Below are 144,179 nucleotides of genomic sequence, written 5' to 3'. Positions count from 1 at the left end.
AAATTCAGTATGGTCAAACAGAAATTCTGGATTCTTCTTCCAGGTTTAGGGTCATTTTTTGAATCAACAATTTTATACTCATGGTGACAAAAGTACTCTAGCTGCTTAAGTCTGTATTGGATGGTTGAGTAAATCATTAAGACCCAATGAATGAACCTACCTATTAATTCCTTGACAAAAGCAGAATTTTAGTACCCAGATTTGAAGTTATATTTAGAAGCTAAGTATCAGTCTGAAGTGCCATTGGATGAGCTGACAATGTGAACTTAATACAGCCAAATTAGTAACACAGCAGCTTCAAACACTTCAGAAGAGTTCTCAGTTTTGGGAATTTAATCCAAATTTAAGTTCTTGAATCAGAAAACTATGTCTGCATGATATTCTGAGTCTGCACTGTTTTTACAATGCCAAGAGTATCTGGCAATTCATGATCAAGTAAGCACACAAAAAGAATTTTCTTGTTAATCATTGGTGCAATCCCCAATGATTTTGTCTATATGAACTGAAAATAACAACACCCGGAGGCTATAAACTGAAGCATTTTCATTATTTTTTCCTATTGCAGCTAGCATTCAATGTAAAGTGAGCCCAGATCTTGGAACACTTGTACATGTTTAAGAAAAGTATTTTAAAACTTTCTTAGCTCATGTAATTCTGGAGAGACTGAAAAGGGAAATCCGGATTCTGAGATACTTCACAGACCTTGAGAATGGAAGTACATGGCCACCATCAGGACAGAGCTCTGCTAGCATTTCTCATAGGATTGACAAATCTCCAAACCTTTACCAGCTCTGGAGATTAGGTTTCTAAACACCTAGCTTTTAAAGCTTTAGACCCACAGCTAATGCTGCAGTGAGATCTAGAATGGTTTCTTACACAATGAGAATAAAAGAAAGAGAGAAAGAGAGAGAGAGAGAAAGAGAGAAAGAAAGAGAGAGAGAGAAAGAAAGAGAGAAAGAGAGAAAGAGAGAAAGAGAGAAAGAGAGAGAGAAAGAGAGAGAGAGAGGAAAGAGAGAGAGAAAGAGAGAGAGAGAGAGAGGAAAGAGAGAGAGAAAGAGAGAGAGAGAGGAAAGAGAGAAAGAGAGAGAGAGAGGAAAGAGAGAAAGAGAGAGAGAGAGAGAGAGAGAAAGGAAAGAAAGAAAGAAAGAAAGAAAGAAAGAAAGAAAGAAAGAAAGAAAGAAAGAAAGAAAGAAAGAAAGAAAGAAAGAAAGAAAGAAAGAAAGAAAGAAAGAAAGAAAGAAAGAAAGAAAGAAAGAAAGAAAGAAAGAAAGAAAGAAAGAAAGAAAGAAAGAAAGAAAGAAAGAAAGAAAGAAAGAAAGAAAGAAAGAAAGAAAGAAAGAAAGAAAGAAAGAAAGAAAGAAAGAAAGAAAGAAAGAAAGAAAGAAAGAAAGAAAGAAAGAAAATAAAGAAAGAATTGACTCCTCAGCTGACTGAGGCGGGGATTGTCCTGCTCTGCTCTGCACTGGGGCAGCGTCACCTCAAGTGCTGGGGGCAGTTTTAGGTGCTACAGTAAAAAAAAGACATTAAACTATTAGAGAATGTCCAAAAGAGGGTCACGAGGATGCTGAAGGGCCTTGAGGGGAAGCTGAATTAGTGGCTGAGGTCACTTGGTCTGCTCAGCCTGAAGGAGACAGAGGGGGCACCTCACTGCAGTTACAATTTTCTTGTGGGGCAAAGAGGAGGGGCAGGCACTGATCTCTGCTCTGGGGTGACAGTGACAGGACCCAAGGGAATGGCCTGAAGCTGAGTCAGGGGAGGTTTAGGTTGGATATCAAGAAAAGGTTCTTCATCCAAAAGGTGTTTGGGTACTGGAACAGGCTCCCCCAAAGAAGTGCTCACAGCACCAAGCCTGACACACTTCAAGAATGTTCTCAGGTACATGGAAGGGTTCTTGGGGTGTTGTGAAGGGCCAGGAGATGGACTTGATATTTCCTGTGGGTCCCTTCTAGCTCAGGATGTTCTGTGATTCTGTGAAGTCTAGATTTTCTGATGCAAAACATGGGGAAAAAAGTAAAAATTGAAAAAGAACACATTTTCAAAACTTGCTCAGCTTTGTCTACAGTTTCTGCAGAAACTCTGAGTGTAAAGTTTAGACTACAAACACGGGAATGTTTTCCTTAGCACATTGCCTTCCCAGGCATACAGGAAAAGGAAAGGTTAAAAAAAGTTTCCAAACTCAGCCCCCTCACTAGCAGAGTGTTTTTAGCAGGAAGGGTGGCATCCAGTTTGACAAATTATCACTCTTACATAAGAAAAACCAGTGCTTATGGTGATGTAGCATAGAAGGACTAAGTGATACTCCAGATATGTGATATGTGTACCTGAACTGAGAGAAGAATTTTGGTTTTTTCATTTAGTCTAAAACTAAATGCCATCAGGAATTCCCATGAATTAGAAGGGTTTTAAGTCTTGAAGGGAAAAACTCAGTATATAGGACTGTCTCATATAAGATTATCCTAAGGGATAAACCATGTTTATGTGTTTTATCCAAGAACAGATAATAATGAATCACTAGCTGAATATGAGTCAACAAAGTACTGCTCTTGCAAAAAACAGACAAAGCCATACTCAGATGTTTATCCACAAGTATTGCTTTCTGCTTTGCTGATCTTTAGTCAGGCCTTTGATGGAATGGTGTATTCAGGTCTCTGAACTGCATTTCAAAAACTCTGAACTAACTGCAATAGATCCACAGGAAAGAAAATCTAAGAAGAAAGATTTCTGTTAAATACTGGAAAATCTCCCTAACACTGGGGAAAAAAGTATTGCAATAATTTCCACAAGGGGAGACATTTTTGTTGGTTGCAGCTTTTAAAAACACATGTTCTTCAGGAACACTAGATAATCTCTCTTTGAGGTTCCCGTCATCTTTTTTCATTAGCTCTTGCAAACTATATAACAATTTCTGAGAAAAGGGTTCAAAATTCAAGTTATTTCTCTTTCTTTAAAGCAAAGTGATACTTGGCTACAAAACAAGAAACATTTTTGTTCTCTGAATCTTGATTTTTTGATGGGCTCTGGGTGAGCTGAAATGTTCTCACACCCTGCTGAGGGGTAAGAATTGTGGGTTTGTTTTTTTCAGCAGAAGAAAAAGTTATAGCATGTCCCACACTATGTAGAAGCACTACCTGTAGCCTGATGCAAGCAGCTTTAACAGTTTATCACAAAAGCCATTATCCTGAAGCACCAGTGTGAAGTCAGCACACTTCCCTAGAGCCCAGCATGATGCCATCTACCTTACATCTCTGTCACCCACAGAGCAGATATCAAATACTTCCCGCTCCCATAAAGGGAAAAAAATGTTAACCAAAAGGAGATCCCTTTTATTCCAGTATCATGGAGTCTGATTTTATGTTGCTTTACATTACAGTCTGGATTGGAAGGTCCCAGGAGCAAGAGTGGGTCAGGAAACAGGGAACCTTTGGACTTTCAGGTGAGTAAAGGGCTACCTAGCATTATTGCTTCTCTAGTGGAAAAGGTGCAGCTTTGGTGCTGTAGTGCATGGCCTTCACCAACTTCTGATGAGAGGAAGGAAGTGGCACATGCTGCAGTTGGCCTGGTCCTTCTACAGACAAAAATGAGTGACTGAAAGGAGCTAATTACATACTGGTACCCTTACTGAGGATCGTTATAAGATCTGGCACTGTCTAGGCTTTACAAGCTTCTCACTCTTAGTCTGTGTCATGCTTTATCAAAGACAAGAAAAATAAAATTTGCAGATGTTTTTATGTGATCAACTGTCTTCTATTTTATTAGCTGGGAGGTTGGTCTCACGTTTCCTCAGATGTGTCATGTTAATTCTTGCCATTCTAGATTGCACAAATCATACTGGGTTGCTGGAGCAGACACAAAGGGAAGTGACTGCCCTAGTTATGTGTAATATCTACATGGGCTTCCAGACATTTAACAGACGGAGAGCTTCAGCAACAGTGTACTGCTGCCAAAACCATGGAGAAAAAAACATTACAGAATACTTTGAGTTTTTCTTTGAATCAGTGACAATTTCAGAGATAATAAAGGAAGCTGGAGTCCCTTCAAGTTTTAGCTTTATTTTAACTTCTTCCACAGGAAGGTATTATTTTCAAAACTGCAGATATAGGGATCAGCTACACAAAAAGAGCTCCTCTGCAGAGAACCTTGCTGCTTTACAGATATCACTCCAACATAAGCCCACCCCAGCGTTTATTCTGTACTGCTGGGTGTACCTATACTGCTCTGTAGTCTTGGGAATTTTCTGTACCATGGTTACATGATTACTGGGCTCTCCCTGGGAGAATTCAATTGGTTCTTCTCCCATTATGAGCTGGATCTCCAGTGCTGACCAGTCATGAGTTTTGAGGCACGTACTGCAGCCACATCCCTTTCTGCTTCTTGCTGTGTTTCACAGCATTTTCCTCAAGCAAAGCCATTTTACTTGTCCTCTGTCCTGCTCCTTGGGCATTGCTCCAGCAACAACCAGAAGATCAGCTTTAGACACAGTCACACAAAAGTTATTTGCAGATAGCACCTAATAGGCAATAGTCATTGCATCCCATATTTAAAGATACAGGATTAAAAGCAGATAAAAGTCTAAGCCCAGCAGCATTTGTTTACAAAGCTAGTGAGTGCTGCCCTCAGCCCAACATGGTCTGATTTACAAACAGGAAAGAGCAACACTGTCCTTTTCAAAAGATTGCATCAAAGGAGTCAGCAGGGCAAGTCATTATGAGATACACAAAGAACATCTCCCAGCTGAGACAAGCAAAGTAGTGACTCAGATTCTGCACTCAATAGCAGCAACTGCTGCATACAGGAGAATATCTCAGTCTGATACAGCAGTTTCAACAGGATCTACAACAAAAGTAAAAATAAAAATAATTCCTAATGGATTATGAGAGCTACACTAGCAGCTCACTGATATGTTCCAGTTAGAAATTAACTTAATAAGGTCACTCTTCCCTGAAGTAGACTTGCCAGAGTGACAAAATTATGTATGGCTTATGAGCCATACACCAGTAGGGTCTCTGCAGTCAATAGGAGTCCACAAAGGATTCTGAGGCACAAGCAGCACTTACAGAGAACAGAGCTGGCATGACAGAGGAGTTTTTGTTAAACACAGCTTGAAAACATAAAGATTTTACATTTCATTTTCTGGGGAAGAAAAATTAACATGCACATACACTGTTGACATATGTATGTTATTTATCTTCTAGGTATGTTAAATAAGCATAAGGATGTACATTTTATATGGGGCTGCAGGGAGACATTGACTGTATAACGAAAAAATGCCTTTCTCTTGGCTACAATAAATCAGAAAGTTTTTGCATTTTAAATAACAGGGAGTGTAAAACAGGCTTAATTAATAGGAAAATAAATGGGTTTCACCTGTTTTCTGCAGAATCTGTCAAATTTTAATGTCATTCATTGAATGGACTCACAGGCTTAAAGTTAAGCATGAGCCAAATAGGGATTTCAATCATTGCAGTCAAAATCCTGATTGGCATGATTTGTGAGAGTTTCTATACTTTTGCTCTCCAGAATGTGATATATTGATATTGATTCATTGTTCTTTGGCTAACTGTATGGCCCAGACTTTGGCTGGAAAAATAATTACTCCTTCAAATTTTTCTTCTTCAAATTATTTCCAAACAGGATTAGATTGCCTATTTCTTGCCTTTTCTGAGTTTACCCAAAGGGATCTTCTGCAGCTTAAACTGCTTTCCCACCTGTGTTGCTCTTGAGGGAGACTCAGTTAGCCTGTAATTCTGTTTAACATAAGTTAATAATTACTTTTATGGTAAGTCTCCAGTGCTGATAGGACTAGGTCAAATGCCAGAATCCATTGCTAATGGAACAATTTTTTAAATAGCTCGGAGTGGAATTCAGGTGTTAAACAAGTGTGTGGTCATATGGTCCACATGTATGCCCATAAATTAAACAGCCCCAGTGAACAGCCCTGAAAGGATTCACTTTCCTATGCTGTTACTGTCTGATTTGTTTCATGCAAGTTATTGCTAGAGAGCAGTCCTAGCATTTCAGTGTTCTCACACATCTATGCAACCACTAACTTACTCATTTCAACCACATATTGACACTACACTCCACTTTTTAGCCTAAAAGCCAGGATTAAACTTACAAGTAAACTGGATGTAAACTTGGGCACATAAGCATTAAACAGTGTGCAGACATATTATCCACAATTTTATTTGCTATTAGGATGGTTATTAATTAATTAATTATTTCATGTTATCATTACCTGTGCAAGACCTACATTATCACGATTTAATAAGTAATAAATGAGATTAAGGGTTATTTTTAAATCTTTTGAGCAGACAGTAGAATTAATGCCCTTCTACCACATGATAAATGACAAGAAGTTATGCAGCATTCAGAAGTATTTCAGAGGGCACTGGAGACTATAGAAGAATTTCATGGTCATTGAAAAATATTGTGATTGAATTTTCAACTCATAAATCAATAATATGACAAATAAAGGAAGCAGATGTAGATGGAAAAAAGCCCACAGTAAGAAATTATATGAAAAATAATACTTAATATTGTTTATGTCAGTTCTTTTCCTGTATTAGGAAAATTATAGGGAAAATTAAGTAGGTAGGAGGGGAAACATAAAATGGGCAGTTCAACAATGTATGGCAACCAGATTTAAGTTCTTCCCCTCTCATCCCTAGATCAGGAACCAGAGCACTGTAAGCTCTTCCAATTCACACTGAGGATGGACCCTCAGTAAAGCAGAGTCCTAAAACTGACTGCAGTGGATTGTGAATCAGCCTCAGTTCAGGAACAGTGGTAATGATGTCTAAAGCACCATTCCATTTATTTCTTTAGGGAAAAAAGCATGCGCACACAGAGGCTAGAGGTTATCCAAGTCTCTTGTTACATTTCATGGTTTGTTCTGCTGGGACAGAATTGTGATGTGCCCAAGGAGTTTTCCAGCCAAGCAAAACCATAACACAAGCATTACCACCAGTACGGGAGAACTGGTTCAGTTCTCCTGCCTCTGAGGTCAGTGCATGATACAGCAGAAAAATACCCCTGGCGTTTTATGCAACAGTGTCTCAGCGAGCTCCAAACGATCCCAGCCAAAACCACATGTTCTGCATTCTCAGCCAATGAAACATCGTAAGCGGAGCTGTGACACAACAGGGCTGCCATGCCGAAATAAAGACAGACAGTGCTCAAGGATATAGGATATAGAAATATGAGCACTTGGTTTTCCAAACCGGTTTCTGACAAGTATGATCTTGAAAAAAAAAACCACTTTAAAAAAATTACTAGAGGGGTTTGAGAAATAACACACAAAGCATAACATTTATTCTCACATTCCTGTGACACAGGCACCAAGACTGACTATCTAATGATTTTTTTTAATGAAACTACACTTATAATGTGATTTAAAACATTAACTCATTAATATAAACTACATTTGTGAAGGAATTACTTAAAATACTCAAAGAATAATTCTTGTGAATTGGCACTAAGAACCTAGAACTTAACCAACAGAACAGATGGAATTAAACCTCAGCCAAGGAAATCCTTAGCGAACTTATTTTTGAAAACAATATAACAGAAAAAAGTGAGATGGTGCTAAATAAAATTCAAGCCTAAGTAACACTAACAAAATTAAGCAAGGTTAATATCTGAGGATTTCTCACTGACAGAAAGAGAAGTCCAAGGTCATGATAATTTTTCTCTAAGTGTACAGAAAGAGGAAACATGAAGGAGTAGCATGAGTGATAACCATGGGGTTCTGGAATAATAAGGATTTGCTATTCTCATTAAGGTTTCTCTTACCTTGTGTAAAAAATTCATTGACTAAGAAAACAAAGACTGATAGAGAAATCCTTTACAGTACCTGAAGCTTGTCTGAGTTGTGAGAGATTGAACAAACTAAATTCCAGATATTCTTTCAATCTTCTTCAAGAACTGGCCAAATAAATGAAATTACTTTCATTAGAATCATAGAATCCTAAAAATTATAGAATTGTAGAATCATAGATGAATTGACATGGAAGGGACCTTTAAAGACCATCTGGCTCAACTCCCTTGAAATGACATCTTCAACTAGATATGGTTGCTTATCTTGTCCTTTCAATCCCACTGGAGTTTTAAGCCCTGTATTTGCCAATATAACTTGCAGTCTGATTGGTATAATCTCTGGTATTACATATACACTTTTGAAATTTTTTAAAACTTGTGACATAAATATGTCTATGGATGGATGGATGGATGGATGGATGGATGGATGGATGGGAAATTGCATATTTCTGTCTGAAATTTTAAATAACATAAAGTAACCTCCACAGGGGAAGTTTTAGCTGTACCATGTGTCAAGAGAGGTGTTTCCAGCCAAGTTGTGGCACCAGCATTTACTCCACCCTGTTGAAGTCCATCCCATATGAAAGCCTCCAGTTCTTATTTTGTCTCTACAACATAAAGAGATGTGTCTGCTGTTGCATAGAGCAGATGTGTGTGTGTGAAGCTTCTGCAAGGGGCTGTTCCAAGAGACCTTTAGAACTGAAAATTCTGGCAATCAAAAGACACAGACCATCTCCACGGTTTAGCAGTATCTCCATATGTGACTTCATCCTGAAAACCATGAGGCAAGGAGATTTAAAATAAACTGCTGGCTATTTGGCATGTATTGACAAATTTTATGTGTCGTTAAAATATTTAACACAACTGCAAATGACTAGTCATAATTGAGCACTTTTTAAGTGCATTCTTAACTACTAAAATGTAACTCTGTTAGTTAACTATAATATTTATTAAACTAATTTTATCATTTAACAAATTAGAAATCACTGATCCTATACTTTTTTTATATTATGCCAATAGTGAGTCATGCTATCTAATGCTATGAAAAAGTAAGTGAACACCATTTAATGGAAACTTCTAAGTGTTATATTTGATCCAAAGTATAGAAAAGTCATCATAAGTCTGTTACATTCAATTAAATTAAAATTGAATACATAAAACTGAAACACACATTTAATAAAATATTTAATTATTTATTAAATAAAACAACCTAAATTAAATTTAAAGCACTCTTAAGTGCTTTCCTATTTTTGCAGCATCTTAATATAGCTGAAAATAATACATCATTCTTTATATGCAATTCCACAAATTTCATTCTCAGAGGCATGTACTTATTTAATACAGGTCTTTCTTCCTTTTTACAGAAAATCTTTGGCTGCCCTTCATTGTAAACCCCAAAGAATTTGGATTCCTTGTACACTAGGAATGAAAGAATTTCCTTCCTTCTTTCCTTCCTCCAAGAACAGTTTTAATAGCTACTTCTCAAAATTACTGTGTAGATCTGTTTGGTCTGTTAGGCTCTCAGATTAATTACTGGTTATTATTTCTCACTCTCTGTAGCTTCTGCTTCAAGGGCAATGAATCTCAGCACATATCATCTCTTTTTGAGTTTCTCATAAGGAAAGTGTCTTTGGGTGGTCTAAGGCTGACAGGGTACAGAATAATAGACAGATAAAATGTCAAGTGATTTAAATTTTCCATAATTCTCCCTGATATTGATTTCTGCCATATATTTGCTTTTCTATTCCTTTCAGCTGAGAAAAATGTAAATGAATGGTTCAAAAAATGGCTCTTATTATCTTTATCAAGATTAAATAAGTCAAAGTAAAAACAGTGACATATAAAACTTAATTATAATTAAAATGATGAAAATATTGATTCTATTTCTTTGTATAGTGTGTTAATTATTGATTCAAATAAATTCATTTACTCAGCTAAAAAACCAAAATATTTTCATATCACATACTAAAAAACATGAGATGAACTTCATTTAGTTTTAAGCGCTTTAATTGCATTATGAATAATTCATATATTTTACAGGGACAAATTTCTTTTACTTGGCATTACATCAAAAATCTCTCTGTTTCATTCCTAAGGACACGTGTCCCTAACACAAAACCCACTGTTGATAAAGCTAGCATTAACTAACTAATTATGAAATATAAATGGTAACCAAACAAGGAACAAGTCACAGGACCACAGGATGGGGCAGGTAGGAAGGGCCACTTTGGGTCATCTTGTCCAAACCCCTGCCCAAGCAGGGCCATCCCAGAGCACACAGCACAGGACTGCATCCAAAAAAATGGGATATCTCCAGAGAGGGAGACTCCACAGACCCTGTAGGCAAACTGTTCCAGAGCTGGGGCCCTGCACAGTAAAGTTCTTCCCAATGTTCAGGTGGAATTTCCTCTGCACCTCTCGCTGCCCATTATCTTGTCCCTTTTCTCGGCAGCACCGAGCAGAGCCCAGTCCTGCTCTGACCCCTCCCTGCAGACACTGACAGACACTGATGGGGTCACCTCTCAGTTGTCTCTTCTCAAGGCTGAACAGGGACAGCTTCCACAGCCTTTTCTCTTGAAAGAGATGCTTCTCCTCCCTGATCAACTTCGTAGCTTCTATTGGACCTGCTCCAGGAGCTTCAAGTCTCTCTTGTGCTGAGGAGCCCAGAACTGGACACAGCACTACAGATGCAATCTCACTAGGGTTAAGTGAAAATTATATATACATATATATATATACATATACACACACACATGCATTTCCCAGTAATCCCCCATAATTCCCCCCCTGCCCCCAGTAATCCCCCCATATCTTTATTGCTGTTTATTGAGATAGATTGACTTGATCATTCTACCCTTGCAACTTCAACTTTGGTTTTCAGTATCATTAGTTAAACATTTTGAAGTTTAATTTTTGGAAGTCTAGAGTATTACAATCCAGCAAAGCACTGACACACAGAAATAGGTTTGATCTTCCCATTAGACCCAGTATGACATGTCACACAAAATAAGTTTAGTTAAAGTTTCATTCTTCTAGCTGAGCATGCACTTAGGCCCACTAATGAATGGTGTCCACTCACTTGTGGATCAAACTTTAGGATTGAATCTGTAAGCAAAGTATCTACTTTCTTAACATTTCTTTTCACTTCAGATTCAGTTTGCTCCTCATATGCACCCTAACCTAGTTTCAAGAAGTTATGCAAATGTTTAGTATTAAGCACAAAATGTTCTGTGGTGCCATGACCACGCACTCATAGAAGTGATCAAACATTACAGGACATAAGTATGAAAATATTCAATTAAGCCATACCTAGTTAGTATAAATTTTCCATCTCAGGGAAAGAGGCAAATCTGCACCAAGAATGTAACAGTTTAACTTCCTGTTGTGCATTCCAGTCTTCAGAACCTAAAGGGAGGTCTCACATAATCAAGAAAGGAACACCAAAAAAAAAAAAAAAGAGAGAAGTAAAATTGTAGTGCTTTTTGAACAAGGGAGACATTGGTTTTAACAAATGCTTCATCTATATGGATTTGAGGTTATAATCTCAGAACAGATAGTTTGAGAGACTAGTCCAGAGAATCTTCAATTCTCCATCTCATTCAGAGAAGCCACATGGTAAATTCCTTATTACAGAATCACAGAATACTTGGAATTGGAAGGGACCCACAAGGAACACCAAGTCTATGGGGATCAAACCCAAAATCTGGAGTGTTATTAGCACAATGCCAACTGAACTAATGCTGGCATCTGTAGACAAGACGATTTATCATCTAACCTTTTACAATCATCCTGATCAAGAATCATATTTAACATTTGTGGGAAAGGTCTTCTATGAAGTCAAATGGGGAAAAGATGGTTCCCACATCTCTTACCAGTCACCATGATTCAGGGTCTTTAACTTAAACAAGGAAAGTCTCTTATCAAGAAAAGAAAAAAATTTACTTCTTTGGATTATCTACAAATCACTTAGTAGAGATTAATCCGTCATAATGGGTGACAGAGGATCTGGTGCCTCTGGTTTTAGGCCCCTTTTGATAGATCTATAATTACCTGAGACAACTTGATCCAGGAATTGATCCATTCTTCATTATGAGAAACACTCCAATCTTCCATTTACTCATGTCCACTGTGGACATATTCATTAAATTTTCCCTACCAGCATTCTGCTTTCACCCAAGCAGAATTTTTAATAGGATTACTTATCTTTTCCCCTCCACTTCTTTTCCTTTACTTTGTCAGCCATTGAGCAGAATGCCCAGTACGTGCTCGATCGTCATTTCACTAGCGGATAAGGGCTCATTGTTTTCCACTCAGACACGGAATTTCTTTACGAAAACAGCTTGGATTTTCAGTCTCTTCCAGTCCACTTTACTGTTAAAATTTCCCTTACTCACTGTCTTCATGTGGTTTCTCTCCTATAGGAATGACTCTTGCCGGGTCTCAGGAGAGCGCCGCTGTGCCGCAGCACCTTTCTCGGCTTGCGTCACTGGAACATCACGGTCTGGAACCGGTTTTCCATCTTGCGGTTCACCCATTTTATTTCCCCTGCCCGCCGTGAATTCTCAACGAGGAGATTTTTTTTTTTTCCTTTCTTAACTGTGGGGCTTAAGGGATCACGATGTTGCAGTTATTTGTGGCTTGGCTTTCACTCTCTATTTCTCTCGTCTTACAATGCTGCTCTCCCACCAGTTCAAACTTCTAAGGTAGTTAGTTCTCTCAAGTCATAGAGCCAAGGAAAAAAAATTCCTTCTGCTTCTTTCTGTTCTCATTTAAATCTATTGCAAGTGAAGTGTCATGGTACCATCTGGCAGATAGGGAGATGCCACTGTATTCTAATTACCTTTGTTATCTGTATGCAAACTCAAAAAAAATCGAAGGGACATGGCCCTTTCTGCCTTGCTCCGGCTTTTGCGCTAAGGCTGCTTTAGTTAGAGACATTTGTTCTACCCACTGAATTCAGACTTTTGTCAGCTGCACCATCTGTATAGGAAATTTTCCATGAAAGAAGATACTAGGGAGGGAAATTTAAAGAAGGAAGTTTTTTTTAAAGTGTATTCATCTTTACATACCACTGTTATTATACTTGGATTACACTTTTGCATTTCAGCATTTTAACAAGAGCCTATTTAAAGACATTAACCAACTACTAAGACAGAGGCAATCACTATGTAAGGGATAGTGATTACTTACCTATCCTCTATTTGGAATAAATATGCCCTATGATAGAATACCTTCCATAAAGATAAATAAAGATGGTGAAAATTTCACACATGCCTTTTACTTAACAAAGAAATAGATTTTAAATTAAAAATGTAGTGAAACCCCCTTAATAGAAAAGTAAATGTGATGCTGCTGAAAATTCAAGGCACCTAAGTTCACATAGTTCCTGGAGTTGATACTGCTGGGACTGATCCAGCCTCAGTTCTTTTGGCAGATTTTCAGTCTGATTAAAAATGCTTATGTGCAAACAGCATTAGGTGAACATCAAGCCCATGAAAGGCAAAAGGAAACACCAACTTCTGTAATACAAAGCATATGTAAAAGAGTTTTCAATCTAATGATAAATAAGTGGAATTGCTTTTTAATGCAGCTTGAAAGCCTAAATAGCACCAGCATACAACTGTGAACTCCATGAGTTTTTCTAGCTTCCTGATGCAATTTTACTTTCCTCAACAAATAAGACGGTTCAGTGTGGCAACACAGACACACTACTTTAGGGTGATGGATTGAAACACTGAGTTTGTTACTTTTAAATATTAAAAGCTGCACATTTTATGGTGGATTACAGCCCTGTTTTAACAGCACAAATGTTCTCCACATTTATCTGAAGCACACAGTCTGCTCAGATGCACAATAAGGAATTTAAATTAAGGCCTTTAGAATGCCACCCTCAAAGTGGACTCTCAAGTAGGCTTTACCCTTGGAAGCCCACGGAGTCATATAGTTGATTTATAGCAATAAATCTCATCCAGCCAGTCACGTTTCTCCCTTGGCTTCAATGAAGGCTGGATCACATCCTTAAAGATAATCAGTTACAGAAACTGTAGTCTATAATTTTGAATAATAACAATAAGAAAGAGTGCAGCAAGGATAGCCCTGCAGATGTAGCTACTCAGGCAGTCAGAAAGACCCTGTTCCTTCACAAGGAGGAAAAACACATGGACATCTCCTTGATGAATCGTGGGACATTGTTGACATTTCTCTCAGGAACAAAATGCAGAGGGCACAGTGACTGCTACACCATAAGAAAATATGAAAATAGTCATTATCTCATCATCAAAGCTTCTAGGTTTTGGCTTCTAGTGCTTGTAGTCCTTCCAATGCTTTTTAGAACACCTTATTCCATTTTCTCTCTGAGTCACCAAATGGTACCTAGAAGAGGTTGACAATTTTTTCAGTCTAAAGAGTTTTTCCTGAATTCAGATAAGCTGTGAATTACAATACATTTAAGAACAAAATATAAGAAGACAGCTACCCATAGCAAATGAATATGCAAAAAGGAACTACGTTTTTCATGTTACAAATTGTATTCCATGTTTATAATCAAGGTTATCATGATCAAAGAAAGATACACATTCATACAGGATAAAAAAATTTTCCAGCTACCTACATTGTGAAACACATGTGTTTTTTCAGAAAATTGTACTGGCTTCACAAAAAGTTTCCAAATCAATGATTTCTGCTGTGGCATTGCTGTTTTTAAAAGCCAGGCTAAATCTGGCATTTTGTGTTTCTATTTGAACTTTCTCATACTTGCAATAGATGCCGATGTTGGCATAGAGGAATAAAAAACCTTTTATTCCAGTATTGAAGATCTTTTACAGCTTTGAGAAGCACCTTTCCACCACCACTCAAATTATTTAAGAAATGGCAGTTTGATATTGCCAGTTATGAAGCAAAGAATATTTCATGGAAATAGTTTCCTAAGAATATGTCAAAATGTAGACCTGAACTGAAATTGATAATGGGAAGGCCTTATTACTTATCCAGCAGCCTTTTCCACTGCCATGTAGTACCACTCTCACTACATTCCACTTCCTTAAGTATTATTAGTGGCTTATGCCAGAATAAAATGTTTATGAATTTATTGTACCCATTTGCTTTTTTGAGAAATATTTTTGGACTTGATACAGACTTACTATAGCTGTGAATTTTACTTGCTCTAAAAAGGCTCTACATGTATGACAGCAGAGCAGCACTAGAACAGGTCACTAAGTTGTGGAATCTACATCCTTGCAGGTTTTTCAGACTTGGCTAGACAAAGCCTTTGCTGACCTAATGTTGATAGTCTTCCTTGGAGCACAAAGTGTGACTAGAAACTTACAGAGTTTCAACCACATTTCCATGACCTGTGACCTGAGGTACTGAAACAAACCTGGTAAGCACTCAGTTAAATAGGTCTCTCACTGTCTGCAGAGACAGACAGTCCCAGCATTACCTCTCAAATCTACTTTATCCTTATAATGCAGATTTTCAAAATACTCCATAGATAGTAAAAGGGAAAGTCCTTTATGAGAGTTATACAAAACCGAGTTTTACTTCAAATTACATTTTCTTTTCCTCACACTTATGTTCTCAATAACTTGATTTTAACTGTATCAAAAATGTGGTTATCAGATTGGCTCCTGGTGGAAGCCCACCCTAAGAGTGGGCTTTAGGAAAATGGATACCACACATGCTGTTGCAAGAGGCTTGCAGAATATAATTGCAATGGGGAAATGACTACCCAGCTGCATAAGGAGGACATGGTCATGCAGGTCATGCCTCCATACAGGCCTCAGAAGAAGTGCTGAGAAGTAACAGGGATACTTGCAGAAGACCAAAAGAATGGGTCACTGATAGAACAGCATGCACCAAGGCAGACCAGCTGTAAGATATGATACAGAATATTCCAGTGTAGCAGACATCTTCTCACTCTGTAATCAAGAAAGTGTTAGATTGTTTCTAATTTAATATGAAGGTGAAGATTATGGTAATGAGACAGGAAAGTGAGGGTTACTGAAGAGTTCTTAATGTCCAGGGGATTTCCTGAAGGAGTCTCTTTTCGGCTGCATGGAGTCCTGTGCATCTTGAAACAGCAGAAATTGATTGCTTGGCCAATGCACAAGCTTTGTCCAGGTGGCAAGGTTATAATGCATTCCCAAAAAGGCTAATGGAATAATGTTCATTAACAAACATGAGCTTCTAAGTCTCAGCCTTAGAGCCCTAAGGCTTCAGCTAACAGCTTAGAGCTCAGGGCTTAGATTTTCATCTAGATCATTTTAATAACACAGGAATAACTTCAAGCACCTGAGCAGTCCCAGTGAGGTCCATGCAAGCAAGCACGGAGACATCTGCCTGGACTGACTCACACAAGAGCTAACAGCCGAAACTCTGAGTAAGGACTGAAATAAGACCCTTAACAGTACGCTTTAACAGTACTCCTTAACAGTTTTCAAAATATCACCTCACCACACCTTTTGAGAGCTTTGTTGAACAAATATCTAACAAAGTCCATTCTAAGCATTTTCTATACATGCTATTTTTTCACAGTATGCTAAGCAAGATTACCAATACTGCATTTGTTTAAAACAAGGTGGTAATCTATGCTTTTGATTAACAAATATTAAATTATACATCTCTTCACTTATACCTTGTGGCTGCACAGCTCTGAAAAGTTGATCCACCTCACAGTTTTTAGCCTCCAAATGCACCCATTCTTCTATTATAATAAACAAGTAGGCTCCATACACTGTACAATGTGTTGATGTCATGTGCAGAAAATCACATTGTACATTTTGCAAAGTCCTGTCAAAAAAAATTTAGAACAGCTCTTCACAAACACTAGGATAATATCCCTGAATAATATTTCAGAACAGTGACTTTCTTATCAAAATCCACTGTTGAGAAAAAAGAGCTTCTACACCACAGGTGCTGTTATTATTTCAGCTGATACTGTGTTTTATCTACTCTAAGTTTAGAATGCTTATATCACCTTTTAAAAAATAAATCATACAAAGCTGTTGATTGAGATAATACCAATTCCCAGCAGCTCCAAGTTAGCAACCGTAATGTTACTCTCATTTTGACCAAATGGGTTGACATTTTTATACACATAAACTGCTAAGCAGCAAAATACATGTACTGAAATTTGGGGTGAAATCTGCTATGAAGTGTCACTGTATGTGAGAAGAATATTTTGATTACAGAAGAAACAAAATATTTGGAGTAGCAGGAAAAAAACCCAGCAAAACCAGTTGTCACTTTCACCAAAAAAAAAAAAAAAACCAAAACATCTCAATAAGCCCTGAGGTAACTAGGCCAATAAGCCCTGATTATGTAACTAGGCCAACCTGGATGGAGCTTTGAGCAGCCTGGTCTAGTGGAAGGTTCCCTGTGAATGGCAGGGGGTTGGAACTAGATAATTTTTAAGGTTCCTTTCAATCCAAACTGTTCTGTGATTCAATGACTGTAACAGCTCATATGACTATTTTCCTGGTAATTTTAAGAAATATAGTAAAAACTGCTTGTTAACAAAAAACAACCACCTTCCAATCCAACTAAAAAACTCCTTTAGAAATAAAGAAGGTTGCAAACATTGGAATATGAATTCTCTAGTAGTCTTTTGCATAGTGGAATTGATACATTCAATTTCCTCCAGATTCATGATTTGTTTTACTATGCATTCCACTGCAGCCCTCCCTACCTTCCAGAGATTAATAACCAAGTAGGTCTAATCAGACTGAGCTCTAATCAGTGCTGTTGGAGCTACCAGAGCAGAATAGTCTTGTGCATTTGTTGGTCCATCAGCAAACACTGAGTAAGGTGATCACACTTGCAGATGGACAAAGTAGTATTCCCTCAGCCAGCTGGGTCTCTGTAGTAACACCACCTAGCACATTAGTCTAAGAGAAAGCCACAATTACATTGGCCTGCTGTGACTCACCACAGAAAGAAGGGGAAAAAAAATCTGGCCAAAATTACTAAAAGGAAAATATTTTTAAAAGAAACAAAAAGAACTTTTTAAAACTCCACACCTTTTCTTATGCAGTTAAATATAGTTTGGCACTCTTAATAAAATCCTTCCGTCTGATGTCCTTCCCACCCAAGAAGCAGCATTCATGAACACCACTGCAGGACTTTTTATTGTCAGGTTAATACTCTGCTGACAGAATCCAGGATAGCCATGAATTTATGCTGCAGGAAGATTCTCAGTTGCTGGAGCAGTTAAGTGTTATATTTTAACTCCAGCCATTTCTCAAAGCTTCAAAGAAAAACTCAGATGGTTCTCTTTGGCTTTTCAAGGATTTTACATTAAATAGAGTTAATAAAAACAAAACATTTCCTCTGTTAAAGTCAGAAGGAGGTCTTCTGCTGACATTGCTGGAACAACACCAAACCTTAAAAATAAGGATAGGTATTATACTAAATAAATAAATAAATAGATTAAATTTTTAAAATTCACTTTCTTGCTTAATTCATCATCAGCTCTGCATTTAGAAGATGAGATCTGAATTTATGATCCTGCTTGTCCAGACTTTATCCCAAAATAGGAAGAGTGTTATTATAAACCCTTGGGCAAACAGATGCCTAAAGAAAGAGTGCCTGTATTGATCATCTGTGGGAGTCAATGCATGCAGGTTGCAAAACCCCTTGATAGCAGGAGCATTTCACAAGAGCATGAAACCTGGCCTGTGAGCTTCCCAATGCAGCACTGGAAACTTCTCCACTTAGCTCAGGAATCCATATCCTAATATACCAACCTTGGTAATCAAGACTTGGTGTAAGCTGTACTCAGCCAATGCATGTTTGCAGAACCAGAACAAAGTTTATGTATGTATTCAACTTTTGTTTAACAAGTGGGCTGAGCCCAAACGATGAGTCTTTGCCATATGCTGTACTATCAATGTCACAATGAGACAGAAGAATTTTCCTACTTGCTATGAAAAAAACAGTTTTGCTCTCTAAGTAGTCTGTTGTGAACAAAATATTCAAATTAATTGCTACTCACAGCAAATGGGAGTATATAAAAGGACCGATTCACTGTATTTTAAAAAAGAAATTAGAATATTATTCTACAGTTATGAGCAAGTTATTAGAATATTAGAATTTATTGTATGGTTATCTCTGTGGACAACTAATGACAATAATTTAAGAATACTGGTAGCCCTAATTATCACACTACAAGTGGAAAAATTGCATTTCCTTCTAAAAATAAAAACAGCCTAATTTTAAATATGACAGAAGACATTAATCTTTTTAAAAAGTCAGAGAAATTATGGTGAATGAAAATCAAATAAATTCACATTATTGTGTCATGCATGCAACACTTGGAGGTTGAAAACCTGAAAGATTGATGATTCCAAATAAATATTTCTACTTTGCTTTATCCAGAAAGCTATTGCCCAGTGCTGTTTAAATCAGTTACCCTCATTGCTAAGCTCAAGTGGAACTTCACACTGCTGTAAAACTGTTAAGATTTAACATTTTAATCTTGCCTGTATAAAAGCACAGTTACTGAAATGATTAAAATTGAATTCATGTAGACAATGGTAGATGTAAGAGGAGATTCCCTATATTTCTTCAGACTTCAGACATCTACACCCTCTTAAGATCTGAGTCTGCTTTCAGTGTGGAAAACAACTATCTGATTCTGATAAAGAATCTGTGAGACCTCCTACACACTTCAGTGTAGGTGGGTGCTGGGGCTGTGTGGGTGTATGTACTTATGAGCTTTGTGCCTCATTATTTGTCTTTTAATCTTTTTATTAACTAGACTAGTTAATCTCATATTTCTGACATGTGATCAAAATATTAATATTTTCTCAATAAAATCAAATCAGACATACTTACACAGCTAAACTGTACCCAGACATGACCCACTTTAATGTCATCAGCTCACTGGTTTCCCTTGTTTCAGTGCAGCCATAACCAAACAGAAATGACACTGGCAGGATAACACCTGCCTACAGAATCCAGAGAGATACTGATTATACATGTATTTGAATATGAGTGATGCCTTCTTAAGGAATGAGCTGAGAAGTTAAATTCCTCTATAGGCTTGTTGTCATTTGCCATGCAGAAGAAATCACTGTGGAGCTCAGACAGAACTCATGGATTTATCAGAACCTATCAGCATTCTGGAGAAACACCATTTGCATGGAGCATGTTATAGCAAGCTTCTGTCATTTTTCTCCTGTTCCTTTAAAATCAATGTTACATAAGCATTACTTCAGAATACTCAAATTATACTAGCTATAAGTCTAGCTTACATCCCAGGGACAAGGGATATGAACTTGGTGGTTTCAGTCACCTGGATTTATTGGTCATCATGTCATGACAAGTAGTTTAGCATCACAACAGATGCTAGCAAAGATATCAATGAGTAGGCTGGGATTAAAGAAGGATTAATCTTCCTGCCTGATAACTTTTTTTTTTTTTTTTTTTTGTGAAATGCAGGCTCATTCTCAGTCCCAGACCTTGTCATTCCACTATGGAGCAGATGGCTCCATTTGCCTAAGGAAAAGATTCCGCCTCACATTTCCAAATTAGTCTACAAATATGGACATCTGCCTTAATGAGAATAAAACAAAAGAAAAGGCATTCAGTCAGGCTGATGTCACATGAGAATAATAATTCAATAGAAAATCAATAGGCCCACAGGCAGAACTGATGTGTAAGTTATCTCATCATAGACTTAAAAAAGCAAGGGTATTTATATTTGGTGTCATGACAGAACCTATCATGGCAAAAGACATGCAGCTGAAACAGTAATTGCTCAAAAAAACATTTTTGGAATGGACATTTTTTATCATTGAATACTTTTGCAACAACATGGATTTTGTATTCGATTTTGCTCTTGTACCTTATATCTCAACTTTATGGCATACTTGTCTTATGCATTTGAAGTAAGATCTATCTTGAAATACATTGCTTAAAAAATGCTAACAAGCTGCATTGATTTAGCCCAAACAGAATGAAATAGCTGTTACACATGACATGGTAAACTCTTTTCCACACATTCACAGACTTGGAAGAACAACCTTTCTCAAGAGAGACAGTGAAACAGATAATAATTAAGGCTGTAAAGTAAAAATTGAGCCAGAGATTAAAAGCAAAGTTAGCAGAGAGGTAAAAAAGTGTGTCAATACAGACAAAGCAGTGCCTTGCAGGGACAGCAGAAATGCTTCCACACGAGCCACCTCCAGAGCTGGGAGCAGTGTGGTGCTGGCACAGAGCTCTTCAGGCTACAGCCTAACTCACACCGAGCTGGTAATCATGGGCACTGCTACACCAGGAACATCCCAGGCTAGATCCTCAGGAGTAGCTCAAACTGGCTCGGCCCAGCATGTCCTGTGCCATAATTGCACAGGAATCTTACTGCACAGGGAGGGTTTGGAGCTCACAGTCCAACACAGCTGGTCGCTGAAAATTGGTTGTAGGAAAGGGAAGAAGAGGGAGAGCAGCAGATCCACAAGTGAGAGTTTCCTCCCAGAACCTAAGTGTTGAATATCTTGGAACATGTCTTCAGCAATTGTCAGCCGGCACAGAACCATCAAAATCTCAGAGCTCTGCAAAATGCCTGCAGCTGGGACATGGTCACACAATAGACTCCAGTGCTGAGTAGTTACTTCTGAATGTGTTTACTTGTGCATTATGCACTGGGCTCTCCTCTCCTAATTACAATAATCATCTGTGTAGCCACCAAGATGTGTTGTATAAGTATGTTCCTTAAGCATTTATGTATCTTTTCAGAAAACATTGTCCTAAGGGTGAGAAATAAATGTAGACATCCAAAATTCACAGATGTTCAGACTGCTTAAAAGTGGGAGAATTTTATCTTTGAAATGATATCTATGCATATTTAGTAAGAGCTGATAGGTGATAGAAGTCAATTACAGAGTTAACAAGACTAGCAGGATATATTTAGAAATAGGAGGGGAGACTTATGCAAACGAAACCAAGGATCATAAAACTGCCAGGTAGAATAATTCACTGATTCTCAGACAGCCACATCATCTGACTATGCAAGAAGCAAAACAGATGGTAAATGTTAATACAGATGGGTTTATAGGCAGCTTATCAAATATGTACTATGCAGCATGTGCAAAGGACATTCAACCTATATTGTCCATCCTGTAATAGGAATTCTCTGGAAGTAATATAGACATTTCATATCCAAGTTGTGTGAGCAAAGATATGTGCATGTCAGTTGCAGTTGAAATGCAGGAAATCAGAGGTTACCAGGTCAAGTTTATGTATTTTCTGCAAGCCCATGGAACAGAGGGCAGAACCACAGTACAGACTTCTCAAAAATAACTACACAGTTTAAAAATAAAAAGATAAATGTGTTCATACTGTCCTAATGGAAATCCTCCAACAGTGCTATCAAAAATCTTGAAGTATTTAGACTGCATTTAAGAGACTTATTACACCTTATGTACAAACACTAGCTGGCTTGGGAATAGATAGAACAGTACCTGGGGTAGGAAACTGCAACATGCCAGCTGGTCATTTGAGGTTTACATAGCTTTCCAAACACACACAGCATTGCAAGCTCAGCCCCACAGTTATGTGGTTATAAGCAACAGGACTACTTAATTCTGGTTGGGCATGTTGGTGTGAATTGCTCTCATACCTAAGACTTCAACACAGATTCCTCCTCCCCACCCTCCCCACAAGAAAGCCTGAAAATCAATTGGTGAAGTTTTAGAGCCCAGGCTTATTACCACCTGACAATCCTAAAATCCTTGTCAATATTCGAATGTCAACAATATTAGGACTACCCTATCTTGTTTGATTCACATAAATAGTGACTTTCCAACGGTTCCTCAAATTCTGACTTTTATTTAAAGTCACAATGCCTAAAACACATTACAACCTAATGCTCTTCTATTGGATACATCATAAGAACAGCTTTCTCCACCATGATTTGCCAACCTCTCTTCAAAGGCAAACTGAATTATGTGGGATCTGTAAAGGAAGTGTTATATTTTCCACACATTTCCTCCATTACTATACAAAAATAGAATAGATATAAAAACTGTCATCTAGTTATTTACTAAAACGTTGAAAAAGTTTAAGCCAATAATTTACACCAGAGAAGGCATGGGCCTTGTCATTTCCCCCAAATAAGGAAGATGAAGAATCAGCCCACTAATAAAATGAATACGGTCTTTTGTTTTTTCATAATCTCATCCTTGAAAGCTCTTAAAAAAACCCCAAGATATTTAGCTCAGGTATTTCATAGACTTTTAAACATTGTGTGGAATGATACCGAAGTAGTACTACTACTGAAAATATTAGCTGCGATGCTCAACAAAATCATAATATATAATGACAGATAAAAGTAAACAAAGCCAAACTTGCTGAAGATATTCATTCAACCTCTCCCAGCAAATGCACTTTTCAGTCCCAATAGCAAAGACTCAGGAGACAAACTGAGATTCAGAGATGTCAGCTGATGACAGATATCTGGGAACATCAATGGAACCTTCCCCTGGAAGCATTAGTGGAACAAACTGCAGATTTGGGGCTTTCCTTCTCTTTGATACTCTCAGTGTTTTTGATTTCCAGTGCTTGCAACTGCCTTCCTGAGATAAGCTTTATGTGACTACCTTCTTTGGCTCTGCTCAGCTTTGGAAAACTGTCAGCTGTGCCCAGCCTGTAGAACTGCACTGCACAGAAGTTGTGCATGATCTGAAAATGATACAGCACAGAAAAATAATAATTAAATATGTTAAGCTCATGAACTCTGAAAAAAATATTGAGAAGGGTTACCTTAGAGAAGAAAAGAATGAAGGTGAAATCTAAAAGCAGGCTACAGATAGTGTGATAACAAGAAAAAAAAAAAGGGAATAATCCATGCCCTGTGTCTTGGATGGACAAGCAAAGAAACCAGTACTTTAAATTTCTGGAACAGTGATTAGGAAAGTAGTAAGAAAGTCTGGGAATGTTCAGGAAAATTTTGTAAGAGTAAGGCCCGGTTAAGATCTGAGACAAATGGCTTGAGAGGCATCATCAGGACCTTTAGAAATGGGTGGAACAATATGAATAACACAGCTAGAACACAAGACCTCTGTTCTTTTCACCATGGAAAAATATGACAGGGGGGTGAAAACTAGAGAAGTAGATTTATGCAGCAGCACTCTGAGTAGCCAGAAGTTCATGTGTTGTAAATCACGCACAGAACATGAGTTGGTGTGTACCTTAATAAAACATTCTAAAACATCAGATTTCAAATAAGTCCCTTTCAAAATATAAGTTGAGCCTGTTAAAAATGTGAGCTGTGAAGTATTTTCATGATCAAAATTGGCTAATACACAGGGAAAAAAAAGCAGCAATGGTGAATGCTCAGTTTGCTTTACTGAAAAAGTTGACCACTATAAAATCAAGGTGTTTGTTTCTTTTCAAGTATAAAACTGGGAAACAAAACTGGGACAAAGGCTGAATAGTAAGCAAGGAAAACTGCAGGTGCTTCAAAGTTATTTAGGGTGGTCAAGTCCAGACAGGACTGTGAGAAGTTTTCAAGAGAAACCAAAGTAATCACCAAAGTAGCAAATGAAACTCAATGTTAGTACTTACAAAATAACCCACATTGGACAGAAGAAAAAAGGAAGAGTGTACTTTCATCATCCTAAATTAACTGTATGAACTTTTGAAAATAGTCTGGTATCACTGTAGAAAACTCATTAAGGACCTCAGCTCAATGCTGAGCTGTGGTAAAAAAAGCAGACATGATGTTTTGAAGGATAAGACATAGGATGGTGAATAATGCAGAAAGTATTGTAATGCCATGATATAAATCAGTGGTGGAGTCTCACCTGGAATGCTGTACGTGCTTCTGATTACCCAGTCTCAAAAAGGATACTGCAGAACTAGGCAAGGCTCAGAGAAAAGCAGTGTAAATGATCAAAGGGATGGACATCTCACATACAACAATCAGAAAGCATAAAAAAATATTAGCTTCTGAAAGGACCAGGCCAACAGTGACAAATGTGCACTGTGATGAAGTATGGAGAAAGCAAATAAAGCTTCTCCTTATTCCTGACTCATGACACAAGAATAAGGTCATTAATTGTCATGAAAACATTATAAACTTAAACACATAATTAATATGTATGAAGCATAAACATAATGCCAACTACTTATATTATGCCCTTTTTTCTATACAGTACGAAGCAATTAAGGAAAAAACATTTAAGAACTATCAATGTTACAAAAAATTTGGATGTAAAAGTAAACCAGTTAGGATTAAGGAGTAAGCCAAACCTAGGAGGGAGATTACTCTTCGTTTTAGAAGCAATTTCTCATACTTCCTCAACTAACTGGTAATGGACAGAGTTGTTGCAAACTTGCTGAAATAAACCAACAACAAAACTGTTTTTACATTGGTCCTTTCCCTACATCTGTCAGAGAAAAGGAGTGATGGGCACTGTACATCAGTGATGAAGATAAATAAGACAAACAGAAATAAGATATTTCCGTTTTCTGTTAGGAAACAGAAATAAACAGTGAAAAGCAGTTTAAAAGAGGTTGTCAAAATCCACCATCAAAACTGAATTTGAGAACAACAGGAATGAATGTTAATATAAACGAAGGTACAAGGATGCTCTGAGCACAACTACAAAATCTATACATACAGAAAAAAAAAATTTGCTTACTTAGGCAGAGGTGTGAATGCACAACTGGCAGAGGTCAAGCTAAGGTAAAGAAGACAAATTGTAGGCCTGTATAGCGTCAACAAACCTATTTAAATGTGAAAAGATGATAAATTATGCTTTTTCTAAAATGGAGCATCTATGCTTGAAAGCAAAGGTGTGCTGACACAGGCCTCAAAAAAGTACACTTAAGTTTTAAAGACGAGTTAACATTCTAAAAGCAGACGGGAAAATGAAAACTCAGTCCAAAAAGTGACTCAAAGAGAGACTGTAGTTTGAGGATCCACAAAGGCACTTAGTAAACTAACTTGTATTTCAAAGTGTGTGCCTGAGTGACTAAACAACTTCAGCATAACTTTCAGAGACAGTAACAGGAGTTACACTTTCAGGGCCCAATGATATTCAAAATAAATTGGTAATTGCATATGATTTGCAAATCTTCTCTTTACAGAACTAAGGTTTTTGTTTTATATATATGTGTATTTTTTGTTTGTTTATATATGCATATTTTCATATATAAGTATATATAAGCAAAGTAAAAGTGGCCAGGACCATTTTCTGACACTGAGGCCACCTAGCAATGAACTCATCAGGTCTCTACTATTGAAGTGCCTGTGTCTGCAAAACAGAGAGGGCATAATATGGAATCAGATGTTAGACAGAGCCCCCTCCCCACCCCTACCCAGAAACTGCCAGGCCTGGGCCAGGGCACAGGGATGGCTGCTCTGGGGACACAGCAGCAGAGAAGACCCAGTTCTAATGCCATCAGATGTCCTGGTACTGCTTTCTGGCACAAAGCACCTCATGGAACCCTGCCCCTGACTACCAGTGTCTGAGCTACATTATTTTTAAATTATGGAGGTATTTTCTTCTTTACAGTGGGGGAACATCAAATAAAATATAATTAATTATAGTTACTTTTCCTTACTTCATTGCTATTTTTAATTACTGTCATTACGTAAGTCCCCAGTAGATAGATAGTTTTCTCTCTTGCAGGAACCTTCTCCTTCCCCCCTGGTAAGCTTAGTTCACACAAAATGAAAGGCATGTGATACTCAGGTAATGTCAGAGCAGGCATATGGCAGCAACACAAAAGCCATATATGGCCAGGGAGGCAGACTGCTGCCTTCTACTGCGCAAGGACTATGACAACATCACGCTGAAGGGTTTGCATGACTAAAATTAGGCAAAACATATCCTCCATGGAAGAAAGGCAAGGCAGTCTACAAGCAGTAGCCAGAGGCAGCTCCAGACGTGTCAATTCAGCTGTGTAAAGAATGTGCCAGTCTCACTCTTGGAGCAGTTTCCACACTTAATATATAGAACGAGTCATTAAAAATGAGGGGGAGTAACATGAAAGGGTGAGGCATATGGCACACAGTGTGCTACCACAGCATACCATATATTCAAGATAATAGCGTGCATTAGAAAATCCATTTGCACTTTCACTGATGACAAGTACAGCTACTGCCAGCTAACTTCTCTCTCCACCTCAATTTCTGTTTCAAAGTAAATTCCTGACCCTAATGAATCAACAGCAAATTTGCTATAAAGGTTAGTAGGAACAATACTTACTTGTTTGGGATTGTGCAAGTGTTTATGTTCTTCTAATTCAAATACACATATTTATTACATATTTTAGTACATATTATTTTCTTTCCTCCTCCATATTACGTCCCTCAGCTTTTTGTATTATTTGGTGTAGCAAAGGCTGAAAAAAAATTAAACTGCCCACACTAGCATCATATTAAAAAAGATGGGTAGGTATTTAGGAGTTAGAGCTCCTGTCTGTCTTATCTCATTTCTAGTTCCAATCCTCCTTTGAGCTTAGTATGAGTGTGTCCCCCGTAAAAGTGGAAAGAGTGAGGCATGAGCAATGTTAGCCAGCTCTGATCCTAGAGGTCTGTGTGGCATGAGTTCAACATTTACACCCCTTTACATTTGCCCAGTGCAATGGCAACCACATTCTGATGGCTTGGAGCAAAGTCCTGATCCACAAACATCAATCCAAACCACGGACTTCTCTTTTAAGGAGATTAAACCCTGGATTACAAGTGACGTTCCAGTGCCTTCTTGAAAACAAAATAGCAAATATTGCTCATTCTCACGTGATGACATTAGGATTTAAACAGACCTATTCCATATCTATATGAAAACCATATCACATACCAGATTGTTTAGTTTGCCCTTCTGTACATAGTTGGTATGGATTCATGTTGGTGAATAATTAATATTGATAGTCAGGAGCTACCCACACTATTCAAAATATTCCAATGCGACAATAGATCACTTTGATCCATTGCATAAGTAAGGAGGTCTGAGTTGATCTAAGAAAAAGGGAAAACAGTCATGCAGAAACCTGTTCCAGTTTTGAGGCTGCTGGAATTAATATTGTGCTGTGCACGTAAAGGCTCTGCGTAAACATAGAGCTGCTGAATGGACTGTGATGGAACTGATGATACACACACAGCATTCCTGACACAGGCAGGTGAGCACAACACCTCACTGAACACATTTTAACTTCTCTTTTACATAACCCTCAGTGCGGGGCAGTTTAATTTTGCCAGAAATTAATGTTGACATACTCCCTCTGAACAAACTCCAGCCTATCTGCAAAGCCCATCTGACAGCCCTTCCAGAGACTCAACAGTCCCACTGACGACAACAGCACTGCCCACCAACTGCAGTGGTTCCCTGTAGGGAATAATGCTGTGACTCAGGCTGGCCTGCACTTTCTATTACATTTAACCATAAATCTTACTCATAGAAGTGCAACTGCATGAGCTTTAATTTCATAAACAGAAAATTTAAGTGCTTGTTTTATTGCAGTTAGTGTCTAAAAGGCCACAGGAAATCTACTCACTCCAGGGTGACTACACACCTTCGTATAAGAGAGACTTTTAATTCATTTCCTGTGTGAGATTCTGCTATTTGGGGTAAATTAGTTGCTGATATTTAAAAGCAATTCCCTTTCTGTATGAAAAATCCATGGCTCTTTAACATTTACAGATCAGCAGGGAATTTTCTTCTTACATCATAATATAGATTTGCACAGACATTAAAAATACTTAGTCCACCTTTCTGCCAGTCATTAATTAAAAACCAAAAACATTTTCATGCTATTTTATTCTTTCCAACTAATGAGGATGAAAAAAAAATCCTATTCCACAAATTAATTAGTTTGGTGCCTCTATATTTTTTTTCTATTTCCAGGATCACAATTTCCTCAGTGAATGATGAAATTCAGCTATATACTCAGGAAGATTGATGCAAAGACTTTGTGCTGAGGGTGAGGGGTCCAGAGGGAAGACCCAAGGCTATAGTGCAATTCTGAAAATGTAGAATTACAGAAATTGTATGATCTAACACTTCAGTGTATAAATGAAGGTGAAGAAGGGATGGAAATATGTCAGATGTATTTCTATGCTTCAAACTAACTCGAGGGACTTCAAGGATGCAAACGCCAGCTGTGTTTGTTGAATCAAATGTAGACATCATTTGTTTGGTTTTTTTCACAAGAAACATTTTCTATAAAAGGAAAATTGAACAAACATCAAGCTTGAGTCAAGTGCCAAGTTTATTTACCCGATGATTGTACAGGCTTTATTTGTGAACCTTCATTTCATTGGAATTGTCCAAAATGAAACACCAATGAAGAAATGCTAACAAAAAGCAGTTGTCCCAATAAGTGGGACCATCAAAACACATTCATATTATTTGACTTAAACCAACTACTCCTTTATTGTGTTCATCTCACTTTTTTAGTATGGGAACATACATCTGCAGTCCAAGCCATCAAAAGAGGCAAAATTAAAGCAATGTAGCTGTCAAGTAAAACAATTATCAAATAATATCAGATTGTTCCAAAATACCACCTTAAAAATTAAAATCAGGCCTCCTAGATACAAATATGTTCAATGATTTTTACACTATTCTACCTCTGTGATCATTAGTAATGTAAGCAGTAATGACAAAGTAATGACAAATGGCACTTTCCCAGTACAGGAAATCAATGACCCATACCCTAATTCTAACTGAGCCCATCAAAGGCAATCTAGGAAATTATCCACACAATTTAAGCCAAAGGTGAATGTCAATAGTTTCTATCTAAAGCAACAACAAAAATAGCTTCTTCTATGCAGTATTTTCCATACTTACCATGTGCTAGAATGGTTTATAAACCAGGAGAAGTACATATCAAGGCTCTGGCCATACAAATTAAACAGGATTAAATATATCTCTGGAATGCTCAGGTCCAGAGCCAGACTAAACTGTTATCTTTATGTTGCACTTAAGCTTTGGTGTCAATCCTTAGTAAAATTCATCCTGAAGAAGAATTTTAAGATGGTTTTGTTCTAAGTGCTCAAGAGGCATAGAAAGGTAACCCAGACAGAGGCTGCTAACACATCACAGATAGACAAGATAAGAGTTTCAAAAGCCAAAACTTTGAAAATCAAATTTAGCTTCAAAGACATACAGCCAGAAAACACCACCTTAGGTGACTATGATTTTGCACCTTGAGATGAAAATGTCAGTTGTGGAACAACTATCTTATTTTACAGTGACCACACATACAAATTAAAGGCACAAGCAGTGATATGCTGTGGAATTTAATGAACTTGCCTTCTTAAAAAGCATAGAAAAAAGCAGACAGATTTTCTGATATCAAAGAAACAGCTAAGAAAATTCCATCTTTCTTCCACAGAACAGTGCCACACATTTAATTCCATTTGAGTCAGTGGCATTATTCATGTATGAAGTAATTCAACCTAAACGACAATGGCAAGTTGATCCAAAGAATTTGTACCAGCTGATATTGAACAAGATGAACAGAATTCAGGTCTTGTAGGCAGGTTCCTGAATATGTGATTTTCATGGGCAAGTTAACAAATTATAAACACGTAAGTTTACAAATTATTTGGACAACAAAGCTTTAATCAGCATTATCACATTCAGGACAGACATTAAGAATGCTCTCTTTTGATTCTGAGATAATGTTTTGTTGAGTTGTTTTTAACAACAGAAGACACTGGCAACAAAAATTAAGAACAAATCATCCCTTTGTGCTTTGGCATAGTCCTCACAGTATTGTATCACTACAATTATTTTAACCTCAAACACACATTTTCCATTATTTCATTTTATAACCCAGTGCTTCAGTGAAGTCTCTTTGTTCTTTAATACCACGAAAATTGGAAGCTCTCTAGTAGCTGTGTTCAGGTCAAAAGCATGCTTCTGTAAGCCTCTTTATTTTTCCTTTATTTTGTTTCTCCAGAATGCGCAGCTCAAAACAAGAGCCAAAGCACACAAAGTTTACCTCCATGGTAAAAAAACATCCGGCCAGAGGACATGTCCATACAAAAAAATTCCCTAGTCTTTTTCTTTTCTGTTCCTTGGAACAGGTTTGAAAGCTAAAGCTGAAGCTGAGTTCCAGATTATGATTAGTGAGTAATATCTTTATAATGATTACAGTACAAAAAACCCCTGGGGTTTATTGAAAGAGAACACCGTAAGAGAATTCTGTTTCATTTACAGTGACTGAAGCACTGCCACCTTCCCACAATGATTAAAAAAGTATTTTTTCTATTAAAAAAACAAATTACTATTCACAAAGCATTCTTGGGAAAACACGCTGTGGTAAACAAACCCACAGCTTTTCCTTCTATTTTCTTCACATATTTTGCAGACATCTGAAATATACTACAGAAAAGTTGAAAGAAAAAATACTTACCTGGAAAATTAAACCAAAATCAGTGGGCAAATTACAATATGAAACACGAAGAGACTAAAGGATAAACAAGAGACAGATTTCTGAACTACTTACCAATTAAACCCAAAGATATTAATGCTGAAGGCACTGGATTCAACATTAATAATTTAAAGACCATGGGCTCACTCCAAATTTTGACACCAATTTTCTACTTGTTCATTTCATGGTGTTATTCACATGGGCAGCAGTTTTCAGAATCAAACCCATCTTCCATATTTTTTCTAGAAGGAAACCTCAATCACAATAAAATTAATTTTTTAAGATAAATCAAAATAAATAATATAAAAATTAATTGAATAGATTTCTGTAAGTATAGAGCAAGCCTAGAAAATGTCATGGGAAATTATTTTTAAATTAATGATGTTTTCCTAAAGGTGCCTGCACAAGTCCTCCCTTAAGTAATACCATACTCTGAAACACAGACTTTGGGAGCAGGATTCATAACCCTTGTTTTTACCATTTAAGATAAAGAAAACTGTTTCAGCAAGGTAAGAGTTTTCTCTCTGTGGTCAGATGAGATGCACTGGCACTCCCAGAGGACAATTCTACATGGTCTCAGGGGACATCTCTATGGCACCTGACAAACTCCTGAACTCAGGCAGCTGCTGAAAGGAACAACCCCATCCTCCCTCAGCTGCACATTCCTACAGGCATTTGTATGCTCACATTCAATGAGATCAAGATACAGATTAAGGTGAAAATTAACCTCCAAATTGAGGTGAAAGCACTCCAGGCAACAATCTTTCAGAAACATAAACCTCAATGTTAGTCAACAAACACCTACAGGAAAAAAAAATCTTCCAGTATAGAGCAGCAGCCTGCACCTAGTTTAATCTAAAATGGTGACAAAGCTGCATCTTGAAATAGGAGGAAGTTCCAGACTTTCCCTTATAGAAGAAACCTAGATGACACTGTAAGACTTTTGAAGTAATATGGAACGTGCTTATTTATCTCAAATTTCTCTGCACTACATGGGGCATGGTCATGAGGTTTTTCCCATGGTGCTGGTGGAGAAAAAAATTTTACACACCAACCATTCAATTGTTTGCCCAAAACTTCTCCCCAGTGAAGATGCAAACATCAAAGCAAGCCTTTAAATGTAAGATGCTTGTGTCCTTGCCTTTGGTGCATTAGTGCAGCCAGCTAGGTCCATCTAAACTTTTACAAAACTGAAGTCCTAAACTCCTTCATGTGCCACTGAGTTTCACCTCAGAAAGTCCTTGAGTAACAATTTAAGAAGACTTTAGATTGCTTCTGCAGAACTGATAGTTATGGAACCTGAGAGACAAAAAGCGCTTCATGAACACCGCATAGAATTTCTAAATCCCTGCTGCATTGTGTCATGATTTTTCTTTTTGTTAAAACTTGTATCATTAGCATTAGTTCATAAAGTTAAGAACCCTGAAAGCTGATGCTGCAGGGTTTCTAAGCATAGTCTCAATGAATTATTTTTAGGAAATAACTCCATATTTTTATAATAAACAAAAATATTATACATCCGAAAGCATACAAAATAATCTGATACAAACATTTTTTCAATTCCTGTGTTAAAACTTTTGAGATTTAATATTTCAAATCTTTTAAGATTGGATATTTTATATTTCAGATTAAAGAGAAGACTGATTTTTTTAAGTATGAGGATACATAAATGTACATAGTATAAAACTTTATGTTAGGGTTTTCAATTTCCATTGAAATTATGATTTTGGTAAGAATTCCTAGGCTGCTTATAAGGCTTGAGAAGACCACATCAAATCTTTCAAATTTCCTATAAATCATCACTTTCACTTGGTGCAAGTCCCATTTTGAAACTGATTGCCACCAGCCAGTCTAGCAACATCAACACCAAATTACTCCTCTGTCCTGGAGCTTACAAAGTGATGACCAGGTGCCCTGAGACTGACACTGGCACAAGGTTCTTGACACCTTGAATAAGAACCCTTCAGCCCTGGCCCTCTAGCCTCTTGGACTGTTCTCCAGCCCAAGAAATCTCTATCTGTCAGCAAACCTCTTTTAAAATGTATCTGAAACCTATTTTTATCTCGGGTCTCAGCTGTTTTACACAGCTGTGACTTTTACCCCTTGAATTAGCCCCAGTTAGCCACAGGCCCAAAGCAATTCAGCCAATGAAACTGCCAGCACATTCACACAAGAGCCTCTGGTCTCCCTGTCTTCTCTCTGTCCCTCCTGCTGACACACATTCACTATTATGCAATCAGAAAGACAATCCCAACCTCAGTCAGTTTGTTCACTTTCACTTCTGTTCCAGGATGTTGTCCAGTCCTGATTACAGACAGGTGGCATACTTAATTTGCTAACTATATTGCCTTTTAAAATAAATACTTCAACCAAGAAATATGATCGTTGAGTGTTTAGAACTATATGTTCTCCAATTCTGCTGGGAGAATGTGTCTCCTTATTTTAATGCCAGAAAATAACTCTTAGCAAAAGTAATCTTATAAATTCTTTTTTTTTTTTTTTTCACCTGTTCAAATCTCATTCTGGAAGGATTAGCTGTGTAAAAAACCAACAGAGGTTTTTTTCTTTAAACAGAAGGTACTATATGCAATATATACATAGAAAATATTTACATTATGAAGTACTATCGCAATAGGAGCACATCTGTATTTGCAAATTTGGAAAGGGATAAGACAAACAAAACCCCTGGGCATTTTTCCTGGTTTACAGTGTACAGAGAATGCAGATATACATCATCAGGGATACAAGACACATGAGGCAACACCAAGAGTCAGTGTTCAGAGAAGTCACTGACAAATGCATGTATGGTGACAGAAAGAGAAAAAAAGAAGAAAATTTAAAAAGTAGGAGAAAAAACATTACTCAGAATAAAAAGCATAGAGAAACTCGTGGGAGAACCTTATAACTACCAAGGAAATGGGTAATCCTCTGACTCAAGAGAGGAAGAGGGAAATGCTGGACTTGCCAAAGAAACATTCTTGAAAAGCAAAACTGATGCTACCTAAGAGAGGAGACATTTCAAAATGTGCCTTTCTTTCACTGCATCACTGAAAGGCTGTAGTGAAACCAAGCAATGAATTTCCTCTCAGATATTCCTCTCAGTGTCTCATCCTGAGCTAAATATCATAAAAAGTATCTTTATTGTCCCCTACAGTACACATCATCAAGTATAGATCTGCACAGGGTCATTATTTGGGTGAAAATTTCCATATTGGTCTTTCATTTGCAATCTAATCTCTTTGAAGACAAAGATCTTCCTTTCAGTCATCTAAAACTGAAAGGCTTATCAGTGGAATGCAGGTTTCAGCAGGAGATCAAGGAAATTCTTTGTTAATTCTTCTTAAACAGCAAGTTTATTTTTAGCAAAAGGACAACATCCATCCACCATGGCAAAGGCTCAGAAGAAAATTTGAATATTAACTATCAAGAGCAAGTTGAAAAGCAGAGAGAAGTGGTAAGAGTATGTACCCTTATTGAGAAGACAAGTTCTACTGAGGTCTGAGCTCCCTTTTTAAAAACTGTCAGCAGCATTTTTCAGTGTGCTTTTTACACATAGATCATGCTTAAAACTAACAAAAATATTAATCACCTTGGTAGCCCTTTGTTCCTGAGGTTGTAATCTCCACAAATAATCTGCTGAGTTTATTACTTCTACTGGAAACAGCTGCTCAGTTCTTCATTTCCCTAAACTGTTCATCTGCTGTCAGGCTAAATCTCTTGTGCAATATTTGAGCCTTCCAGTTACTGTAACAGCAATTTTATCTTTCAGAAGGCTTCCCCTTCCTCTTAAAGACTGAAATTTGTTTTGCAATTCAGTTCATTTTATTTATAAATATTTAATTTTCATTTGCCTCCCTAAAATTTGTTCTGAGTGGATAGTAACATGAATTTATTATGAAGTGTATTTATCTTTCTGTATCTCATTAGTGCTCAAGAGTTCTGTTGACTCTAAGGATTCTGCTAAACAAACTTCTCGAGGCCAATTTAAAGTGCATGGAGAAAATTAAATGTAAATTTAGGATGTAGTTCTTCTTTTATGCCCCCCTGCAATCTTCCCCAAAACCATATGCCCCACAGGACTTCAGAAATGGCTTTAAATTTGGTGATCTGAAGACAGAAGACATGGCCCAAATTGGTTTTAACCCCTCTGCTCCATAGAAAAGCTGCACTGTTTCCAGGAATAACCCAAAGTGACAGATTCAGGGGTTATAAACATGCACGCACTATAAGAGAAAGGGTTTTAAAAAGTCAGATTTTAAAATGAAATAAAAAACTCTGTGTGAGGACTTGTAGTTGTCACACAGTGCTACTTTATGCTAGTTGTTATCCAATACTATTTTTTATCAGGTCTGGATACTGTTCATGTCTCTCTGAGGCAATGAACAAATCAGAAAGTTAAAATCAAATGAGGCTGTTTGAAAAAGAAAAAAAAAACAACAAACCAATGTGAAGAATGAAGTGAAAAAGACACAAAGAGTGTCAAGATCAAAAAAGAACAAAAATCTGAGGAAAAATAGCTGACAAATATAAAGGTCCCATTTGTGCATCTCATTATGACAATGGTTGATAACATTTTCAACATACTTTCAGCTCAACTAGTCAGCAAATATTCTGATAACATAAATATCCTGAAAGCACAAGCCAGGAACAGCACAGCACGATTTCAATCCATTTTGACTTTGGAACATCATTATAGTTTCATAGAAACAGGTCAAATTAATGGAGCTTAATTTGTCACTTTAAAACCTTTGTGATGCAACTTTCTTGGCTGGATATCAAAAGCTCTTTTCACTACTTCTCTGTTACAGGGAAATTAGAAAGACATGACTAATTGGGCAATTCCAAGCATATCTGCATACTTTATCCCCTTAGACCAGCATCGTAACTGCTTTATTGGTAAGTTCACAAGGAGAAACAGGTTTTATCATTAATACTAAATCATTTGGGAGATGGAGAATAAAAAAGTGTAGAAGCAGTTAATTCAGATTTGAATTATGATGTCATAAATTATTGGAGGCTAAACGCCTTGAGTACAGTAACTGAATTCATCCACCTGAATGAAAACCATATTTGCAATTAGTTGGCATAAAGCAGAGCACAGATAAAAAAATTAAATTAACGATGCAAACATTAACAAAAGTATTAAAAGATAATATACTTCTCACTCTGTCTCTGCATAGATAAAAGACATAGGTACTTTGTGCTGGGGCTGAATGAAAATGCACTGTGCTTTTCCATCAGTGGGCAAGCATTTAGTCAAAATGAACTCTACTGGTGCTCTCAAAACATCATGATGATCCTCTTCCTTTAAAATGGAATGATACTAATGTCTGTATGTCCTTCAGATAAAACAAATTGTATTTTTAAAAGTTCACATTGGTCTGCTAAAATGGATACTGCAGTTCTCTGTATCACTAAAATACTCATTAATCTGCCACGCCATTAGATACTTCAGACATCTGAACAGGTTTTGATTACTATTAAAAAGCACTTGATATCAGGTTTTCTAGTTTGTAAGAGCTTATGTATTGCTCTAATGCATTCTCTTCTCATTCCCAGACAAAACACAATGCCCAGAACTTCCAGTAAGGTCCTGCAAGAAAGAACAGACACACTTTTTCAAAATACTCTTTTTTTTTTCAAAATATTTAGTACAGCTGCTTCTGGCATTTAAACTTCCTGAATAGGAATGGCTCCAAAAATTGATGTCTACAACATCATCTTTTATATTAATAATTTCAAGACAGTAGAGTTTACAGATGTCACATATTTTATAACAGAAATTTCTGAACTATTTTATTATGTGGCACTCTCTTAGCTACTGCAAGAGTCTAAGAAGCACACTATGTATTAGCAAACACAGCCAGTGTGTTTGAGCCAGTGACAGTGAAAGCAAACTACCACAACCAATTTAGTTTTCTTGACTGGGTTCTGCTAAAAAAAATTAGTTTGCAGTAAAGTGCTAACTTTAACATGCATCACAACTTGAAAACAGAAGGCTTTTTTACTACACTTAGTACTTGATAACTAAAAGTATATCAGATTACATCTTGAAAATGCAATTATTATCCCAGTTCCTTCTGAACCAGTAATGAAACTGGGATGATAATTTTATTTTGAAACTGAAACTAAAAAAGCACCTTATTTTGTTGATGGTCATACTTATTAAGGAAATAGAACAAAATCCTATAAACGGCATAGTCCCTAAACACTGGAAGAGATTAAATCACTGATAAAATATTATTAGTAAAGAGAATTTCTACTATTTATATCTTTATATAATTTTATAAGATACTGCGTGAACCGTTTATCTCTCAAAAGGTGATTACCAGTGACTAACCAGTAAAATATTCATCTAGGATAGTAATTCAGATACAATACATAGATTAGTTCCTGTAACAAAAAAAGTTAGCAGAAAGAGCATCAATACCATCACTGCCATACAAAAACAACCTACAGAAAATACTGGTAAGAAAATCAGCTTTGATACATGGCACAGTGTATTTGAAGAAGCAATTTTAGACATGGAATCTAGCAAAAAGGAACTGAGGGATTCTTGATAGAACAAAAGGAAATGGAAAGCCGTGAAAGCAAGATACACAAGGAGGAGGTTTGAGAGGTACATACAACACAAATAGGAGCAAAGCAGTGATAGCAGCACAAGAGGCTTCATGGGACTGCAAAAATACCTTACATTTTCAGCATGCATTGACATTTATGGTTAGATCTGTGTAATACACTAGAGGTGGGATTTAGATGCTCAATTTGGTGCTTAAGTCCCAAATTAGATACTCAGCATCATCCCTGTTAGTTAAACCTGCCTATCAGCACACTCAGCTGCTATTGCTCAAGAGAGCTGACATCTTTAGTACTATTTTAATTAGTTTCACTTCTGTTCATATCTATGTATAGTTCCACATTCTGCTGCTTCCCTTTACTGTGGCATTCAAATCAAGGACATCCTCAGAAAACCAGGCTGAAGTGGCCTGGATGGCACTAAAACCTGGCAGGAGTAATGACAAGCGCTCTCCGGAGCTAGGGCTTAAAACTCATGTCTCTCTGCCCCCAGAGCAAGCTAATCTGCAAACTGATCTTCTTTCACACTCCCAATTAATATTTAATTATTCCACACACAGCAAAACACCTTCAAGAGAAGACACTGCAACTATCTTGCCTCAGTATTTTATAGCCAGGATACTTTCCTGGAAGATAGGAGATGCTGATTAGAGCTCCCTCAGGCAGAGGAAGGAGCTGAATGCAAGCCTGCTGCCTTTTAACTGCTGAGGCAGTGCATAGCGCACGCTGGGAGTGGCAGGCAAGCAACACAACAGTAAGAGTTTTTGAACAAAAAAGGCCATATGGTTAATTTCAGGAAAGGGAGCCTGTCTTGTAGGACACTAGTCCCAGGCAATGAAACTGCTCCCTTTTTTGAAGATCTCTCCCAAGCAGGTCTCCATTCAGCTTGCTGGGGTTTGCCATTTAACTAACTTTTCCTAGAGGCTTTCTAACCTAACCTTAATGATGCAAATTCAGAAACACCATGCACCTAGGTACAGCAAAGCTGCAGCAACTTTTCATGCTTTTCTTTGTGAGTGTAGTGCCCAGCAGCTTAGAGAAGATATCAAAAAGATATCAAAAAGCACAGTGTCGCTGCCAGAGTGGGAACATACCTTAATCACTTGGAGTCAGCACGATTCTGGGTGTACACAAGACAACAGAGGGAGCAGCCCAGACTGAAAGCATTCACTGTAATCCAACAGAAAGTCATGAGGAAATAGAGTGATGACAAACTTTAGGATATACAAATAATTACATTCCAAGAAAAAGAAGTGCACCTACAAAACAAGTCTTCCCCAACTCCACTCCTCTATGTGCTCCCATAATGTTCCTCTCTTCCAACATTTACAGTTTTATCACCAAGCCTCCTACAATTTGTGTGCCACACCAATTCTCTTGAAAGCTACCATCTTTCCACAGCCTTTACAGACAATATTCCTTCTCTCATCACACTAATAAAATTATCATGATTAACCATTAATCACTAAAATAAAACATTCTCTCTCCTTGAACGTACCAAAAAGTAGTTTAGATTATTTGTAAAACAGATTGTTATTTCTGACATACTGGGCATACTGGGTTAGATTCTGACTTGAGATATGAAGCAGCACATCTCCAAGAAAGCATCTGATTTACATCACATGAGTATCGTGCTTGCCTAATTAATATGCATCAGGACATTATGCAGGAATGCTCTCTCCACATGGCATACATGTCCATGAACTGAGTGATACATCACACACATTCCTTCGAGATCTGCCATGTCAGAGAGGGTGTCCCACAGCACTGCTATGTCTGCACCTGCTCAGGTGGGTGAGGCTGCAGCACTACTGCAGTAAGCATATCACAGATACACATGCAGGAAGATATTACAAAAGAAATGGCATAAACCTTTGAGATCTCCAGAGGCCTTTATCATCCAACAAGAAATATTGTTCCTTTGCATTTTTCTCCTTTTGCTTTCTTGTCAGCATGTCTCAAGGGGTCTCTTATACCACAAAAATACTTAAGATAACCTCAGTAATCATTTTTTCTGAGATCATTCCCAGGATTTGACAACACATGTCACGCATTTGAAATTCAGTTTATCTATGAAAGGATGGGAAGCACGCAGACACTTTGTCCTAAAGCAAACAGTCCTAAAGTGCAATCTTTCATGGCTTGGTTGCAGCTTCAATCTTCTTTCTTTCTTCCCTCTCAGATCAGATGAAAGCTGCAGCCACTCTGCTTCCTGAAACCATAATCAAGTTCTTAAATAATTTCTTCAGCTGAAAGAAAAAAATAATACCACCACATTAAAAATAACCCACCTGTGAAACACTGTGGAGACACTGTAAGGCACTGCAGTTTTTGTGCTACATAACTAGGAAAGAATCACATAGAGCTCCTTGAAAATGTTCAGACCTCAGCAACCAGCAGCCTTTCTAGAATTAATACCAGGCTCAGCAGCACTGCACAAGATATCACAAGCCTGTAAGATCATAGGTAATTACTCACACACTGTGCAATTTCAGCTTTCATCGCAATCCCAAAACTGTTACAGCTGCACACAGTAGCTGGAGCAACCCAACGTTTAGTCAAGAGTACTTACAGTATCCAAATGTCTCATGTGCACACATGTAAAATTCAGCTACAATTTGGTGATATACGCATTGAAATTATATGGAAAGAGAAAGGTGCCAAGGTACATAAGCCAAGGATTATCTTGTGAAGTTAAAATTCCTGTTGACATGTGGAAGTTCAGGCTGTTGCAATCAAAAGGCGTATTTGCAAGTCTAACATTTATAATTACACAAACATTCCCCCACCCTTAATGTCAAACATACTGAATGCCTTTCCGACAGTGAGAGGCTTTCCAGCTGGTGAAGAAAACAGCATCAGGAATTCAATGTGTATATTATTTAAAACTATTATCTATCTACATTTCTAAAGAGAATGAAGTTCATTTTTTGTTCCAGTCTGTTACTCTACCATAGCAAAATGTCAGAATAATGAATAAGATATATAAATTTAAGAAGCATATATGAATATTCACTTACAAATATCTCAAAGTATTACTAAGCTAATACATATCTTTAATAATTAATGGTGAACTGTTGTTATGGAGTGCAGTGGTACAAAGTTTACTTATATTTAAAAAATATTAATTGACATTCCTCATCTGTGTGACGAGCTTACAGTCTCGATTAACCAGGCGTTATCACTTTGCAAATTGCTTACCAGTGAAACAACAAAAAGTACAAGCTAAATACTTTAAATCAATTATAAATAGGTCTTTCTCCTCCAAAGTTATTTCCACTTTGAAAGGCAACAAAGCCCACGAGATCAGAAGAGACTGGCAAGTAGCAAATCTGGCACTAACACTATGTATGACTTTGGAAAAGCTGTCCTGGGTTCCTCCGCCTTCTTTTGTCTGTCTAATGTTTAGACAAAAGCAATCTTGGATTGGTATTCAGGTCTGGAACCATCCCATGTTAGTAAAATAGCTTACCAAAGTGCCTGCACTAAGAGATTAATTGCTTAGGCTTCTTGTATAATTGGTAGACAGGACGACATGTCTTCTCCAGATCCATGCAAAGGTTTTTCTATATTCCTTTGATCATGTAGAATATTGGTGTAAAAAATGGAAGCAAGTTAACTGGTTATACCTCTATTGCTCCAAAATAAAGAAATCAGACACATTATTCATCCCTCATATAGTTAGGGCATTTTTACCCAAGAAATAGAAAATTATAAGTAGAAACCAAAAATGTGTCATTTCTGAAATTCAAAACTAGAAAAGGAGGGGAAAGTCTGTAACACAGAGGGAGACAGCTAGATGTGCATTACAGAACTATCAGAAAGCAAGAAAGCAAGAAAGAAAGCAGGAAAGAAAGCAAGAAAGAGAGCAAGAAAGATAGAAGTCTTGTGAAGCTCCCTGTGCTTCCCTGGAGCACCACAGGGAAAGCTCCAAGCCATAGTAATGTCAAGATCAAGCTAGCCATGGAAGCATAGACATGATTGGCACTGACCATATTCACAGATTTCTTACAGGAATGCTCCTTTTATGACTTTTTTTTTAAGAGCAAATTATACAGAAATTTATGATAAAAATATACAGCATACTGTAATTAATCATTAAAACATATTAATCATTAAAACATATAAAATAAAAATTAATCATATTACACCTCTTACTAAGATAAATAAGAAGATAAATATTAGTATATTCTTTTTAGAAATCAGGCAAAAAAAGCCAATATCCATGAAGAACTGAAACACTGCTTTGAATGGAAACAAATTCTGAGTAACAGGCCTTCACTGAAATGTAGCAACTGAACAACTGTGCATCCTCACATCTCTCCTGCTATCCTTTCAAATATTCAGCTCTCACTCATGCTCTCTTGTCAGAAGAGCTTCTGCTGCACCTCAGGGCTGACAGCCACAAAAGCCACTCCGGGACTGCTTCGTGATGACTGATGTAAAATAAAATATCACAGAAGAGAAGACCACAGAAAGAGCATCCCCCAGTCCATACCCACTGCCAGTGTGCAGAGCAGGGAGCTGCTGCAGATGGATATTACTATGACAAACTGCACATATATATTCTCCTCAACAACAGCTACTGCAGCAGTGGCAGAAAGAAGGGCTTTTAAGCAACTGTAAACAAGCCAAACACTCTTCAACTAGAGTGACTTTATGTATTTGAAATAAAAATTGCTTCATGTTGTATCTACTTCACTAGCTGACAAATGAAAGTTAAATAGCTCTTAAGCTGATAATGCAACTGTTCTCAGCACAAGCAAACTGCAGTAATTCTTGAAGGGCAAATGAAGCCCTTGGTAGCAGGACAGAAATGGGACTAGTGTTGAATTTGGCTGCCTTTTCCAGTCCCAGCCTAAAAACATACCATAGCCTAACAATATGTTTTAGTATTTGTTAATGTGATGAGGTCAGTCTATTGAAGTTAATTTTTATTGCCCTATCTAAAACAAGAGGAAATGGGAATCATTAAGTTACCTTTCCCAGTAATTCCTTCAACACACCTAGCTTCCTAGAGGATAAACTACCCTCTGCTGGAATAACAGAGAACTTACAGGCATGAAAACATTTCCTTGAAAACTTTTTTTGGACCTTCTTAAAAACATTCTGCTGCAAATACAGTTCATCACTTGTTGCAGACTTACTAAAACTGGAGCTTATTCCAGTGATTTTGCAGCCAGTGTCCTCTTAGTGAAAGATAACTGACTCACCTAATACATGAATCATTCCCACAAAATTAGCCTTTTTTTCAGGCAGCTTTAGTAGATTTTTCTAAGAACCAAGCTGCTGAGTAATGGATAATACCCACTAACTTCCTGGTTTCTATTATTTTTCTTTCTCCTGGAATCTTTCAGAATTAAACTTAATGTAACATAATTCACCCCATGCAAGAGTTGATCATACACAGTAGTTACACAGTATACAAACCCTTTCTGAACTGCAATAGCAAGCATTAAGAAAAAGAAATAAATCTTTCCCAAGGAGCCCAGGCTTAGAATTTATCCAGATAATTCTTCCATCAGGTAACAGTAGAGCCATTGCACTTCACTACTAGCTGCCAGTCCATCCTGACAGCTGGAAACACTTTAAAATCCAGTCCCACAATGGACAGGATGGTACAAGAAGAAACTTCTATTAAACTTTCAGTTGATTGTAACTCATACCTATCCTCAAATCATATGCCCAAGCCAGCCCTCATACTGCAAAGGTACCACAGACTCAGCACATAATATGAAGGTTTCTGCCCTCTCTCCAAAATGGTTCCAGTACCTTCATGGAAGGTAATTTCACCTTGAAATTACTGACCATTTTCTTGGACCACTTCACCAGGATAGACACAGAACACAATTTGTACACAGGCAATATATTTTCCATAGAAACTACAGTTTATTTTACATGGAGGTGTTGAACAAAAAACAAAGCCAAGTATGACAACAGAGAAAGGAATGCTACAAAACCATATAATGAGTTAACCACTTCCATGACTGTTAAACCAGCTACAAAAAATCACAGGTCCACTGATTTCATCACAGGTGCCTTTGGTACACAGTTTTTAATACCCAATAAAAGTTTCAGCTTTCAAACAGACATGCAAAGCTCTGTTTCTTTCTTCAAATCCACAGAAGATGGGTGTATATATCACACCCTGACATGATGCTATCACACCACCAAAAAAACCCCCAAAAATAACCATGAGAAAGCCTGATACTTTGTTTAAATTTCTGGCACACAGATACTGTCACAGAATTACAGTCAGGATCTTTGGAGAGGGTCTTCAGTCCTATGATCTCTCATGGAAAATCTGCAGAACAGCTAGACTGGAACAGGACGTGCCACACGACTGCTTCCTGTGCAGTGCTGGGCTGTTTCTGCTTCCACCACAGCTGCCAGCTACAGCACCTCCTCAGAACAAACAATTCCAATTACTAATACTAACAAAGCATATGCTAAAGCACCCACAACTTATCCAGCATATATTCTAAAATACAAGTTTCTTCAGCAAAGGTAACAGTTTGTGCCAAAGTGGAATTTAACTTGGAACATCTTTTTCCTCATAGGATCTGGCTTAGCTGGCTACATGTAACACATCAGGTAATGCCTGAAACAATCAAAAGTACTTTAAGGGCTCTAAGAAAAGAAAATGTGTTGGCAGCTATTTATCAGTGCTCTTCTATGAACTTCCCATTTCTGCTGTTGGCCTCTGAAAGGCAAGTAAAAACTGCCAACTTAAAAATAAATAAATAAATAAATAAGACAGCATAAGAAACAGTTGCAGGATAATCTATTTTAATGTACACTGTTCCTAATAAACAGATTGAAAAGCTAAATTTAAGTATTTTAAGTATTTTAACAACTAATGCAGGCTTCATAACTGCTAAAATAGAATTGTGAACTAGCACAGTTATGGACGTTATTACAGAGGAAAAACCCAGTGTGCTGCAAAGATTAAAAGATTAACAGCATCGTTTACACAGTCAAAAAACCCCCAAACTTCAGTAGCATGATTGACTAATATGGAACACATGACTGTGGAGTAAATTATAGAGCTGAGTTACAGACAGTGTCCCCCGGGGGTGCGCCACTGGGTCCCCTGGCAGTGCCGTTCTGCAGCTCTCTCCCAGACAGGCATGCAGCAAGAAGAGCAGGAATGGGACAGGACTGCTTTCACTCCCCGCCCTGGAAAAGCCCCACTCATCACAGTGTTTTACCAAGGACAAAGGAAAAGTGCCAGAAGTGCTAGTAATAATTCTAGTAATATTAGTAATAACTAGAATTCTTGAAAAAAAAAACTAAAAAAAAACTAAAAAAAAACAAGACAAACCAAACTGTTACCATTTGTGATGATTTTATACAAAAGTATGAGGGCAGGAAAATATGTTTTAAAGTATAAATTTTTTATTGACTTGCAATGCTACTTCTGTTCAAGTGGCATAACAGAATCCCCCAATTCCTCTGAAATAGTTTTTCAGCTTACTCCTTGCTTAATTTTTCTCTTCTAATTATTAATTAAAGACTGTTATGTAACATTTGGTTCAGTCTATCTCCATTGTCTATTAATAATGATTTTATTTTGGCATACAGACAGAATTTACTCTAACAGTTGTTTTTTTCCTGAAAAAAAACTTTATGTGTCAAAAGCATGACAACAAAAATTAAGCAAAAAAAAAACCCCAGAAATAAAGTTTTCCCACAGCCAAATTTTCCACGAAAGGAGAAAGGTGGACAAATTCTTGAGTAAGTCAAGAATGTTACTGAGCTCCAAATATGCAATGGGAGTTTAACATGCAAAATGTTTTTCAGACCTGCAGCATGCTAAGAGCAGTCCAAAGTTTCCAATATTGGCTGTATACACACTTCCACTGCCTGCTGAAGACATCACTCCTCTGGAAGTGAAGCTCATAGAAGCACTGCCAGAAAATACCCATCAATTCAAATGTCTACATGGGCATTTCAGTATTAAAATCACAGCTGCAAACAGCAGAAAGGGCTTTTCATAGTTTTTTTGGCTATGTTCCAGCTGCCCCAAGCAATGCAGGTAAGGTTTTAGAACCCTCAGCCAGCTAAAGGAGATACAAGGGTTACCATGTGGCAGCTGAGACATGCTGAATAAATATGTCATGTAAGAAAAGAAAAGAAGTCAAATATTTTAATTAAAATCTTTCATCTAGCTAGAAATATGACCACAGTTAGTTATATATCTCAACTGATCAAGCTACAGTAGTTGACTCATATGTGTCACAACTAACCTTCTAAAAACTATAGCATTATAATCAGAAAAAGTTTACTCTGAGGCAATTAAGAGTAAATCCTAAATATTTTGACTGTCCTAATATTTTCTAATCTAGGATTTTTGAAATTCATTGAAGGTATTTTCCATATATGATTACATTTCAAAGCTTTTATTTTTAATTCGTGATACTTTAACTTCTCACGTAAGTGGTTTCCTCCCAAACAGAAGTTCTTTGGTGGTTACTCAATGCTACAACGTGTGACATTTGTGCTGTGAGAGGATGACAACTCATGTTACAAGTGGAATTTCTTCATTTTTTCAGTTCCACTTCAGTTCCACAGTATCTGCTTTGCTCTGAAGACTAAGGATTTCACGTGATTATGCTTTTCATCTAGACTAGGAGGTCTATATATCAAAACCATTAGTTCAGTGGGAAACTCCCAAAAGTAACTGTATTTTTCTAATAACTCTGAAAGCTAGACAATAGGTAGACACAGTAAGCTCACATCCCCAGAAACCCATCCCACAACTGTGTGACTGATTTCTATCCTAATTAAAGAACTATCAGTTTCACAAAACTGATCATACTATCCTTGCACTCAAAGCTATACTTTTTTATACTACACTTCTCTGAAGCTTTTTTGGGTTGTGGTTTTGGGTTTTTTTAATGTTGCTTCCTCATTGATTTTCCTTACTTTCCTGCACTTTTTAGTTAGTTCTTAGGGTGTATCCATTATAAGACAGACCTTTTAAAACAAAAGATAGCATTCACTCTTTCACACCCACATTCATGTAGACACACACAGAAGGGCCTGGGCAACCTCTGCTATAGACTAAGCCTTGTTAAGATACACCATCTGTTATGAGATGGGCAAAATACCTCATAAGACGGGATGTGAAGATGAGAAAGTAAGTGAAAAAAAAGGCAACAAAGAAACAAAAATAATTTCCTCTGCCTTTAGTCATGAAAAACTTTTGCACTGCTTCAGGGAAGCAAGGAAGTTCTTTTTCCACACTGGTAAATACTGCTGCACATGTGTCAAATTAATCCCAGATAATGGTCTCTATTGCCAGAGCTCCAAAGTCCTGGTGTATGAAGAAAGGACTGCTGAGAAAGCACATGCAATTACACCTCCTGAATTCAGAGCTTGCTCTACATCTGGGTCAGCATCCCTGCAACAGTCAGAAATTGTTTAAAAGCAAAAACAACCTTTGTGTTGCATTTACTATGGAAATTCTCTTGAAGTACTTCTAATTTGCTTCTGATAGTTAGGCAAATGTAACTGTCAACCTCTACTCCCACCCCTCTGTGCTTGTGACAGAATGACTTTCTAATTTTGTAAAAAATAAAGTGCCGCCAAAATGTAAGCAAAAGTGCTGTTTATTTTTCTCTGACCAGGCCAGATCACCACCACTGCTATAGTTTATTTATCCCTATACATGTTAAGTAAAAATCAGTATTTTTCCTAAAGCTGCATTTTAGTTTTCAAAACAGTTAGATAACAACACTAAATAAAAAGCTGATCAAATAAAAACTGGCTTTTTTTTTTCATGTCTGCCCATATAGCACTGAAAACTCAAACTCTTAGTTCTCTTTCCCATAGTACAAATTTGTCCTCATATATTTTGTTCTGTCAGTACTTCTGTCATCAGCATATTATGATGTTATCATGACTTTACTGATAGCAAGTCCACAGGCATCATTTTCATAGGCTTAAAGGAAATAAAAGAGATGGAAGACGATAAGACTGACAAATAATAGACTTTTATAATACATTTTGCCTTTGCACCAAAGAGATTATTCTAAGGATACAAATGTTGTGTTTTGGGACAGAAGTTTTGTGTTCTTTGTAGCAATTAAGGTCACCAAGTGTACAAGGGCAATAGACCAGCAGGTGTGAAATCCAGCATGACAATGTGAAGCTTCATCCCTGAGCCAGAAGTGAGAGCACAGGTCACTAGCACAGAAACTCCCATGGACATACTTGTGGTTGTAGGTCTTGTATGGACATTTCTGGACTAGGGACTACACCACCACCATCACCGCTCGGGTGAAAGCTGCACACAGGCACTGCATAACGTGACTGCTGTCCTTCCATCAGCCCAGATAAGACTGGCTATAATCGTAGGGCTTAGCCGGCAAGTGCAACCCTCTTTCCAATTCACACACGATCATCTCACAGTCAAGACCGAACAAATTCTCGGTACAGACATACATGTCTTGAACGTACACACACACTTCCTGTGCTCGGTACCCACACTAACAGAGCCCAGAAACCGGCAGTATAGCAGATCTTCCCCTTGGCAGCGGGACATGCCGCCCCGATGCCGGAGCATCGGCTGCCGCCCGTCCTGTGCGGCGTCACCCCGTCGCACCCGCGCCCCTCTCTGTGCTGCGCGGCCCGGCGGGCCCGGGGCTGACACGGGCTCTGCCCGGCACACGGACAGCGGGACCCCTCCCCGGCTCCTACGCTGGGGCGCGGCGGGCCGGGCAAGCGGCAGCCCCGCTCCGCGGCAAACGCCGTCCAGCGGCGCGGCCCTTTCGGTGGAGCAGCCCGCGCTGGCACCGCGGGGCACACGGGCCGCCCGCTCGCACAGGTGCCCCCGCCGCCCCCGGCCCGGCCCGGCCCGGCCCCCGCCCGCGCCCGCCCCGCGCAACCTGCCCTGCCCGGCGCGGCCAATGGGGCGAGAGGGCGGGGAGCGGCGGCGGAGCGGCCCGGGCCGCCCCCGCCCTCCGCGGCGAAACTCGGCGGGAGCGCCGCGGGGGCTGAGACGGTGCCTGCGCCCCGCACAGCCCGCACCGCTCCGCTCCGTACAGCGCAGCGCAGCGCACCGCCGGCCGGCGGCGGGGGATGAGCGGCGGTCACCGCGCTCCGGCACCTTCTCACGCCGCCCCGAGGGCACCTGGAGCCGCCGCCTCAGCGCCGCGCTGAGCCCTCCCCGGCGTCGGTGCGAGCGAGAGGCGGTGAGGCGGCTCCGCTCGGCTCGGCTCGGGCCGCCCCGATCCCCCTCCGGGCTGGGCGCGGAGCGCTGCGGCAGGAAGAGGCAGCCCCGGCTCCCTCGGCTGCGGTCGGTGGTTGACGGACGGCACCCCGGTTCGGCCTCATTTTAAGACCTTTTTTTTTCTTTCTTTCTTTACCTGAAACACACTACTTTTTTCTTTTTTTTTTTCTTTTTTTTAATAACTTCTCGCGCATTTGAATTTTTACTTTCCCACTATACAATCCTCTCCCCTCCCTTTCTCGGCTTTTCCTTTTCGGACCCGATCTTGCCGTCTCTCAGCTCGCCAGCTGCAGCGTGGGTATCATGTCATTCGACCCCACCATCATGCCACCTGCGAACGGCTCCGCCAACGGGACCGCCAGCGGGGCCGAAGGCGGGAAGCCCCCCACTATCCCCACTGTCATGTTCATCTTCGGCGTGGTGGGCAACCTCATAGCCATCGTGGTGCTCTGCAAGTCCAGGAAGGAGCAGAAGGAGACCACTTTCTACACGCTGGTCTGCGGACTGGCGGTCACAGATCTCTTGGGGACCTGCCTGGTGAGTCCGGTCACAATTGCCACTTACCTGCAGAACCGATGGCCAGGAGGAGCTGCACTGTGTGAGTACAGCTCCTTTATCCTCCTCTTCTTTGGTCTCTCTGGCCTCAGCATTATCTGTGCCATGTCTATAGAGAGGTACCTGGCCATCAACCATGCCTATTTCTACAACCATTACGTAGACAAGAAGCTGGCAGGGCTCACACTCTTTGCCATCTACGCTTCCAACGTGCTGTTCTGCGCCCTGCCCAGCATGGGGCTCGGCAGATCTACTTTGCAGTACCCTTACACTTGGTGTTTCATAGACTGGCGAACAAACGTGTCCACCCATGCAGCATATTCCTACATGTATGCGGGCTTCAGCTCCTTCCTGATCCTGGTGACTGTGATCTGCAACATCCTGGTGTGCGTGGCCCTCATTCGCATGCACCGCCAGTTCATGCGACGCACGTCCTTGGGGACAGACACCACCTCCAGCCGTTTATCTGACTTTCGCAGACGCCGGAGCTTCCGTCGGATGGCTGGAGCAGAAATCCAGATGGTTATTCTGCTCATTGCCACTTCCCTGGTCGTGGTCATCTGCTCCATTCCTCTGGTGGTGAGTAACATCATGCAACTCTTCTTCTGTTCCATCACCCTTACTGCAGAATATTTTCTTCTCCTAGTCTGTGTTAATCCAACAGGAATCTGTTTGACAAGGTGCTTATTTGTGGCACCTATAGTTGGTGTCACAAATTGTTACAATAACTCAAATGGCTGCTAGCATACATGCGTGGTATGAGAAAGTTGAGTAGATTTACATCTACACAAAAAGAAACCTGCTTATCCCAAGACCTGGAGTCCTTTACCTTTTACTTGATTAAAATAGAATGCCAAAAATCTCAATAATTGTTTCACTGTTTAACTGGAATCCACATAGTAAAATCCTGAGTGCTAATGGCACTTTAAAGTTCACCTGCAAAATTAATTTGTGATAAGTGAGGCTTGGGGCTGGCCTGCATTTCTGGCTCCTCAGTGTGTTTTTAAAATATGCATGCTGTTGCTCTAGGGTGCAAGAGTCCCTGATGTGCAAAAGGAGGACAGCGTTGTGTTCACTTGGCACTAGCAACATACAGAGCTTTTCACAACCAAAACCTAAGCTAAACTTCCACTCCTCAGGCATTTGTGCACCATCTCTGGGGTAGATCCCACACAGGCATCCTTTCAGGAGTTCCCTGCACAGTGGGAGGAGTGAACTCAGTGGAACCACCTGTCGGTGTATTGCTCAGTGAAATGAGTGTTGGAGGAATCTCGCCCCCATAAGCCTTGAGATCACGCTGAAATGTCAGACAACATTACAACTAACTGTTTGCTCATTTTCTGAAAAGGCTGGTACAATTAGTGTTATTAAATTAAACACGCAGGATCCACTTTTTTCTATTTCTCCATCTTATCTTCAGGAAGGACAAAAAAGCCCAAATCCACCAGCTAAAGGCAGAGTTCTTACTTGCCAATAGCCATAATAAAGCTTCTAAAAAATCCTGTCCTACTCTGGCTCAGAGACATTAAACAAATAGTTGGCTTGCCTTATTTGCTGTCCTACAAAACACAGTGTGAGGACTAAAGCAGTGGCTCTCAGACAGAAGGTGTTTTTAGAAGGACTTTTTTAAGGAGGTTTCTTGTCAGTAGGGTGATTCCTCTATCATAGAGAGGGCGTGCCATGTATGTCAAATAGAGCTGGCCAGCTGGAGATGCAAAAAACTGTATATCAGTGTAAGGAAGTTGGAGAAGGGCATGTGAACAGGACTCAGGTGTCAGCGAGTCTGTCCCCCTGCTCAGAGGAGCTGTAATGACAAGGGTTGGTCAGAGCTGCCACATTACTGACAAACAGGAGCTAGTGAAGTGTGCTGTGCTGCAGCACCAGGGTCCCAGCCATTACCAAAGGCCATCTCCTCTCCTTCCGCGTTGTCACTTGGTGTGGTGGCAAGACGTGACCAAGCATGGTGCAGTGTGTTCATTGCCTGACATCCAAAGGAGGTTGAGAGATGCTGCCTGAGCTGCACACAGGGTGTCCCCGGGAGGAGCACATGCCTTAGACAGAGGAACTGTGCCAGCCTGCCCTGCAGTCCAGCTCCAGCAGGGCTAAGCTGACTTGCTGCACCTGGATGTATCGGGTGGCTGAAACCCTGACAGTACTGCAGAGAAACCGTACTTAATTTGATTAATCTAGCATCAAAACAGCTACTTCACGAGAGAACAGTATTGCATTTTGAAAAGAGGTGCTTGGTAAATGCAGAGAATGAGTTCTCTGAATTAAATACATTGTCATGATGTGGTGGACTTAAGCAGCTTCAGAAAACAAGCCAAGCCTTATCCTGTAGCAAAGCAGCTAGAGGAGTGCTGAGAGAAATACAAAATGAAATAGTTTATATCCATTTGCACCTAGGCAGTCTTTTAAATAATACTTAAGAAAAAAAGAGGAGGGGGGGCAGGAATCAAGAGGGAGGGTTTACCAGAAAGTGAACTGGGTTGTTGAGAGTTAAAATTAATGAACCTGGGTAGGGCAAAAGGTTTATTATTTAAACAGTAGCTAGCGAAAAACTTGCATATAGCAGAAGTATGTGAAGGTGCAGGTGATAAAGTTGTCTAGCTCTCCCAGATCTTGATTTCACTTCATACAGAGGCAGAGTGTTACCTTGGGAATGTTCACGTAAGTTAGCTTTTACCTGGTAAAAGCACTATGTATTTTCTCTATCTAAAATGACGTAAGAAACTCTCATTTCATTTAGATGGATGACTAAAAATAAAAGGAAGCTTTTTCTAAAAAAACAAACCCAAATGACCACATATATACACATCATCACAGTGTCCAGTGTGGTTAAATTTCCTCATTGTTAAGTAGCTTTTTTAAGTCTTTTGCCTCCCTCTGTGGGAATAAGCCACAGCCACTTGTGCTGCTTTGTGCCATGGTGAACTGCCAGGTAGGCTGCTGTGTTAAGCCCTCTGGATGCACGGACACTGAAGTCAAGAATGGGGAAACTCAGAGAAGTGACACCTTTATAGTATAAATCCCTAGAAAGAGCCACTAGGCAAGGTAGGTAGATTACTAATATAGACTAATAGACTAATATATACTAATAGACTTGCATTTTCATGACTCGGAGGAGTTTTAAGGAGTCCTCAGGTCAGCCTGGCAGTCATCAAGAACCATAAAAGTGATGCCAGCATGATTCAGATACACAAAGCAGGCTCAGAGGGTGCTTTGGGAGTTAAGTTTTTCTTTTGATGAGCTGACTTTGCACTGATGATTTCAGCTCAATAAACCATTAAGTAAGTCAAAGAAAAGCAACTTCTGAAAGAGACACATAAACCTTTAACATTTTAGAACAAACACTTTCTAAGATAGTAAGATAGGGGATGGGGTCAATCTGACAGGAGTCACTTATTATGGTTTGATAGAAAAAAATTCAAGACCTGAAGTATTAAACAGCCCTGAAATAACTGAGTCAGAGATAACAGCAGGTTTTAATAATGAGATGCTTCAGCATACGATTTACACATAGGGTAGTTTAGAGTTTTAGTGATTATTCATAAAATCTGCAAAAGTTTAAAGTAACAAGTGTTGTAACAAAATTATAGGGGGTTATGCAAAATTCTGAATGAACTTGAGAGAAGGCTGAACAAATATATCAAGGAAAAAAAGATGAATGAAAAATAGATTTGTGAAGGAAACTTTATATAAACTGGTGTGTTCTCAGTGTGCAGAAGGGGATGTGAAAGACGTGAATCTGACAATAGTTTAAAAATTAAGTAAGAAAAGCACGTAACTTACATGCTGACTCGTGACTTGACTCCACACAGCTTATGTCATCTCTTAAAATATTTTGAGCTTTTTAGAAGTTAGAATTGCATAGTGTAAAATGTAGGGAATAAGTTATGAGAGATTTTTGTCAAGAAGAGAGCAGAAAGTTTTATCTGGCCTTTCTAAAAACACCAGGCTGTTTAAAGAGTAAATAGGCACACACTACTCAAAGTCTGGAATTCACTCCAACAGTCTGTCAAATACTCTTAAAATTTTTAAATGTGTGATCTTCTTCTCATTCTGACTACTGAACATTGTTGTTGAATTATGGTGATATGAAAAATAAAACATAATGTTTCAGGGTGTACATCTTGTTGATTGCATTAAATGATTAGGATTTTCTAACTTGATGTTTAATTGATCTAATTGGCTTGGCTTGGCTGGTTTCAACTTTCGAGTATCAGGGACTGTCCGTGACCAACTGCAAGGTGTCAGGCATGATTTTTTGGCAGCAGAGTAGTCACCAAGCAGACAGTAAGATCTTGAAGGACAAAGGTTATTGGCTTGTGGAGCTGCAAAACTTGTTCCTGCTTACTACCATATGTTTTTTTAATTTATCATATCAGCATGTGGGGAGATTTTGAGGGCAGGTGGAAGCTGTGGAGACAATTACAAGTGTGACTATAACTATAAAAGTCACTTTATAATGCTTCATAGGATTAGAAATCATGACTTGCATCTGTAAGTTAGTAAAAGGAAAGTTTAGTTAGTAAAAGGAAAAGCGCAAACAGCACAAGGACTCTGATCCTACAAGTGCCTGTCTGGAGCATAAACTTGACATACCTTCGAGCTGTGTAGTTCTGAATTGCAAATAAACTGCTATTACTCTTAAGATATATTGTCTGAATTCTACAGCTGCAAACTCAATATACAAACGCTATTTTTTAGAGATCTGAATTGTTCTAGTTTGCTTCCTTTTTTAATTAGGATTTCAAATTGCACAAATCCAAGCATCAGATTAGATAATTTATTTAGCAGCGCATTCCACTTACTTGGCACTTGCTTAGAAGATGACAGGCAACATCTTTTATTGTGTTGCCTCCTGCAGCAGAGGACTTGTAGCCAAAAGAGGGTACATCTCTTGCTATAATTTTAAGTGATCCTTCACTAAATGTTGTTTCACCAGTAAGTAAAGAAGGATAAGACATTCCTACAGAGATAAATTTTTACTCTATTGTGATTAATCTAAGACAACAATAGGTCTTAACTGATAAATTCATATGACATTCTGGGGAATCCATTTTCTATGGAACTCTTCTGGGAAATAGAAGCAGTTTTGTACAATCAGAGTTTTCACTGACTAGGTCCACTCTGTGAATTGTTAACCTCCACATGCTGTGTAGCTGTCAAAAGGAAAGACAGCAAGCAGACATAGCATAAAAAAGCTGTCCTGTACCATTAGCAATAATCCTTTTCAGCCATCCTTTTCAGCCACAGAGTGAACATTGGGAGACATTTTTGTCTTTCCATAAAGTCTGCCAGGTAGCAGAAAGAGGTGGAATAGGCACCTCAATTTCACGTGCTGCTTATCAAAAGAACAATCCGACTATTAAATCACTGACGTGTAACTATAGCTCTGAGTTAAAAAAAAAAAAAAAATGTAAGCTAGGTCTCCAAGTTGAATTGAACTGTATTTCTTCAGCTGTCTTCAAAGTGTGCCTTCTGGTTTTTGTGTGGTCTGGGTGGATTTGTTATACGCATTAGGCATATACCCACATATACATTATACATCTTTGCACATTATACATATACACATATTGTACCTATGGACACATACGTTATACATATCTACACTTTATACACATACACATACATATTGCACATATACACATTATACATATCTACACTTTATACGCATAAAAACATACATATTAAACATATGTACACACACACTTCATACATATATTCACATATTATACATATACACAAATATTATACAAAGATCCACACCCACCGCAGGGCAGCCATGCCATCTAGCGGTGTTGCTTGGGAGCAACAACTTATTTGTGAATAATTTATTTAATAGTCCTTTATTCACAGCAGACATAGGGAAAGCTGCTTACAGAACAAACAGTCAAAGTCATAAATAACATAATAAAATTAAGATTGTATAAATAAAATTATAATCAAATTAGTTATAAATAAAATTAATAATGAAAAATAAAATTATATCTGTGAAATAGATATAAACTATGAAATAGTTTAAAATAAAGCCAAATACTAAAAGGAGGAGGAAAGTTTCTTAGCAAAATTTTTTTTCAAAAGCCATAAAAATAAGTTAATCATGCATAGGAATACCCTTTGAAGTAACTGAAGGGCATGTTTGGCCTAACAGATCAATAAGATCAAGAAATTATTAGTCAGAAAGACATCTGCAGTGTTATAAATCATTAGAAAAGTAACTGCGGATAAAACTGGCATTACTATATTGCTTTATAAATTCAAGATTTTCTCTTATCTCTGGTTCATTAGGTTACCCATAAACCTAGGGAAAAGTACTGAGAAAGGAAATACACTCAATCATCAGTTTGACAGTCTGAGAGAGACTGTAGGCACAGGGCTTCCACAGAGGGACTCTGCGTTATTCTAAACATACCATTGGTGGCTTTGGAGAATATCCCATCTCTGAATACTGACAAGGCCGAATGCTACCACATTGCCCTCCTGCAAGAAAATTACTCAAGAACTGAGCCATTTTCCACCAGAACTTGGGTGGCTTCACATGGAGGACTTGTAAAAAAATTACTTGTGAGAGCTATCCTAATTTGGCTCATTTATTTAAATTCTTGCTTGCCTCCATGACTGTAACCTCATTGCTAGGCAGGCCTTTATTCATTTCAGGAGCCAAGGATAAGATTCTAAAAACCTTGTAATTTTGCTACTAGATTTTTACTGTATCAGATAAATATATAATTAAGGGATCTATTTTGACTAACCTGAAGAAGCCTGAAGAAAAATTGATCTTCCATTATTAACTTTTCAGTAGCTTTCCTAAGCCTTTCTCTAACTGGACACTGCTTAGGTCTTGCTAAAATGGAGAAGAGCTATTTGAGACTAGTCTACACAATAAATTCCTGTGATGCCATTGTGGACTGTACCTTACAGCAGCATTTAGAAAAGTGACTTCTTAACAAGGAGAGAGACAGCTGAAGAAGAAACTAACAGAGTAAGCTGAAGAATACATTTCTATGTAGAAAACAGGGCCCTTCAGTTTTAAAATTTGTGCATGATAAACTAGAATCGCTAATTAAATAGTCACTTCACACATCAACTTCAACTTAAACTCTTAAACTCTTGACCATTTCATCAGTATTTTTGTAAGTAAAACCAAAATTCTGGCTGTATAGGAGAAAAGAGTACTCTAGTCCAGTGCTGAAATAATCTCATTATCTTGGCCAGTTAAAAATCTCCTACCTGGGTGACTTGTCTTTTTGGGGTTTTTTTCCTCCTTTTCTTTATTTTACGTTTCTGTTTTTCTAAACCATGCTGCAGCAAGCAAACACTTGTGGTTATATAAACAGTTCCAGTAAGGACAGGTGCCAGGAAAATACATTTCTAAACTTGGGAATCGACAACTCAGGACTTGCCTACAGAGTCTGGTGTACTTGGATTATCACTTGTGTTTCAGTTCATTTCTAAATGATTATTGTTAGAGGAACTGGTCAGGTGTCCCCAGTCACTTACCCCTTTGCAGGTTGCATGAGACTTGAGGTATATCAAGGAAGCAGGATACAGGTCTATGTCTTTGTTCCTGGGAAATTTTAAAGATACCAGCCAGAATTTGGAGGTTCAGGGATTAAATATGAGATGAAGGAGAGAGAAAAAGCCAGTCTTCTTCTACATGTAATGACCATGTTACAATTTTCATCTGGTTTTATTTTGCCATTTCCATAGATGAATTAATGGCTGCCAATCTGAGATGCCTAAGTTTGCCAGCCTGCTCTTCTGTTGTAGGTTACACCTGCAAATCTAGATCTCTGCTTTGACGTGTAAGCTTTTCTATCCTGATGCAATTATGTAATTGTGTCTTCCTTTCTCCCCTCCTCCTTGGGGTAGGTCCGTGTCTTTGTGAACCAGCTGTACCAGCCAGAATCAGTGGAAGATGTCAGGCAAAACCCTGACCTGCAGGCTATCCGCATTGCCTCGGTGAACCCCATTTTGGACCCGTGGATCTACATCCTCCTCCGCAAGACTGTGCTCAGCAAAGCCATCAAGAAGATCAAATGCCTCTTCTGCCGCATCGGAGGGGCTCGGAGGCAGCACTCAGGGGGCAACTTCAACTGCGTGGACGGGCGCAGGACCTCGTCCGCCGTGTCCAGCCAGTCGCCCTCCTTCATCTCGCGCGAGCTGAGGGAGATCAGCAGCACCTCGCAGACGCTGCTGTACCCCCCGGAGCTGAGTGAGAGCAGCGCCGGCGGCCGCGCGCTGCTCCCGGGCCCCAGTGCCAGCTCGGCGCAGTCCGACACCACGTCCGTAAGGACGCTGCGCAGCTCCGACACCTCGGACTCCTCACAGGGACACGACTCTGAGAGCGTCTTCCTGGTGAGCGAAGCCAGCTCTGGTGGCGGGGCCAGCTCTGCACCCAAGAGTGGCCCTCTCCAGGTCACCTTCCCCACAGAGACATTGAATTTGTCAGAAAAGTGCATATAGATAGCCATGAAAGGCATCTACCCTGGGGATACTTCCTGGTACATTGGAAAAACTGGTGCAATAGATAGGTGTTCTGCCTATTGGTGGGAAGAGGGGTTCAGCTGTGCTTCAAAGGGCTATTTTTGTCTTGCTGTGTGATGGGTACATTTCCTTTAGACTACTGAGGACTGTGTGGAACAGACATTGCACTTGGGCCCTGCATCGGAAATGGTACAAAGCAGGTCTGATGGGACTGGAAACATGAACTGCCTTGTCTTGTTCCAGAGCTACTGTGCCTCTGGAAATAGAAAGACCCCATCACTTGCTTTTTTTTCTTTTTTTCTTTCCCTTTCCATGTCTGGTAGAATTGTTCTTGCTCCTTCCCCGTGGCTGCTCAGCTGTCAAGAGTTTGAGCTTCTCGTACTAGAGCTGAATATGAGGCAGCTGCTAGTAACTGGACACAGCTACTTTGAGAGCTGCCTGCAGTAGGATTTTAAAGTGTCTCACTAAAGCATGAAAATGTGAATTTTTATCATTGTATATATATCAGGATTGAAGATATTTAAAAGTGTATTCTTCTCTATGAGAAGGTTTGTTATGAATACAAGGTATATAGAAATGATTGCCAGCCTTTTCTCCCCTCAGTATTTCCTGCTGATAAGGAATTCTTAGCTTAGATTTGTTGTTCATGCTAGATTCACAGCTGATGAGATAATTCTTGAGCTGAGAATACATAAGCACTTTCTGAGTGAAATGGGAATATATGCCTTCCTAAGACAGAAAAAGAAAACACATCCTTCCAGTTAAGAATATTAGTTTTCAGTATATGTATATACTAAAAAAAAATCTGATTTTATTTATGTTCTGAGAATGTTTTTCTGTGTAACACCCGCGCGCCTCTCTGAGTACTTTGGCCCACAGTCTGCACACTTAGGCACACACTTAACATTGCCCATCAGAGTGGTCCCTCTGCTGCCAGGGAGACTCCTTACATGTAAAGTTAAGGACATATAGAAGTGCTTTCAATATCAGGGCCTGAAACTTTCAACTCCTGGTTAATAGTCTTAATATTCACTTTAGTTAAAGCATCACTGATGTAATAAAGGTATTTTTTCATAACATTTATCATTTTACTTTAATTAGTAAATAGAATTTTATGACTGTGTAATCTGATACTCCATCAAATAAGTGTATGAAACCATGGAAGCAGAATCTTCATTTAAAATATAGATTATATAGACTTATATCGCAGTCTTAAACACCTTGAAAAGCATTTGTTGCTAGAGTTTTGATGACAAACACATCGCCAAAACCAGCTGTTAACCACTGACAAAAAGGAGTTTTGTGTTTTATGTTTTAAGGGTTAGATCTTGTTCCAGAAATACTGTGTATCAAAATAATTCTGTACAGATATTTGGGGGATGTTTTGTCAAATACAAAGCATGTTATGTTGCTTAAAGTGTTTTAGATGTGAATGCTACATTGTAATGAAAATCTTGAGCCTTATGTTGATATGTTTAAGCAGTTGTACCGACCAAAGCAACTTTGGGGATCACAATTAAATGGAAATGTTCTGCTTGATCTCAGATGTCTACATGAGTCTGCCATTCAGTGCCAACTCCTTGCCTTAACAAGCCTCCCATCTTGGAATGCTTTGACTCAGCTACTGCCAAAACATACTTTGTCCTGCAAGTTTCCAAAACACCACAGCACGATCACCATCAGCAAGAAGCAGCTGTCTTCAAAACTATCCCCAAGAGCACTGACATAGAGCCACAAAAATTCTTTTTTTGAACAAAGACATTTCCCTTTGACAGGGGAGGGGTTGAGCTTGTTTGCCTTCATACATATAGAAACTGAAGTTAAATCTCTACACAAATATTTGCAGCAGCAGCAGCCACTTTACACCAGTTAAGCTGGAGAACAGTATTGCCCAAGCTCCTACTGCAGCTACAGATTTGATACAGATCTTCAGATAAAAGATCTGCCTGAATTCCTTGCAATTAAACCACCTCACTATGGTCTGTTGCTTACTAGTGACCAACAAATAGAACAGACTCACCATACTTCCTAAAGCAGGAAATAGCACCTGGCAGAGCAGGAAGGTGGGACTGCCACTGGTGCAGATAACACCACATGTACCAATATGGGGCCACACCTTTGCAGCCGGCCCACAGCAGCACACCAGTATTATTGGTACTTTATGCAATGACAGAGTTTAATATCTACAGTGTGTAAGTATTTAAATAAGCAAGGGCTTGCTATTTTTAAAATTATTTCATTAATATGCCTTTATTACTCCTTGTCATTACTGATGAGAACTACACATGGTCTGAAAGAATTTTAAGCAAGAATAGACCATCTTAAGTAGCTTCCCTTAGCAAACGGGATAGGCCTGAGGTCCTCCTGCCCCCAGGGTTCACAATGTATCAGTAGTGGACAAGACTCATTATCAACATGAACTCCCTCAGAAGTGAACTCGGTGATTCCCAAACAGCCCACTAAATCTTCTGAACACTGGAATTGCCTGCCACAGCCCCATGGAGTGCACAAAGGCAAAATCAGAGCACTTCTGTTGCCCAGTTGCAAACACAGATGAGTGTTCAGGAGCAGTTGGGCAGAAGGACTGGGCAAGTGTTCCTTTTTTTTGGCTGACAGTAGTGACATCTCATTCACCTGCCCCACAGCCCCACTCAGGTTTAGCACCTTCCTCCAATGCTGACCACAGACACATTACTGGATACATTCCTCAGCCTCCCTGAGCTTAACAAGTCTAAAATAAGGCTACAAATTTGAAGAGTCTAATTTGCCACATGGAGGTTAAAAGGTTATTTTCTTGCTAGGTATTAGGATTAGTTTCCATATATACAAAAGTGTTTCCTTTCTCACACATCAATATTTCCCGTATGTTCCCAAACCCCAGAGGTCCATATCCCCTCAGAACGGAATTTCACATCACCATTCACGTTCCCCAGTCCTCTGTGTTCACAGAAAATGTACTGATTCAACAACTTCTCTAGCAAACTTGTATCTCTCAAACTCTGTCCACCCTGCTAGTCCTGTGACTGGCAGTCCCCCTCCCTCACTTCCAGCAGTGTCCTGCCCAGACATCCCAGATCACCGCTTTGCTGAACCCTTCACAGAGACACTGCTATACCTCCAGCCCTGCAACCACACCCCAAACCCTTTACAGGGACACTGCTAGACCTCCAACCCTGCAACCACACCCCAAACCCTTTACAGGGACACTGCTAGACCTCCAACCCTGCAACCACACCCCAAACCCTTTACAGGGACACTGCTAGACCTCCAACCCTGCAACCACACCCCAAACCCTTTACAGGGACACTGCTAAACCTCCAACCCTGCAACCACACCCCAAACCCCAGCCCTAACTCAATTTAAGCCCCTGTCCTGTGGCAGGGCTTGGAGGATCCACCCACTGCAGGCAGGATGAGAGCCAGTATCTGTACCAGACAGTGGTTTCTGTGAAGATCTGTAGATTAGTTTGAATCTCTGATCCATGGTAAGTTAGCCTTATGAACGGTTAAGGGTGTAGGATGTCCTGTCAGAGGGCTTGGGCTGTTTTAAATCAGGCTCACACATTCCTGCTGTCGGGAACACCCGTGCTGCCTGACCTGAACTGGCGCAACAGGCCCAATGCCAACACACTAACAGGATCAGTGTAATCTGCTGTTTTTTCAAATGGCACAGCCAACATTCTAAGTCAGGAAGCTTTTGAGGTTTTATTTTTGCTGCCAGACACAACAGCAAACCTGGTCCACTTAAGGCAGATTTAATATTAGAGCTACCAAATACCACCAGGCCTTTGCACTCCAGGCCCTCCTCCAGGCCTGCCAGCTTTACAGACCTAGAAACTCAGTGAATCTCCTGCTTTGTGAAACCAAAGGCAGCTCGATCCCCACATCTAATCACTCCCTTTGATCGTTTATCCTTTACAATCCTTACAGCTCCTAGCCTTGTGGCTCTTAGGAAATCAGCCCTGAAAGCAGTCACCCATGCCCATCAGCCCCTCCTGCTCCAGAACCAGCCCTTCTGGAGACAGGATAGTCCAGGGACTCCAGCACATCTGGGAACACCATGTTAACATGACAGTGACTGACAGTAAACACACAGCTCCTGCAGTCTGCCAACAAACCAAGCCCACATGCTTCTGCTTTCCTGTGCCCCAGTCCTAACTACAGTCATTAGAGTTTTATAGCTATTCTGTGAACTCAAAAAATTAAAGATAGCATCTCAATGCTAGTATTTTACCTCCTTTCCCTTGGTTTTAGGATTGAGAGGGAACTTACCTTGTGTGGGCAAGCAAGTTTCCAGTGCTACCTCTCTGATCTTGATCTCTAAACCCAGAGTAAACTGCTTGATTTGGTTTTTATCCCTCTCCGTGACTACTTTTAAAATCCACTTTCTTATGGTATTATCAAGTAGGAGTCACTGTTGTGTTACCTGATCCCTTTTCCTTTTTTACCCTCTAGTATTGTCAGAAAGATTTATTTCTCTCTCAGTACATTAAAGGTTTTTAAAGATATTTATCTCTGAAAGTGGAAGTCACATGCCTGCCTTCAGCATTTTAGGTTATGCCAGTCAGTCACCTTGAGCTTCCTCTGTAGTCAAGGGAAATAATTAGGCACCTTGGGAGGCTGATTCAACTCATTCTGATACTTATCTAACACAAGGCATATGAGTGGCCCCATGAGGCTGTGTATTTCTTTCCACTGTATACAAAGGGACTCAAAGGGAAAAATATATCTGAATGTTTAACTGTAGTTTTTAAAATCAAATAAAATTATCGATCTAACCCAGTATTGTTCTTGAGCATTTTAGTATGTGATTCATATGGAAGGCAAACACATGAAAGCTGCTGCAGTCACTGCCACTAATGATGACAGACAATAAATATATATATTTTTTTAATATAATATAATGTCAAAGGAGTGTATTTCACTAATATCCTGTTTTGGATAACATCTCCTTTTGCTCCATCTCATGTGGATATCCCTGAAGGGTTTAAAAGCTCTGTGCATCACTTTTTGTTAAATATTTTTCCCCGAGATGTCTTCTTTTCTTTTTTACCAGAACAAATTAACATGTTCACCAGAGACAAAAGCCAATTATTAAATGAGGAACATTCAAGAATGGGAAATAACACTTATTTTTGTTATAACCCAAAGAATAAACAGACATCACTAAGCCTCAGAAGTCAGGATTTTATTCAAACCGCAAACCGATCCAGAAAATTACATACATGCAAAACATGGCATGCTGTAAAAGAACAGTGTTGAAATCATCAATATTTGAACTTCTCCCCAGTTTGAAAAGAGTGTCCCAGGAACTTAACTGCTCTACAAAACACTACAGTTCTGACAATACCTAGAATTCATCACCTAATCTAATCAGAAGGAAAATACATTTAGTATGAGATGGAAACCACCACCCCTCGAGCCCCGCGCAACCTGACAGTGCAGATGTACACCCCTCCAGCAGTCTGGCTCTGCAGTGCTGAAGTCAATAGGAACTTTGTGAATCACTTCAGTGGAAACAGATTCTGTGATAACACAGGCCTCTGAGAGAAGGGCAGCAGTCCTTCCTGTATGAGTAAAGACAGAACACTGACGCAAGTACAAAGCGCAAAGAAAGAAAAGATGAGGTGGATACAGCCAAGCTCCTTCAAAATGAAAATGTACCCTAGAGCATCTCACACATCTCCTTTTCCAGCCAGAGAAGATCTCGTCTTTGAAGAAATCTGTCCAAATCCTTCTCATGCTAACTCTTTCTACGGCTGACTAGATTGTATTAAGTTGATAGAAGAAAGATTAAGAAATCCTTAAACTCTAATAATTTAAAATATCAAACCATATCTTAATCAAGTGCCTATCCAGTAAGCATTTAAAATCATTCTGAACTTAATGAAGAAATAAAAATGAAGCATGATGATGTTTTACATTTCTTAATATACTTATGCCACTGTAGTTCTAATTATTTTGAAGATTTTGTGTGAATGCACTCAGAAGATTTTGTGTGAATGTGTGCTCATGCAAGCACAGACCTAAAAATTCACAAATACAAACAACATTTCAGGGGACTCTTGCAAACATTAATGAAAACTTACATATTCTCTTAAATAAAGATACTCTGATACCAGATAAACAGAAAATATGATTTGAGATAGTTTTTCTGCAATGCATTTTCCACTGCAAAAACACTATACTCATCAAGCAACATTCTTTTCTTTTAAAATGCGTTATTTTGAAATTAGAAATCAGACTTGAAAAGTGCAAAGATGACTGATTTCAAAAGTTTCACTTGTCTACAAAAGTATCTATTATCATACAAAATTTTATCAAAATCAAGTAAAAAATTACATGTTCCCAAACTGAATTCTTCAGGAATTCTTCAGCTGACCATTTTTTCCAGTACTGTTAGCATGTGATCATCTCTACCACATCTCCAAGACAATGAAATGAGAACAGTCTCAGCACAGAGCACATCAAAGAAACAGCCTGATTTCATTTCTTTGAACTTCCTGTGTGAGGAACAAATTGCCACCTTCCCCTGAAAAAAAATCAACGTTAAAAACATTTCCTAGGGTATGCCTCATTACCCACCACTGCACCCAAAATCCAAAAGGGATAAAAAGGAAGACTCCAGCAGCACTGTCCTGCAAAACTCATTCTTTCCCCTAAGAGCATACTTTTAATGGTAGGTCATAAGAATCAGGAAAAGCAAATTGACTCCCTTTATCAGACTGGCCTCACTAGGAAAGAAAAGCCCCAAATACAGTACAATTCAGCCATATTTCCTACTCCCACCATTTTACTTTTGGTGATTTCTGTAGCACAGCACACAAGATAAGGAAAGGCCAGTTTCAGTCACAAACAGTGTTCTTTCTTCTGGTGAAACATTTAGTTGTAACTAAGCATTCAGTTTTGGTTGGTAAAGCATTTCCTTTCATCTAATCAGAAGTGTTTAACCCACTCACTGAGGAAAGCAACATAAAGGTTTCTACAAAATAATAAACCATCCCTGCTTCATAGGAAACTTTCTCATATAACAAGTAATCTTAATGAAAACAAAGACTGTCAATAATAGAAAACAGTTCACACTTTTACTGGAAGAAAATAATGTTAATTAATAGTGATTAAAATAATTTTTAAACGTCCCTTTTTCTTTTTGCGCTGGTTTTGGCTGGGATAGAGTTAATTTTCTTCAGAGTTGCAAGTAGGGGGCTAGGTTTGATTTTGTGCTGGCAAATATTGGTAACACACATTGTTTTTATTACTGCTGAGCAGGGCTTGCTCAGGGTCAAGACCTTTTTCTGCTTTGCATCCCCCCCCCCATCAGTGAGAAGACTGGGGGTGCACAAGAAGCTGGGAAGAGGCAAGCCAGAACAGCTGACCCCAGCTGACAACAGGGATATTCAATCTCACAGCACAACACACAGCACTGGGGAAAGAAGGAGGTAGATGAAGGGAGGACATTCCAAGGGTCTTCCCAAGTCACACGTGATGTAGCCTTGCTTTCCTGGGGATACCTGAATGCCTGCCTGCCCATAGGAACTAGTGGGTGAATCCCTTGTTTTGCTTTGCTTGCATGCACAGCTTTTACTTTTCCTATTAGGCTGTCTCCATCTCAGCCCACAAGTTCTTTCACTTTTACTCTTCCAATTCTCCCCCCCCATTCCACCAGGAGGCAGTCAGCTGAGTGGGGCTGAGTTGCCAGCTGGGGATAAACCACAGCACTTTTACAGTTTAAATAAAACTTTCCTAATTACTGGGAAAATGTACGCATTAACTTGTAAAATTATGAAATACACAAAGATGAAGCAGCTGTTAGAATGCAGTTAAGCATTTCAACATTACATTTGTTCGTAAGAATTTAGAATTTTTAGAATCAACTCTTGGCTTTCTTTTTGACAAATACAGATGGAACAACAACTCAGGTCATTGCTTTTTTAATTAAGGAAAGAAAAATAGCTTCAGTTCTTTAACTTTTATAGGCTATCCTACCATTTAATAAAAAAAGAACAAACACAAAGCAAGCTAAATACAATAAATAACAGCAGTTCTTAAAAATTATAGGTATGACAACTCATGAGGCTGCCCTACCGAGCCCTGATGAAAAGAGTTTCATCAGGAGTTGCAGGACAATTGTCCTGCTCAGTAACAGTCTCTACTGTACCTGAAGCAGACACAATCACCATCGTTTTAGCTGCTGAAAGAGCTTTCTCCTTCTCTGCAATGGCAGCACAGACTGCCACAATTTCATCACTTTCAAAGTCATAGTCTGGTATTGACTCTTGTACAAGCTCTTTTGCCAGGGCTTGCACTGACTCAGTCTTTGTGGCCTTCTGCTGTTCCTGTAGTTTTCTTGCCCAGGAAAGGTCTTCTTTCCATACTTCAGGGTTCATTGGAAAGATGTGTAAGGATACCTGGAAGCTTCGGATTGCCTATAAGCAGAACAGGGAAGAAACAAAGATGGGACATTTTAAAGCCTTCCTTTTTCATAAAAATTGACAACAACAAAAAGATGACATATATCATTTGAGCAAAGCCAAAAGCTGTTTTACTCCTGTCTTTTTTTGGAGGAATCCTCCCTCATCTTGGTTCAATAGCAGCCTGACCCCCAAACAATTGTGTCTGAAATGACAAAAATGCATGAATAAACTAGGAACCTGGCAACGAGGGCACAAATAGAGAGTTCATATATGAAAAATAATGCTGTTATTAAAAAGGTAAAAGGAAAAACAATTTTTTGGATGGTTTCCTATTCCACTTTTCTCTCATCATCAGATGTACATAAGGCAAAAGCAACAGATATGGTTTAAAGAAATACAGAAAAGGGATGACTGGAATTTGAAGTATCACTGGTATTGCTGCCTTTAAATTAGATTGCAGTTGTTTCACATACAGACCTAACAATACACTAATACTAGCCACATGGTAAAGAGTTTCTGTAATAGGCATGTGGTTATAAAAACACATAAATAAATGCATAGAAGGAGCCAAATGAACTCCAAACTTCGAGAGCTGCTCTAAGAAAGAACTTCTATAATCTATAATCTTCTATAGATTATATAGATTATAATCTTATAAACAACATAATACAAGTAGAAGTAAGCCTCACTAACTTAGTGAGGCTTCTCCTTTCTTTCAGTTCAGCTGGGAAAATATTCACAAATACAAATCCTCAACAGAGAAGCTGTGAAATTAAAAACAAAGAAATGTGACCATCTAAAATAAGAGGTTGCTACAATACTAGAAAAAAGCTACACCAAGAATTACAACTGTATTGTCTTTTAGTTATCTTAACAGTGGTCAAGGCTGAACCTGCCTCCTCAAACTTAGGTACATGTACACAAAAGATGAGTGTATTTCACATTTATGACTGTACAGTCAGTTATGAAAATGTGTTGCCTTAGAGACAAAACTCTTTTATGACGTGTACAGAAGTCTTCCTGTAAGATGGGAAAACTGTGATGATATGGATTCGGATGGTATTTGGGAAGAGTTCTGGTAACTTGAATATTAAAACTTTAAAGACATATGGTAAATCACGGTTTACTTATTCTGTTGTAGCTTATAAACACTTAAAACATGCCAAATAATTTGGAAAATCACAACGTTTCTTCTGCACTGACAGAAACTGATGGCTCATCCTTCTGATGGCACAGATGAATATATGGACTCCATACGATGGGAACTCAGAAGAAAGAGACACAAAATCAGATTTAAGATGCTATCAGTATTACTGCTGTTGTAAGAGGCAGCCCTTCAATTCCAGATAGAAAAAAAAAGCTTGATTATTGGTCCACAGCCAGCTCTGAAGTGCAGGAGCATGCTGAACTTTAAAGAGAAGAACTGGAGTTTAGTTCTTGTAAAACAGTGTCATTTTATTCAACTTGGCTAGCTTTTAATTTTCAGGGACACATGAAAAACAAGTAAACACTAAATGTTCATTTTTGTATTTCTGTTGAAAACAAAATATAAACAAACACCATCTGCTTTTAAGCTTTCCATGAAAGAGGTCTCCTAATTAAAACCTGTCTATATAGTTATGTTCATGCACAATAAATAACATTTGGTAAGCGTCAAAGCTGCTTTGATGATTCATACAATACAGCATAAAAAGATCATCTTAGTAAATCTATTAGAAAAGAGTTTTTGTGCTTGACATTTTTACAAAGAAATAACAAAATATTAAAGTAAATTTTAAGTGATGCAAAAGATCAGAGGGATTATTTTAAAGCAGCGATGTAAAACTGAAAAATACACACTTGTCATCCATTTGAAATTTCATGTTGCCATTGGAATAGTGCCCAAAGCCACTAATTTCTATTATGACAAAAGAAAGAACAGTGGTACTTTTAATTCTTCCCCTAATGGAGATGTAAATCTCCTTCTCAAATTTCCTGTTGCATTGTAGGAAAACACAGTGATACTACAAAAAATCGATATTTCTAGCCTCATTTTAAAGAGGAGCTGTGATTTTAGAGACCCTGCATATAAGGACTATAGGATTTTTTTATCAGTACAGTCATGTATATGCTTTTGCTTCTGTAAGGAAGTGCAATGGAAAACCTTCTGCAATGCATTCTTCCTTGTGGAATTACCGTATTTGAAAAATCTGTACTTTTGAAGTATCTTACATTTTGTCTCACTAAATAGTATTCTGTAGCAAACAATCTTCCATTTGTCCCATGAGTCGAGTCTCCTCTGCTGGTTTGCACAGCCTTCAAGTGTGAAGGGCAATTCTGATCAGACTGTACTTTTTTTAAACACATGGACTTAGTAATCATCAGTATACATGAACCTCCAGATAAGCCAGAATTTTAAGAGGTTGTATCTGCCACCAAAGTATGTGGCAGACCTTTATTTTACACTAGGCAGACACTTTCTGACCTGTTTCAAAGGATGTCTATTGGTGAAGTGAGTAATCTTTTTCTGTGTTAAATGAGCTTTAATAAGGAAAATTTGTTGTGTGTTTGTACAGCACTCAGCACAGTCCTTGGGGGTGCTCATGAATGAAAATCTGGATATGCCCCAGCCATGGCACTCACAGCCCAGAGAGCCAAACGTGTCCTGGGCTGCATCCAGAGCCCCGTGGGCAGCAGGGCAGGGAGGGGATTCTGCCCCTCTGCTCTGCTCTGCTGAGACCCACCTGGAGCACTGCATCCAGCCCTGGGCTCCCAGCACAGGAGGGACAGGGACCTGCTGGAGCCAGCCCAGAGGAGGCAACAAAGAGAATCAGGGGGCTGGAGCACAACTCTTGCGAGGACACTTTGGGAGCATTTGGGCTGCTGAGCCTGGAGAAAGAAGGGTCCAGTGACACCTTACGGCAGCATCCCAGTACCTGTAAGGACCCACAAAACACCTGGAGAAGGATTTTTACAAGGACATGCAGTGATAGAACAGGGGACAATGACTTTAAACTGAAAAAGGGAAGATTCAGGCTAGATGTAAGGAAGATACTGTTTACAGTGATTTACTGAAACGCTGTAACAGGTTGCCCAGAGAGATGGTTAATGCCCCATCCCTGGAAATGCAAGGCCAGGCTGGATAGGGCTCTGAGCAACCTGGTCTAGCTAAAGATATCTTGGCTGATTGCAGGGGGTTGGACTAGAGGACTTTTACAGGTCCCTTCCAAACAAAAGCTTTCTGTGATTCTATAGCAATACATTACTGGAATTTGAGTCTTATTTTTGTACTACTCACCATGAGCATAAATAACTAATTTTTACAGAAGCATTTATCACAGTAACGTAGAAAATAGGGAAATAAGACATTTTAGTTAAAGACTCCTCATGACATTTCTCTTCTTCAAACAAGAAAAAAAGTCCCATCCTTTCAGGTATTTTCACTCTAGTTTAATAGTTTCTATGGTATAATCTGAATGGCAGATTTTTTTTTTTTTTTTTTTTTTTTTACTTTAAACTCTCATCTTGAACTTTTCTGTGTAATTTTCTGTTCAGATTATTTCTGCTTTTCAATAAAGAAATTCTCTCTGAAAATTTCATCAAAAGTAATTCTGGTGTCTTACAAAATGAGGTGAACACAGTATTTTGCACTGCTTACATTTCCAAAACCATTTTATTCAACGTTTCTGGAACTCTCATGTTCTGGAGAAAGTACTTGAAATATAGTAATTTTCCAGATGTGAAAGACTGTTTTTGCCTTATGCTTATTGGGATTTGGTAAAATTCCAAATGCATAAGAATCTTTGTTTCCATCTGGTAGATGTGTGTGAGATATCCTCACTTCCACACCTTCCTCCTTCTCTTTTTGAAGAAGTTTGCGTCCTCCTTATCCCCCTCTTGTACTTTCTTTTGCTCTGGTGATAGATTTCACAGGTGTCACTTTGCACAAGTCATTTCCTCACAGCCCTCTTCCCTCACATTTACCACCCTTCTGCCCTCACACCTTGGTGCACACCCCTGCAAGGGTGCTGATGCTCTGCTGAAGTCACTGCCTCAGGCTGCCTCTACCACACAGACCTCTTATACTGTGCTCTACCACACGCAAGGATATGATCCAGGAGGACCAAGGAAAAAACAACCACAAAAATCAAACCCATCCTAGAAAGTGGCATAGCCTAAGAAAATAAAGTTTATGTGTTACCAGTATTTTCACCTGGCAAATCAGGAAAATCCAGGAACACATTCACTTCTTTATTACCAAATTATACTGCCGAATTTATTACAGGAATTTTAAAACAATGGTCAAATAAACTTTGTTCAACATCCCTGTTTGTCTTATCCCGTACATCTGATTTAGCTAAAACGTCCAATTACAAGGTCTCAATGTTGAGAAATGTTTTTCTCTAAAGTCCTGAGCATCTGACAAAGGTAGGAGCCAGCTAAATCAGCCACAATCACTTACAGAAATAGAGTACCCATGGCAGAAGTGGAGCTGAAAAGGGCATTTAAACTTTTGGAGGCTTGTATGCCCTTCAGCTTTCCTGACGGAAAACAAAAATCACATTTGACTAGAAGATCTTTTTGTGCTTTAACAATCACTATCACAAAATATATTTACAATTTCCAACAGTGGTTAAAAAAGGAAAAGGGTTTCTCTGTAGTAGATGGAGAGGGCAGGATTAACACAAGACCTTCCTGGGGAAGCTTATATTACTGGCTATTACCTCAATAACTCAGTAGGACTGTTTAAAGCTGTTGAAAAGAATTTAACAGAACCCCACTTTAAATGAAAAAGCATGGTACTTTCTCTCCTAACTTATTAACTTCCTAAATACTTTGACTTTTCAGTGGAAGGCCAACCACCAATTTCCTTTTTATTACCAAAATAGTCTATGTTTCTAAATGCTAACATTTGTAAAATGTTGACAAATTATCTCAAATTCATATTAGTTATGTTAATTAGCCGCATTCCAATAAAACACTGACATTTCTCTCTTTGGGAGTATAAAACTCCCATCGTTATCTAAAAGACCAAAAACTATTTCTTTCAAGAGAGATGAAAGGAAAGGGCTGATCTGAGGATTCATATTGTCAAGGCATGATTCTTTTGATAAAATGTTGTTGTGTCACACTTAGAGACTGCTAAAGAACTAACTACTTAGGAGGAATACAGGAAACCACATCCTTCAAAATACCAAACAAAACCCATGCACAACTGGTGCATATTTACAGATCTTCCCTCTCAACTTTGTGATCCTCAGTCCTCAGGTTTGCCAGGGACCCAGAATGGGGCAGAGCTGAAGTCACAGAACCACAGAATGGATGAGGGTGGCCAGGACCTTCTGAGGTCACCTGGGCCAAGCCCCTGCTCAAGCATGGCCACCTGGCTGCCCATGACCACGTCACAGGACTGATGAATTCTCCATGGTGGGAGACTCAGTGCTTTCATTCAGTCCTTGATTTTCTTGTGATTAGTTTTGGTTTTTCTTTTTAATATTGCTTTTGTTTGGTTTTCTTTTTTCCCCCTCTTGATTAATCAAAGCATGGGGCTCACCCTTCTCACAGGAGGAACTGTTGTAATGAAGCTATTAGAGCAAAATTGTTAACTAGTGAAGATGTTATCAGCAGTACAGGAAATTCAATTTCTAAAACCAATATTTGTAAAATATTTGTAAATATTTACTTTGTAAAACCAAGTATTTGCAATTAAATGAGAGAAATACTGCAAGCCTGGCTATATTTCTACAGTTACTACATTCACATTGGAGGTTTACTCAGGCGTGCTCTGCACATTGATTTGTAGAATTTAAGGAATTTCTGCCTTTACAGAAATAAAGTTTTCCTTGCTCACATTTAAGTAATACTGTTGAAGTACCCTATTTAGTAAATTCAGGGGGGAAAAAAGAGCAAACAACTTTCATAAAAGCTAAATAAAAAGGGACTAATTTAGCTCATTCTTTTTGTCACAAATTTAACAAAAACTATATCCAAGCAAATATTTCTTTTTTTTATTATTACACAGCTCATAATATACAGATTTGTTTGGAAGCAGCATTATAGACCTGGGAAACTTCAAATTAAAATAAATTGGTTTTTTCCTAAGAAAAAAATGCATCATTCATTGTGAAGCAATAAAAGTATTCACAACAGAACATTTGGCAGGATGTGGGTAATGAAGACAGATGTTGGTGGGGGAGAAATGAAACAAAGAAGCAGAAGAAGCAATTCTTTAGAAGGATAGTAATTCCCAAATCTAAAAAAAAAAAAAAATTCTAAAAAAGCCTTGATATTTATGCTTTATTAACTTTTCTTTGTAAAAAATATGACACAGGGAAAAACAGAAAATCATGGCAATGAAAGACTAATGGGAAAAGGATAATTATGATTTAAACCACTTGGTCAAGAGGACTCCAGAAGTTCAGTAACTATGAATTCATTTCTTATTTTAAAACTCCATCAGTCTTAGCCTCTTAAGATTCCTTAAAAATCGCTTGGTTCAAAAACAAATAGTGAACATTATTTGCATTTTAGAAGAACTCCCCAAGTTCTCTGTATGTGAAAACATATTTATCAGAAGGCAATTCAACCTACAGACAGAAGGCAATGAAGTATGAACACACAGTACCACAGCACTGGGGACACCAACGGGCTCCCTGCTCAGATACAATCAAAAACTAAGAGGGCAAACTAACTGTGATAACCCCCTCTCCCTCCCTCTTCATCACAGTAAGGTCAATTTAACAATTACAGGAGCACCTAGAGTAGTGTTTCAGATGAATGAAGTGCTTTGATGCAAATCTCTGATTGTTCCCACTTAAAATGCTTTGCTTTGCATCACTGAATAGTCTCAGATACATAAATTAGATCCCTTTCTGATTAAGCTCAACAGTGTACTCTAAGAGAACACTGAAGTGCTACTCTAAAATAAGACAAAATTAAAATAATATGAACACTAGGTCCCCAGCACTCCAGATAGCCAGTCCCACTGGTGCTTCATGACTTGTCTGTGTAGAAAAAGCTTGCAGGATCTGATGAATCAAACTGCTGGATATACCTAGTACAGGTATATTACTATTTATAACTGATATTACAGTAACTGTACCATTTCTTACAGAATAAACAGCATCAGTCCTTGAAGGAAATAAAACTCTAATTTTCCTGAGACTAGTGCATTTAAAATTCTCAGGCACAATTTACAGTGACAGTTTCATACACTTAAAAGGAAAAGATCCAGACAGACCAGACCATCAACCCTAACCTTCTACACCACAAAAACCATGGAATGTCACCACTGCTGAAATGCAGTTATGCATGGATTTATTTGAGATATTTCATATTATGATACTGCACCGACAAAGGGTGCACACTGCACATCTGTAACACACAGGTTTTGTCTTAGGTTTTGTCTAACAGGACTGGAGCACCTCCCCACTGAAGATGGGCTGAGAAAGTTGGGGCTGTTCAGCCTGGAGAAGAGAAGGTTGTGTGGGGACCTCACAGCAAGCTGCCGGTATCTGAAGGGGGAATACAGGGGAGCTGGAGAGGGACTCTTTATCAGGGACTGTAGTGACAAGGAGTTATAGAAACAAACTGAAATAGGGGAAACTTAGGAAGATATTCTGTACTGTGAAAGTGCTGAGAATGTGGAACAGGTTGCCCAGAGAAGCTGTGGATGCCCCATCTCTGGGAATATTCAAGGCCAGGCTGGATGGGGTTGGAATTAGATGATCTTTAAGGCTCCCTCCAAGCCAAAGCGTTCTGTGACTCTAGGTGATTCACATAGTTTGCATTTGTTTTGGTTGGTTTGGGGTTTTTAACACTGCTTCTTACTACATTTTAAAAATTTGTTTTGTATGAATTGTTAACCTCCATCAAAAAAATCCCGTCATTTTTTAATTCTTGAAAATTTTCAGACATTGTAAGTTTGCAAAATCACTCTAAATTACCAACAAAATTATTCACATCAAAACAGCACACAGCTACTTCTACTCAGAATACAACCAGTATCTTTTTTCATCTAAGAGGTCATGATGCAATGTTTTTCTAATAGACCTCTGGGAATGTGTCTGAATTTGAAATGCAGGTATGTTCACCTGTTGTGTTTTCACAGAAACTAGGAAAAAATTATTATACCCCAGAAAAAAAAGATGCACTTCAGCTACTGCAGAGCATCCCTGGCTTTTTGCTCCCTTATTAAATGAAGAAGCAACCTCAGCCATCATTTGAGGTCAGGGAGCCAGAGGAAAGCAGGAATGAGCACACACTATTTGCTGCATAAGCAGGACACAAGAAAAACAAGACACTAGAATTTTATCAGCAGGCATGTATAAAAACTGAGCCCAAATAATCAGCTGATCCTTGAACTTCACATTACCCTCATCTTTAAATTATGGTGAGTGGCACTGTAGCAGTACAACACACAGAATGCAGTATGTGCAGTTATGTCAGCATAATTGTTCTATTGCATAAAGCCACCACATAAATATAGTATATGACACAAAAGTCTTCGAGCTAGACTGGTCTTCCACAAGTCCAGCAACAAAACCACACAGGAAGCATTTGTGAAACACAATAAAGCAGAGGGAACACTGGAGATAAATAATAATGATCTTTCTCCTTGTCTATGTTCAAGTTACCATAAGGATCTACAGCAACCTTGGCATTTCTGTACTTTCCTTCTCACACACAATTAATTCTGTTATCCTACCAGTGCTATCTCTCCTAATCCAAGCTGGGCACGTCCCAAAGTCTGCCAGGCATCCCAGGAACGCGGGTTTCTCTGGACAGCCATTTCTGCTGCATGCACTGCTGGAAACATTTCATGTAAAGACATCAAGACCTGTATCAGAAATAGAAAAAGAAGAGGAAGAAAAATAAGCAAAACTGAAAATAAATTTAACTTTTCTGGGATTACCCAGGCAACAACCACTGTTTCAATAACTAAGATTCATCTTACCTAGTTTTTTTTTAGTTAAAAGCTGCTTGTCTGACCTCAGATAGTCACCCAGACTCATTCCAATCCCCACAGAGAGAAACAAGCATGCTAGAGGATAATTCACCCAAATTATTTAAGCAATGCTATTAGAAGTAGATTAACTGCTTCTGAAGATGTCTCTCTTTGTCAACAAACCCTACAATCTATAGAAGCATAACAGAATAGTCAGGACAAACACATGGAGAGCTAAACATAATAAATGTGCAAGTACTGTTGAAAAACTCCTGGACTGTACTTATTCTTTTAAATAGATAGCTGTAATCTACCAGAAACAGTGCAGTGCACATGATATAATTATAGAAACAATCCCTGTAACTCAGCATGGAAACAGACCTTAACAATGAGTGCTGTATTTAGAGAACAAGCATTCAGCAGAGCTTAACTTAGACGTGAAGTCACCTACATTAAGAAAGGAAAAAAGTGGTTTCTTAATGTGAAAATCTCTGTTACTCAGCAGTTACCATAGGATTATTCTCCTTGCATTGAATGTCCATAACTAAGACAATAAATCACAGTTAGCAATACCCAATGTGGCTCAAAGCTTGCCTTATGTTTCCAATACCACCATGAGATTGGCACATCACCTGAAGATCTGTCACTCTGAGATCATGATTTCAGACACCCACATGCTATGGTGATAGATACCAGTGTAAGAAACAAATGACAACTGCATTCCTGCAGTATGATGAGAATGTCAACCACAAGGGTTAGACTCATGTGTGGGCAACCACTTTCATCCCAACTGACCACAACTATGATGAATAATATTAGAACATGTTAGGAGTATTGCTGAAGTTCAAAACAGATTTGTTTAACCTTACTGTTCTATGATATATTAAATAGATAAATATGAGTGTTGGAGGATTCAAATGTGATGATCTTGAGTATTTACCCTAATTAACAAATAGGACATGTACAGCACAGAGGTGAGCAGTACACTGAACAGAAGAAGAAGAGGGAAAGGAGAAGGCAAAGATTTACTACAGAAAGCAACCCTGGACTGAAAAAAACAAGAAACATCATAAACATGGATTCTGAACAGCCCTTTGGATTGATACTTCTGCTGTTCTGTGTGACTAAACTTCTCTAAAGACTAGTCTTATGGCTTCACTTTAATTCTATCGATGGACTGTACCTTAGAATTCAGAAGTACCTAAAAAATCTTCAGAAAAACAATCTACAGCAGTATATAATCTTCCCTCTTTATCCTGCTCAATGGTTCTTGATGTCTGCATTTTGTATCAAAGTCTATGATAAATGTTATGTGTTTTCCAAAACTTTCAGATGAATTACATTTCTATGGGCAGTTTCCTCTATCTGCAGCAGATGTGTGAAGTGAAGGAAACTGTTACTAGTGGAGAAGTGTACATCCTACCGAGATGAAGGGATTCTGCATCTATCAGCTATCTTCTACATCAGTGTCTTAATGTATTTATTCTCATAAGAGAAAACAAATCCAAGTATGCATTTACAGGAACATTTTTATGCATCCCAAGTACTCCGTATTTCCTACCAGTACTTTCTACTGCAAACTAATTACAAAACATCTGTGTAAGTGCTTAGGAAATCATTTGTAGTATTTAATGAATTTTACTGGTTTGTTTACTGAATTATTACTTTACTAATAAAGGCAGTTATTCCACTTTCATCTATTTATGAGTATTGTGCGCACCAGCATAAACAGCTGCTTTAAAAATGCTCTTCCAGATCATGTAGTAATTACTTTGCTCCTAGTAACTTTGGCATTAGATTCTCCAAGTACAATCAAACAAACACACATTTGAATGTATATGGATTTTTATCCAACACAGGTAGTTTTTTTAGTTATTAATAAAATGACTCAGCTACACTTGTCAGTCAGTATAACAAATATACTTACTAATGCACATTATTTTCCTACACTTTTTTTTCAGGTGAAGAGGTGATCAAAATGAACCTACAATGGCAGATATAAATGTGTGCAGCCTTGTCTTGGCTTACTCTGTTCTACTCTAGCATGAGTAGATATCATTATCACTTTTATTAAACACCTCTGTATGTTACTTGGAAACTGAACCAGCAAACCCACTATTCCACGCCCGAAAAACCACACTGAACAAGGAATAAAAAACACTGCCAGCACAAAGATTTTCCGTGCACAGATTTGACAAGTGGTGCTCAGCCCTTCTGGGGTACAGACACATGGGCAAGACAAAGCCAAACAGGAACCACATGTGCTGTAGCCTCCTTGTCACACAGCGTGCCTGTCACATGCTCAACATGCATGTGTGTACACATATACACACACACACTCATAATATATTTATAGTGTACATATAAAGTAATGTGTATATATATATAGTGATATATATGTATAGTGATAATACTCTATTAGAAAACATTCTTAAAACTAATAGAAAAATTAGGAAAGTAACTTATAAAGCAGAAAAAACATCTCAAGACTCTCACTGTGGGGATACACATACAAAAACATATGTATGTGTCAAAAGTGACTGGAGGGAAATGTCTTATAAAGATATTCAGTAAGGGGATTTTCAGGACTTGCTTTACTCAAAGAAATTTATCTTTATTACATGTTTTAAAACAAAAACATCCATGTACTATAATAACTTCATTTAACAGACTTTTAGAAAAAGTCATACAAGAGAAATTAGAAGAGTTAGAAGAACTCAGTGGCAAAAAAACAATTAAACATAGCAACTCTCATCAGGAGACTGACCAAGTATTAGAAATCCAGGCAGCAGAGTGATCCATCATGTTCTGCCCACAATATTTTGGAAGTGTTATGAATCTGAGTAAGTTCTGGTTTTAAATGAGCTCAGTGGATTGAGGCTGAATCACTATATATAGATACATTCCACGTCCAGTGAAAATGACCCAATTCCTTTTTCCATCCAGTAACCCATTTCAAAATACAGATTAATAAAATTCATCCTACCCATAAGTAGTTTACATTTACTCATGCTCTGAAGCTATTACCATTGCACCATACAGAAATGCTTTATTGCAATTTAGATTTCTGGAGTTCAGACTAATTTTTTGACAGTTTACTCTTCTCCGTACACATCCCAGTTTAAGAAAAACAAATTTAAAATAATCAGCACTTACTAGCTGTTATAACTACTAGTTATAATCTAAACTTGGGATTCTAAGTCTGGTCATGTCTTAGAAACCTTGTAATTTCTTAAGTAGGAAGAGAGATAGAAGTTGATATTATTTCTTCACCAAGTTCAACATTAAGAAAGCCTTTAGAAGAGGGGAAATGGAATAATTTAAAGATTATGGGTTTCATATATAAAAACAAAGAAGGGACACATATCTGATAGCCTGGTCCTGTTCAATGAATGCAAATTGAGGATGTAGCATTGAAGGAAACTGGATTCTCATACAGCTGATGACAAAACATCCAAAAAATTATAAAAAGGAACTTAAACCTGACAGTTTACATTTGAATTTACTTGTTTCTAAAAATACACATAAAAAACCTGCATCGTCTACTTTAAAAATTCTGTCATAGTTGCATAGCTATCTGAGATCTGAGGTCCAAGAGTCACGAGATAAGCAACATGAAGGAGGGGAATTCTCAGGAGTAGCACTAAATAGCAGCAAGTCTGGATCCCAAGACAGTTTGTTGTATAACATCACCATATATCAAGTCTTTTGATATCCCTCTTCATCCAAAAATGTCCCACATAGTCCAGTCACCAAATATTAAGATAAAAAATCAGAGTATGTCAAAGTCTGCTCCTCCATCTTTGTAGTTCAAAGCAGTAACAAAATAATCCAGTCAATATTTAAGAAATTCAGTCTACAATTAATTTCAAGCAGTCCTAGTGGCTGCATTAATACAGGCAGTCTTTATATATTCCTTTTAATAGACTTACAATACTACTTATATTAGGCTGCTGTTGTTGGGTCTTTTTAAAGATTTTTGGTTTTCAAAAAAATTGCAGACATGAACGTGCATAAACATTTACTTTCCAGTCGTTGCTCTTGCGATGGAGAAACCGCTTAGGCTGGTGATGAAGTATCAAGTATGTATACTGACAGATCTTGCACACAAAGGAAAGTGGACCCCTAACCTCTCAAAAACCATGAAAATCTGGTTTTAAATGGATCAAAGAGTAGCTGACAGCAACAGAAAAAAATCTCATCAAATTCTATAGTTTTTTGAAGCAATTGAGCAATTCCACAGTTCCCATGTGATTTTCTGGAAATACACTTATTTCAAATAACTTTGACAACTAGGAACTTTGAACAGTATTTCTGCTCTTCAGAAGTACTGAAAGGCATTTGTCTTACATCTGTTAAAATACAGATCTTTGAGAACTTACCACAAACATTTACAGATTCCCACAGTGCCATTATCATATTTATCTGAGCTACATATTAAACAATGCAGTATTGAAAATGTTACATTTGCTGTTGAGAAAGAAAATACCCAAAATAAGGTTATCCTAATAAATGAAAGGGCATAAGAGAGATACTCAAGCCTGTGCAAAAAAAACCCACTTCATCCTCCAATGCTAATTCTCCAAAAAATTTTCTTCTTGACATTTTCTAACTGATAGAAAATTAATACAGACCATAAGGAATCTTTGCATATTGCGCAAAGTCATTCCTAAAATGAATCTCCTCCTCTAGTATGTGACACACATATCAAGACAGGGGGATTTTTATAGACCCAGAGCTCATCAAGGCATTTCTGACACTGCTGTACAGTTCCTCCAAAACATTTTCACTGAGCTACACTGTAATAGCTGCAGTATTTGTGCTGGTATGCTGGACTGGAACAACACAGTCAGCTCTAAGACGATATCTTTTGAATATTGGCCACAATATTTTTTGAATGAATTACGCATTTGTTTTGGCAAAAATGGATTTCTACAGTTCACATCAATGCTTTTAGAAGTACAAAGGTATCAAATTACACATTCTACTAAACAGCTTCCAGTAAGCATAAGTCATACTGAAAAAAAATCTGCAATAATTATTTGCATGTATGAAAGAGGCATTACCAATTGAAACATTACATGTTTTATTAAAAAGATTCAAGAAATAGTTTTATAAATGTATATTTTGTACACAAGCTTTTCTTGTGTTCTCATTCACAGTGTATCAAGTATTATGCAACACAAGAAAGTGAAATCAAAAAGAAATGGTGCAACTGCTGAGAACTGCTCTCTTTTTCCAGAAAGAAAGCAAAGGCATGGTAGAAGAGAGGCCTGGGCTCCTTCAGCATTTTTTTTCAGCTTTCATTATTCTCCACTTGTATCATTAGACAAGAACAGATAACTCACAAGATGAATCACAGTAACAGAGCTGTTTCTCAGTTCCTCTGAGAGGTCAGCAGAAAAGCTGTGTGTCTCTAACTCACCTTTGCCATCTTGCTGAAGTACAGGGACTGGGGAGCCAAGTAACCAACAACCCCTCAGAACTATTCTCTGGAGCACAGATTGAAGCACATTGTAGCACTCACCTCTTTGGATAATTCACTGCATCATAGCTCCAGTCCAGGTAAGCTTACACACTTCAGAGCTGTCCTACTATTTTCAGTGTGAAAATACTTGCTTTTGGTGTAATTTCAATTAAACAGAATGCTTTTGGGGACCTATCTTAAATTCTTGCATTCACATAAGACCATAATAAAAATAGTTACAAGGGAGCTGTTGACTAATTTGTCCTGCTGAGCAGAACTGTTCTGAAATTTTTAACAACTTTCTGTTTTATTCAAAACGGAGTTAAATCTTTAAACTATGATAATAAAATTTACCAATACTATCTTGACATCTTAGCAGATGTGAAGACCTTCTTTACTAGGGAAGTTAAAACTTAAACTTATAAAGGAACAGCTATGTAAGTTAACAGCCTTTAGAGCAATCTGGAGTGCTGCTAATAAAGCAGAATTGCATTATCCTGTGTCTTCCAATAATGCATAATCAGGATTTGAAATTATGAAGTATTTTACATGACTGATTTATCTATGTAACACTGAATACAAAACCAGAATGAAGCAAACCATTTGCACATAGTACCTGTGTTTCATATTGACAGTAGAGAGTATTAAGCCCAATCTTTAGAAAGAGCAGGCAGATTTTTAATGGTCAGATTTGCTAATCTATCACACTAAGGCTCTCCTTGATCCTTCCAATATCATTTTTTTCTCTCCAATGTAGCAACTCAATTCCAACCCAACAAAGATGTTTGCTGTGACTGGCTGGGATAACAGCATTATTCCAATTTCTGTTAAAGACACCCTGTTAGTTGGTAAAAATTAAATACCTAAATTGTGTTGCAGTTCCTGTGCACAACAACTAAATAATGTTGCCCAGTACTTGTTCAAAAGCACAATGTTTTCTTTTCCAATTTCTGAACTGGCAAAGAATTGTCATGCCTTACCTGTGATTTCATCTCATAAAGTGTGGCATCCTCTGGAGTTAACTGAAGTGCTTCATCCCACTTGACAAGAGCCTCTCTGTACCTGTAATTAAAACAGCATTACAATGTCAACACATTTAAAGGGACTGGATATTTCTTTTTATATCCTGACATTGTCCTAAAAAAAGTGCCATGGCATATGATTAGTATTAATAATTTTTCTAATTACTTGCCCATAAGAACGGTTTCCAGGAACTGGGTATTTTTTGTTCTGATCAAATGGATGCTAACTATTACTACAGAACCGACCTCAAGTGAATTTACAAGGCAACATTGGAAACTTGAGATAAAGCTTAATGACTTAATGTTGTGGTTCGTTTTGCGTTTGTTCTGTTCACCCCCATTGTTCATGTTGAAAGGTCCTGCCCCTATCCCAGTTAACTGTCAATCCCCAAACCCCTCCCCAGTTTCTATGGTTATCAAATGTATCTTTTTGCTCTCCACCCCCGGTTGCCTGCGTGTCACTCGGCACCCCTGCCTCTTTTTTCAGAAGCTTCTGGCCAGGGTGTCGGGTGATTGGCCCAGGGACCGGGGCCCCTCCCTTAGTTGTACATGATTGGTTTTATCGTTATGTCAATCCCCAATGTATCCTTCCCTTCCCTCTCCTGATTTGTTACCCCTCACCCCTCCCACCTTCTTTAAAACCCGAGGTTTTCCACACCTCAGGGCTCTCAGCTCTCTGCTCCCAGCCCTCATTCCCTGGTTCCATTGGGAGTGTTTGGTCCCTCGGGACCTAATAAACCTGATCATTCCAAGAGACTGAGAGACGCCTCTTCTTCCTGCGGCTCGGAGTTTCAGCGGCCAACGTCTGGAAGGCAGTTTAGTGCCTTAGGCGCAGTACCCAGCTTCGTGTTGGGGAAGCGCCCCTTCAGCTGGAGGTGGGCTGGTCATTCTAGCCTGGGCATGTTCTCTACCAGCCACACCGCTCCAGTTCAAAACTAGAAATCTTGAACTGAGTCCAATTTCCCTCACTGTCAAAATCATCCTTAGCCAGGCATAAAAAATATATTCTGAACTCAACATGCCATGATACAGTCATAATTTAAAACTTCTTTTCCATTCTTAAAAGCCTACATTTCTGTACTGTAAGATAATGTAAGACTCTAAAGACATATAACAACTTCGGTATACAACTATAAGAAGGAAAAGGAATGTAAACAGCTATACTGAAATCACTCTTTGGGAAAGCATACACCATGTTGCTCTTTCCTAGGAGAAAGAACAAACAGAAGAGTTGACTAAAACCAGTAAAAAGTAGTCTTGAACCAAGAGGTAAAACTTGAACCACAATGAAGAACTGTAAAAGAATAGTGCAATTACAGTCTTTCAGCAATAAAGGTGGCCTTTCATCAACATTAATGAATCTGTGGGGTTATCACATGTTCTCTGAAACTTCGAAATCCACATTTATTATGGAACTGTGTGGGAATGCCTGTATTTATATAAATTACACTGCAAAGGTCTGAAAACAGTTACTCCTGGGAGGTACACATGCTTCAATTTTAACATAGTATAGGTAAAACTATAGCAATTTTCACACACCCTTCATATGAAACAGTTTTTATTTTCCCCTACTCCCCATTGTTCCTTCCCTTTCCTTTCTCCAGTTTTCAGTCCTCTGGGTTGTCACATAAAGACTTCAGAAACTTCTGAATCAATTCAGAATAGAAAAACAGACTGGAAAAGCAATGCAACTGAAGTCAAACTCTCGCTGTGATTCAGCTATTATTAGTTTGCAAATTACACTAGTAAGTGTGATGTTTGAGTGCTAAACAAAGGATGTTTCAATGAATTTTCACATTTCCTCAAAGTTTAGGCACCAGCTGCACATTTTTCATCTCAGTTCATGCCCCAAGGGCAGGTGTTCACCCTAAAGAAAACATCGTAACATTTTCTACATGCCTCAGTAAAAGAGTTATGCTGCTATTTACTTAGTGGGAACTATTTGGGGACAAGAAGATTATAGTTTAGTTCAAGACCTAGCACAGATTTGCAAATAAAGCTCACATGAATAAGGGTCTTCAGCTCAGTTAGGTCGTGTCCTGGCCATGCAGAAGGTGCAATATTGTGAGTACAGAAAAAAAGTTTAGTTACAAAAAAGTTTTGGAGAAAAGAGAAATTATAGTAATAACATCAGAAACCAGAGAGGAGCGACCAGCACTGGCATTCTGCAAGTAAAAAGATGTAAGAAAAAAAGCTGCATTTCAGGAACCTTCATTTTTACTTCTATGAAGGGAACAAAATTGCTCAAAGCACCAATCTGAATGTGATAAAACTCAAAGCAAGAACCTGCTAACTCTGAAAGAAGGATCAAATATAAGCTAATATCCCCCAAATCCTGCTGGGTTTTGCTGCTGATTTGCAAACAGTCTGCCAAGAGAATACAGATGGACAAGGGAGAAAAAGTAGTACATGCACAGAAACACTATGCTACATGTGTTCTGTGTGTGAACAGTAAATAATGTGACTGCCTGTGAGCCTCAGAAAGTGTGGTCCAAGGAAGAACAGAATGACAGAATCACTTCCCAGACCAAGAACACAACAGCAGAGGGGCGGTGAAGGAAAGGCTCCACCTACACAGGACTGCTGACAATCAGCTTACAGTCTGCAGCCTGGGAAGTTTTCTTCTTTTCAGTGCACTTATTTCCTTTAGAAGGTCTGATAAAACATGTCGTCTCTATTCTTTTAAATACTCAGAAAAAAGATCTTTCTATTGCTGCTCCAGGAGAAACTAAGGATACTGTCCTTACTAAGCAAAAATGAGCCACTGTTGCTTCCTCTAGAAATGGAAATTTAGGAAAATTTCTTTATAAAAAGGTAGTCCATTAATCAAAGAATGTTCTATCTTATAATCTTAGGAAAAGATTATATAGAAGATCATATTAAATATCAACCACCATTCTGAAAAAGATTCCTAGGGATATAAGATAAGATTATAAAAACAGTGTTGCAGTAGATGCTTTATGAAAACCATAAACCTTGACTGAAATAAGAAGGGAGTTAACATGGGGGTAGTGTTACAAAATAAATCATTTTAAAAATAGATCATTTTACTGTTTCCCAGGATCTTTTTTTTGAGCTGAACTGTACAGCTTTACCACTGTACTTTACCATTGTGAGGAGAAGTAGTTTTGAGAAGGAAAGCTTTGATATAAATATGACATCTTCTTAGGGCTTGGAGCATCTGCCATTTAAGGGGAGGCTAAGACACACAGGACTATGCAACCTGGAGAAGGGGAGGCTCAAAGGAATCTTACCATGGTGCAAAATTACCCAATTTGGAAGCGGGACAGGCATTCTTCAGAAGATGGAATCAGACTCTTCTCAGTCATGCCCAGTGACAGACAAGAAGCAATAGGCACAAACTGAAGCACAGAAAATTCTGTTTAAGCATATCTCCATCACTGGAGATATTCAAAACTCAACTCACAACATCCTGAGCAACTCACTGTAGTTGACCCTGCTTCAAGCAGGAGCCAGAGTAGAAAAATCTTGAGTTCACTAGGATTTTATGACACTAAGATATTAGCAAAATCAGTGATCATGATTTATGGTATTATTATCTCTTGGCTAAATGAAAACCAATTTTAAGCAAAATATAAACAGACAAAAAATAGATCCATTAATTTTTAGATGTCTGGGATGGCTATAAAAATTTATCTATTGTAGTAGTAAAGTCACAGGATTCTAATAATGGACATAACCTGTTTTTAAGAGGTTATGAAAACAGTATTTCCAGAAAAATTAAATCGCATACGTTCGTTATATGCATACGTTCATTATAACTAAGCTTATGCATACGTTCATTATAATTAAGCACCTAAACATTAATACAAAGCATTGTTAAGATAAGACTATAACACTTTGAAATGTAGAATTCCTGTTACGTGAGTACACAGACACAGTATACTTATCTACCCACAGTGATTTTAGCCAAGTAGTATACTTCACTACAAAAAACTATTATACAGTTACAATCAGAATTTAATCAGCATTTTCTCTTCTTTATTGCAAAGCTTGAAAAAGAAATAAATTACTGACAACTGGTTACATCTGGAATGGCTTCAGGACAAAAGACCTGATAGATTTAGACGTTTTTTATTTAACTAGCCATGAAATCCCATAGCTCCAGTACCCCTAAAATACTGGAACTGCTCTCCTTAGATGTGCTCCTGACCATCTGGGAGCTGCAGAAACTTGGCACTTTTTTTATAGCTTGCCAAACTTTTGAAACAGGTATCTCGTGCTTACACTTCACTTTTTCAACACCTCTCCTGGGAAAAACAGGATCTCTTGAACTCTTAAATAATATCATTAAAACAGATTTTAAAAAATGTTTGAGGCTTCTTGGTAAAAAACCTATCATTCAGATTACACAGAGATCATTTTTAAATCTCATACATAAAATGGTAAAAAGCAGCACCCCACTCATGCAGGATTTAGAGTTCTATATTTTTACTCTCAGGCTTGCTTCAGGCTGATGCTTCTGGAACAGAGTTAGACAGGACATAATCAGAATGACACAGAAAATACCTGCAAATATAATAAAAAGAGGAGATGGTATCAAATTCAGATAAAATGAGACACATCCACAGGAGAGAGGCAGAGTACAGGAGTACAGTGTCAGGACAAGACATGAAGAAACCTAAGACCTGGGCTTTCTTTTAGACTTGGGCAGATAGTCCCATAATCAAACGTTACAGGATAATGAGGAAAAACACAGACAAAGCTAAAAAAGGGACAGCAAAATTTTAAAAAGAATATGCCTAATTGTCAAATGATCACAGAGGAGGAATATGAATGGTCTGTAGCCACCAGCAACACCATCTAGAACAATTTTAACCTATGCAGGGTCTAATTCTGAATTTATTGGAAACCAGAGGAAAAAAACACTAGTAAGTAATTATACAGACTACACAAAAAGAGAAATGAAAATTAAAGCAGAAGTTGATTACAGGAATAAACTTCCCTTTTTAAGATGGGAGATGATGCAGGCCTAGACTCTGGGAGAAAATATATAAACAACAGGTAAATGAGGAAACTAAGAAGGAAAAAGGAGAATGAACATAACATGGCTTTTTTGTTTAACGTGGTTTAAAAACTTACTATTTCTCTAACACAGATTTTCACAGTAAAGTACTTCCTCTATTGCGGGTGAGGAGGGAGATGCACAGCACTTAGTAGAATCATTTACAGAAGAACAGTTCATAAATGAGCAACAAGAAGTTGTTTGCTTAAATACACATAGAAAATTTATGTCCACAGTACATATAGCCTGATAACAGTCGTAGGATTGGTACACCTTACTACCTTGCTTCACGTGTTTAAAATGTTCATCTGAAGTTTTAGCAACTTCCCAATTTTTTTGTCAGACAATTCTGACAACTATTGGTGAAACATGATCACTGCAGCACAAAAACATGGCCATTTTGTGGTAAAGTGTCAAAGGTCACTTGTGATTATGTATGAAAAAAACAGCTGTTTTATTATCCACTTAACCTTTCAACAAAATGTTTTAATTTAACAGTCTCAGTTAGATGTGGCTACACAAGAGGTTCATGGCAATTCTTCAAAGGCCATACATGTGGGTCTTACCCCACAGTAAAGGAGACATAAACAAACTCACTGCAGCTACCCTTTCAGAAGACAAACTCTTCTGAATTGACAGTGGGGCAAAACAGCATGAACATACCTGAAGCACATAATTTCAAACCCTACATATTAGGAGTTACTATTCTTAAACACATTAGACCATTTAAAATCAGAACATTAACACCTGGATACTTGCAGTGTACAAAATGAAAATACATCTGGTTTATAAAGTGAGCACACAGCTCTGTTACATGTGAATCAGCTGAACATACCATAAAATTAAATAGCTACAGAAGAATTTCAAAGACACTTCTCTCTCACAACAACTTCCACAGAAGAGCAGATGGGAATTATCATTTCGTCATGTGCCAAAAGTAACTACCATCCATCATGACAATGAACTACAAGGCCAAATTTTTCATGTAAGCTCCACTCACCAGTTTCCTCAGTTTAATTCCAGCCACAAATGTAAATATGGCTAATTTCTATCACTATATCTCATAGGCAAATGCAGTTTTGAAACCACCTTTGTCAAAGAAAAATTGTGAAATACAATACTGGAGAAAGATAAACAAGTTCATATAAAAAAATCAAGTACCCTAAAGCAAAAGCCATGGAATCAGGATTTTGGTACCATCTCTGACACACGGCCTCTCTCACATGAATAACATTTAATTTCCTCACATATGATATGAAAAAGTAATCTCAAAAAAATTACTCGCTACTTTTTCACAATCACTTTTTTAAGACACAGGAATAGAGTACATTGCAGTAAATAATTAAAGCAACAAATACAGAGGAAATGGGGAGTGAGCAAACATGTCTTTCACAAGTACATTCTACACTGAATTGAGAGCTGAGGGCTCTGCTGCCTTTGATTTACTTTACCCCATTCTTTACAACCTGGCCAATCACTGTTTCATGCTCCACCCCTCTCAGACACCTCACTTATCTGTAAGCAAACAAGAAAATTTGCAACACAAATGCAAATTTTCATTCCCAGGCCATCATTGTGTGCAATTTCAGGGCTTTGTTCCCAAAGGAAGCTTTGGGAAGCATGCATGCATGTGCCTACACTTGTCTTTAGTCTTCAAAAATGACAGCATTACTTAAGCTCTGACTGAAGAGAATTATATAGTTGGTTAACAAGCAAGTTCAAAGGACAGGATTTTCTTTTAAAAAACCCTTTTTGTTCTGGGAAACAGAACAAGTAAGTTGTGTATTACTGAAAAAAAATCTTAGTTAAAAGACACCAATCACATGCAAAATTCTATATATTGGACATTCTACAGCTTTGTTTCCGGCCTTGCTGCAGATCCTCTCTGGACTTGGCACTGCTACTTCATATTTTTCTCTCAAAATATGGCTTTAATAGAAAACTTATATAACACAGAGGAATTTACTTACCTGCGATAAGATTACATCATGCTGACTGTCAGAAGGGCTAAAAATACACTGCTAATCATTTGCAGTAGTCCTGAGAAGTCGACTTTTTAAGTGAGAATTATATCCCAAGATCTTGTTAGAAGCTGTTAACTCAGACACCAGAGCATTATTCAGAGTGCAGGACAGGAACTCCAAGAAATTACACTTCTTTTAGTTAAGTAGTGGTTTTGCTGGTTTAGTTTTGTCATGGAAACCACAAGCTTTTAATCAGAAGTGACTACTGTCACTGACTGCATACCTGATTAACTATAGAATTATTAACAGACAGACTGCGGTGAGAAGTATTTAGGTTTTTACCATGTAAAAATCTGAAGGTGCAGTATGGATAAATGTTTGATCTTCAGGACGAGACAAAAGAAATAATCTATTTCTACCTGTATTCTATTAACGCTAAACTGTCAATTACAAAATAGAGCACAAAGATGTGTAAGAATGCACAAGGAAATATCTTAATCCACCAGACAGCAAGCAACATTCAAGAACTTCTCTATAGACAGGCAAACCTTTTACCTGTATTTCTCCAATATCTATTGCTGCAAGTTAGGTACATATCTGTTTTCTATTTAGAAAGGCAGTGCTAAAAACAGAATTGTTGATACAGAGGAAACAACAGCTACATGCACATACTGGAAGTCATATTAGAGTGCTTAAGAACAGCAATTGTCAAGACATTCCACACCACTGAGAAATATTCTCATGCAGAGGAACATTTAGTAGGTTGTATAAATAGTGTTCACTTAAGAACGTTAAAAAGGATAAATATTAATTACATTCATATCGTTAAAATTCAGTTACAAATGCATTTATGTTCAACATTAGTATCAGATTAGACCACAAGTCGTAAAAAAGACAACACCTAAGAATCCCTCTACAGGGTCTAAAAGCTGTATGCTTTCCAACCATCTGTAAACATGTGGAGTGCTTTGTTAAAGACCAGACTTGTAATTTAATGTAATTAATATCGGGTATTGATAGTTATTTTACAGGTGAGAGGTCTGTAGGAAACCCAAATAAAACAGGGGCAAACAGGAGCAGCATGAAAATACAAGAAAGAAATCAATTTTTATTACACCTACACCTACTATTTTCATTATTTAAGCAGTAAGAACTGACTATCCTAACCCTGCAAGCTTCAAACTAGAATTAATTGTATTGTTTCAGTAAAATCAGTTTACCATTTTAGTATTCTAAACAGAAGCTGCAAATTAATATAAATCAAGTATTAGACATTGGAATAGCTGTAGTATTTTAACTATTCACAGAGAAGTAACACATTTTTATTGCTGGAATGAAATTCTAAATAGAAAGCTTTAGTTCTTTAAAATATTTTCAACAGCAGTTCCTCTGAAAGCAGCAAGAAGGGAAAAACTGTTATGCTGCCTTTGAAGCAATATTCTGGTCTTGAGAATCACTTGTTGAGATACCCTTTAGACACACACTAGTAGAGGCCAAAATGATAGGCGTCAACTCTTTTGCTCTTAGCTGCGAAGACTTTTATTCCTTTTAAGCTTTTAATTATTTGTCCACAGATAGCAGGCAGTTCTCACTTACTTAACTTTATGATCCTAACAGTTCTCAGAAATCTGACACAGAAATTAAGGCTTTAAGTGTATAAAAAAAATAATTCATTAAATGCTGGGCTTAAAATACCAGCATTCCTCTATCTTTCTCAAATTGTTTACTGCCAAATTATGATGTTCAACATAAGGTATTAACATTACAAAATATTTTGGGAGAGATGATTCAAGAAAAGAACAGTCTGCTCATATTTTAATCTGATCAGTTCCATCTCACCTAGTTGACATGCCTTTGTTATCAGTGTTAAATAATGTAATTTTGCTTCATTTTCTTTCTTTCTACTACTTACACCCTCTTTACAATGTTTTCTGATGAATAATAATGACAAGAAGTTATAGACAAAAACAGACAAAAATACAAAGATGGGGAAATGTATACTTCTCTAATGTATTTTCATACTTGAAAGGCAATTTTATCTTTTTCATTAAAATTCCACTAAGTTAAGTAGGCAGGTGCTCTATAAACCTCCTACACAGCTGAAACTACTAGAGAGTACTGATTTCAAATTACTATAAAGTACTAGTCAGCAATAGCCATGAAGTCTCCTGAAGTAAGTTAAAATATAGATGTCTAATGAACAGAACAATCTATCTGCAAGGACATAATATACATAGATATACAGACTGTATGGAGACTGGGTGTCACTACCCAGAATTAAGGAAACTATCACAGTTCTAAATCTCACAATAACTAAGAACTCATCCATGTGAAAGTGGCAAGAAAGCAGCAACTTTTCACTACCAGGACTACCACAGCAAGGAGCGGTGGCCTTCAGTGTCACTAGACAAAAACGCTCTACAAAGGGTCAGATGAGTCACGTTTGTGCTTCAATACCCATGGCAGAGCTGACTAATCACTTACAATGCTGTTTCTACTGAAATGCAGCCTCACAGGAACCATTCAGGCTGATGGTTTTAGGCTGGCACTGTCATTTTGCACAATAAAGCAATGCCTGTCAAAAGAGGAACAGCAAGAACTGTTGGAACTCTCTATTTCAATGTTTTTTCCACAGTACAGCATCCAATGCAAAATAAAACATTAAAGATTCAACAGAAGATTAACATATCAGATGTTTTTATCTGAGCTATTGGATAGGAATACTTCAGTGACTTGTTCAGATTATCCCATGCTTCTGAATTCTAACTTGTAAAATTCATTCTCCCTCTTAGTCTTAATTTATGACTCAAATCCTATGCTCCATCTAGCAGGAAACATCTACAAGGAATATTTTGAGTTCTGAAAGATAGTACCACCAAGAGATTCACAAGACACTTTCAAGAAAGCAAACAGGGCAACAGACACAAGATTGTTGTGAAAATGCACAGGGCTGTAAAGCATCTATAAACTGGAAGATCCCTTCTGGGAAAAAAAAACAACACCAAAAAGGAAGCAAAGCTTCATAGCTTCCTGCATGCTGGAGAACAGACCTGTGTCTCAATTATAAAAATATGCCCTTTAACATATACTGTACTACCTTCTCTCTTTACACGTGAGGTTGATTGCACTGATAAAATGAACATACTTAAGCCTGACTTACAAAAGTCTATTTCTACAATTCCTTTTCCTGAATTTATGGATCTACAAACTCTAACAGCACCAATTAATGTTCTTTAACTGAAACATATACTACCTCACCTTGGTGGTTTTTTCCCAGTTTTCCTCAATATTTATGATTTTTCTCTCTCAATCTCAATTCATTATCAGAATAAAGACCAAAACTAACCCTCACAATCATTTAAATTAAATAAAAAACAATAAATTACACAGAATAAAAGGGCCAGGTTACAGATTTTTCATACTTACACAATGCTCAATATAATAATACCATTAATTTGTATAAAACTTCCTTAGTTTTTATTACAGCAATTCCGTAAATTAATTAGGGCATTTTAATTATTATTGTTCAATTTTAGTATCAATTTCCTTTTTTCTTTATACCAACAGCACTTCTAAATTTTTTCCAATTGCTTGCAATTCCTTTCTCACTTTTGAAAAGGGAGAAAAATAGTCTCTTTTCTTTTCTCACAAAAGAAATCAGTCACAAAAATAAGTAATTTCTGAAACCTTATTCATTCAATTCCATCCACAATATCAAGCAGTATCAGAATTCTGCCATATTTCTGAAAGGCAAATGTTTTCCAACAACTCTGCAACCTTCTGGTAAGTCCTTAAAAGTTGCTCTGCATTCTCCTCACCTCAGTTTACTTTCCTGTCCCTGCTTTGCACCAGTTTAAAAGCTCTTGCTCCTTAAAGCAAATCAACAAGCCTTGCCTTGAAGCAAATCAAACCTGTCCAACAGTTTGTTTTAAAATACCAGGCAGCTCCGTTGTACTTCTCCACTGGAGAGTGTTATACTGGAATCACACAGGAGAATTACTTCACCAAACAAAACAGCTGTTGTGATAGTAATGAAACTCAATGCATTATAAAAAAATGCATTTTAGGAAACAGCATCCTATCATTTTCATACTCAGAGCTCTGCAAAAAAACTTTCTAATCTGACAGCGACAGGAAGATGGTGAAGCAGGTACTGACTAAAACAAAATTTATTTTCTGGACTGGAAAATTTTCATTTCAATCTCAGCATGTGATCCTACCCCTAGAATGCTATATGTACACCTTTTCATTATCAAGCCCCTATTTAAGTCCTTTTTGAGGTCTCAGTAAATATTAATCAAATTCAAATCAGAAATGCTCTTTGAGGACTGGAAGTTGAAATACTTAACTGAATGACAAATCCATTTTAAAATATACAATATTTCAAATATATCCAGGAAAATAAATTATGTGAGCAGCACCAGGAAAGGTTAACCTTCTGGCACACAGATGACTTTCACTCACAGCCTAGAATAAAACCAATATAAAAACATCTATGTCAACATCGAAATTCACTGAAGGCAAATTTATCGTCACAAGAGCCAATTCCCAGGAAAATAAAAGTTTGTATTAAATCTTCCAGACAAATACAGCTTACTACAGAGAAGTCCAGGCTGCAAACTCCTTTCAGTAAGTCTATGCTATTCAACATATTTAACAGGTGTCTCCTATTTTTAACAGTAAAAACAGGACTGTGGAGCCAGCTGAACACAATCCATTATTCACTGCCAAGATCTCTTATCCAAAGACTGTTGCTGAAAAAAACCCACAACTATGAACTGCATTTTGTTTAAACGTAGTGTCCTAATTTTTGCCGAAGTCAAAAAGCTTAAGCCATGCATGGTCTACTACATTGGATTTCTATTCCCAGATGACAGGTCAAAGACAAAACATTGCTTTAATACTTGTCATTTAGTTGCTAGAGACTGGCACAAAAATATATCCAATTCGTGACAAGAATGGCAGCCTGTAAAAATTATTAATTAGTTTGAACTGATTGCAAAATAGCAAACTTCAGTTCTTAACAAAAACAAAATTTCTGTGACTGTTTTTCAGAAGGAACAATGAAAGAGAGGAGGCTTGCATTACCTCTTTCACTATATGTTACGAGTGTGCTGGACAGCATTCATAGGTGGAAAGGTATGGTTCCTGTCTAAAACATTTGAATTTCAGTATTTAAAAACAACAGTATAAAATTGAGGATGATACTGTAAATACCAATTCTTCTCTTTGAGACCAGGACAAATGTACTGGTCACCCAAATTACTACTAAGAGAAAAACACAATGTCTATCACCAATTTCATATGGGTCAGATGATTTACCAAAGTACTTGGCAATGTATTTTAACATATTGTCATGTTAGGATTCTCTCTGCACCCACCCCACATGAAAAAAGTGTCCTTTAGTTTGTACTGCTAAAATTGTAGAAAACTGCTAGTAAAATCCCTATTTAGGGACTTTAGGGAATTAGAAGTAGTTTGTTCACAGTCTAACGATGGAAGTGAGACAAAAAGACTCATTTGAAAACAGGTGAGTATTTTAAAAGTGTAACAACTACAAGTGCAAACAAATTCACAGATAACAATTTCAAATTTTATGTGCAATACAGTAACGTAACACAGGCAACAACTAGACAACATCATAGCATAAATGAAATAACTTCTCTCCACTTCCCCTGCTGTTTGGCCACTCACTCCCATTTTCCTGGCTATTTTGTCAAAAGCATTTAGGAACCAGATCAGAAGCAGCAACCAGAAAAGACTGTTTTCCAGCCAGGCTTCCTCTGCAGTGCTGTGACTAACTGGTACTTTGAGTTGGCTTCCCCCAGGGTAAAAACAAAAAAAAAAAAAAAAATGCGACCATGGCAAAGTAGTGGAAACGAAAGAGCAGCAAAACTGGGTCACATTGACCCCCAAGTCAGAACAGTTTATCCAGTGATAGAACTGCAATCTTTGACCAGGTACTTCCAAACAACTAAAGCTAGGGAGAATGCACACACCAGCCTTGGATTTCGGTTAGCTCAGCCCTGACATAATTTAACAACTGTCTACAAAATTACTGCATTGTTAACTGCCACATAAATAAATCAATGGGACAAAAAACAATAGAGGAAGTCAAGATACACAATAAATTACGTTTCTATAAATTTGATGACCACATGTTACTTTACAGGACCCCTCCAAGCAGTCATTCTTGTGGTAGTAGTTAATGTTATGAAGTCAACTCATTAACAACCATCAGTCCTACAATATCAAATATTTCTACAATGTAAACTGAGAATACACTACTCTCAATTTTCCCCATTTGCCTTTTGAGTTAACCCTTCAAAAGACTTGGCTGAACAAGACATTGATAGAGAGTTTTTATTCGAAGTCTTTACTGCCAAGCATCATTCTCAGTTTAAGGATACTTTCACAATATGCCACAGGATATGGAGGACATTTAGGGAACTAGAAGACAAGCTAACATGTATACAGGAACCAAGACCTTAAATCAAAGTACACTGCAATATCCTGCTTCTGTAGAAAAACACTGAACCAAATGGCCAATTACAATCCTTTAAAATCAGTACATTTTAATTTTGGAAGATACTGACAATGCGTACACATCATGTTCAGTAAGGACTGGGCAAGAGATACTAAATTACTATTTCAAAATTAAATTCCATGGAATGACAGAGACAGTTAAAACAACGGCAGTGGAGGGGGATATTATCTTTGTCAGCAACAATAACGAGACTTAAAGAGCAACTGGCCAAAGTTATTAAATTAGGAAACCACTTAATTTTTTTCCCTACTGCTTCCCCTATGAAGAGATATAATATTAAGAAAAAAATGTTTCTAAATACAAAGGTCTCGTTATTCAAGTAAAAGCAATTTCATGTATTTAACACTAGATCTGGACAAAAAGCAAAACAACAAAAGCATCACTTAAAAAAAATAAGATAGGATCACATTTTACAGTATCCATGTATACATGATATAATTAGTACAGGGGACTCTATGAAGTAAGTGCAAAAGGCCCCAGTTTGTATTTCTCTATAAAAACTGCTTAGATTATTAATGTAAATTACTAGGTTTTGCTAAATTGTATTATGCTAGTCATATAAATAGTATAAATGCCCACATTTAAAAGCTGCACCATTAGAATTCCTAACTGAGGTTATAGGCAAAATCTCTAAGCTCAAGCATATTCTTTAACCTGACAGGTAGAGTTCTGCATCCAAGAATTCACATGAACCTCTAGGTGCCATCTACCAACACCAACCTGCTAGCAGAAATTGATTTTTGCAGGATGCCAGTAGTGCTGGCTATGCTCCCACCATGTCACCTATTTTAAAAGACAATCCCTGTCTCTGGCAGTTTATCCCACTAACATGCAGGAGGAGAAAAGGAATGGAGACAGTTTCAGAAATCAAGCCAACTGTCAGATAAACTCACACTGAAGCACTTCACCTCAACACAGCACTTGGGAAGAGAAAAAATATTGTGCCAGTAGCACTCTGCTAGGTACACTCATTGTCCCTCATATGCAGCAGAAGGTTGTAAATGTTCATGTGGCAAAACATCTCAAAGACTGGCAGGTGGCATATAAACATCAGATTCAAGGAAAATCAGACTGCCAGAAAAATTAAGTCAAAAATGGTAGAGTTAATTACTCCACCTTTGTATACTGTACAAGGTTAGAAATATACCAGCCCATGTGCTTTCATATATTTTAATTTTTCAAGCACAGATATGATAGTGAGTGATAAAAATTAAATGCAAAGTACTATCGTAATGAGTAACGAAAATAAAAGTAATGCAATATCAGTATTTATATTTTTATGTTATTTATTTACAGTCCAGTATGTGATACAGTTAAGAAGTACCACAGAGATATTCTGGGATTAGATGCAACTGTCCTACTGGGTCATTAAACAAAAGGAAAGCATGCTAGGAATGGGACAAAACAAGAGGACCAGCAAGTAATGTTAAAATCTAGAAACTATTAGTTACTGCCTATAAAAATCTGAGACAAGTATTCATTCATATATAGAGAAAGGATAGAAAACAGCATGAATACTCTACACAGAGACATTAACATATACATGAAAAATTAATACATACTGATGAAACACTTAAGAACCTTTTTTTTATGCTTCTTTGGTTCCAGCAGCATTCTCTACATATTTAAATATGAGGAGAAATGTTAAGTAAACAGACATATTTTTGAAGAATTTGCTTAAAAAAAAAACACTGCACAAGACATATCCAGTGAAAAAACACAGCTTTAATTTATAAAATTCTCTAAATTATATTTCATGCACAGAAGGAACAGACCTCTAGACAAAAATACAAAGGCAGGTAACACAAATTACTCTTCCTTCACCTCCAAAAAAGCAGTGATAGGCCCAATTCCTTTCACGCCTTCACCTAAGTTTAGGTACCTCACCTGAGGTGTTTACAGTCACCTCACAGGCTGTACTTCTTTCTCCTCACACTGTCAAGAGACCTTGAATGAATACTGATTCTTGTCTTGGCTGACAACAACTGCATAAGCTAATACAGGATGATACATAGGCACCAATTAAATTATGCTTTCCCTGAATAAAAATATAAATATATCTATAAAGACATATATAAATGATTCTACAGTCTACAGCTGGAATATTCCTTCTGCTTCTGTTTACAAATCCATACATACAGAAATATGTACACATTGAAATACAGATGGCTCGTATGGTGTCACATTTCAATATCCTTAAGGAACAACAATTCTAACAAAAAAATACTCTCCAAACTATTCAAACTCTGGGTACAGCTTAAATAATCTACAATTCTTGCACTCACTCTCAGAAAAATCTGTACTAAATTAGTAATAATTTCATAACTGAACTCCTGCTTTGACAAATAATAACCAGCTGTTGGAAAATAGCATTTCCCAGAACGAAAAGAAAATAGCTAATTTAACGAAAAATTACAACTTAAACAAGAATAACTACTTAAGCAGTCTGCAAACAACTTACTTCTCAATGAAAGGGGCCAGCTAGATGCATCACCACGAAGCAGCAACTCTATCAGTTGTCAAGTGATCAACAAAATAAAGCTAGCAATAAAAATTAACTTAGACAAAATAATGAATGTCTTACTTTACACAACAGCTTACAGAAAGGTTTTAAACACTGCAAAACACTTTCTGCACTTTTTTAATTTTGTAGAAAGGTTATGAGGCCATGAGGCCTGAAAAAAAATCCATACATTCTGACTAACAAGAGAGAAGCTGTAACATGCTTTCTCCAAAAAACAAAGGTACAAAGTCTGTGCTTGTTCAGTCTTTTCTGTTTCAGCTCATGTGTTCTGCACCCAGGACTTCCAGCTTACACACCCTTTGTCTCTTTAGTGAGCATATGATGTGTACAGCATTCCCAAGGAAGTGTAACAGTTAGGAAGTTTTATATAGACACAATATAGACAGTAATGCTAAACACTGAAAAACTTCTTAAAAAGCGATCAGGTACTTTGACTAGAACTCATGACAATTTTAATCAAGTCCCTATTTGCAGTGTATAATTTGACTTACAGTGTGAAATCTGCTTATGTTCTCTGCATTTTTGCATGACTGACCCAAGAAAACTCTCAATCAAATAATTACTGATGCTGAAACTTTTCATTTTGTGTGCAGAACACTGGTATTGGTAATTCACTCTGAAGGATGTAAGCATTATATATAGTAGCTAATTGTACCTGGTATGCAAATTACATCCAAACTCATACTAAACAGTTATTTTCAACCTACAAGGAACAGCAGGCATGAGTACTTACTACATACTTCAGGTTTCATTATAAGCATTTTCCAGCAATTTCTCCCACACCTAATCATAAAAATCCAAACTCTGTAGGGCTTTTAGATTACTCTGATGAAAGAGTCAACACTGCCAATAAACTGTAACAGCAGCATAACAGAAACTTAAGACTTTATTCTTGAAGCCAGACACTAAATTTCATAGACTCTTAGACTATCTACTAGGAATCAATCCTTTTAATTTTTTAAATTTAAAACACGTATTTGCTTTAAATAAGATCAGTTAACAGAGATGGTAAGAAGGCAGTGCAGTTTTTTTAATTTGTTTCCTCACCTAAAGTATTTCACCAAAGATACCTGTACTGGTGAATCAAAATTTAAAAAGTCACAGGAGTTACCTTCTGTATTCTAAATTCTGAAGTTTTAATGGGATATACCTACAAAAAGGCCAAGATTGGAATGAAACTCTAGAGATCATCTAATCCAATCAGCTCCTCAAAGCACGGTCAGCTAAAGAAGGTTGCTCAGGCTCCTGTCCACAGCATCAACACCATTCCCCATCAGTCTGCCAGCTCCCAGGAACCATGCCCTGTTGTCAAAACCTTTCAAGTACAGTTGCAGATTCTTAATGATGACATCAACCAGCTCCTGCAAGTACTCTGAGATGGACCCCATCAGGTACCATGAATTTCTATACATTTCTATACATCAGGTTTATCTAAACATTTTAGTCTGACACAAAGGGTAAGTCTTCCTTGAGCCATACTTTCCCTGTTGTCAGTTGGACCTGGGGTTACTGAAACACAGTAAGGACCAAAGCAAAGCAGACAGTGAGTGCTTCTTCTGCATTCTTTGTCACTAGATTCTCCACCCCCTCCAGTAGAAGACCCATATTTTCCCTTGTTTTCCTTTCCTGTTGCTGATACATCTATACAAGCCTTTCTTCTTGCAGCTCTTCACATCCCTCCCCAGATTCAACTCCACACAGGCTGTGGCTTCATCCCTGCCCCTGCATACTCAGACAGAATCTCTGTGGTCTGACTGGGTCACACAACTCTCCCCTCACCTCTTGTAAATTTCCATTTTAGATCTGGATTTTGTCAGGAGCTGCCTACATATCCACATAGCACTCTTATTCACCTTTCCATGATTTCATCAGGAAAAACTACTATTGAGTTTAGGAAGAAAACTTAAATGCTACCTGCTCTTCCTGGATTCCTCTTCTCTCAAATACAACCTCTTTTTTCTAGGCTTCTCTGTAATGTAACTCAGCTGATTAAACTGATGAAATGTTTTTGCCAACAACAGCTGCTGGGATCTTCTGGGAAACCTCTTTATTAACACGGTATTATGTAAGTACCATCAGTTTTATTGACTGAAACTTGAAAAGCAATTTCAACACAATGATGTCTATCCTTTGCCATTTTAGTTGCATCAAAATGAATTAGTAATATAATCTGAAAACAATTTTATTATTCACAACTAATTTTAATCAAGTACTTACTATAATCTAAACCGAAAACACATGGGTAAATGGAACAAATGCAACTGCTAAAATCTGCTCCACCTGATAGACATATTTTTTCAGTAAACACTTGACTTACCACTACACTAAGCATACTTTCTAAAGGTGTGTGCCTCATCATCTGACAACCTACAATGTCTACTGAGAAAAACAAACTCAATTATAGCTAAAGAATCACTAACTACTCATCTGGGAGTCATGCTGGCATTCACATCAGAGAAAAATCTCAGCTGCTAAAAATGTGGAAAAAATGACCCTTCAGAAAAGTTCTGTTCTTTTCAATAGATTAGAAAATTAAGCAATTCTAAAAAATTAATCCCTCTAGAAAAGTAAATAGTTTCATGAAAATTGGCCTGCTACCAGGTTTAGTCACTGCACTTTGACATGTCCTTATTTAATTTGCTATTGCAAAAGCTAAGGGAAATAAAAAGTAAAATATTATAATCAGTCTAATCTAGACACCAAGTGACAAAGTGAAAGAAGGTATAGGGGAAGCTCTAATGTAGGAGTGTTCCAGCTGAAAACGTGACCTTCCCAATCAAGATGGAAATTTTTACTCTTTTTTAGCGCAATAAACATCATCAGAAGCAAGAGCAGTATTAACTTGTATTTGGCAAAACTGAAAAAAAACCCCCCACAAATCATTGAGAATTTAAATCCGGCAGCATCTATTTCCAACAGAAATCCTGCACCTCTTCAGGGCACATGGAGAAGAGTTCTATCGCCACTTACTGGGCAGCTACAGAAGTCTGAGGTTTGAGAACAGCACAGGGACTTTTGCAGAGCTACTGCACGGACAGGCAACTCAGTCACACTGAGGACACAAGTCTGACACAAGTTTTTCTTCCTGCTTTTAGCTCTCACATGCCATGTGTTTAAGAACATCATACTTCACTGTTTACCTGCACCTGGCCAGAGCCAAAGGCTTTCCTCCCTCTCAGTCAAATAACACTGCAATTGCAAATTGCTGTGTTCAAAATACTAAGGCAGAACATGTGAACTTACACTGGACTTACAGTGTAAGACTACCAACACCAAAAAAAAACTGGATTGGGGTTCCTGGGTTTTGGTATTGCTTTCACTTGTCTTTTTTTTTAACTCCAGTGTATGTAAGCACATCCATACTTGGTGTCTCAAGACAGATAATTCACCAGTATTTCAAGTTTCCTACAAGGAAAAAAACTGCCCTCTAGAATATTCTCCATACTTTCCATCAACAGACAATATTCTGTTTATAGAAATCACAGAATACCCTGTTGGAAGGGATCCACAGGGATCATCAAAGGCCACCTCCTTGCCCTGCACGACAGCCAAAAAATAGCACCATGTGCCTGTTCCCAAAAGACTGTGTGTTTGTACACATTTGTTTCCCTGCTCCTTCTCACACATCAAAAGAGCATACAAATGTGATTCTTCTTCCACACATCTGCCTTTTCTAGCTGCTCTGACAAGATCATCAATTTACAAGCCGCCTTCAACACTGCCTACTTATCAAATTTCTAGGTCAAAGTCTCCTTAACAGTGTTTTTCACAGTAACACCCCCACTGTGATATCAACTTAGTTTAACACATTTTTCTGGTAGACTCTTAATCTTTCTTCCATCTCACAAAAAAATGCAAAATATGGATCAGAAACTGTCATCTTCATCACTGTTTTTCTTCTGTTTGTCTGTCTCAGCTTATCAGGTTCATGCACACACACATTACAGCAGGTACAAATACTCCTCAAACACTTCCATGAAAGCTGAATACCCACAGAGGGTTTTCACCACTTCCCAAACATTCCCCCACTGCCACTCCCAAGTGTGTGACAGCAAGCAAATAACACAGGCTGCATAAATTCTGGTGCCTGAGGATCCCATTCATTATTCCCTCCCCCTCAGAGAAGCACTGAGAACCCAGTGAAACACCAAACTGAGATCTCACTTTTCCACACAAACAGGCTTATGGTGTACACAGACAATAACAAAACCACGATGGGGCTTGTAACACCAACACTGCCTCCCCTTACCCAAAAAGTAAGCTGAGCAGACTAATAAAACATAAATGTGGTAATGACTATTCCAGCTAAGTAATAGCGGGTCTGCTTATAAAATTCATCATATTAATTTCTGCCATGCACGTTACCTCAGAGTCTCTCCACGGTAAGAAATTAATTTATTACTTTAATTCTTTGGTTTTTTCCGCCCCCTGCTTCTTCACAAGTTTTTCTTCTAGGTTCCCCTTCACTCCACAAGTAACACTAACTAAGAACCAACCTTTGTTACTTTCTAGTGCTAGGTATTTGCTTTTTTTCTAGAATGCTACACAATCCAACCCAGATATTTTTTTAATTATTAGCACATTCTGATATTTCAGGACACAATCCACCTTAAGTGTATAATTATTTACATGAGTCTGCTTTTGCTGTACAAATGCATATTTCAAGAAATAAACCTACGTGGTCTAGGTCTGAACACAATCACAGCAACCACTTTCTGTCAGAAGGAGTAAAACCTATGTGAATTTTTTTTTTATAGAGAAAATCTGTCTGAAAGTTATGTACTCCAACAGCACCATCACTGCCTGAACTGTAGAGTGTGCTGGAGTAACTGATGGAAACTGTAAGTTCAAGTGGGAATTTCTGTTGAGCCTCAGATATGAACGTTAACTTCTTTAACTTTTTTTCTTGTAAGCCATTGAGAGTTTCTCAGCAGTTCTTATAAGCACTTCTGATAAGCACTCTAAGCACTCCCTAAATTCACAGAAAATGCTTACATTGTTACTTACGGATGGGTGAAGCTTTTGTGTTGTTTTCTGACTGACACGTAATGAAGAACTCAGTTTTTAAGACCAAGTGAAGATATCAAAAGCATCAAAAATGACCTGCTGTTCAGTATGCCCCCGACCTAAATCACATCTACAACGGAATATCTGCCACTCTCTCTGTCAAGAGACTTACTGCACTTTAAAAAATACACCAAAAAAATCAAAAAAGAACATAGAGAAAAGATATACAACATGCAAAGTGAAATACAAGGAAGGCATATGTATAACTGAAGACAGAAATAAAAAAAAAATCAATCTGTTTTATATAGGTAAGTACAGGATGTATTAAGGATTCAAGATTAGATAAAAATATTTAGCAATCTCTGTATTCCTAAAAGGACAGATTAGATCTACCTTAAGTAGACCAATCTATGATCTATTTCTGGTGTTAAAAACAGAGATGTTAACTGACTACTAATTTGTACATTCTGAGTTTTCAATTATTAACATTAATGTAACCCACTTATGCAACTACTGCATGAAATCTATTGATTAATACAATGGCAGGATGCTTAAAACTTATTAAATTTAACTTGGTTTTAATTTAAACTCAACTTTAAAAGGCTTCAAAATTGTATTCAGAAATTACACGCCTCAGGAACACAAAAGAATCAACTGAAGTCACTCACTGAACAGTGTCACTATTTGAGTGACTAGTTAAAAGAGGAAACTGTATTTAAATATTTGAAAATAAGCCTTTTCTCAAAGGGATTTTGTATTTCTTCATTACTTTTTTTAAAATCAGACCCAACCATACTCACAGTATGTTTATTATGATATAAAAACTCGCCTGCATTAAACTTCCAAGCTGTTCTCTCTCCCACATCACCCAGGAAACACTTTTTTAGCATGATACTTCTTAAGACAAAAAGTTTAACAGCACAGGAGCGACTACTGACATCTTGGTAATATTTCTACCAGGAAAATAATATTTCTGATCTGGGACAATAAAGATTACTCTAAAAGTAAAGGAAGGATAAAAATTCACATGTCAAAGAACTCTGAAGATTTTAAAGGGACTGTTCTCAGAACTGTTTCTTCCCCCTCCAGTGAAGATCTGGCCAAATTATCTAGCCGATGCACAATTTACAGTCCACCTCTCTCTCTTCCAACACACCTCGACTCCAAAAGGACTTTCTGCTTGAAGCAAAAGAAGACAGTGGAACCACTCTTGCAATATCCTTCCAGAACTGGCAAACTCCCAGTACTCAGAGGGCACTCGCAGCAGTTCCCTGTACCTGACTTCACAAAGCACTAGGCAGATTAACAGTGCATTAGCTGCTCGGCAGTACTGGCCTGGGCACTGGGCACAGGACAATAGGCTTACTCTCAGTAAGGGAAAAGAGACATTTTCCAGAGTGGCTAAAGTGTTACTTATGGTATGGCTTATCACCCTGCATCCTATTTACCCTTTCAGCTTTCAGATCCAGTCAGTTTTTCATCTGTCAACCTCTGTAATCACAGAATCTCTAGGTTGGAAGAGACCTTCGAGATCATCGAGTCCAACCCATCCCTAACACCTCAACTAAAACATGACACCGAGTGCCACATCCAGTCTTTTTTTAAACACATCCAGGGATGGTGACTCCACCACCTCCCTGGGCAGACCATTTCAGTACTTTATCATTCTTTCCATAAAAAACTTTTTCCTAATATCGAACCTACTTTTCCCTTGGCACAGTTTAAGAATGTGTCCTCTGGTTCTGTCAGTGCTGCCTGGAGAAAGAGACCAACCCCACCTGACTACAGCCACCTTTCAGGGAGTTGTAGAGAGTGATAAGGTCACCCCTGAGTCTCCTTTTCTCCAGGCCTGCTGGATGCAGCACCATTCACCATGACTCTCTGGGCCTGGCCATCCATCCAGTCTGAACTCAGCACAGAGTGCTCCTGCCCAAGCTGTGGGCTGCCAGCTTTTCCAGGAGTGTGCTGTGGGAGACAGTGTCAAAGGCCTTGCTGAAGTCCAGGTACACAACATCCACAGCCCTTCCTGCATCCACCAGGCAGTCACCTGGCCATAAAAGGAGACCAGGTTGGTCAAACACAACCTACCCTTCAACCCAGGCTGGCTGGGTCTGATACCCCGGCCATCCTGTAAGAGCTGCATGATCACACTCAATATAAACTGCTCCATCACCTTACCAGCTACTGAGGTCAGGCCAACTGATCTATAATTACCAGGATCCTCCTTCCAATCCTTTTTTTGTGAATGGGCATCACTCTGTCCAGCTTCCAGACATTTGGAACCTCACCAGTGAACCAGGACTGTTGGTAAATGATGGAAAGCAGCTTTGCAAGCTCATCTGCCAGCTCCCTCATCACCCTGGGATGGACCCCATCTGGTCCCACAGATTTATGAACATCCAAGCAGGTCAGCAGTTCTCTGACTGCCTCCTCCTGGATAACAAGGGGACCATTCTGCTCCCTGACACCATCTACCAGCCCAGGAGGACAGCTGTCCTGAGGACAAGCCATCTTCCCACTAAAGACTGAGGCAAAGAAGGTGTTAAGCACCTCTGCCTTCTCCTCACCTGCAGTTACAAAGTTCCCTCCCACATCCAGTAGAGAACAAAGGATGGTCTTACCCTTCCATCTTGCCATTAACATATTTGTAAAAACTTTTTTTATTATCCTTTACAAAAGCTGCCAAATTAAGTTCAAACTGAGCTTTGACCTCGCTAATTTTTTTTTCTACACTCCCTAGCAAGCCCCTTAAATACTTCCTGAGAGACCTGACCCTCCTTCCAAACATGATATTTTTATGTATCTTTTTATTCCTAAATTCCCATCCAGGCTGGACGTCTGCCTCATCGACTCATCTTTCAGCACACAGGGACAGTCTGTTCCTGTGCCCTCAAGATGTCTGTTTTGAAGCACGCCCACTTTTCCTGGGCTCCTTTGTTTTTAAGGGCTGCTTCCCAAGGAACTCTCTGAATAAGTCTCCTAAATAGGCCAAACTTTGCGCTCCAGAAGTCCAATGTCATAGTCTTATTGATGTTCCTCCTGATTTCACCAAATATAGAGAACTCTATAATCTCGTGATCACTATGCCCCAAGTGGCAATCTTTGCTGCTGTTGTTATGAGAACATCCAAAGATAAGATGGAATATATACTTTGTTTCACAGCTGATAACACCACCAAAGACAAAAACTTTGTACCAGGCAGTACCAGACAGTAAAGGCAGAATGAAAGAAATTATCACTTTTCAAATTATGGAAACTATCAATGCAGATACTAGGAAATTACTAGTGTTTAGAGAAAGGATTAAAATATCATGAAGCAACTTTTCAGTCAATGAAAAGAGAGTAAGACAACATTAATACCTCCTATTTTCAGCCAAATTTGCACCTTCATCCTTGAGCTCCTTACTTTTCCTTACACAATCTTCTAAGAGAACTTCCTTTCTCCTCTTAGCTGCGAGCACCCAGGTAGCATCGTCATCGTCACCCAGATCCTTGTCATCCGCAGCTTCTGCTTCGAACTGCTGAGAAGTAGCTTTTGAGACCTTCTCACCAATCTTTCTCTTCCACCCAAAAGAAGCCATTTGGAGAACTAGGAAGAATGCATTTTAAATAGTTAGGTAATTTTGCTTTTAAATACACAGCAGGACAATACTGCTTCGCTCATCTCGAAGCTAAAGCAGTAACACAGCGCGGCACTCCCCCACACAGAATTGACCCGACCGGCGGCGCTAAGCTGTCCCTGAGGCACGCAGGGCCCGGCGGTACCTGGCGCTGCTGCCGGCCGCCTCTCCCGGCTGGAAGCGCCGCGCCAGGAAGCGGAAAGGCGGGGCGGCACGGCAGGAGCAGGAGCAGGAAGGAGCGAGGGCAGCGGCGGTGCCCGTGGCCCCGGCAGGGACAGCCGGGAGCCGTAGTTCGCCCCGGCGCGGCGCGGCAGAGCCGTGTGGATGCCGTGAAGCGCCCGGCGGCTGCCCAGCTCCTGTGCGTAGGAGGCAGCGGTGGAGAGCAGGACCGGAGGGGACGAAACAGCCGGGCCTGGGAGTGCCACCGCCCGCGGTGCTGGAGTGTCACCCGGGGACAGGTATGGGACGGCGGGAGTGTCCCCCGCCTGTGCCGACCGCCCTGGGACAGCAGCCACGCACCACGGAGAGGCGGCTCCGGCCGGGGAGGCCCGTAAGGAGAAGTGAGCCAGGCGCACAAACACGGCTTTTTACGCGGGGAAAAAAACACCACCACAACTAAACACACACACACACACACACACACCAAAAAAAGAAAAAAACAAACAAAACAAAAAAAAAAAAAAAAAAACAAAACAAACAAAAAAAAACCACCCTCCAGAAACCCCAAAAGCATTAAAAAAGCCCGATAGAAATCAACAACAAAAACCCAAACAAACAAAAAATCTCAACCCCTCCCCCCCAAAAAAAACCCAAACACATAAACCAACTAAAAACCCTAAACAAAAAGAGAAGACAGGGTTTAGAACTGCAGGGCGGCAGTGTTTAAAACTGGTCCCTGCTTGCAGGGACCAAGAGCGAGCGAAAAGCCCCATCCGTGGTGCGAGGGAAAGGCTGAGTGAAGATGCGAGAGGAGGCGCATCACCACAGGGGCACAAAAGACGCGATCAGAGTTTGTTCCATCTCGAATTCCTTTTCTGCCGCAAGAGTTTTACAAGATCGAGGGGGAAAGGGTCAGTCGGATCAGGCAGGCATAGCTGGTACACCGGCCTGGCCAGCTGGGAAATCTGCTGTCATTTTGTCACGTTGCTGCTTTTTCTGTAATTGTAGTAGCTGTTGCTTTTAAAACGAGCACAACAGTTCTTGTCCACCTACATATAACACTAGAAAACAGCAAACACACAGTTTCAAACAAGATGGTTCAGTATTTTATGTTTACTTAGTTTTTAGTTTTGAAAGGTTAAAAAGTTATACAGTTAGAAACAAGCATTTTAGCCATTCAGCTTTTTCAAAAGAAATTAACAGGAAGTAGGCACATCTTTGTTAAAGAACAGGACTTCGTATCTTACAATGGTAATCAACTGGTAAAATAAAATTTAGCTCGAAGTTTCTATTAAACACTCATATCAAGACAAACATGAAAGGATTTTCTTTCTTCATATTGCACCACCAAGATGAATTTTTATCCATTACCTAGTGATTTATATTGCATATGGACAGCCCAGGTTCATCCATGTTACTGAAGAAATTACAATACAAAGACAAGGTAACTCATTGTACTCCAACAGGAGTAAGCTTGGGAATACAGAGTAATACACTTTACCAGTTTGTGTATCTGCATAAGCTGCCTTACAACTCTGGCAGCTCTCTCAGTGAAGTTTCATTTCACAGCCTATTGGCAGCTTCTAGTGCAATCCTAAAGGCCTGCAAGATCAGTAGGAACATGTGAAGAAAGCAATTTCAACAGCAAGATCTACAAAGCATAGGAAAGTCACACAACAGGCAACTGGGTTCAACTGGGTTGTTAGTGCCCCTTTCTACCCCTCCCCCTCCCTATAAAAATCTCAATTCAATCAGAAAACCTTTGGCCATCAAAATTGATCTACCATAAAAATGGACTTTTATTTACAACTACATATATTGTACACTTCTGCCAGAAACTTGCTTTAACTTCCTGATACCAAAACTAAAGACAAACCAGGGTTGTCTTAAAACACAAGAGGGCTGAAAAGGTATATAAAATTAAGAACTATTTTGCATCTTTACACCTTGCATGTGTTGTCAGCATTACAAGGAGCAGATAACATTTATAAATAGTTCAATACATGCAAGTGATCCCAAACCAATTCCAGATGAGGAATTGCTACAATTTAAAAACCTGTGCGTTTGTAGTGTTTATACAAGTGCAATACTTAATTCCAAAATAAAGGGTAACAAAAATGAACACATTGATTTATTCAGTACATCAGTACCAATTCGTACAAGACTAAAGACAGACTTCTTTGTAGGATTTGCAACTGGTCCCTCACACCAGCATCCTAAAGTTTTGGGGCTCAACTTCTGATACTAACTTCCACTTTGGAAAATCTTCCATTTTAAAGCACAGTGATACAACCAATGTCCCTACAGGGACCATCTGTGACACATGAGGATAAAAAAAAGGAAGTTGTAAACTTGTACCCACCTCTGAGACAGACCTCACTATCAACCAGTGCAAAATACAGTTAAAACAGTTCAGGGGCTTCAAAACAGCCTTATGTTTCTTCAGATTCTGTGCATGCAAATTTCTGAGCTGCAGCCAGCTGGCCAGGATTTAACTGATCCTACATCTGTAGCTAGCAGTTTCCCATGGATAAAATCTCAGCCATTGGCAAGAATTTCCATCCATGTGAAGAGTCCAGGTTTCACTGCTCAGTAATGCCTGGAAGTTCCAGCCTCTTCCTGGGGGAGCAACCTTTGAAACTATGTAGGTCATGAATATTATTTTGAAGCAAGCATTAAGTCTTGAATGCAAACCTAAGTATTTTATGACTGCTTATGTCTAAGTGCTAGATGAAAATGGAACCATAGCTAATTATATCCAATTTAAAGAGACTAAAGATATTCATGCAAGTACTACCTGTGATTTTAACATACAAAGTTCAGGTTTTTTCCTGAAATGCTGCAAAACCCACAAATGCAGAATGACTTTTATTATGGGTAATTGCAATCTACAATTAAGAACTCTAGCACTCAAGTTGTCATGATGAGTTTTCAATGTTCAACTGAAAAGTTAGACTGTTTGATTCAGTTAAAAAGCTGAGTTTCCTACAGAGGTTGCCTGGGAAATATTAGAAACCTGTGTATGTGGTTTTCACTTCAGACTGAATACTATATAGTATAATATAAGTTAAGGTGATAACCAGCTGTAATAAAGTATGAATATATATGTTAAAAACCTGTAAATTTCAGATTCTGGAATAGCATGAAACAGCCCTCAGGCTCTGCTCTTAACTACAGAGACATGTTTCTAAGGAAAAGGATTCAGTTGCAGTGGGGAGCTGCTGTGCTGCTACCACACTAAGATAAGATGTACAGACAAGGAGGAGCTCCCTGACAGGTTCTCCACAAAGCAACATTTTGGTTTAGTCCATGGGATGCCACATCTTCTCAGCATTCAGTTTCCTGCCACTGTTATGGACTCAATCATTCTACTCACTGTCCACAGAGTTTTCACCCTCAATTCATTACAGAGCAGCTACACATTTCCAACTGGCCAAATTTGCATGCATTGAATAACACTTTTTGTTAGAAGTAGTACATTGTAACACATCATAGCATTCTTTATTATTTTTTGTCAAATAAGGGGGAAGAAACATAGCAGTTTAAACACATTAACATCTGTTAGGAGATGCTGATAGTTCTGAGTCACAACTGTAGAGGGTGACCAAGAAATCATACTAAGATCACTGAACTAGTACGTGTACGTTAACTTACAGTGCATCAGATATATGTATAACTAGATAAAAAAACAAGGAGGTCCATCTAGCTTAAATGTTATAGGCAGCCTATTTTGCACTCCAGGTAAAATGTTACAAACACTACCCAAAGGGCATGTTATTTCCTGTACCTGTGTTATGCTATTGGACAGCAGGCAATCAGAATTCACTCCAGCTTCAAAATAATACATGTTAACTGCCCATAATAATTTTTATCCCCGTGCAAGTTGCATTTTGTGGCTAGCTTTTTCAGCGCCTTAGTTAATTTCACTTGATTATAATTGGAAGCATCTGACTATGATTTAGGCATGCTTATTGCTCTAAAAGAAATAAGCCCATCTTCAAAATTACTGTGCAAGTATTTTAATAAGATTTGCACACATCTCAAAAAACTCAATTGTATGACTCCCTGGTCTTGGAGTTACGTCAGCTGTAGAAGAGTCAAGCGAAGAGTTGACTGATGAGGTAAGGGATGTATCCGCAGATTTTCCTTGAGCATCAGCATCTGAATCTTTTTGACAAGATTTATAGTTGCTCACAGAACCTGATCTCTGTGGAGTTGCAGTCCCAGACTTTGCTTCAGCAATTTCATCTGGGAACAAGGGAAGAGAAGAGGAAAATTTGGTTAAAAAAAAAATTCAGTTCTAGGAAGAGCAAATATCTTCCTTTCTCACATTTCAAAATCTTGTCTTTTAAAATCTTGATTAATAACTGAACACCTTTTGCAAACAGCATTTGATACAAAATAAAAGCTTGTATATATAGTAGCACAACAGCAAATGTTCTTATGCTAATTCTTTCTGTGCTCTGAACCACACTTCAGAACTATTTATATCTAGTTTAGATTAGAACTAGATACTAATTGTATTTTTCATAAACTGATTTCAGCACCCAACTGTTCAATTTAGGTTACTCAAAACAAAAATAGGTCAGTATCATAAGATTAAGTTCAATAGCAGTTTGTAGATGTTTTCTACAATCTACTTTATTTTTGTTCTATTTTTATTCTCTTTCGGGTATTTATATATTGTTATTATTTGTATTTTATGATATTCATTACAACATTATACTAGTTAGCATCTGCACTCATTTATTCTTCCCTTTTGAAAGTTTTTTACTACAGAATGTATATTTAGGCTGCAGCAACTGATCTTTACCTTCAGTATGAAGAGAAAATAGTTTCATTTTAATAGTAGTGTTCTGATGAAGCATCTCTATTCTTATTTTAAATACTGAACATTAACTTGGCTCTAAGCTCGCTCCTGAAAAATTATTTCAGGAGAAATTGGTGAAAAGGCAATACCTCTTGTTTACACAAAGCTACTTAAATTTACAAATTGTTAAGAGAACAAAGAACCGTTAACTATGGCAGAGAGAAGGAATGTCAGATCAGTTTAACTACTGGAAGAGATACAACCCAAGGGCACAGATTTGTTGTGTTTCCTCAAAAGTGGAAACCAAGATTGTAGCAGGCTGCCCTCCCAGAGCTGCACGGCTGTAAGCAGTCAAAAAAAAAAAAATCCTTTTTTCCATGCAATGTTTTCCTAGGTACCAGTGGCTGTAGGTAATTTTCCTTTATCTACTATGCCCATAAACAAGTGTTCAGTCTCTTTTAGCACCTATGCTCACTTCATCTAAGCAGGCTTTGTATACTGTTTTACTGTCACTCCATAAAATATATTTTTGTACAGGTTAAACTATATGCTTTCAAGATTTTAGTTCCTTCGAGCACAAAATTCCTACCTCAAATTTTAGCTACTAGTAGAACTGGTGGGTTAATTTTGTCTTGCAGCTGATATCTCAGAGCAAAGGGGAAGAAAACTGGACGGGCAAAAGTGAGAAAACTCACAGGTAGAAATAAACAGTTTTAAGTAAGGTGTGGGGGGAAAAAGTGATGCAAAGGCAACCTCTCACTATCTCCAAGCAGGCTGATGCCCAACCAGTCTCAAGGGTACCTTCCCCAAAAGCCCTTTCTTTGCTAGGCATAACATAATACAGCATTGAACATCCCTTTGTTCAATATGGCTCAGCTCTGCAGAGCTGTTGCTCCCCTCTCAACACAGTAGTGTGGAAAAAGAAAGGCTGGATACTATGCCAGTGCTGCTGAGCAACACTCAGCAGCAGTGTGTTTTCAATACTGTTTTAGTCACAGATCCAAATACTGTTTTAGTCACAGCACCATGTAGGCTGCTAGGAAGAAAATTAACTCTATCTCAGTCAGACCCAGTACAATGAGGTACAGTCCAAGTCAAATTTAAATGCCTAGATGTCACACTTATCTTCACTAGAAAACACTGTTCACATGCTTACTTCAGATCTAAATTAATGTTTAAATTTGGAGTGAGGCTCCAAAGGCAGCTTACATTGCCTCTCCTCCAAAAATCCTGTCCCCTTTTGCACTACTGGTATTAGTTCTGATGCAGACAAAAAATAGAGCTCCTCAGGAGCTGATATAGGAAAAAAGCAAATGAGATGCAGCAGCTAAGCACCTATCACAGGGACTCTAGTCCAGGGAGGAATAAGGAAACACTAATACAGGTTAGATTGATTTAAAATAAAAAAAGGGCAAAACTTACTTCACTTCTAAATAAGTAAATGAAGACATGTTTGCAAGTAGAATGATTTCACCTAGAACTCAATTAACCTAAGTAACTCTTCACATACCATCAATACTACGGAAGTCCAGTAAGTATGTTCTGCTGTCCACCTGGTACAACTGGAGACTCATTTTGGAATATGCACTTGTTACTGGATTCTTCCTCCGAACACGCAGATAGTATGGATTTACAACCTAGTATGAAAGAGATTTGAGTCAGTTAACCAGAACTGCTTGAAAATCACTGCACACTGTTTTTGTCCTTTCAACTCACTAGTATTTTTCAAGTGATTTCAGACTTCATTACCTGTTGGACTTGAGGGTTATTGGGGTTTTTTTTGGCCAAGAGAAATATATTCCTGCATCCCCATGAGAAAATTTTAGCTTTTTTTTTTTTTCCCTGTCAGCATGTACATTCTCCCCCCAACACCCTTCTGGCACAGCAAACACCAACAGCACAGGCACATGAGCTTAATGCCAGAATATGAAAACAGTTTCAGATGTCTGGGCTATGTAACTACACAGCTCAAACCAAAATGTATTGTTGTTTACTGTAAAGGTCCTTTATTTTGTTACCTTCCATTCATAATCCAGCTGCTTAATTGCTCTACAAACTTCAGCCATGATATCATTTGGTCGACTCTGACTCCGTATGCCCAAGTGCCATTTAGCCCGCCTTACACCTTGGTGCTTTGACTTCTGCGGATTCAGCTCATCAAGGGTGTGGCGAGGACGTGGTGCTTCAGCTACTAAAAATGGCACTCGTTCAGGGTGAGGGCGAGACAGGTGGTGATCATCCAGAAAAGAATCTGGTGGACTTGTGGCCAAGTAGAAGTCTTTGGCCTCGTTCATTATTCTTCTGTTATCTATAATGAGGTGATAAGCAACAGCCAGAGGGTCCTGATGATTTCGGCTGTACAGACAACTTAGCACTTCCTCTTCCGTGCACTCAAACTTCTCACACACTTCTTTTAAGGCTTCATCATCAATCATGGTAGAGCTATATGATGGATCTTCAGGAAACAAGTATTTTGGAAGATCCTGCTTAAACCATTCATGTTCCCTAAATTTAAAAATAAAAAAATCTGAGTATACATAAGTAAATATCTTTAACAGGAAATTCCTTTAAAATATAAAATAAATTTTAGTCTCTGCTGGAAGAAAGAATAATGGTTGCCAGTCCAAGACCCTTGTAGCACAGACAATAAAACAGTACATAAAATAAGCACTGCCTGCACAAGATTTTACTAGACATTTTGCAGGAAACTGAGAAAAATGTTTTTGTTATCTCACAAATTGCTTAGTGATAGGAATCAGGTGGTTACTTTCTCATTTATAATTTCAGTACCTTCCTCCTCCTGTTCTTGTGACTGTTTTGCTGCACAAAGAGCTGATCCTTCTGCTCCCCTCTCCTGTTCCCTCCTAGAAGCTTCTTCATTCCTGACCAAACAAGATTACTTTTTCTTTGGTTGTTTACTTTTAATTATAGGAGCAAGTGATATAGTTGAAAGCTGGGTTTCTGTCTTAGCCAAAGTGTCTGTTGATATGTTTTCAGACGCAAAAATCCCATCTTCTCCTTGAGGGTGCTGATTAGTATTGAGCAGTGTTCAACAGGAGCAGGCCATGTCCCAGCACGGTGTTAATTAGCCAGGCCTCCTTGCAACAGCATCATTCTTTCAAACATTCTATCACTTTATGATAAAATGCCATTTCTATCATGTCCTACCTGCACATTTTCTCCCACGTGCCTTATCACACATAAGCACACTGCTGTGAGGCCTGGGAGATGTTCCAAAATAGCTTGTAAATCTTCCAAAAGTCTAAATTATGCTCCTAAGAAATACCAGTAGAAATATTTTGACTGCCCAAAGATGTTCAAGATACTGAAATTATGGCAATGAGGGAGAAAACATCACAGAAGAATGTAGTGAAGGTGCCATTCTATATTTGCTCCACAAAAAAAAAAAAAAAATTGGACAAAGATATGTAATTGTTAATTGTCTCCCTGAGATGGTACTCAAAGGACAGTCACAGCTTCAGTACAGAGCCCAAATACCAGATTAAGCTCAAGGCCAATGTTCTAATAAAAAAAAACAAAAACAAAAACAAAAAAAAAAAAAAAACCAAACTAAAAACAAAAAACAAAACAAACAAAAAAAAACAACCTCCCCCCAAAAAAGTCACTAAGCACTACATAGCACAGCAAATTGCAAAAAATCCCCTAAATCTTTAACATGTACAGCAAAAAATGGAACATGGAAGAGATCGGACAAATCTCTGTGCAAGCCCTGCTCAGCAGTAACTACAACATCCACCTGTTACCAAGACTATTTTCAGTACAAATTCAAAACACAGTTACTGTGAAAAAATTCAACTCTATTCCAGTCCAAACCAGCACAGTGAAGTAAGCTTCACTCAGTGTGACCCTGAGAACACTGTGCCTCAGCATGAATGTGCTGAGCAAAATATAGTTTAATCAGAAAAACAGTTGATTTGGAAGCAGAAGAATATTTTCCCATATCACAACAGCCATAGGCTCAGCCATAGCTGGGATGACTGAACCCAGAGGAATACTGTTACTGTTCATGGCATCAGGCCTTTCCCCTTGCATGCGCACACATACAATCCTAGAAGAATTAAGGTATTCAAATAAACTCAGTTTGTCCTTTAAACTGTGAGGTGACATGTCACATGGGAAATAGGACAGAGCTGTTTCGGATTCAAATTCCAGCCATGCTCTGTAACCAACGTTTTTAAATGTCTGTTTCACACCACTTCTTTACCACACACTATTTATTTAACACAACTGAGGTTGCTCATTTCCTAACTTCCAACCCTAAAAGGAGCAGCTTTTTCACTATGGTATTATAGCATTCTTTCCTTAGAGCTTGTTGCAAAGAAAATTAGGCTGCTGCATAAAGTACATTTGTCCCAGCTACCTTTTTTTAAATTTGATCCAGTGTACATTTGTCAACACAATCAACTGCTACGGAATTATCTCTTGGAATCTGGAGCCTGTGATGCCTCTCTCTACCTACAAACTTTAACTTATCAGTACTTGGTGAAGTAATTACCATTCATACAAAAATTCATGCCAGTGCTTTGAAGCTAGAAATTGTTGCCTTACATGTGGCATATTCACAGTCTTAACAAATAACTTTTCAGACCCTGAAGAAATATGAAAAAAAGCAGTAGTCACCAGATTAAAGAGACATTTACAGTAGAGAGCACTAGTTCCTAACAGCAAAGACAATTTACTTCCCCCAGAGAAGTCTATATACTGGAATTTTTGCAAACCATTATGCAAGTAAACAGCTTTACTATGGCAGTCTTAAACCTAAAGTGTCTCAGAATTTCCATATATAGTATAATTTGTTTTACTATGATTGCCAATAGATACTTAATTGTCTACTGCAGATCAGCACTATCAGAGCTAAAACCAAGCCATCACAACCTGAATTTTTCATCTCAGTCTAGAAAACATGGACAAGCTCTATGAATAACTTCTTTGTTCTGCATATTTGTGCTACTGTAATTCCAGCATCTTGTGATCAGACATTAGCAAGTGTTTTACCTAATGTCTCTGATTGTTGCTCTTTTCATTGGATCCACTTGCAGCATGTGCTTCAAAAGACTAATTACAGATGGATTCAGGTACTGAGGGGTATAAAAGATACCATCACATATCTTCTTAAAAAGGGTTGGCACATGATCGTCATCAAATGGAAGTGTTCCACATAACAAAGCATAGAGAATAACCCCACTGCTCCAAATATCTACTTCTGGACCTGCATATAACCTGTGAAAAAAATAATTATTAGTGATTTGTGTTTAATATATTTAAATATGGTTTCTGTCATTTTTCCATTGTCTCACAGTAATTAAAAGCATGTGAATTCAGGACAACTGATTTGCAAGCACTATACCATTTCAGTTCTATTCTGTGCCTCCCTTGAACTTCAGTACTCTTCCCTTTCTAATATATAAGAGGGCACAAGTACACTTTTTTCTCTCTAATGTGTAACAATAATTCATAGTAAAATTTTGCACAATGGCAAATTGAAAGAAAGCTACTAAGAAAGCCCATGTTATATATTGCTATCAATGTTTTAGAGGAATCTGTGTGAAGTCAGTTATCCCCCAAATCGTGGCTGAAAAGTTTAAGACAAGTCGATATAGCTGAACATGTCACATATTCTGTGCCCCTGCCAGAGTAAAAGAGACATCTGGCCTCCAATCAACAACAGGCAATATTAGGGTAGGTAGCTGAAAGCAGATTTGACAATCATGGTTTACAAAAAGGGAAGTTACCTCCAAAATATGAGTATCTACTCTGCAGCATGTATTTCACTGATACTCAACTTCACAGCAGACTCTGCCTGTAACTCTGCACCTCAGCTTCCAAGATCTGAGCTGTACATGAGATTTTTACAGCAATTCAGGCAGAGTGTACACAATGCATTTGGGGCATTAGAATCACCTCTACCTTCCAGGAACTATTCAACTCTAGTTCACAAAAGCTTTAAATATTTTAAAAATTATCAATACCACTAACAGCCCTCAGTTTCTCAGCATAAAGCTTGTCAACGGAACTACTTTTGTACCCTTTAAAATCAAGCAGCAACATGACTGAAGTACATGCATACATGTATCCAATATAAAAGAAACTACCTTCCAGAAATTACTTCTGGTGCAGCATAGTTAGGGGAACCACAGCTTGTTCTTAAAAATTCTCCATCTGACATCATATTTGATAGACCTGAAAGTGTATAAGAGTAACTACTAAAAATTGAGGGAGCAAAATTATTTCACACTGCATATACCACCTATAACAAACCACTAGTGATTCAAATTAGAAAACTAACAGATTTATTCCAGTTAAGAAATAGCATTGTTTGGAATTATGGAATTTTTATATGAGCATGCCACATAATCCTCCATGTATTTTACCAAAAATCTGAGTAACATCAATCCATTACTGCCCACAGCCTAGAGATATTTGAGAACATATTCATTACTAGTCTAGAACAGTTATATTTGAATGACACAGGCATGACAGAGAAAAAAGTTGCTAAAAGGGAGATGAAGCAGTATAGCAAGATAGGATTTTGGTCATTAACAAGAAAGTACTAAAATTCCCATTTGCTTCTAAAATGCCAAAGTGGGAAATGCTACCACAAAATTCCTGAAAATTCTGTTAGAGGTTACACAGAAGAAAGTAAACATGAGGGGTAAACTTTACTGAAGAGTAAATGTGAATTTACTACAATTTACACCCCTACATTATGCACCTGGTTCCTGCATCACTGCAGTTTAGTAGTTTGCTTTTCAGATACTCTGTAAGCAACAGAAATGTGCTTTAGAACCACGCCACCTGCATTCACCAGCACTCAGTATAGTCTAATCTAACTGTAGAAAATTTCTTCTAGTTTCCTCAGTGAGGCTGCATGATCAAGACTACCATAAACCAAAGAACTCAATCTCCAAGAAGGAATTATGCCCTTTTATGGGTCAGCAGGGAATGTGGAGGGGAAAGAGTACAGCTTGGCTAGCTTTCATATTCTAACATACAAAAGCTTTTATTAAGCTCTTGTTTATTACACCACTCATGAATAAATGAGTGCTATAGTTTTGCTGATGCTAAGTTACAGGAAGATGTTTTTGTAAGTTACTGTACTCCATTTCTTTACCATGTGAGCCATTTCACCAAAATAATTTCTTCACATGAGAAACCAATATGATTCCCAGGGCCCACACAGTTGAACGCCATACTTTTAAAATATACTTCGCATACTCAGCATTACCTAACACCTTTCACATGAGACTTACATAAGCAGGTATTATCCACTATGTCTACAGAGATCTGTCATGACACATTAGTATGGATACCTTACTACGCTTATATGTGAGTAATCAGGTGAGGTTTCCTGACTCAGATGGTTTCAAGACCTAGCTTCAAGGCTTCTCTGCAGCTGTGACATGAACAGCTGGCATAACAAATCAGGAAGACTAGTGTATTTTTCTATAACACTGTGGCTTCTTGAAGGTGAATTACCCCTGCACTGTTCTTCCAGGAGAACTAAGCATCTACATTTTACAGATGGTGAAACAGAAAAGGAGTGAGTTTTGAAGAAGAAAGGTCAGAAACTAAGTTCACTTAGCATTTCAGAGAAAATATTAAGTGAAACCAAACTAATCAGTCCACAATTTCAGCCAGTCACAGAAAATACCTCAAGAGAAAGCAAGAAAGCTTGAAAGGAAAACAAGTTCAATAAATGTGCAAGAACATTATTTTGCTTTACATCTATTTTCTTTATGTTCCTCTGTTGTATCGCACCACAGAGATATTAAACTGTACATACTTTGTTTAACATTTCCTATCATTATTAACAAGATCTAACACCAGAAATGCAATCAGATAGAAAAAAAAGCAATACTTACCAAAGTCAGCTATCTTAGCATTCATGTGTGCATCAAGAAGCACATTTTCAGGCTTCAGATCTCTATGCACTACCATGTGCCTGTGACAGTAATCCACACCAGAAAGGATTTGCTGAAACAGACGTCTACTTTCCTTCTCATCAAGCTACAACAGACAAAGATTTTAAATAATTAAGAGACAGTGGAAGTTAACTTGTTTTTCATTTTTACTAGCCAGAGGAAACTTTCCATGACCTAAACCGTGTATAACTATATATAACTCTAAATTATACTTATCATTTGATACTTTACATAGCTTCATAGATACTCTTACAGATTATCAGAACTAGTAGCAAGCAGCTTCATATCTTATACCATGTTTGTTTGTACCACAGCTCTAAATTGACTCAAACAAAACATGCCCACTTACTCAGAAAGTCACTGGAAGTTCTCATTGACACTTTTGAAATTGGGTTTGACAGATGTTACATGCTCACTAAAGAGAAACATTAGCACTGAAACATTTAGCTTTGTATAACTGGAATTATCAGTTTGATATTTAAGCTAGCAAAAGCTGCTGAAATGCAGTACAGAAATTATTAACTTCAGATGCTATTTATGCTCTCAGCAGCTAGTCCCAAACAGCAGACTTAGGTGGGTATTTCCTACAAAGACCTATAATCCATATCAGTTTGTCCCAGCAACTCTAGTATCCTATATATCTAGTCTGTAAAAAGGGACTTCAGATCTTTCACACAAGCTGTTCTAATAGTAGAAGACAGTAATAAGGGGACAATGGTAGCTTTCTAATAATGGGATATATAAAGAAACAGTTTTCAGCTCCTCCAATTGGGTACATATTCATCTGGTTTATTCCCAGCCACTGTAAATTAACAGATTAGTAGAAAGGAAGAATGCTATGACAAAGTCACACATGAAGATTTTAAATGTATTAACATATAACCATTTGTACTTTCAAAAAAAAAAAAAAAAAGCCACAGTCATAAAATATATTTTAATTGATAGCAGCAAAATTGAAACTGAATACAAGAAAACACACCCACATTTAACAAGGTGTAACCAATACCCCTTGCTCCCAGCCCATGATAATGTGGTTAGCTTAATTAATGCCACTTAGTGAGGCAAGCAGCCACTCTGTGACCATGCAAGTCATGTGTTCATGCCCTCTGCCTCATTATTAGGTCCTGGAGGTCCTGTGAAGCAAATAAACCAGTTTTCTTCTTCCCCTCCCTACCAGCCTCAAGATTCCTGGGTGCAGGGCTGATTATCTGCTGCATTACCAGCCTTTAGTTCTCAGGCACAGAGCCATGGATGACTGTCATGGCATATGGAACTGCTACAGCAGCCAGAGTTTGATGTCTTTAACACCAGTTATGAGTCCTAAATGGGAATGAAACCTGGGACTTCTCAGTGGCCACAGACACTTTCAGCACCCTCTGCTTCCTCTGAACTTGAGTTCATCCCTAGAACTTTCAAGGCTAGACTGTGACTGTTATATGAATACAGCAAAATATGCATTAAGATTTGACCAGATGTACAGAGGGTCTAGGTGAATAGATTACTCAAGTAAGGTTGTGTAAAAATTCTGTACTACACTACTTATAAATTATAGTATATTCATTCTGCTCATAGAAATCCTGCACTACTCTAATCATAAATCTCGTGCTACACTAATCATAATATTCTTTTGAGAAAAATTTTATTGTATTATTCTGACATAGATACCCAAAAGATACCCAAAAGTCTGTCCCTTCAGTGTAGAGTGACACAGGAACATTGCAAATGCAATAACAGAATGCAAGTCAGTGATTTGCAGAGCAGGACTACTTCTTACCCTTCCATTTTTACAGATATAATCAAACAGTTCTCCTCCTGAAACATATTCCATCACCATGAAAATGTCAGTGGGTGTACTGATGACCTGGTACCTGATAAGAGAAGGTATCTATTAGTCTACACACTCAGTAAAACACTAGTTACATTTAGTTAAAACCAAAGCCATACAAATAATCAGATAAAAAATATACTTTACAATCAATCTACAGCTACTGGAATGACAATATTTCTCATAAGCTTTTTACCTTCCTTTCACTGTGTGATGCCATCATTGCAAAAACTAGCAGAAAATTTGTAATCCCTATTAGGAATATCAGTCCTTGCTCTTTCAGAGGGACAAGTGATTTCTTTAAGACTATAAGACTGTGTAAGACAGTGCTGCCTCATCAACAGCTTGATGCAGTGAAAAGGGACTTCAAAAGGACTTTGCTAGTATGGCAAAAATACACACTTTTCAACATTAACATGCAAAAAAATTCATTTGCCATAAATGAAAAATGTACTTCAAGACTAGGAAAAAATTCCCCTTAATAATGATGACTATTAAGAGTATTGATCTCTGGTTGTTATATTTTTATCATTCTATTTCAATTATATTCTAAAAACACAACTTTGAAGCTTTGAAATAACAAGTTTAAGGACAAAATCAAAATTTAAGAGATTTTTATTTTTTCTAATATCCTTACCTAAAAATTGTTTCATTTATTCTCTTTATAGCATTCCATATGCAAAAGAAAAAATTTTCCCTGTGATTTCTTGAGAAAGAAACTGTCATCTCAAATCTGCTAAACTGTCTTCAGTTTATGTGTAGGAATGTGTACAAGCACACATTCCTCTTCTCCCTGGGTATGTCACTTGGTGCACTGACACTTCCTATTCTATTCTGGTTATGGGTATGCCCTTTGGACCCATTCACAGATTAACTGAAAGCACTAGCATTTTTGCTGACAAATCAGCTCAACAGCCTTCTGAAAACTAGCTCACTGAAGAAGTGGGTGAGTTGACCTTACAAAGTGTAATTTAGCTTCAGTGTAACAGCTGTTGCTCAATTAAAGGGAGTGCAGAAACGTGGCATCTGCCAGTGGCAGTGGGGTCTGTAGACAAAATTCCACCAATAAAACAACCACCCACATCATGACTAAGAAAGTGGAAGTCACCCACACTCTGAAAGTACAGAATATTTTAACAGGAAATTAGAGTCAAAGAAAATCAATGTTACTTATAATTTATTACCACAGATGAGACACGAGGGTGTCTACTCTGGGACATAGTTTTACTCTGAAATCCACTGATGAACTATTGATCAACTAACAGATGTAATCAGGCATATTTTAAATACCACATTTAGACAAAGGGTAGCCACTACACTCAAGATTTCTGAAATAGCAATCAGATTTATCAAACTCTACATCCTTAATGCAGAAAAATCTTGCAGAGCACCACCTACACTGAAAAAACGTATCAATGAACAGCACATCACTAAAAACACTTTGAAAAGATACAATAAACTTGCTATAGAAATGACCTTTACACTCTTGTTCTTAGTAACTCATTTTCCAAGCAGGAGAAAAAAAAATCAAGCATAAACAGAAAAAAAAGCTGAAGTAGCCACTAAACTCAGAGATGACTGCTACCAGAAATATCTGTCATGACATTACTCATACACCTGTCCAAAGAATGTTGAAAAAAAGATCTAATGGAAACTCTCCTGCAGTAAAACCCAGCTTTGTAAAAACACATTACAGAGGGCACAGTTGCATACTTTGAAGCTGGTTACTTTTCTGACAAGATAAGTATAATTATAATAACAAGTAATACTACTGTTTGTAGTATTGCCCTTTAAATGTATTTCAGATCAGTGAGAGCAAAAAGAGATTACTGTCTAAGTAAGCTTGATTACAGTAAGCAAAACTTACAGCTTAATTATATGAGGATGCCTGAAGAGTTTGAGGTTCTGGATCTCCCTGCGGATTTTGCCTACAACATCAAGGCTGCGAATCTTCTGTCGATTCAGGATCTTCACAGCAACCTTATGCCCAGTTAGCTCATGTTTTCCAACTGCAAGAAACAAGGAAGTATTTAGTCAAGGTTTTCAATTGCTCAGCTAAGACTTTGTTTCTCCTTTTTGAATGTAGCCAAGTTAAGACACTAGCATTCCACAGTTCCCCATTATCCTTGGGAAGGTTGCAAACCAGATGATATGGAATTTCTTCAGCCCTACTCCAATTTCTTCCACAATTCTATCATTACAAGACGTATACATGTAAGAAATTCCTTAATCCTAACCAGCAGAAGTCTTGCAGCATAACATTTTTTGCAATATTGGTTTAAAAAAAAAAAAAAAAACAAAAAAAGGCAAAGCATATCCCCAAACCCTGCCATCCTTGCTAATTAGAGAGAGCATTTCCAGTCACTGTGTAAGTCACTCCAAGCTTTTGGCTTGCTTGGCAACCCATTCAAACATGTTTTCCTGTACCTTCTCTACTTCATCTGCAAGGATCACTCCTATCACTCCCTCAAGAAGCCTGCTTCAGCAATTGCTCTGAATCACCAGTGTAAGTACCTGATCAGTTTACTTATAAAAATGTATCTGTCCTTGGAGCAGTCTGACAGCTCCACATTCTGTGCACTTAACACCAGAGCTTTGTTCTATTTAAATAAATGGCAAATGTGACAAGAAATGCACAAAAATAGAACAGAAACAAGGAAAAACAATGAAAAACATGCAACCTAATGCATTCCTAGAAGTGGAAAAGAAACTAAGGATGGTTTCACTGTTCTTTAAATAGAGAAGCTAAAAGTATAAACTATTTCACAGTTAGTTACCTCTCTTAAAGTCCCTAACTTTGCAAGTGCTATTGGGAGTAGATACAGCAAAATCCATGAGAATATTTTTCTTAAACCCAAAACACAATCACAGATGGAACACTGAGAAGCTAAGTATCTCTTTTACTAGAAGGCTTCCCTGTCTGCATGGCTGCCACATGCAGTGATTATAACATCATCATTTATTTGCCACTCTGACTTCTACCTTCCAAAGATAAGCCAGATTCTCCAGAGACATGCATGGCTCATCCTTGTCCACACAAATAAACATTTGTAACAGAAGTGTGCTGAACACAATACTCACTCATTTGGGTGCCTACCCTCACTTGAGAATTTAAATAAGCCCTGGGCTTCAAGATTTATTTTTATATATCCATGGGAAGCTGTGATTAAACAGCAGTGATCCACAAAAATCTTTTTGTGTTCAACAGATAATTTGGATAGAATAAACAAACACCCATTAATCTGTAAGTCCCATTCCAGCACAATATACCTTCCTGCTGCCTTCTGCCTCTATATCAAGCAAAAAACCAATTCAAGTGAGAAGTTCTTAGCAGAGGCAGAAGATATTGATAAGCATCTGCATGCTTTTTCTTACTATACAGCCACCTATAAAATTAAGCAGTCTGAATTCCTGTAGGGAACTAAACAGTGGATTACCCAAGACCCAGAACCTTCACAATGCTGCACTGAGATATGTTTAGCACATGGAAAAACAAAAGAGCTCTGATTAGGATGAAAAGACATCCCCTAATTCAGAATAATAAACAATAAACAAAGTGCTGGGCAGGCATATTTGCACTACTGAGGAATGCAGGACAAAGCTGAAATCTATAGCAAGTTCTAGAGAGACCACAAAGCAGTGGCAGATGAGTGCCTAGAAATGTATGAGAATTATTTGCTTTGAACCAGACTTACAATCAAAGCAGTTACATTCCCTTTATTTTCTTTCAATGTGATTGCAGTTTAAAGGAATGAAACAAATTATATCACCCTCAGGAGTAAAGAATCATCATAAAAAATTATAAAAATTAGAAAAGCAACTACTCTAATTGTAAAGTCTTTACCCATCTATAATGGGAACTGATGTACACCAGGATTATTTGAAAAAAAAAAACAAACAAACAAAGCAAGCAAACAAACAAAAAAACACCAAAAAACCCCCACAACTTGAATCAGTAAGTTAAAATGTAACATTGGTTTTTGTTAGTAAGAAACAACTTCTTAGAAACCAAGCAAAAATATTTTGGTCAAACACATGAATCTGCATCTTCTTTTGCTGTACAAAGTACATTTAAGATGGTGTTTATTACAGTAAGTAGCATACATATTTGACCAAGTCTACAGCTTAGGACATAAATACACAGTTCTGATATGCACTGGGTTATAAAATCTCCTTTTTAAGCTGCTTTGTTTCATTTCTGACTTGTCAGTCTACCTTAGACTGGAATTCCATTAGCACTCAGAAAAACATTAGAGAGTAATTCATTAGCTACAGTGTATGCTCAATATGCAAGGCAAAAAAGAAAGGAGCTTTTCAAAACAATTTTCTTTCAAAGTAATTAAACAGTAACATTTGCAGTTGACAAACCAATTCTAGCTGTCACAGCCTTCAAGGCTGTGAGCCCCAAGCCTTAATTTTATTCACTGACTGGGAGAAAACAAGATTTTCTGCTTCTTCAACTCCACCAGCTCTGAATAAATTATTGTAATGAAAACATACTGTGGTTCAGTGCTGGTGCAGAAAGATCCCAAAAAGCCTATTCTCTTGCTTAAGACATTTCAAATTCAATCTCTATTTTCTTCAGAAACGTTTGGCTTACTTTCATTCAATTTGAAATTATAACAAACCTAGCCTTTTAAGATACATGTAGCTTTTCCTGGATACAGTTCAAGGTATCTGTTACCGGTAAAACAGCAGATACCAACTGGTAACAGACTGCTGACACTTTTGAATTCAACATTAGGATAGAAGTGAAAGCGTCACGCCAGATGATAACATCATGTAGAAACATAAGCAGACAGTGTTACCTTCCTGAAATCTACTTTGCATTACCACTTGATGGAAGTTTTACCTATAAAAGGGAATGTACCCTAATCCTCAACTGGCTATCAATCTTTCAAAATAATCTCTGCAAAAAAAAATTAAATTAACAGATCTAGTATATTCCTTTTTTTTTTCTGACAATACTAATTGCCTTCAAACTTCACTATGGCTTTGCATAGCATCAAGATTTTCACAACAGTGACAGAGTCTCAAAGCAGCAGTGACTTATTATTAACTGTAGAAGTGAAGGAGGAAGAGTCTCTATCTTGTTCAACAGTTCTTCAATTGGAAAAAAACTTATTTTGAGGCCATGCAGACCAAATACAACATACTTATGAAATACAGGTATCAGTCATTAAGTTTTTAGAGAAAAAAAGTAATCCGAAGGCTATGTTGTACTTCATGAAACTATTTGCAGCAGGCCAAAAAGCCAATCCAAAGCTCAGAGGGAAGTTTTAAAGAGTATGAGCTATACAAATATTTTCACTAACATGGGAAAAAACCCTAAACAACAATAGTTTGTGCTGTGCAAAGCCATCTTGCTGCACAACATTAGATACCATACTGATTTGCACTGCTCATTTCCAGGTGTCTCATTGCTGCCTTGACCCAGACCACTTGGTTTGCAATCTATACAGAACAGTGTTGGTACTCTAGATATAGAGAGCTGGAACAACTATTGTGTATTTAGAGCCTTAAGTAACATCCCTTATAAGTCTCAGTAAGGACCACTGGAAGCCCGAGTACCCTTCCTTTTATCAAAGATAACTTTAAAAAAAAAGTATCTGGAAATAAAGTTTGCATCTAGTTTCAGCAGAAAACATTGGCAGTGCTAAAAAAATATATGGAAATAGGAATAGATGAATTTACACTGAATCCTAGTGAAGTCTGAACATGAATGTGTCTCATACAATTGGTTTATATTCAGTATTCTGCCACCTCAGCTTTCCACTTTAGTGGCATTTTAGCTTTGCCTACATGATGGCTAGGAACAGCATTTTTGCAACTGCTCATCTGAGGCACAATCAGGTAAACTAATTCATTCAGAGTGGCACAGCCAGGTGAAAATGATAAAGTGACAGAATCACACCAGTGACAGCTACCAGCAGCATGAATTCATCTGAAAGTGACAGCAGGAGACCTTTCACAATTACCAAATAAAGCACTGATCTTCCAGTCCGATTTTTTCAGGCTGCCACCACTGTTAGAATAAAACATTCACTTAGCCATTTGCCTACATTGCCCTACATTACATGAGCTCAAGGTATATCCTAATTGAATTTTAAGAAGTGAACACATTTTTCACCTTATGTCAATTGACGAAACCCTATCACCAGAGAAGGAAATTATGACAACAGAAAAACAATTGCAGATCCAATATTAAATGAAGAAAATGTGTGGTCAAGAGGAAAATCAGTGCATCATAGATAAAATGCTCTTTATTAAGCACAGCTGAAGCAAGACAACAGTACATCAAATGGAGACAAGAAAAGCAGTACTGCAACAGTGCTCTCTTAAACTGAGGATCATACTAGAACATTGATGGTATGTCAATCCTAGTCTTCTTCAGTGTGCTGGATAAAAAACCACATAACAAACACAGCTCTGAACCCTCCCCTCAAGCAGGAAGTCCTTCCATGAGGAAATAGAACCTAATGCTTCTCTGCTACATTACTTTTTTTTCCTCTACTCAAGGAAGTATTCATTTCAGTATAGAAAAAAATGGTACCCCAGCTGCCAGATGGGGCTGGGGGGATTTGTCTCTGCTCCCAAATGGCTGGGGCTGTCCCTTTTATAAGCTTCTCTTGAAAAAGAGACTCGAAGGGCTGTGCTTTCCAAATATTTTTTACTGCCTTCCTAGAGCAAAATATCATCCTATTTACTATACATTATTATTTTTTTTCAGGATATGTCAGTACCTAAAAGAGCTTGTGCAGAGCAAATACAATGGGTTATCTACACTGAAGAAAAAATACACTGAAGAAAAAAAGCTGAGTTTTTTTATGCACCTATTAAGTTAACAAAAAAAAAAAGAAAAAAAAAAGCCAAAAAAACCCTCTTAAAAAAAAATCCAAGCCCCCCCCTCCAAAAAAAACCCCAAAAAAACCCGCACAACTCTTATGAAGAATACAGCCTAAGCCTAGCTCTACTCATTTGAGAAAGGATGTTTTTGATTTGTTTGCCCCAATATTTGAAGTTCTCACAAACAACGTGGCAGGAACAGTGTAAACTAATGCACAGTCCCGCCATCTGCGGTGCATGGCACTATGGGGAAGTTTAAATTCTACCTTATTTCTAATAGCCTTCAAACAAGCCGTATGGCATCCATAGCCCTAAGAGTGGAAAATTTTTAAATATGAGCTGAAAGAAACAAACTTTGCCAACCACTGGTCAAGCAGATTAAACATTAAGTTCTTCCGTATCTGCACATCAGTTGCCAACTAATCCAACAATCTCAGACCCTTCTTCTTAAACTTATTTCTCTGTAGAGAGAGAAATCTTGCCTTCCTTACAAGGGCATCGAGAGTGCGTACTTGAGCATCAAAATGCAATATACGAAGCTTCGAGGATTTAGGCTCCCTGCTTTCGTTACATGCCCGGTGTTGCTCTGAACAGAGGCAGCACTTCGCTCCCAGCGGTTGTTTCCGCAAGCACAGACGAGGAAGCTGTTTCTGCCCCAGCCGCTGCCTCCCGCAGCGGGACCGCAAGTCCCACCCCGGCGGCTCAGCCCCTGCAAGCCCCGCTCCGAGCGGCGCTCGCTGAAAGGCCGCCGATGGCCCCGCGGCCCCGCTCACCCTTGACTTTGCCGAAGGTGCCGACACCCAGCGTATCCCCCAGGATGTAATGCCCGATCTTCACCCGCCCGTGCTCGTGCTTCTGTTTATCCGCCACCGCCGCCATCTTGAGGCAAGGGCCGAGCCTGCGCATAGCGCCCGCGCGCGCCGGGCCAGAGCACTGGTGGGGAGGAGCAAACACAGAGCGCCCGCCCGCACCCGAACCCGGAAGCGAACGGGACACCTCCCGCCCGCCCGCCCTGCCCAAGGACGAACCATTGCGGCTCTCGGGGGAGGCCGGGCCGGCCCACGGGCCCTGCCCGGGGGAGAGCGGGCCCTGCGGAGCGCTGCGGAGCGAGGAGATGGCGGCGCGTACGGGGCTGCTGGTCAGGAGTGGCAGCCTTCCATAAAAACGGACCTCCGAAATCTCTATTTGCAATAAACTTGTGTGAAAAGTGCATATTATATGGCTCTAGCAGATATTTACTATATGTATTATGTTGTATTGATTAGTAGTGCTGTATTAACATTTTAATGGTATGGTAAATGTAGTTTTGTAGTTAAAATAGAAACTATGTATGTGGGATATTTTTTTTAAAGAAAGGAATGAGGTACTCGCACCAGATAGCAGCCACAGGACACCTAAATCTTTCAGAGAAAGAGAATTTATTGCTCCATTATCAGAAGAAACGAACTTATTCCCGCCTCGCTCAGCCCTGAAGACGCCGTCAGGATTAAGGGGAAGAAGTTGACGATGACCAGACAGACTCCTGTGTTTGAATGGAATTTATGCTTCATGTATAAGGTGTATGAATATGCAATAGGCTATTGCTTTTAAGGGTTAATCCTCTGTTAACAGGTGTCCTTTCTCGGGCTTATTTTGCCCAGAAACAGGGAACCGGACTGTCGGTAACTCTTTGGTTTTTATTGTCTCGTATTGTCCTAATCTCGATTGTTCAATTTTTCATTACTCTAATTATATTACTAGTTTTATAACCATTTTATTACTATTAAACTTTTAAAATTTTAAAAACAAGTTGGCGTTTTCCACATCTTGTTAATAAATCTGTTTGTTCTCCTCAGTTCTTCTTCCCACATCCAGACCTTGTTATAGGAATACAAAGTAGGAGTCTCAACTCCACCTACCTTGACCACGTATCCTGCCCTCTGGCTTGCCTTGCCTACCATTCACATTGCATTTAAGCCACTAAATTGCCTTCCATTCCATGCACTGGGTATTTTCTATATACCAAAGACCATACTTCTTTTTTTGTTCACTATAACTGAATTAATTTTTTTATTCACATTTCAACTCCACATTGAAAGAAGCACATAAACCTGGAGAAGAAGTGACTATTGGATGGGTATTTCCAGATGGAGAGATTATCAATTGAAGAGGAATGTTATGGGCAACTCCCATGCCTTTACTTCCTTTCCCTAGTACTCCAGACTAAGACTAACTCCAGACTACTTCAGACTAGCTGAATGATTAAATCTAAAATGGTTTCTCTTGCCTACCCTACACACGGCCCCTGAACATGTTTGCAAATAGATAAATACATCAGACAGCAAGAAATTTTGGACAATTTTATTATAGTAATGGTCTTAAATCCAATTCAGAGAGCCTTCAATATTACTTATGTTATAGTTATTAATTTAACAGTTGGAAACCAGAAACTCTGGTCTATGTAAAAATTGTATATTTAATTAAATTGTATATTTAATTAAATTAATTTTTAAATTAAATTAATAATTAAGTTGTATATTTAATTAATTAAATTCCTCTATGGTAATGGCATAAAAAATTTTGAAGGGAAGTAACCCTGAGGGGTGTTCCCGCTCAAGGGAGAAATCTTCATACTCTCACTCTGGAAAGGGAAGGGACGTGTCAGAAGTGTGTCCATTAAACAGTGGGACTGAGCTCTAATAGTATATAAACCACACATATAAAATGATTGTCAGTCAGATGTTTCTAGATCACCTGTGTCAGCTCATCAGCCTTTAGCTCAGCAGCTTTACTTCAGTTACCATAATTTGTGGGTTCCTTTCTCAGGAACTTGGCCACATCCTCATCAGTGCCAATTTCTGGCAGGAAATATTGTTTTTCACATCCTCAGGATGTTTAACTTTGAACAATTGAGTCAGGCTGGTCTCAGCATTCTTCAACACCAAAAGCAGTGTGACAGCCCTCCGCCATCCACCTCTGATAACTTCTGCTAACAAGACAAAGTTTGAGAGGTTTTACCCAACTTAGAGCATCCTGCTATACTACAATAGTAACATTACACTACACTACAGTAGAATTGTACAAGCTCTGAAGTGTAATTATAAAAATTATTTGGCCTGGTGTTAGATCTTTGGCTCTTACATTACAAGTAATAAACATGCACACAAATCAGAATATACAAACTAACATAGTTCATGATCTGAGATTTTGGGGAAAAATAGTTATTGTCAGGCTATCAAATTTCAGGGTGGGATTGGATAGCAATCTAACATCAGGAAAAGAAAAATTCTCTTTTGTGATGCAAAAAGCATTACTTTAATCTTTTGGAAACATTCATTGTAGTATGAGGAGAAAATTATGTGTTGAGTATCACACTGGGGAAAAAAAGAATGGATTAAGCCATAGCTAGATGAAGAGGGAAATATTATTTGGGATATCTGCACAGCTTGTTGTCTTGATACCAAAAGATTACAAGCTATTTTTGGCTTTAACTCAAGCTGTTGTCCTGACCATGACAACACAATGAGAATTCAAAAAGCTTTACAGGTCTATACTACAAAACTATATCATTTCATGAATTACTAAGTAATCTCTTAATCACTTAGACATCAGAACATTTTAGAAAATGAAAATAAATGAACTGTTAAAGTCAGATGGGAACTAGACTGTAGAAGTCATTCATTACTTTTATATTTGCAGACAAAAGTGAGTATTACCAAAATATTTTGTCCATTTGTACTGTGACTTTTATGCTTATATCACTGCATTCGGTTTTACTCAAAGTTCTTTGTTACACCTTGAGCATTTAGTTGCTTTTAAAAAAAGAATAAAAGCATAAAATCTACAATAAAGCCTCCCAGGTGAGTTAAATCAAGCATAATCTAGGTCAAGCCTTATAGTAAGATCACAATGGATTCATATTTTAATATTTTATATACTTATGTACAATACATAAGTATTGTACATAAGTATATCAAATATTAAAATATTAATCCATACTTATGTACAATACATAAGTATTGTATACTTACATACATACTTATGTATAATACGTAAGTATTGTACATAATATATGTGTACATAATTAAACCTACACATCTTACTTGAGCTTTACTCAGTGTGAAGGTAGTGATAAACACTTTACAACACTAATCAGCAGCACTGCTTCCTCTCTCGCCTTTTGCATGTTAGACTCGTATTGGAAGACTGAGCTTTTTTGGCCAACAGCACAACTTTGAGTAATGTATTGTTAGGGTGTGGGGTGCAGGTTGTCCTCTTAGAATAGCTGTAGGAACAAAACATACCAGAGGAATTCCTCCATGAGTCTTTGAGGCCAACTTACTTTCTGATAGCCTCTCCATTACACTCTTTATCTTGAAAAGCCTGTGCACTACTTTAAAAACACTTTTTCTGTTTGAAAATTCACACTGGGCATGCCTCTACTTTTAAAACAGAATTTTAAAACAAAAAATGAACTCAAAGCTGACTTAATGATTTCTGTCAGTTATCTCCATAATCTTATTTTGAGACAGAAAATTGCTGCTAAGTTCCCCTAGTACAGTTTATTTCTTTTAAATGTAAATTGTTTCTATATTTTCAATAATTTATTCCCACATGTGGGAAGACTCAGGATACTCTAGCGTAAATAGAGCTACTACTCTGTGGAAACACCCCCAGCACTGTTACCCAGGGCATTACAAGTGCCACCAGTGTGGAGACCCAGCTCGTGTGCCCTTTGCGACACACAGGGAGCCAGTGCTTCTGTGGTTCAGGGACACAGCAAGGCTTTCCTGACATAAGTCTGCCCAGACACTGCAATGCCATCAGGGCCCTGGACAGTTCAGGGCCAGCAAGGAGACCGGGAGTGGTAGATGATGTAATAATTAGACAGTACAAGATAACAAAGGATTGAAGACAAAAGGGTAAACATTCTCAGCTTTACTAACAATATGAAAGGGGGAACGTTAATGCGGATTGTTTCTACTAGCTGGCATTAAGACTTTCTTGGCATCATTGGTGCATTTTGCAAACAGGCACATCCTTCTTGCCCTTTTCTCTTTGACTTCTGACTCTACATTACCACTGAATGTACATTTCTTCCGCAGGCACTCAGCACTATTTCCACTTTCCCTCTCCTCCCCCTAAAAGAGTATGTTTTGCCCAGCTCTAGGCTTCTATCTCTTCCGCTGTTTCTAGCTTCTAAGTTGAAGACACTGCAGAAATCACACAATCAGAGAATGGTTTGAGTTGGAAGGCACCTGTAAAGATCCTCTAATCCAACCTGCCCTGCAATTAGCCAGGACATCTTCAACCAGACCAAGCTGCTCAGAGCCCAGTCCAATCTGTCCTGAAACACTCCCAGGGATTGAGAGTATATAGCTTCTCTAGGCAGCTGTTCAAATGTCTCAGCAGCCTCAAAGAAAAAGACTTCTTCCTTTTACATAGCCTGAATCTACTCTCCTTTAGTTTAAAACCATTACCCCTTGTCCTGTAACTGCATGCCCTACTAATAGGTCTGTCCCCATTTTTCTTCCAGGTCTCCTAAAAGTATTGAGTGGCTTCCTGAAGCCTTCTATTCTCCAGGCTGGACAATCCCACCTCTCTGAGTTCATAAGAGATGTGCTGCAGCCCCCTGCATCTTCTTTGTGACCCTTCTCAGGGCATGGTCCAACAGAAACATGTCTTTCCTGTTCTGGGGACCCCAGAGCTGAATGCAGCACTCTGTGATGAAGTCTATAGATGGAAGGACAGAGGGGCAGAATCACTTTGCTTGACCTGCTGGCCACACTGCTCTGGATACAGCCCCAGATGTGGTTGGCTTCCTGGTTTCTGGGCTGCAAGTGCACATTGCTGGCTCATGTCCAGCTTTTCGAGCACCACTACCCTCAATCCTTCTTCATAGAGCATCTCTCAATCCCTTCATCTCTCATCTCAGCTGGCATTTGCCTTGTGTGCAGGACCTTACATTTGCCCTTGCCGAGCATCTTTAAATTCACATGGGCCAGCTTGATCTTGTCCATGTCCTGCATGGCGTCCTGTCCCTTGGACATGTCACAGCTGGACCACTCAGATAGTGCAAAGTCTCAGAGGGTGCACTCAATCCTACTATGTCATTGATGGCATGTTCACTGTGGGGGAAGTTACACTTTGACCTTCTCTTATGGCTCACATGCCTACAGAAGCCCTTCCTCTTCCTTTTACATCCCTTGCCAGGTTTGCTTTAGCCACACCTTGCCTTCCCAGCTCTATCTTGTCACAACTGAGCTATGTCCCCATGCTCTTTCCAGGATACCTCCTCCTGCTTCCCTGCCTGTTTATTTTCTTCTCATCGCCCTTCAGTTTGGCGAGCAGGTCTTGACTCAGCCATGCTGTTGGCTTTCCTTCTCTGGTTTCTTGCAGATGGAGATTGAGAGCTCCTGCTCCCTGTGGAATGCACACTTCAAGATCTGCCAGCTCTGTTCCATTCCCACGCTGAGGGCAGTGGGTTCCATGGACTAGCTCCTAGAACCTAAGAATTGCTGAACTCTCCTGCAGGGAGATGCTCATGCAGCCTGCTGTTGTGCCAGGGAGCTCTAAGGGCCTCACTTAGGACCACTCCTTTTAGGGTTGCAGGATGACTGACTTTAGTCCTCAGGCAGTTTCCATATTGGCCGCCATCCAAGGCAGTAATTACTGGAAATTTTCTGAAGTCTGTAACCATAATGTTGTTCCTCTCAGGCTGTTTCAGGCAAGTAACATTCCTAGGCTATCAGGGGCTGACTTACTGTCTCTTGTCACCTTCCTTGGCTAGGCAACAAAGGCCCTGCTATGGACAGTTTCTGCTAAGTTCAAGGGCAGTTTTGGTGGGGGAGAGGGGGTGGAGGAGGTGTTTGAAGACATAATACATCACCACACAAGGATTTTTTACCAAAGGCAATCCATCTTACCCCACTGTAGTCACTGAACACCTCTCTGCCTTTAAGAAACCTTCATCCAATACACTTCTAAAAAGTGAGACTTGTACACTGAACAATAGGATATGTAATTTTTGATGTAATTTGGACTACACCATCTATCAGTCTGAAGGATGCAAAACTCACACATTAGAGACTGGGTATGACAATAGTACTGTATACATAAAGTATACAGTAAGCATTATGCAGAGGTTCACTAGGTAACGCTCAAGTTAAAATGCCTAATGAGATTTCAATAAAAGATTATACACTAAGCAACCAGCAAAGCAGCCTTTCAGTATTGAACCACACACTACAAAGAACAGAAGGGCATCAAAATCTATTTCCTGTACAATGCAAATATAACTGACACATGAAGTACGCAATCCTTTCTGAACAGGACAAAAAACCCACAAAAAATTATTTCCTGCCCCTCACCAAGAATTTTAAAACAATTGAAAATGGCTGTCAAAATTCTTGTCCATAAAATTCATTCTTGCTGCAAGTAAAATTCTTCCTGAAATAAAGGGTTTCAGTTACTCCAAGTCATTGGAATTTTGTATCAGTTACCATGGTGTATTGCTTGTTATACTAATGCTCATTTTCCAGGAGCAGAATTCATGAGAAGCTAATAGGTAACAGCAAGCAGCTAAGCACTTGCCCTCACAGGGCTTTATCATGTCTGCAGGTCAAAAAGGCTGCTCAGAGCAAAACCCCACACTACAGAAAGATCACCTAAGACCTGTCAAGCAAAGGCTTTCGCTCCCACCCTTAGTCGGAATACCTGCCATACCACCAATCCAACATCACTGAAATGATGAAATTTCCTTAGAATCCTGCTGACCTGCTTTTATAATGGTCTTGAGTTTATTCTCAGAGAATAAGGACACATTTATGATTACTTCCTCCCTACATGTGTTTCCCTAACATCACCAAAAACATTTCAGGGGCACTCCTTAGCCCTGGGAATACATGGCCAGTACTGTGGACTGTGTATTTTAAGAGCATCACTACCACTTAACATTCCAACTTTCTCAAATGGTCCAGTTGAATCTAGAGCAGGTAGAGTCTATTTGTTACATGTTAGAGAAGAGCAAATTACTTCTTCTGGTTTAGAAACAGCCCAAGTTGATAAACTGGATTATCCAAAAATTCTAACTCCATTTTAAAACATAGGAAAATGCAGTCAGCCATTTTCACCTGGCTGAAAATTTCTGTGATTTTGAAGGTGATATATTAACTGATCATACAGAGACAAAGCAATATTCTGCTTCTGGAAGTTCATGACAAAACTAAGAGCAGTGAGAAGAGCCTCAGAAGCTTAAAGCATCTCAAGTTTTTCAGTTTCTAGTATTGTCTCTGCAAGGCAATCTGGAAGTGCTGTAAACACTCACAGTAACTACTGCAATTCCCCAAACTGGCATAGCAGCACCTTATAATCACTTTCTCAGTGTGAGTTAAATGCCAGTAACACACAATGCAGGGTACAAATTAATTATCTGTAATTTTTATGTAAGTCAAACTGACTTACTATCTGGTATTATTATTTACATGCAACACTGTTAACTCAGATCTGTGTATCAAGCTTTCCATACCAACCCCATCAGGCCGTTCAGAAAATTTTGTCCAACCCACAGATCTCCAATCCCCTGTATCTGCAGTACACACTCTTTGCCCAAGAAGCAATGATCCACACAGTAAGTAATACTTTTGCAGGCCTTCGAGTACCACAGAGCAGTGAAAAAAGAACGGTATTGGAAATCCCTCTATCACTAACGCCTCCCAACACAGCACATAACTATAGTTACACAGTAACTATTATTATAGTTACTATCTTCAAAACAAAATTGTGGCTCGCGGTGCTACGGCATACTGAGATCAGAAGAACACAGGGCAAATCCACAGTACCAATATTCCACTTCTCTAGCTGGAGACCTCCTCTGAGTAATAGATACAAGCCTCTTTTTTAGTTCAGTGCAGAGATTATGGTCCTTTTCAAGACAAAGGTACTACCTAATGAAGACTCAATTAAAGGAGTGCTTTAAATTAATCAGTTCAGAATTTATGTTTCAAGTCTTTATGTATTTTCATGAATACTACATTTCAGTGAGTACATAAAAGTATGTAAAAAAAGGTGACAAGATTTTCTGGTTAAGACCATTTATTTTAACAAACAGATGAGTCTTTAAGATGAACTGGAGGCTGCAACAGCTGCTCTCTTGGGCTTCGGTGTGGTTCCCTCACGGAATCCATTCCTGCAAGTAGAAATATGGTTACCACTCTGAGATGTTGATTCCTGCTCCAGGTTATTTTCTGACACTCATGTTTTAGATGAAGCTCACTAGTTTTTTTCAATTTATCTCAATAATGCACTGAAATCACTACAGAGTTCACCCGTTCAGACCTTTTTTAAAAAAAACACATTATTAAAAATTGTCTTGAATAAGCAGTATGGTTTTCATTCTTGTCTGCTGAAGTAAATTTGACCTCTTGAGACAGGAAGATTTCATTATCTGAGTGAACCCTGCAAATATAGCTCACCTGCTGAAAGCACATCTTAGTACACACTCCTTCTAATCTGGCTAAAGAGGTCCTGTTTCTGAAGTCTATTTCTTACAAAAATTCTCTATGCCTCCAACCACACTCTTCAGCCCTGAGCTTGATTTTGGACGACATTTCTACCTGAGCAACACTCAGTGGAAAGCAAGCTACAGCTGCACACTGGATGGTGTTTTATGGCTGCCACTGGAAAAGAATGAGCTAACCAAAACAAATTGATCCCTCAACCACACCCACAAATGAGACTTAAAAACCTCTTACCTTTTGCTAATAAAATTAATCTACATTTTTATGACATCACTCCTGAATTACATGATATCTTTCATATAGCATTCTTGTGCAGTGGATCAGAAGCTACAGAATTCCATGGGATTCATAGAAAGTGGGAATCATATAATACCCCCACTACCCCTCCCAAGTACAACTCAAGTTTTGTAACAAGTCTTAGAAACTTGCAACTCAGTTGTATAACTTGATGTAATAACTAATTAATGCTGACTGAACTCCAAATAAAAAGAGGGACCAGATGTTATTCCTGTCCTGAACTTTCTTCTCAGTGAGCAAATGGGACTGGAGTGCATTTTGAAACTTATCTCAATAAGCCTTTAGTGTAATGATCTATTTAAATGAATCACAAATAAACAAAATACCACACAAATAATTTTTAAAAGTGAACTTCTTACTACAATAACATATATGTCCTGTACTACCTTAATTCAGTATAAACATTGGAACTTTTTGCACACCTTTTGTCTTACCAGAAAGGTTTTTTTTATCCTCAAGGGAGGATAAAATGCAGACAAAGCCCATTATTTCATGACATATTTAAGAAGATTGTACTCGCTTAAGTGGTACTAAAACAAAATTAAAACGTAATTTTGAGTGGTAAATTTTGTAATTAAATAGTGTCTATGCAGGATTTCACAGGATGCTAGTTGGTAATAAAGTGTTATACCTGAAGCGACGGTAGACCTTTTTCAGGTGCCTCATGCGACCAGTACCAGTGGTGTTGCGTCTTTTAGCCTTTGCACTCCAGTTATCTAAAATATGTAAGTCACTGTTATTTACCCGCACCAAGTAATTTTTGTTGCATCTCACATTTGTATGGTACAATTATTCAAGCTGACGAAGAAAAAAAAAACTTTACTATAATTTAAGCCAGTTTCTATGGAGTAATACTGCATATTACCTGGCATATAGTTAAACCATCATTAATTTGAAGAAAGCTCCAAAATGCAAAACGACAAAACTGCAAAACGACACTGCAAAAAGTTTTCCTCCTTGATTGGAAAACAAGTCAAACTACTGAAGAAGAAACACGATTTTTTAAACTAGAGCCAGTTAAAAGTTTGTTACTTACACTTTCTCTTACGCTTAGCAGGGTAACCACATTTCCCACAGGTCGATTTTTGCAGATGGTACGCCTTGGACCCACATCGACGACACAGGGTGTGTGTCTTATTTCGTCGCTTACCAAACGACGAGGTACCCTTCGTCTGAAAAGCATTTCAAAACATGGAAATATCACTAACACGTCCAAGTCACAAAACTAAAAGAACAAGCCTTAAAAAACCGAGCGCAAACCGAGTCGTATAAACACGTCAGAGGCACATTCAACTCTAAACCACAACTCAGTTTTAACTACGAGCAGCATCCATTTTCAGGACCCGTTGCCGCCATTCCTTATGTGCCCCCGCCCCTGTGCGGAAATAAAACGGAGCTACGGAGCGCTTACATGGGCTCCCCTCTCCTCACACCTATCACCATAAAGCACCAAACTGCTCTCGCCCGACGGAAAGTGACTCGCTTCACACGCAGCAGCCGCACACTCACCCTTGGCGAGCGAAACCCCTCCTGCTACGTTACCGCCCGACTGCTCGGCCACGGCGGCAGAAGTACGAAGCCGGAGTCGCCGGCAAGTGCGCGGAACCGCACCGCACCACGGCCTCCCTGCCCTGCCCTGCCCGGCCCGGCCCGGCCCGGCCCGGCCCGGCAGCCGTGCCCGCCGCCAGCCCCCGGCCCCAGCCCCGCCGCCCAGCCCGGCCGCGGCACAGCGCGGGGCCTCTCCCCGCGGCCCGGCCTGCCCCCGCGGCGCCCCCGGCCCGGCGCGGCGGCGGATGGCGGCGGATGGCGGCCGATGTCCCGAGAGCTAGCCCGGCACTCACCATCTTCGCCGGCCGCCAGCACCAAAGAGGCCGCGCCCCGCCCCGCTTCCGCCACGGCCCCGCGACCGCTTCCGGGGACGGCCGCTTGGGCGGGCCCGGGCCGGGCCTGGTGTGAGGGGCGGCTGGCGATCATAGACGAGGCCCAATGTGCGCGGCCGCTGGCGAGCACAGACCGGGCCCGGTATGCGGGGCGCCTGGCGGGCCCGGCCCGGGCCCGGTGTGAGGGGGCGCCTGGCGGGCGCAGAGCCTGGCCGGGCACTGACGGCGCGGGGCACCCCGGGGGTGCAGCTCTGCAGGAGCGGCCGCGGTGCCAGGCGAGTGGCTCAGCGCCAAGTCCTGATCCTGCTCACTGCGACAGTCGGAGTTACTTTTACAGAATCACCGACTCACCAGTTTTGGAGATCTACAAGACCATACAGTCCGCCGGTCTCCCCAGCACTACCCCTGTAACCCTAAGCCCCTAAACCACATCGCCCAATGCCAAACACAGACGCCTATTGGACACCTCCAGGGAGAGGAGGATTCCACCACCTTCCGGGTAACCAATTTCTGGCCGCCCGCGCAGTCACAAAATTTTTAACGTGAATCTCCCATCTCTCAGTTTCTCACCATTTTCTGTTCTCTGTGTAAGCACAGTAGAAGAGACCGGCCTCACCTCACTACACCTTCCTTTCAGTGGTTGTAGAGAGCAGTAAGGTTTAATGGTGAGTTTTTATGAGTGAAATTCAGGCACATGTATTCCTGTATTCCTGTATCATGTATTACTACCTGTAATACACGACTTTCAAAGTAAGCTGCCTTGAAGAATGGGCTCTCCTGCACTCTCTATTTGTCCATGTCCTCCCCCAGACCCCTCCATGGTGCTACATAGTCTGCCTGAGATCAAAAGCGTTGCAATGGACATCATTGGCACCAAAAAGGGATATGGTCACAGCACCTAGCTTGAGTCCAAGAAACATTTGGACATTTGGCATCAGAACAATGCTCTAGATACATTGTGTGAGGCTGTCTTGTGCAGGCCAAGAATTGGTTGATGAACCCTGTGGGTCCCTTCCAACTCAGCATGTTCTGTTATTCTCTGAAAATCTGCTATTTAAATTCTCATATGCCTGCCTACTATGCTCCTTCAGTAGACTTACAGTCTATACACAATTTTATCTTCAGAGTGTTCATTTCGGGGGAAATTGGAGAAATTTTTATATACCTTATTACCAGATCATTACCTTGTCATCCCAAACAGAGCCAGAAATTCATGCTATAGCCAGTTTATTTGTCTTTGATGGTAGAATTATGTAACTTGTCTTACAGTACTTGATGAAAGAATGTCTTTTTCTGGTAGGCTAGATGTCAGTCCTTGTTTACTGACTAAAAATGCAGCTTTTCCCAAGTACAGCTGTCTGGGCCCACCAGAAGCCAACAAACTGTGAGCAACCTTCCCACTATGAATGAGTTAAACCCCTGTGACATGGAGTTCGTTGATCAGAAAAAGGGGTAGTCCCACAGCACAGTCCCCAAATTAGTAAAGCTGTGTCTGACTTCTGCATTTTCATTCCTGGACAAATCATGTTCATATGGTTGTCTAAATAGTAATTTGTCCTCATTTCTTTTGAAGTGTAGCCCCTTGTTGAATTTTTTTGGTGCTAATTTATGTAGTGGGAGGCCTTTGACCTCTGGTAAGGTTGAGGGATAGGGGAAAAAGCCATTTTGACTTCAGCAGCATGGCTTCCAGACCCAAAAATGTGTGGCTCAGGCTATTCACTCAGTTCTCTCATTTTTGGGTCGCAATTTCTCTTTCTGAAATAACAGAAATCCTTGCCTGTATTAATTTTACCTCACATGAAATCCAGACATTTACTCCATCCATGGTCCTGCAGTAGTTAAAAAGGAGACATTGGTTCCAAATGGTAAATCATCCCATATTAAATTAGGTGTCTGAAGTAGGGTGAAGAAACGATCCTTGGGAGGAACCCTTCTTCCATGAATTCTAAGAGAGAACTAGGCAGGCCCATTAGGCTGGGCACATAGGTAGCTGAATTTAGGTAAAATTAATTTTACCCTGACTTGACTCAATTAAAATATTTTATAGTAATTCTGTCTTCCTTACCAGAAATCAGAAGAGAAATCGCTGTGTTGTATGGATGAAATACCATTCAGGGAAAAAAAAACCAAAACAAACCACTTAACTCAAATAGTATGTACACATCCTACATGCTGAACTGAAGTCATATTTCTCCCAGCAGCCTTGCTGTGTGCCTTTTATCTAGTGCATCCTTTGCTCTTTCTTTCTCACTAAATCTCAGAAATCTGGACGATGGCATGGACATTGGACAGGTGCCATGGCAACAGCCTCTATAGGAAGTCTGTTGGTTTGGCTGCCTGCAAGAATATTCAGGAATTATTCCTGTCCTTTGTGGGATAAAAATGATCTTCTTCATTTACATGTCTTCAAACCTGTTCAGAAAGAAAGACTGTTGCTATTGTCATGCATTCCTCTTTAGTATTCAGGAATACTTTTAGGGTAGGGAGTGGGCAGAGCTGTGGCTGACCCAGTACCATTCCAGGAGGTCTTAGCCTGTGTGAAGTTCACAGGGGAGAACAGAGTTCATTGCCCATTGCTCAGAACCCACAGGCTCATGTACTGGCAGCTGCTGAGTGGCACCAGCCTAAATTCAGCACTGACTAATTCATGCTGCTTCTTTGTTGCATAGGAAGTAATCCAAAATTTAGAAGGTGACATGTCTGGATTTCAGAACTGTCTTTTTGATGTAGGAAACAGGAGTCTGTCGGTACAGCTGATCTCCCATCACAGCTTCCCTACAGCAATTTTGGTCCAGATAGGTTTGTTGATGGAAAAAATCCTTTGTTGTGCCAGCAAACAGTGATCCTATTAATCTTCTAGGCTAGGGTTTATTGAATACCATATTCTGCACCATGTTCCACAGCCTGGCTGATCTGGTTGGAGTTAAAACGCTGAAGTAAAAAAATAGATATGCTTTTAGAAATAAGCCTTAGAGTTAAGTCTAGTTCAAGGACAGGGAGATCAGAACCAGGACTGGCTAGGTATTAGAGAGGAAGGGGTGTGTGAGCCACAAATAACCTCAGTGGCATTTGTTTTGCTCAGTTTAATGTCATGCTACTACATCACACCATCACTGGGGTGCAGTACAGCCACACACACCCTGTGGTGTGAAACAAAACAGAGTTGAACTGGTTTTACTGAACTTGAACTGCTGAAAGGACTAGTGTGTAACAAATTTCTTAGTGTGGTCTCATAGATGAAAGGCATGCCTTTTGGTATCCTCCTGAATATCAAACACTTTAATATAGGTAACAGCATCTCAGGAATGCTACAGGAAAACTGACGAATTCAAGGGCAACATTTTCATGAGGGTTGGTTTGGTTGCCTTTGTGTCTGGTTATCATTCTGATTTGCAGAGGTAAATATCTCGGTTAGAATTAGTGGACACTAATTATTTGTTACCTAGCAGGCAGAAGCAGCATAACTTCATCTGTATAATATCCAGATTCTTCAGTTTGAAAACTTTTGTATGTGAGTTTGAACCAGAAACATTGGTCACCACAAGATGACAGTAGAGTTCAAGTTAAACCTTTCTACTAAAAAACTCTCAAACAGTAACAGTATATTAGGTTAATAAATTGAAATATTAATGAATATTATCTGTACAGTTCTTACATCTTTATGACAATAACAAAAAATTTTAGCAAACCGTGCTTATGAATAAGTCTGTTGTATCCTGCTAAGAAACTAATAAGCATAATAGAAAAGTCTTTCTATTTGTTTAGGATGAAAATGAATACAAGAAAATTAAACAGCTGACATTAACTTCTGAAATTTCTTGTTAAAATACAGTGGAAGTGATAAAAAATTTTTAACAACTCATTATTTTTAATTACAATTCTATGGCTGTACCTAAAGGGTACTTATAAGTAGGAGGAAGGGAGAGTTTTTACAAGGGCATGTAGTGGTAGGACAAGGGGGGATAGCCTTAAGCTGAAGGCAGGTTAAGATTAGGTATTAGTAAGATATTATTTACTGTCAGAGCAGAGATAGGCTGGGACAGGTATCTTGCCCAGAGAAGCTGTGTGTGCCCCATCCATGTAAGTGTTCAATACTATGGAGCTGGTCTAGTAGAACGTGTCCCTGCCCGTAGCAGGGGGGTGGAACAAGATGATCTTTAAGGTCCCTTCCAACCCCAACCATTCTGTTATTTTATTGCTACTCCTCAGCCTCAGAGAGAGAGAGAGACTAGGTAATAGCCTTCAGACCACCTAGGGAGTAGCACTAATACTTGTAGATCATGGCAAAAGCATGACTACCATCACAAACACAGCAGGAAGAGCTCCCTTCCCATTTCCTCAGC

At 38.6% G+C, this 144,179-nt stretch overlaps 4 protein-coding genes across 4 annotated transcripts; 1 reads left to right on the top strand and 3 right to left on the bottom strand.

The window, feature by feature from the left end:
• Positions 1-48,763: 48,763 nt before the first annotated feature.
• Positions 48,764-59,609, top strand: PTGER4 (prostaglandin E receptor 4). The gene is made up of 2 exons (XM_054652137.2): positions 48,764-50,149; positions 57,449-59,609. The coding sequence occupies exons 1-2, from the start codon at positions 49,319-49,321 to the stop codon at positions 58,040-58,042; spliced, it is 1,425 nt and encodes a 474-aa protein (XP_054508112.2). The 5' UTR covers positions 48,764-49,318; the 3' UTR covers positions 58,043-59,609.
• A 3,626-nt stretch (positions 59,610-63,235) lies between these two features.
• TTC33 (tetratricopeptide repeat domain 33) lies at positions 63,236-106,873 on the bottom strand. The gene is made up of 5 exons (XM_054652654.2): positions 106,725-106,873; positions 106,320-106,548; positions 81,850-81,931; positions 75,163-75,294; positions 63,236-66,488 (listed from the first exon to the last, which is right to left on the bottom strand). Exons 2-5 carry the CDS (start codon positions 106,538-106,540, stop codon positions 66,144-66,146), a joined length of 780 nt encoding a protein of 259 aa, XP_054508629.1. The 5' UTR covers positions 106,541-106,548; positions 106,725-106,873; the 3' UTR covers positions 63,236-66,143.
• Positions 106,874-107,833: 960 nt separating this feature from the next.
• On the bottom strand, positions 107,834-129,322 carry PRKAA1 (protein kinase AMP-activated catalytic subunit alpha 1). The gene is given in 10 exon segments (XM_054651876.2): positions 107,834-110,986; positions 113,059-113,185; positions 113,567-114,053; positions 116,565-116,789; positions 117,662-117,749; positions 119,432-119,576; positions 121,266-121,359; positions 123,184-123,325; positions 128,936-129,224; positions 129,227-129,322. Coding segments are annotated over 10 exon segments (1,938 nt in total). The 3' UTR covers positions 107,834-110,741.
• Positions 129,323-137,216: 7,894 nt separating this feature from the next.
• RPL37 (ribosomal protein L37) lies at positions 137,217-139,957 on the bottom strand. The gene is made up of 4 exons (XM_054651895.2): positions 139,798-139,957; positions 138,993-139,128; positions 138,588-138,672; positions 137,217-137,328 (listed from the first exon to the last, which is right to left on the bottom strand). Exons 1-4 carry the CDS (start codon positions 139,798-139,800, stop codon positions 137,259-137,261), a joined length of 294 nt encoding a protein of 97 aa, XP_054507870.1. The 5' UTR covers positions 139,801-139,957; the 3' UTR covers positions 137,217-137,258.
• Positions 139,958-144,179: the final 4,222 nt, after the last annotated feature.

Source organism: Agelaius phoeniceus, chromosome Z (genome assembly GCF_051311805.1).
Source record: "Agelaius phoeniceus isolate bAgePho1 chromosome Z, bAgePho1.hap1, whole genome shotgun sequence".
Taxonomy (NCBI): Eukaryota; Metazoa; Chordata; class Aves; order Passeriformes; family Icteridae; genus Agelaius; species Agelaius phoeniceus.
This window is presented reverse-complemented; position numbering and strand designations above follow the sequence as displayed.

Coding starts and splice junctions, on each gene's coding strand:
- TTC33 (XM_054652654.2), bottom strand. CDS start 106,540: ATGGCTTCTTTTGGGTGGAAGAGAAAGATTGGTGAGAAGGTCTCAAAA. Junction 81,932..106,319: donor AATTTGGCTGAAAATAGGAG/GTATTAATGTTG, acceptor TTTTAATTACAG/GTACAGAGAGGCTCTTGTCA. Junction 75,295..81,849: donor TTTATGAGATGAAATCACAG/GTAAGGCATGAC, acceptor TTTCTGATACAG/GTCTTGATGTCTTTACATGA.
- PTGER4 (XM_054652137.2), top strand. CDS start 49,319: ATGTCATTCGACCCCACCATCATGCCACCTGCGAACGGCTCCGCCAAC. Junction 50,150..57,448: donor TCTGCTCCATTCCTCTGGTG/GTGAGTAACATC, acceptor TCCTTGGGGTAG/GTCCGTGTCTTTGTGAACCA.
- RPL37 (XM_054651895.2), bottom strand. Junction 138,673..138,992: donor TGCTAAGCGTAAGAGAAAGT/GTAAGTAACAAA, acceptor TACATATTTTAG/ATAACTGGAGTGCAAAGGCT. Junction 137,329..138,587: donor AAGGTCTACCGTCGCTTCAG/GTATAACACTTT, acceptor TTCTACTTGCAG/GAATGGATTCCGTGAGGGAA.